The 144,179-nt window shown below is 47.2% G+C and overlaps 4 protein-coding genes and 2 pseudogenes across 7 annotated transcripts; all 6 read left to right on the plus strand.

Annotated features, from left to right (window-relative positions):
- Positions 1 to 5,147: 5,147 nt before the first annotated feature.
- LOC136507924 (actin-7-like) lies at positions 5,148 to 7,517 on the plus strand. Its single transcript, XM_066502517.1, has 5 exons — positions 5,148 to 5,306; positions 5,715 to 5,787; positions 5,879 to 6,272; positions 6,371 to 6,984; positions 7,092 to 7,517. Exons 2-5 carry the CDS (start codon positions 5,728 to 5,730, stop codon positions 7,155 to 7,157), a joined length of 1,134 nt encoding a protein of 377 aa, XP_066358614.1. The 5' UTR covers positions 5,148 to 5,306; positions 5,715 to 5,727; the 3' UTR covers positions 7,158 to 7,517.
- Positions 7,518 to 22,912: 15,395 nt separating this feature from the next.
- On the plus strand, positions 22,913 to 24,296 carry LOC136507301 (pentatricopeptide repeat-containing protein At4g15720-like; annotated as a pseudogene).
- A 937-nt stretch (positions 24,297 to 25,233) lies between these two features.
- Positions 25,234 to 73,557, plus strand: LOC136508248 (tubby-like F-box protein 14). 4 transcript variants are annotated; one of them, XM_066502899.1, is made up of 5 exons: positions 25,234 to 25,385; positions 70,485 to 70,895; positions 71,091 to 71,178; positions 72,260 to 72,392; positions 72,490 to 73,557. In XM_066502899.1, the coding sequence occupies exons 2-5, from the start codon at positions 70,548 to 70,550 to the stop codon at positions 73,229 to 73,231; spliced, it is 1,311 nt and encodes a 436-aa protein (XP_066358996.1). In that variant the 5' UTR covers positions 25,234 to 25,385; positions 70,485 to 70,547; the 3' UTR covers positions 73,232 to 73,557. The 4 variants fall into 4 exon arrangements, with proteins under 4 accessions (XP_066358996.1, XP_066358992.1, XP_066358994.1 ...); XM_066502895.1 differs by lacking the exon at positions 25,234 to 25,385 and adding an exon at positions 69,149 to 69,314; XM_066502897.1 differs by lacking the exon at positions 25,234 to 25,385 and adding an exon at positions 69,149 to 69,314 and having other exon boundaries at positions 70,489 to 70,895.
- LOC136507302 (tubby-like F-box protein 14) lies at positions 26,615 to 29,418 on the plus strand. The gene is made up of 7 exons (XM_066502068.1): positions 26,615 to 26,962; positions 27,158 to 27,245; positions 28,159 to 28,167; positions 28,232 to 28,364; positions 28,462 to 28,603; positions 28,965 to 29,291; positions 29,401 to 29,418. The coding sequence occupies exons 1-7, from the start codon at positions 26,615 to 26,617 to the stop codon at positions 29,416 to 29,418; spliced, it is 1,065 nt and encodes a 354-aa protein (XP_066358165.1).
- LOC136507303 (pentatricopeptide repeat-containing protein At4g15720-like) lies at positions 41,028 to 60,637 on the plus strand (annotated as a pseudogene).
- A 3,014-nt stretch (positions 73,558 to 76,571) lies between the features above and the next one.
- On the plus strand, positions 76,572 to 83,773 carry LOC136509449 (uncharacterized). Its single transcript, XM_066504247.1, has 3 exons — positions 76,572 to 77,023; positions 77,648 to 79,607; positions 82,077 to 83,773. Exons 1-3 carry the CDS (start codon positions 76,663 to 76,665, stop codon positions 83,065 to 83,067), a joined length of 3,312 nt encoding a protein of 1,103 aa, XP_066360344.1. The 5' UTR covers positions 76,572 to 76,662; the 3' UTR covers positions 83,068 to 83,773.
- The last annotated feature ends 60,406 nt before the right edge of the window (positions 83,774 to 144,179 follow it).

The raw sequence follows: 144,179 nt of genomic DNA on the forward strand, positions 1-144,179 counted from the left end.
CCCCGTTGACGGCAAGGCGCCTGTGGTGACTTCGTGAATCTCGAGATCTGTTAGCTCAGTCCTTCGAAGATGCTCATAGGGGTAGGATTTGCGTATGTGTGTTCATAGGGGTAAGTGTGAGTGCGTGTCGTGGACGTCTGCGTTGTACTGTGTAATTTAAAAAAAAAGAAATATCCAAAACGAAACCATCTAATGATATATGTGAAATGAAAGAGCCCATCACTGGGATTAGGTAGCAACACATTTTGATGATCGTAATCAATGGATGATTGTGTTGAGAGGATGCTTAAAACACAATTAAGTCCATGCTTATGACAGAATCCCTCTCCTGGTTCCTTGAGCTCCCCTTCTCTTGGTTTGCTCTGCTTTGCTTCCCCAGCTTTGTGGTGGTGTTAAATTACGGTATGGTGTGAACCTCCAGTCAAAACAATCAAGTCCTCCTTTTTTATGGGACGTGTTTAGGATAGTGGTCGTGCGATGTGGTATCGCGACCGCGTCCTCCTTCTGCGGCATGGAAAACGCAAGTGCTAATTCAGTCTCGTATTTTCTGTGTCTCACATGGTGAAAAGAATTAAGCTCTTGCCCAAGATTGGTTGTAGAACGATTTTGATTTAATTTTGAACTTGTATTGAATGTTGTAGGTCTTATTATAACGTTTTTTTTACATCACACATAGGGTTTGGTTTGGCACGCACTCTAGCTTTGACGTCCATGTTAGATAATTAGTTTGTAAATTAAACTGAACATTTAAATATTTACATCGATCTAAAACCATACATCTCTCGTCTAAATTGGAGCTTTTTTATATGTCAGATCCAATTCATAATGCTCTTACTTGTTACCGTACTTGTCTCTGTTCGAAGATGTCTTGCCACCCCATGTACAGTGCATTCAAAATAGTACGTCTCGTGTACAGTACATACGTGCTCATCTACTGTATAGATCATCCCTCCGTTCGTTTGGACTTGTTTAGCTTATAAACCGTACTTTTTCAGCCAACGAACAATACTTTTCTCTCACACCAAATCAGCCAACAATACTTTCAATCATGATTTATAAGGTCAAACAAACCTAAACGAACGGGGCACCTGTGCGTGCATGGGAAAAGACGAGGAGGAGGTACCGTACCTCTCGGGCATTGCTCTGTGCCGTGACCTCGTGGGGACTACGTACGTACGACGGCGTGGCTGGACGTGCTGTCGTCGCACCTCGTCGCAACTTGCTACACGCAGGATCCATGCGAAGAGAGTACTGTCACGTGCACACGCGTGCAGTGCAAAAAAGAAAGAACATGCCACGCACTACTTTGCCACAAACATGGGGTAACGGTGATCCATGTCGTCCCATAGAGCAGATTACAAAACGACAGAGAAATTAAAGGGGTTAGCAACCTAGATCAACCAAAGCAATAGTAGAAAGAAACGGCGGTAAGAAAGGGACCCTCCGCTCAAAACCTAACTGACTGGACATATGAAAGGAAGAATGAATATATATATATATATATATATATATATATATATATATATATATATATATACAAAGCTAGAGGGAATTGCTACGTAGGATGTATATATGGTGAAAATTTGACCACTATAACTGATTTTTGAAATTTTTTTTTGGGTGCATGTGCACCCCCTAGTCATACTACAGCTTCTCCCCTGCATCAATGCTAAGGTTGTCAGCAAGGGAGATGAAGCCGCGGTGAGAAGACATGCACTAAGAAGAGACAAGTCGAATATGCAGTAGTACAGCGGCAAAGCATCCGCCAAGAAAGAAGATGAGCACGGACGAGCTCCCAATGACGAGGAGCACAAAAGACGCGGCAAAGTATTCGCAAAGTGAGATCATCTTCGTTGCTGTTGGCAAATGCACACAATGGAATTTTTCATTTTTGCGACCTATCTGGTGTCTGCCCGATCTTCAACTCTTTGTCATTCGGTTATTTTAACTCTCCTCCTCGTTTGAACAAGAGTGTGGCCACGGCCAAGCGTTAAGAATCCTCGTTCACCATATAGGCCCGTTTCTGAGACAGGAGTTGATTCTCTCGAGAAATAAGTTTTTCTCTCCGCCCCCCCCACCCCCCCCACCCCACTCCCCACCCCACCACCACACACACACACACACCTAAAATCTTGACAGAATCCAAAAACATTTTTGGTTCTAATATTGAATTAATATTGGAAAAAAATATGGTAAAGGTTTTTATGTTTTCTTCCTCTAGGAACAGTTTTTGTTTGGTATATATAGGGATCTTCATTGTAAAAGGGGCGGATCGGAGCTATGTACAAATCAGGAGCATGTAAGTGTGTGCACCAACGACATCAAAACATAAAAATAGTGGTTGTGATCAAAATTTCTCTATTTATGTATCTTATGATTAAAATTTATGTGTTCATCAATACAAACATGCTCCTCTCGAATTTGCTCTTACTTCTCTCCTGATTTCATGTTCCTGAGGCCATAAACGATCGTGGATTATTTACTGCTGGCTGGTTTGGTGTGAGAGAAAAACACTGTTGCTGGCTGGAAATTTACAATCGTTTACGAGCAAGCGAACAGGCTGATGTCATCGTCCATCGTGCAAAAGAACTATCAAAGCATCCATGCAACAACTCATTGCAAACAGCTGTCCAACCTTTCCCCCGAGTGGCCATTATATATAAAATATAAAATTTTGATTTGGCGAAATGATTCGGCCTGGCACAAGCTGGATTCATTTTTTTAAATATATTTTATCTTTTTTTGAGGAAATTTTATATTTTATCTGAGAAAGACTCAGGGACTAGCTGTACAGAGGATGACACACCTGGAATGGGCCAATGGGAGTGCAGGCCCAAAGCCGATCCGGATCCAGCGAAGAACCAACCAGTTTGTCCTGGACCGAACTCCGAACGGGCGCGCACGTACTGGCTGCCAGCCTGCCGCGTGGGCTGGGCCCCACGTTGGGTGATCGGACGACTTGAAGCCCCTCCGCGTCAGATATCGTGCGGTCCAGCTCGGCCGAGCATCTCCAGCGCATTCCAGCCTCAAGAAGTCAGGATCTTCGGCCCTTTTCTTCCTTTTTTTTCCTTAAAAAAATGCGTGGTTTATTTTTTCTGTTTCCCTTTTCTTTTGGCTGTGGGACCACTAGTTCTTGTGCCTGCTGTGGAATGAATTATTTCTCACACCATATAAATATATAAATGTGCCTCCTCCCATGTCAGGTTTTCTAGTTCTAGCACATGACAACTGGAGTTCGGGAGATGCATAACTGTCTATGAGATTTCCTTTTCATTATTCAAGCTATTTCAGTTGGCACTGGCCAGGACGGGTCTTGATGATTCTAGAGACGTTGGATAACCATCAATTGTCCTCCACGTCTTCAAGGAAAAAAAAACGGGCCCGTATAGATGCAAAGTATTTTTGAAGTATTAAAAGAAATATTATAGTTTTACAAAATACTTTAGTTTTTAAAAGCTACCGGGTGTTTTGATGCTACAAATCTGGTAGTCTCTAAAACCATATTTTGTCAAAACTGTAGCTTTTGGAGTTTTAGAAACTCCACTGATGACCTCTTTTTTTTAAAACCACACGCTTTTATCTCTCTTTGACTTATAAAACCACAGTTTTGTGGTACTACGGTTTTTGAAAACTGCATCATTTAAACCGGCCCTAAACCGCATTGAGAATATAATATGGGTCCTAAAAAAGGAACAGGAGTGATGATATTTATAGTATTTTTTAACAATTTTAACAAAGTAGTACCTTACTTATAAACTTTGCTAAAAATGATGACTCCGTGTCATTCAGAATTTGTACCACTATTTTCCATAAAATAAAAGCAAAACCTTTTTCTTATCCCCTAATGGTATTGAAATGATAGAGTTCATTAAAAAAGGTAAAAAAAAAAGGGAATGATGGATGAAGTCTGTTAGCTTTACTCCCCTACAGCACGTAACCCTAATTGTGGTTAGGCGACAAGTTTAAATGAAACAAAATGAACTAGAAATCAGCTCAGCAAGGTTAGATCTTGCAGACGAAACAACCGCAACGCTCGGTCTTTCACCAGCAAAACAAAACAAGAACACAACTAAACAAAGGTGCAATCAAGCAAGCATCTACCGCATCGTTTTTGGCAGCAAAATGAATGTGAAAACAACTAAACATGATGGTGTCTTGCACACAAACACATCTGCCACACTCTTTTGATAGCAAAATGAATTAGACAACAAGGAAACCAGGCGTGGCAGCCAAATTTACGGTCACGGAGCAAACTTTGGATAACACGAACGCAAACGTCAACGGGAATAGATGGCGCTCGGACCAATAAACATGCGAGCGCTTACGTTTTTTGTTTGGTTCGCCACGCGAGAAACCATGCAATCGCGTAATCGATTTATTGAAACTCGGGGTCAGCTGCAATGCTATCGGATCCTGTCGTAGGTGGAACAATTGAAAAGTAACGCTATCAACCTATGGTGCGATCAAATCACTCTGAAAATGCACCAAGGCCCTTTTTAGTTCCCTCCCAAAACACCAAATTTTTTAAGATTCTCTGTCACATCGAATACGAAAACACATGCATGAAGCATTAAATATAAATAAAAAAAAACTAATTACATAGTTTAGACGAAATCCACGAGACGAATCTTTTAAGCCTAATTAGACTATGATTGACACTAATTACCAAATAACAACGAAAACGCTACAGTGCTCATTTTGCCAAATTTTTCGGATCTAAACTAGGCCCAACTAAACAAACATCTCAGCGAGCGTGGCACGCCATTGAAAATCAGATCAACACAACTGAAAAATAGTTACACGTGCACTTAAAAAAATCTCTACACCTCAGATAGAGAAAAAAAACGATACTAGATCCTATGAAAACATTATCATGGTTGACGACGATCCTTGCTCGAAATATAGGACCTGTTCGCTTGTCTGAATTCTGGAGGAATCTAGATGATTTAAAGGAATGCTGGAGGAATTTGTGAGAAAAAAATACTATTTTAAATAAAAAAATAAATGAATAAAGCCAGGTTCAAGGACACGAACGGGCCATACAGGCTGAATATTTGAAACCGGTTTGGAGGGAAGGGGAAAAAAAAATGTACGCCTCGTGTCTGGAACCGTATCCCCGTGGGGCCACGGGCCACGCATCCCTTCCCTTCCCCCGGCTCCCTCGTATAAAACTCCACCACCCCAGTCCTGGGTGGCGAGCACGCCGCCATCCAGGTCCAGCCGACCTGCCTTACACCGCCGCGACCCCGCCGCCCTTTGCCGGTGGCCCCGTCCCGCGGATCGGTTGGCGCCTCCCCTTGCTGCTGGTAAGGAAGCCCTGCCTTCCTCTGTTTGTTTTTTTCCCTTTCGTGCTGTTCAGCGGCGGATCTCTCCCTTCGCCGTGGGTGAGCGCTCGAACCCGACCAAATCCTTGTTGCTGGTACGCGCGCTCCGATCCGTCTAGTTCGTCGCGGATTCATTCGCTGCTCGGGCGGAGGTTGTAGCTGGGAGCGGTTGATTTCCCGAACTTCGTGTTAGGATTTGTAAAAACAAAAATGTTTATGGGGAAGCGAGAAGGTTTAAGTGCGACAACAAACTGCGGCAGGATTAGGAAGAATTTCCTGCGGAATCTGCCCAGTAGGACCGCCCTTGATGCGCTGTGCTGGACATACAGATTCTGTTTTAGTGATTATTAGTAGGAGTAGCCTTCTCATGCTTGATTGAATCCGTGACAGAATCACTGACCAGATGGCTGACGGCGAGGACATCCAGCCCCTTGTCTGCGACAATGGCACCGGCATGGTCAAGGTTCGTGCTGCTCCGTCTCACCGGTTCATACAAATCTGTTGCGGGCCATTCACGGCACTGACCCTGAGAGTGTTGCTTGTGTTCTGTGCAGGCCGGTTTCGCTGGTGATGACGCCCCGAGGGCTGTCTTCCCGAGTATCGTCGGGCGTCCGCGCCACACGGGGGTGATGGTGGGGATGGGGCAGAAGGACGCCTATGTTGGCGACGAGGCCCAGTCCAAGAGGGGTATCCTCACCCTCAAGTACCCGATCGAGCACGGCATCGTCAGCAACTGGGACGACATGGAGAAGATTTGGCACCACACCTTCTACAACGAGCTCCGTGTCGGCCCCGAGGAGCACCCCGTGCTGCTTACCGAGGCGCCGCTGAACCCCAAGGCGAACAGGGAGAAGATGACCCAGATCATGTTTGAGACATTCAACGTGCCCGCCATGTATGTCGCCATCCAGGCCGTGCTTTCCCTCTATGCCAGTGGACGCACGACAGGTGATTTAACTGAACTGAATTTGTCTGTTTTCATGAATGTACATTTTGCAATGTAAGGTTCTTCCATCCTAGCTGGACTGACCTTGTTGTTCCTGCAGGTATTGTGTTGGACTCTGGTGATGGTGTGAGCCATACCGTGCCAATCTATGAAGGGTACGCGCTTCCGCACGCCATTCTTCGGCTTGACCTCGCTGGGCGCGATCTCACAGACAGCCTGATGAAGATTCTCACTGAGAGGGGTTACTCCTTCACCACGACTGCTGAACGGGAAATTGTAAGGGACATCAAGGAGAAGCTCGCCTATGTGGCACTTGACTATGAGCAGGAGCTGGAGACTGCCAATACCAGCTCCTCTGTGGAGAAGAGCTATGAGTTGCCTGATGGGCAGGTGATCACCATCGGGGCAGAGAGATTCAGATGCCCTGAGGTCCTCTTCCAGCCTTCTTTCATTGGTATGGAATCGCCTGGAATACATGAGACCACCTACAACTCTATCATGAAGTGTGATGTGGATATTAGGAAGGACCTCTATGGTAACATTGTGCTCAGTGGTGGCTCAACCATGTTCCCTGGTATTGCTGACCGCATGAGCAAGGAGATCACTGCCCTTGCACCAAGCAGTATGAAGATCAAGGTCGTGGCGCCGCCTGAGAGGAAATACAGTGTCTGGATTGGAGGGTCCATCCTTGCCTCCCTTAGCACCTTCCAACAGGTCAATACTACACTTCTCTGTTGCTCAAATACCAAGTTTTCCTATGTTGCGCTAGGCATTTTATTTGTCAGTATACTAACAGTATGATTTGATGTTTATATTGGCAGATGTGGATCTCAAAGGGTGAGTATGATGAGTCAGGCCCAGCAATTGTTCACCGGAAGTGCTTCTAAGCCTTGGATTCATTGCTTTTCTACTTTATTGGGGCTGTTCTTTTGTCGAGTCCTTGCCATGTAAGCTACTGTGTTTGAGATTGCTGGGGTTCCATTGAGCGATATTGCTGGATTTATTGGTTGGGTCAAAACCATGTACTTTTAAGACTCTTAATATGTTCAGTGGCTGCTGTAGTCAACCAGTTGCTGACTCATACATTGTGTTTTGGAGTTCGGCTGTGATGGCAAGTGTGGTGCCAGTGGTAAAGAGTATTGAACTATCTACTAGCATGTCCTGTAATAGTTTTCGGATTACTCGTTATGGTTTCTATTGTACATTCGTCCTGGGATATGACATATCGGCATTGCCCAGTTAATTCATGATTTATCGCATAATCTTATGTGAGTTTCCTGAGTTGTAATGATAGCAGTGCCCTTGTTGATCCTGTCACTCCAAGAATAGACCCATTAGTGGTGTCTTGCTACATATCATTGGCTGATCAGCCAATTTGGCTATTTGCTGTTGTAATCAGTGTTGCCAGAACAGCTAATGGTTTCTGTCTGCACATTCTGCTCCTTTGGTTCATCTGGTGCCCAGAACATGGCGTGTTGGCGCCACTGATTCCTGAATGTGCATTCTGCTGGTTTGGTTCATCTGGTGGTACCGAAAACGTGGCATGTTGGTGCCAGTGTTTTTTCTAAATGCATCAACGGCAGGAACATGTTTCTGTACTTGCAGAACATGGGGTGTTGCTTTGTGAAGAGGAGGGAGGGAGGGAGGGGCCATTGCTGGCTGTAACTTTTTCATGTGCAACCATTGATTGCTTCATGTGATGCCCTTTGGGTTTGTGATCTTTGTTCAGATCTGTAGCTGTGTAGCCTTTGATCTTTGCTTATATATGTAGGTATAGGAGTTGCCTCTCTTTTCTAGTTCATGTGAATTCTGAATTTGTGACGAGTCATTTTCAGCTCTTCTTTTCGCGTGTTCTTTTCCGACTCCTTTTCGTGGATGGTATGAGTTCAAGTGGCAGTGTGGCACTGGTTGCTGTTGTGTTTGAGATTAGTGGTGCAAGTTTGGGCGAAGTTGCGCACCACAAAGCGAGTGGGATGTATGGATATGTGTGGAATGGTTCATGCTTGAACTTTATATAAATACAGAGAGAATACGTAGCCAGCGAGTGGGATGTATGGATATGTGTGTTCATGCTCGAACTTGTATATAAAAATAGAGAGAATACGTAGCCAGTCCTTGTTCATGTGGCTTGGCTCGCCATCTTTTGTCCATTCGGCGTTGTGCGGCTGATAAAAGCGAACCGTATTTGCTTTTATCCTCTAAATGGGAGACGTGAGGTCAGTCTGGACGGAGGTAGGGATGTCAATGGAGAATTTCTCGTTGGAGGATAGCTCCTGTTCCTGTTCCCGTCCCCAGCCCAACGAACACTCGCGGGGGCAGATTTTTTTCATCCCATCCTAGTCCCGGCGCAGGGAAATTTTCTCCATGGGGAATCCGTTTCCGTTACAAAATACAATATTTAGAGAGCAAAAACAAATTCATAGTATTAATCAATAAATTAAATAAACAACATTTCATATTATAAGAGATGTCTAATTTATAGTTTAGTTTGCTATTTATACAAGGTTATGTGTTGAGTATTTGGTATAATTTTAGTAGGTCAAGAGCCTAGTTTAGAGTAAGAGCGAGTTCGTGAGGCGGGTACACGGGGTATGCCCCGGCCCCTATTTTTGCGAACCCGACGGGAACTAACTTTTTCTTGTTTCAATCCCCGTGAAGACTAAGTTGAACGCATTCCCGTTCCCTAACCGGAGAATTCCCCGTGGGGAATCGAGGATCAGGGTCCCATTGCCATCTCTAATGGTAGGCAAACTTAAGGTTAAGTTAAGCTGAGGTGGCAGATCCAGCTGAAATGCATAAACAATAACAAAAATAAATCGCAATATGGTTTCCCTAATAAAAGTCCAACATATACATTATCAAATCAAAAGAAAAATAAAGACCAACGTGTCGAAAAAAATTGAAAAACAATGAGAAACAGAAGAAATGTGGCATCGGATATGGCAGGGCCATCCAGCGCCACTGCGAAAGCGTACCAAACAGGCCAGGCCCAGTTGTTTTGGTCCAGCAGTTTTACTCGGCCCAATGACTAAAACAGGTGACCCGAATTTTTTATTTTTTAGCCCTTTTTTATTTTTTTCACAAATATGCCCCTAGAAGTATGATTTCAAAATCTAGACCCTTAGCTCGGCGTCATTGTTGGTGGCACCGAGCTTACACGTCTCGGCGCCATAGATACTACCGCCTAGGTCGGGGCCACGTTGACGACGTGGACGCTGACATGGCAGCCAACTCGGCGCCGTGGATCTTGACGCCGAGCTCGGCGCCAGGATCATTGGCGCCAAGCCCTGTCTTACGTATGGGCCCTCTCTTCCATTCTCTCTTCCTCTCTCTCTACCGCTCCCGAGCCGCCACCGTTGCCTCACCGCCGCGCCTACCGCCGCCGCGCGTTGCCCCGCCCATCCCCGCCCACGCCCGCGCCCCCGCGCCCGGGCCGGCCACCGCTCCCGCTCGCGTCGCCTCGCTCTGCAGAGCGCCGACCGTCCCGCTCTTGCCACGCGCCACCGTCGGCCCGGCTCGTCGCGCTCACCCACGCCCGACGTCCGCTGCGACTCCGTCGACGTCCGCGACCCCGTCTACATTCCTGCCGCCGACCGTCCTAGGGCCAAGGGCGGTGGCCTTTGGCAAGGGCCGAGGGGAGGGGGTGTTGTCCGCCTAGAAGGCCGCAGCCGCCGCCATGCCCGAACAGTTCGGATAGGGCTATTTGCCTACAGCATCGCCTACTCAAGCTCTTGGGCTTGATTTCTTTAAGGAACCAGTGTATCAGTTTTCCCCCGAGAACAAGAATGATTTCACTAAAGAGTGCCCTCTCAGAGGATATGATAACAGGAAGAAAGATTGGCCAAAATGCATGCATGGTGAGAACTGCTTAGTGTAGATGTTCACCGAGGGGATCGACGGAGGTCGTCGCTTCTTCAAATGCCCGTGAGCATGTGTAATTGCTATTACATTTCGTTTGTTAAATATGTTTCTCGAATACCCTTACAACTCATAGGACATACTTATTGTAGTCTTCCGAGTCTAAAAAAGACTGTGGGTTCACTAGGTGGGTCGATCCTCGACTAATTTATCCGCATCAACAGTACATCTACTACCTATAGGACCAAATCTTCGATCTACAAAGAGAAGTTAGCAGCGGGTACAAGGAAGACGACGACGACGACAACAACAACAATGGTGTAAGTTCACATGAGGCACTCTGCAATGATCCATATTGCACCTACCCTAATCACAAGAATAAGGGGCCTCCGCCGTCACCCCTGCCACCACCACCACCAACAATGGGAGGCTACTGTGGAGAATGTGCAACACAATTTGCTATGTGGCCACATTATTAGGACGACCGTATCTTATTCACATGGCACATCCATGTGCTTCTTGTGCTTGTTGTTCGCTTGAATTACCTAAGGCATATTAGGTTTAGTTCAGGACCTCTGTACCCTGGTTCGGTACATGTTTTCATATGTCATTTCATGTGTTGTGTGTGTTGAATTATATAATGCCCTATTTCGTTAGGTTTTGTTTGCAGCACGTGATCATATTTCACTACGTCCGCAATATTAAACTGAATATTATGACTACAAATAATAAAAACAACTACATAATGAAAAGTCCAAAACTATGACACATTAAACAACACAATAATACTAGAAGTACATGCCGACAAACTAAATAACACAGTACATGACCTAAGCATGCCTATAGTTAAAGTGCATTACATGACAACACAATGAAAAGTTCAACAGTAGACAATATTGTTCATGAATAAATCATAGAACTAGCAATTAATGGAGACTACTGAGTGCAACGAGGCCACTTTCCCTTCCTCAGAGCATCGAGATTCTCCTCCATGCTGCTTTCACTCGGCGTGCACGCTCAAGCTTCTTCTCCCTCTTCTCCCTATACGTAGCAACACGCCTCCTTTCCTTCTCATCCTTGTGCTCTATCGGGTTCATCAACCCGGGGTCCCTCATGGACCGGCTTCCCAACAAAGGCTCGGCCCAGCAGGCAACGTTGCAAACAAACACACAACTCATGGGTCGGCCTAATTACCTAGACGACAGGCCAAAAGGCTGATCCAATCACCGATCGGAAGGTCTGGCCGAGGAGGAACGACACCCGTTTCCAACCCTGGCCCACCTCTCCGACCGGAGCACTCGCTTCGGTCTCTAGCCTGCCTCCAGACGGCCTCTCTGACCGAAAGACCTGGCCAAAGCACTACTTCCGACTCTGACCCACGTCTCCAACTGGGGATGCACCAAACCCCTGCTCACTGCTCTTCTCCAACTGGCGCATTCAAAGTCGACTAGGACTAACCGACCGGGGATGCCCGCTCGGTAAAGGCCAAGGAACAGATAGAGAAAGTAAAGCAGGGCGCACAAGTCAAACCACAATACCAAGGACCATACCCTGCACACCTACCAGGTGGTACCCTACGACCCTCCAGGCACAACAAAACCCAAGCAGTGTTGTAGGCGCCGATATTTTTCCCTACAGTATTGTGGGCGCCATTAACTCCCATACGGTAAAGCTCCCCCCATATGCCTATGGGCATCAACAGTGTTGTGGGCGCCGGCATTTACCGTACCTGGTGAACATGGTAAAACCCCTTGCACGCCTCCAGGTATCAACAGTATGGTAGGCGCCGACGTCTGCCATACCCGAAGAAGACAACGCAACCTCCCACGTGCATCTGACACTCAACAGTATTGTGGGTGCCTACCATCATCATGTAACCGTCGGCTTGGGCAACAAGGCTTAGTAGCATACGTACTCTCTCCCTCTCACTTGTAAGGCCATCCCCTTCACCTATAAAAGGGGATGCGCTCCCTCCCAACAGGTAGATTCATTAGATCGATCAAGTTCACTAGTCCACAACAATAGAATCACCAGGTTCAAACCATAAGCACACGCTTGAACACTTAGCTCATAGCGGGGCTCCCATCACTCTCGGCCCTTCCAACCGGAGTCCGACCGGACCTCTTATACCCCTATCTTTCTCCTTCTCGTTTGTAACCCTACTGCAAACTTCGAGCACCTGGGCTCAGGAATAAAGTCACCGACCGACTCAAACTGGACGTAGGGCACATTGCCTGAACCAGTATAAACCCTGTGTCATTGAGTGTTAGGCCACCTCCGATCATAACGTACGGCAAAACTACAAATATTTACATGTTGGTCACTTTTTGCACCGATAGTTGGTGCCGTCCGTGGGAAAGACGTTGTATGTTTAATAGTTTTTGGTCATCGGATGGCCCACTTTTCTGCCACCTTCACCGTGGTGGGCTCAAGTGATACGACTCACTTTGGCTCACTTGAGTTTCCCACACTCCCACCTATTGGGATGTGGGTTCCACACATCTTCGAGCCATCCTAGGCCTTCCTCTTTGGAAGCCTAGACTTCTTCACCGACTGGCTTGGCATACTACACCTCCGCGAGGAGGCACTTGTTCCGGCGCCCGTCGAAGGGGCACCCTCCATCGGCTCTAGGACGCACGATGACTTCAACGACGAGGCATCTGTGCTTCATTCCAAGCAAACTCTCTGCTCAAACGCCGCTGTGAGTAATATGCATAATGTTATTTACTCTCTATTTACTATCTCCCACTGATTATCCGGAGGGACCGTATTGACCGTACCACGAACACCGTACGATCGGTTCCCCTATGGCCTCGCGTCCCCACGGACACGTGCGCTCGGGGGCTCCGAAGGATGCTGGCGCCATCCCCTCTCACATATGAATTCGTGGGAATGGCGAACTATGCTCCTACCACTTTCCATGAACTCCCGAGTGATGAGGGTGAGAGCGATGGCTCCAGCATCAGCGATGTGGCACCTAGCCACCATCCATCCCGGGAGTGCGCTATGGCGGACGCTCCAGGACAGCCACATGTGGTTGCGGAGTTTGTGCAGACTCACACCCCTCTAGACCCACGTGCAGGGGCCCTCGCATTTGCGCAAGAGCACGTCGAGGAACTACGACAACGGTGGCAGAACCAGCCGCTGCCAGCACCGGCGCGCTCGGTGCGGCACGTTGTGCCCCATGCGCATCACCCGGTGGGCGGCGCCCGGGGTTGCGCCCGCTAGGTCCAACACAACATCATGAATGAGGGGAATGATCCCCCATAGTTTGCTCGGGCTAGCCAGAACATCGCTGCTGCGGCAATACTTCTACACGGCGTTCCTGAGCCCGTCGACCCCCAGGAGCGAGCGGTCTACCAAAACCTCTGGGTGCTGGTAGAAGCCGTCACCATTCAACAGGCGGAAAGCTCCGCATCGTGACTCTGACACGCGCCCTCTCTGCCCACCATGGGAGTGGGGACGCGCTAGATGGATCACTCCATCCGCTCGCCCCTACAGCCGCCAAGTGCGGCTCGAGAGGCAGCGGCCGCGCCGTGGTCCAACCTAACGCCTGCTCTACACCGACAGTCGATACGCGAATGGCCCGATCTACACCAAGACGCTCGTAGCATCATCAGCAACTGGCACCATGCCTGACATGAGGATGACGTCCACCAGGCGGCGATGAGGGCAGGCGGCATGGGTCCCAACCGAACCATCGAGGGGAGCAATAAAACGCGCCCTAGGCATGGTCGCCGACCAGACGACCGGAGTCCTAGCCTTAGGGGCCTAGGACCAAGAGCCTTTGACCGGCGTATCCGGAGAGCACCGTTCCCACAGCGCTTCCAACCGCCCACCAACATCACCAAGTACACTGGGGAAACAAACTCTGGTATTTGGCTCAAAGATTTCTAGCTCGCCTACCGAGTTAGAGGGGTGGATGATGACTTTTTCATCATTCATTATCTCTCCATCTACGTGGGGGAACATGTTTGGGCATGGCTGGAATTCCTCCCGCACGACAGCATCCGCGACTAGGCGGACCTCAAGAGGGTCTTCGTCGGAAATTTCCAGGGGACGTATGTCCACCCTGGAAACTCTTGGGACGTCAAGAGCTGCCAGCAGGAGCCCAGCGAGTCCCTATGGGATTACATCCGTAGGTTCTTCCAATGATGCAACTCCCTTCTTGATATCGTTGACGCAGACGTCATCAGTGCATTTCTCTCTAGGACGACCTATGAGTCCTTGATCCACAAGCTTGGCTGCTTAAAGCCCCATACCACCTGTGACCTGCTCGACGTCGCCAGTAACCATGCCTCTGGCGAGGAGGCCATCGGAGCAGTCGTCAATGAAGGCCGGGACAAAGGCAAGGCCAAGCGCATGGACCAAGACGAGGGCCCCTCTACACAGAGGGGCAAGAAGAATAAAAAGGATCGGCGCCGATCGGACAGCACCGCATTGGTCGCCGTGGCTGATCACATGGGCAAGCAGCCCCAACAGGGACTGCCAGACCACTTCAACAAGCTCATGGATAGCCCATGCACCAACCATGCCTACCTCGTCAAACACCTCTATAAAGGAATGCGAGCTCCTCAAATGTTTCCTACGATAGGCCAGCGGGCCAAAAGAAGGAGACGCCAAAGAGGCATTAGCCAAGAAAGGAGGCGTGGCGAGCAAGGATAGAGATGGCTTCCCTGACCCTAAGGAATGCATCATGATCTTCGGTAGATCTGATGCCATCTGGTCCAAGTGCCAGCACAAGGTGTGCTATAGGGAGGCGTGCGCCGCTAAGACGGCCATCCCCTCCTTCCTCAGCTGGTTGGAATCTCTGATCACCTTCGATTAGAGGGACCATCCCTCCCACGTCGTGAGACTAGGACGTTACCTACTCGTCGTCGACCCCATCATTCGCAAGAAGCGCCTCTCCAAGGTGCTGATGGACGGAGGCAGCGGCCTCAACATCCTCCACATCGACACCCTCGATGCCATGCGCATCCCCCGGTCAGAACTCCACCTAGCAGGCTCTCCCTTCCACAGGGTGATCTCGGGAGCGCATGCATACCCGCTCGGGCAAATCGACCTACCCGTCACGTTTGGCAACTAAGCCAACTTCCCCTCGGAGGTCCTCAACTTTGAAGTAGTGGACTTTCTAGGGTCCTACCATGCCATCTTGGGGTGGCCATGCTACGCCAAATTCCTAGCAATCCCCAACTACACCTACCTAAAGCTAAAGATGTCAGGACCAAACGGCGTCATCACCGTGAGCAGTGCCTTTCGCACGCCTTCACATGCGACCGCGAGCATTTCGAGCTTGCCACTGTGGTCATCAACTTGTCTGAGCTTCCGTGGCTCGAGGAGTCATCGACCCCAGCAGTCCCAAACTGCAACAAAACAAACTCCTCGACGGCCTTCCGCCCACTCGAGGAAACCAAGGCGGTGGGAATCGACCCCACTGACCCAACCAAAATGGTGTGCATTAGGACCCAGCTCTCGGCCAAATAGGAATGCGAGCTCATCGATTTCCTACACGCCAATTGCGATGTCTTCACATGGAAGCCATCCGACATGCCAGGCATACCGCGGGACATCATCGAGCACGCGTTGTGCCTCATCCTAGGCTCAAAGCCCGCTAAACAACACCTACGTTGTTTCGACGATGAAAGGCAGAGGGCCATAGGCGAAGAAATCACCAAACTCCTGGCAGTCGGATTTATCAAAGAGGTATTCCACTCCGACTGGCTTGCCAATCCTATTCTTATTAAAAAGAAGACCGAGAAATAGAGAATGTGCGTTGATTATACTGGCCTCAACAGAGCGTGTCCAAAGGATCACTTTCCTTTAACACGCATAGACCAGATAGTTGACTCCACCTCGGGTTGCGAGATCCTCTCCTTTTTGGATGCCTACTTGGGCTATCACCAGATCACGATGAAAGAGTCTGATCAGCTCGCATCCTCGTTCATCACCCCGTATGATTTGTACTGCTATGTAAACATGCCTTTTGGCCTAAAAAATGCTGGCGCCACCTACCAAAGGTGCATGCAGCAATGCTTCACCGACTAAATCGACCCGCTCGATCAGCCTAATCAAGCCGAGTGGCCAAGACCAACGATCGCCATCTTTGTTGATGACATAGTGGTCAAAATGGCTCAAGCCTATGATCTAATCGCAAACTTGGCTGCAATGTTCACGAACCTCCAAAGGTTAAACATCAGATTGAATCCTGAGAAATGTGTTTTCGAGGTTCCAAAGGGCAAGCTGCTAGGATACATTATGTCCGAGCGCGGCATCGAGGCCAACCCCGAAAAAATCATGGCCATTTCCAACATGGGCCCCATACGCAACGTCAAGGGCGTGCAAAGGCTCACCGGCTGTCTAGCCGCTCTGAGCCGATTCATCTCTCAGCTTAGCGAACGAGGGATGCCACTCTACAAGCTCCTCAAAAAGATGGACACCTTCATTTGGACTGAGGAAGCTTAGCAGGCTCTGGAGAGCCTCGAAGCGTCCCTAACGTCGGCCCTAATCCTCATCTCTCCCGAACAAGAAGAACCCCTCATCCTCTACGTCGCGTCCAGCAACCATATGGTAAGCACCGCCCTAGTTGTTGAAAGGGAAGAACTCAGACACCACCTTAAGGTCCAGCGGCCCGTATACTTCATCGGGGAGGTACTCACCGACCCCAAGGCCTGGTACCCCTAGGTGTAGAAGCTCCTATACACCATGCTGATGGCAACCCGGAAGCTCATACACTACTTCACTGACCATGAAGTTATGGTCGTCACTTTATACCCGCTCAGAGACATCATCCGCAACCACAATATCGTGGGATGGATCTCCAAGTGGGCACTAGAACTCATGGGCCACGACATTAGGTATATCCCCTGTACCACCATTAAGTCTCAAGCTCTCATGGATTTTGTTGCTGAATGGATGGTGGTCTAGCTACCGACCCCAGACGTCGCCCATGAATACTAGACAATGTACTTCGAAGGGTCCATCATGGCGCTCGGATTGGGGGCTGGAGTGGTTCTGATCTCCCCAGATGGGAGTAGGCTCCGCTATGCCATCCGCCTCCACTTTTTAGCCTCAAACAATGTCGTAGAGTATGAGGCCCTCATCAAAAGACTATGCTCGCCATCGAACTTGGTGCTACATGACTCTACGTTCGTGGCAACTCGGAGCTGGTCGTCAATCAGGTCATGAAGGAGTCCTCCTGTAGAAGCCTGCTCATGGCGGCATACTGCCAAGAGGTGTGCAAGCTCGAGGACAAATTCCAAGGAATCGAGCTGCATCACATCCCCTGAAAGGACAATGATGCCGCCGATTTTCTCGCAAAAGTGGCCGCCAGGCGAGATCCGTCCCCGAGCGGAGTCTTCATCAACGATCTCCACGAGCCATCCACCCATGTCCTGGAAGGTCCAATCCAGACACACCTCGACGCCAAGCTAGTGCCCGAGGGCTCTGACCCTGATGCCAAGCCAGCGCTCGAGGTCTCTAACCCCAGTGACTCTATGATGATGTCACCCGCTGACATCGCCGTATTGGCACTCGATCAAACTGACTAGCGAGCACCGCTACTCGCCTACCTCCTCGAGGAGGTTCTTCCACCCAAAAGGACTGAAGCCCGATGGATCGCTCGATGTGTCAAGACCTTCGTCGCACTTGGTGATGAACTCTACAAACGGAGTCCATCGGCGGTGCTCATGAAGTGCATCCCGACTAACCAGGGGAAGCAGCTCCTCCTCGAGGTCCATGCTAGGATCTATAGACATCATGCGGCCCCAAGGTCGCTGGTCGAAAAAGTCTTTCGCCATGGTTTTTACTAGCCCACCGCACTACGAGATGCAGAGGAGGTCATCCATAGGTGTGAGGGATGCCAATTTTATGCTCGGCAAACTCATTTGCTGGCATAGGAACTTCAAACCATCCCCATCACCTGGCCATTCGTGGTCTAGGCCTTGATATGGTAGGACCCCTTAAAAAGGGCTCGGACGGCTTCACTCACCTACTAGTAGCCATCGACAAGTTTACCAAGTGGATAGAGGCCAAGCCTATCACTAACATCCGCTCGGAAAAGGCGATCAAATTCTTCCTCGACATCATCTACCGGTTCGGCGTTCCTAACTGTATCATCACTAACCATGGGACTAACTTCACTGGAAAGAAGTTCCTAGACTTTAGTGATGGATACGGCATCAGGATCGACTAGGCCTCGGTCGGACAACCACATACTAATAGTCAGGTCGAGCATGCCAATGGCATGGTCCTCCAAGGACTTAAGCCACGCATCTTTGACCGACTCAACAAATACGTCGGGCGATGGGTTGTAGAGGTCCCAGTAATCCTCTGGAGCCTAAGAACAACCAAGAACCAATCCATAGGGTTCACACCCTTCTTCCTAGCCTACGGAGCTAAAGCAGTGTTGCCTTCCGACCTCGACCACAGTGCCCCAAGAGTGAAGGCTTTCGACCGTGACCGAGCCACGGAGACTCAACAAGACGCAGTTGACCTGCTCGAAGAGGCCCGTGAGATGACCATCATCCGCTCTGCTCGCTACCAGCAAACTCTCCACAGGTACCACAAAAGGAAGATCAGGGGGAGGATCCTCAAAGTCGGTGATCTCGTACTCCGGAGGACCCAATCAATGAAGGAAAAAAACAAATTCTCTCCACCATGGGAAGGATCCTATACGGTGACCGAAGTGATCTGATCGGGCACCTACCGACTGGAGGACGACAACGACAACGTTCTCACCAACACTTGGAATATTGAACAGCTACGTTGTTTTTTCTCCTAAATTTGGTCTTACCGCTTTTTAGTCAAACACTTGCTCCTATAAAGCACCTCAGCCCAAACACTTTTAGCCTGGGTCGCTCGGGGGCTCCATGAGGGTACAATACTAAATACTACCTCTCTTTTTTACTATCACATGGTAACAACCTTGTCCCCAAACGGAAGCGCATTCCATTCCTTTGATTGCCCTATGTGACTTTGTTCTTACTCCTAACCGAATGCACCTCGCCACGACCTATGGTTACGAGCAGCCGAGCCCCACGGGCCATGCCTAGGTTCTTAAAAGCTGCAACCTATAGAACTAATGGATAGGTGTGAAAAAGAAAGGATAAAAACAAAAGCTATGCTAGGATAAAAAACAAGGAATGGATAGTGGTTCTATCACAAAAACAGAACTGATGTATTCATTGATACAAAAAACTATTCACACGGGGGCTCACCCACGAACTCAACTATTACATTTTCTAACTACTTCTACTCCAAATACTACTATGGCTGCTCGATGACATCGTCTGACGCTAAAGGAGAGGCCACGACACACGCCGCTGGACATAACCACCGCTACAGGGGCCTCGCCCAGTTTTGCTCCCTCAACTTTGGCGAGCGCAACGGGTACCTCAAGGGACCCGCCTGGTTCTGCTCCCTCGACTTCGGCGAGCACAATGGGTACCTCAAGGGCGTCGCACCCATAGATACTCAGCAGAAGAGCATGGAGCTCCGAACCTTCTCATGCAATCGAGGCAGCTCCTAGGTAGGGACGTTGCTAGCGAGGTATGGCCACCATGGCTGGAAGAGATCTCATCAAACTTTATGAACTGGCCAACCTGAGCAGCTGCAAGCACGGAACCCTCCACTAGCACGATCTTGGGCAACTTCCCCTTCGACAAGGCTCGCCCAGTGAAGATCCACCAGAAAAAATCCACACACGGCTCCAACCCAAAAAAGGCCTCGCAGATGAATCCAGCGCGCCACCTCCTTCGGCGGAAGCCGCCCCTTCTTAGGCAAAGATGGCCAGCACCACCTTAGGTAGCCTCTAGCTTGACATCACGCTCCAGATTCACGAAAGGATCTGTAAGTCCTCCCCCTCGCTTACCCTCTCTCTCACTTAGAAACCGCCACGGCATATAGGCACTCTCGGTGAGGAGGAAGAAGGAGAGGCAATAGTTGGAGAATAGGCAAAGGACTACGACGAAAAGCCCTCTCTTTCCCCCTATTTAAGGAGGAAACACGACAACTGAAGAAGGGCAAAAGATCAGAGCAAAAAACTCTCTCCCGTCCCCCATTCAATGTGGATGGAAAATAATGGGACGCACCCTGACCGATGGGACGCACACTGACCGATGGAACGATGCCTGGTCAGACGGAACAATGCCTGATGAGACGAGATGTGGCCTGGATATGGCCCACCACTACCGCAAGTTGGGCGCAAAAAACCAAAGCGTCACCACGCGCAGGCGGCTCTCCGCCTCCCCAGGCGAAACTTGGAAAAACCCAAACAACGGGATCTCCGCTAGGAGAGACCATCAGGCTTCCTAAGTCGATCGAACGGCTCAGAAAAACACCAAGAGATAGGTAAGGAGCAAAGAACACCCCATGTAGGCCATGCTGACTCCATCACGAACGACGAGCACGGGTCCCGATCGAACATTTCCGATTAGAGCTCTTCAAACCCCGTCACTCGAGTCATCAAGGTAACACTACCGACCCCCGCTATTTCTTTATAATCATTTCATACATCCATACACGCATTCATTCTATACGCCTGTGCCCTAAATTGCCTAGGGGGTCGGGAACTAAGGCATCGCACATGCAGCGAAATGCATCACAACGCTCCGTGTTGCGTCATGAAGTGACAGTTGCCTCATTCAACATGAGCAACGACTGACCAGGGTTCGAAGGTGGCCCACGAAGGGCCTAAGGCTACCCCACATCAAACAGAGCCAGGGGAGAAAACACAGATGAGCCTCGTGTGGCCCTCGCCTAGTCTATCCTAAAGCAAACAGGGTCATCTCAACCTTCTCGTTCGATCCTAAACCTCTCGCCAAGCCCATAGAATATCCATCGAGGGAAGATAGTAGGCCACATGGGTCGGTCTCCGGAACGACCCATGCATCTATCGGGTTGTAGGTAAAGGAGCAGTGGAATGTCACAAGAGGACTATGCCGACCCCGTCACGAATGACGGACCCGGATTCCACTCGGTCATACCCGTTAGCGAGCTCATTGAGCGCGTCACTCGAGCTTGAGCGATCGAGGCAAGTGACAAAGCTCAGCCCCTCTAGTTGTGAGAAACCGAGGAGGGGTAACGCACACAACTCAAACCGACCCCTACCAAGGCCCAACGGGGCTCGGGGGCTCAAGACACCAAAATGCCTAGGTCTACGACCCCGAACTCGCCTATCCCTCGACCACGCTTCAACTGCACACCAAATGCCTGGGTCTGTGACCCCAAACTCGCCCCATCCCTCGGCTATGCTTCGACTGCACACCAAATGTGAAAGCATCTAGGCCCCTAGTTAGGTTTCGGTGATTAATGACAATACGTGATTACTATGACTAACATGTGTTTTGTAGAGGCAATTAAGTTAGGTCATGGTAATGGAGATCGATTGGGCTATCATTATGGTCATGCCCCTATGATGGAAATCGTTTCAGTTTTTAAAGGATGAACGACAAGGTTAAGGATGGGCTAGTTCTAAGTGTTGATTTGAGTGGAAGATACACTTAGAGTAGTTTAGGACTTTGTTTTTTTCTTTGGCCGTACTATTAAGGGGGTATGGACGGGTAGCTTAACCTAGGTGAGTTTAGTGAGTTAGTTGTGGTGTACACTTGCTAAATTTAGCACTAGGTAGCTCCTAAGAAGCCCTTAGATCCATTGGAGTAAACTTCATTCACATATGATCGAGAGTTGGAAGTGAATGGAGGGTCAAATACTGACCGGACGCTGGCTCCAGGGTGACCTTGAAAGGATCGCCGCAAAAGCACATGGGCACTGGAACACAACAAGACAGAGGCAATGGGTCGAAGGCATTTCTGGTCATCCGACCATAACTATAATTTAGCCAATTTCGTTCTAAGAACCGAAATCAATTAATATTAAACCCTACACCTAAGGTTTTCTATTTGATTCACAACAATAAACCCATAACATAACAACGTGCGCTGAGGTTACCTTGGTTTGGTAGTTTTCCACGCTTTGGCATCCTACGGTTGTATAATATAAATATTAAAATTACATAAAACCCTAAGTAATGCCGATTCTTAAGTTGAAAAATCCGACTAATATATACTGAATTAATGTGAAAAAACTAGGGGGGAGCGAGGATACCTTGCTCTCGAAGATATACGGATCAAATCAAAGTTTCCAAGGTCCAATATGTCGATTCATGTGGTAGAGCGAAGTGGGGAGATAAAAAACCCGAGAGAGAGGAGAAAGAAAATGAAGAAGGTTCGGGCAGGAAGGTTGGACGTCGAGTTAAAACACAAGCTCGGCGCCAGGATCTTTGACGCCAAGCTCGGCGCCAATAATCACGGCATCGAGCTTGGTGCAAAGATCCACGGCGCCGAGCTAGCTACCATGTCAGCGTCCACGTCGCCAACGTGGCCCCGACCTAGGCGTCAGAATATATGGCGTCGAGACGTGTAAGCTCGACGCCAGCAACGATGGCGTCGAGCTAAGGTCCAGATTTTAAAATCATACCGTCAGGGGTATATTTGTGAAAAAAAATTCAAAAAAGGCTAAAAAAATAAAAAATTCGGTGCACACGACGACATCGCATGCGCACCTGGTTAGCTCCGCTTGGGAGCGCCGCGCGCCGCCGTGGACGCTTCTCTCCTTCGCATGGCATGTCCGCGTCGGCACTCGGCACCTGAACCCGAGGGCCGAGGGCCGGGGCTAGGGGGTCTAGCGCCGCGGGTTACCTGGCGCGGCCGCCGCACCCAGGCACCCGGCTCTAGTGGTGGGTCGGCCCCTGCGGCCATGACAACGCGTCCCCAGCGGCCAGCTCCCCATGGCATCGCCCTCGTCCCCAGCAGCCACACTCAAGCCGGTGTTGATCCACCTCGTGCGCGGCGCCTCCGACCTCGCGTCCATCGCCGCCACGCACGCCAAGCTCGTCTAGGCTGGCGTCGCGTCCCCCCTCGCCTCCTGCAACCATCTCCTCGCGGCCTACTGCAGCTGTGGCGCGATGGGCCGCGCCCGTGACCTGTTCGACAGAATGCGGGACCGGGACGTCGTCTCCTGGACGACGCTCATGTCCGGGTACGCCGCCGCCGCCTCCCGGCCCTGGTACGCCATGTCCCTCCTCCGCGCCATGGGCTCCAGCGGCGTGCGGCCTAACACGGTCACCCTCTCGACGGCCGCCTACGCCTGCGCGCGCCTCGCGGACGCGGGGCTCGGACGGCAGGTGCACGCCCGAGCGGAGGTTGCCCGGTGCGCGCGCGGCACCGTCATCGCCAATGCGCTCCTCGACATGTATGGCAAGGCCGGCGGCGTCGAGGTCGCGCGCGCGGTGTTCGACGCCATGGCCGCGCCGGCGAGGAACGCCGTGTCTTGGGGCGCCATGCTGGCCGTGTACGCGCAGAACGCGCTCGGGGACGAGGCGATCCGGCTCTTCGCCGACCTCAGGACGCGTGGCGGCGGCGTGGCGCCCAACCACTTCATGCTGGCGAGCGTCGTGAGCGCGTGCGCGGGCATGGCGCGTCTGGGTATCGGCAGGTGCGTCCATGGCGCTGTCCTTCGGCTTGGGTATGGAAACAATGACGTGATTTCAGTGTCTCTGGTTGACATGTACTCCAAGTGCGGGTGCTACGAGTATTCAAGGAAGGTGTTCGACAGGATCAAACAGCCGTCGGTCGTCACTTACACCTCCATCATCCTTGCCACAGCAAAGTACGGCCACTGGAGATGCGCACTTTCTTTATTTGATGAGATGTTAGACCAAGGTGTGCAGCCAAATGATGTCACTCTGCTTGGTGTCATGCATGCTTGCAGCCATTCAGCCTGTTCGCTTGTTGGTTTCAGCCAGCCCAAACCAGCCAGCCAACAGTATTTTTCTCTCACAATAAATCAGCACCAGCCAACCTAAACCAGCCCAGAAACCAACCAGCGAACAGGCCTATTCTGGTCTTGTTGACACCGGCCTTCAGCTCCTCCACTCTATGCAGAGCAAATACGGCGTTGCTCCATGCCCCAGCCACTACACATCTGCGGTTGACATGCTCGGCCGGGCAGGGCGGCTCGAGGCGGCATTTGAGCTGGCCAAGGAGGCATAGCTTGAAGGCAACGATGCCCTCTTGCTGTGGAATTCCTTGCTGTCAGCTTGCCGGACACATAAGCGCCTAGACCTAGCAACCATGCTGGTCAAATGGGTCTATCAAGGGCAGACCTGCTGATTAAGGCCCCGTTTAGTTACCAAAAATTTTTGCATAGTAACTGTCACATCGAATCTTGCGGCACATGTATGGAGTACTAAATGTAGACGAAAAAAAAACTAATTACACAGTTGGTCGAGAAATCACGAGACGAAACTTTTGAATCTAATTAGTCCATAATTAGACACTAATTATCAAATACAAACGAAATGCTACAGTGAGCCAAAATCCAAAATTTTTTGGATCTAAACGCACCTTAAATAAACAAAACCCAGGAAAGAAATACGGGCCTGCCCTTATTAGCTTGTACGTACTTGCTTGCCTGAAGTTCAGATTTAAACTAGCTGGTGCCAAGGAGGCTCACCCAAAGATTCCAATAACTTGTGTTGCTGCTGTGCCACTGCCTCCCAAGTACTAATACGTAGTCAATATAGGGAACAACTAGAGAGCAGTAAGATGACAAACAATTGCACTAAATAATCCTGACTTTCATCAGGAAAACAAAAACCTATATCTGAATAATCAACAAATCGACCCAACAATACCATTCCAAGCACGGGGGCAAAGAAAACGACTCCTATTCACCGGACTATTTCCATGACGGGAAAAGGATGCCCACCAGGCCACCACCGCCCTTTCTTACTGTAGTAGTCCGTAAAATGGCGACAAATTTTCTTACTGCAGCCCGTAAAATGTCGACACATTCGAGTGAAAAAACACCCTCAAACTCGTTTTATTTTCCCCGCTGCCGCTAAAAATCGTTTTCACCGGACCTTCGCGGCAAATTCCCGTCACCTCACATGCGGGCCCGGGTGGGTCCGCTAGCCGCTAGCCGCTAGCCGCTAGCCGCTAGCCGCTAGCCGCTAGCGGTGTCTGTTGTGGTCGCTCCGCACGTGACGTACAGCGGCCAGCCACCACCACCACACCCTTGTTCTTTAGTTTCCCTTCCTTCGCCGCCTCTTCCTCCTCCCGTCGGGTCGCCTCCTCTTCCTCCCCCTTTCCTCTCTCCCCCTCCCCTCCCCCGGATCCGCATGGCGCATCCGCAGCCCGCGCCGCTCGGCCTCCCGTAGCCGCGGCACGGCCCGTCCCACCGCCTGCTGCCCGTCCCAGGTGCGTGTCGCGCGGATCCGTGCCGCCCCCCCTTCCCCTTCCTTCCCCGTGGATGCGTGCGTCTCGGCGCGATTCGTGCTGTCGGAGCGGGGCTTGGGCTCGCCGGAGGCGGGAATGAGGGTTGTTCAGCTGGGTAGCTGGGTAGAGGCGTTTCGGCTCGTATCGTAAGCGGAATTCGGGCGGGATTTGGTAGACAGGACGCTGCTTTAGCTGTCGATTCGGCATCGAAATTACTGGGATTCCGATGGGTGTCGAGAGGATGCTCTTGCCCGAGCATCCTACGGGGCTAGCCTTAGCTGCATCCGCTGAATGCCGTGTATTGTGCTCGGTAATAATCGATTATGTGTGGTGTGGGTAGGCGCATGCAAATCTTGCGTTGTACGTGATTTTATACGTGGTCAATTCGATACAGGTGCGGTTGGGGGAACCGAGGCGTACCATGTGTGCTGTTTTGTGCTCCGGCGACATGCCTGGAATTAGTATTGTGGCGTTATTTTCAGCAGACTCTGCTATGGTGTTAAATTTGTATTGGATCTTCAGTGACGCCACTATAGTTTCAATCGAAATAGATGAACTAATGCGTGCACTGCTCGTTCTGGTGTGTTCTTTCCTATTCCATCGGTTCCAAATTGTAAGTCGTTCCGGCTCATAGCTTTTGTTATGTACCTAGATATACATTATGTCTAGATACATAGTTAAAGCTACGTACCTTGAAAAGATAGAACAACTTACAATTTAGAATTGAGGGAGTAATTTCTTCTCTCCTTTCTTTCTTAGAAAAATTGTCACACAACCTGCTTTGAGCTACACATCATTTCTAGCTAGGTGTGCTTATTTGATGCATATGGTGGCATGGTCACAAGTCAATTCGCAACGCACAGCAGTTAGCTGAGTGACCCATACATTATTGTTTTTTTTGGTGTGTGGTTGCGATGATTGCTGTACTGTGTTGGCACAAAAGAAATGCGAGAGCATAGGTTCTGCCCCGTTTACATTGACTGATTGTACTAATGTATTTGAGAAATTATATGATGAGCTTGAAATATTGTACAAGGCATGTTTTCAGGGTTGTTGCTTCTCTGTTATTTTGAATTAAGCAGCATTTCTCTAGTCTTACCAGAGAGAAATTACAGAGGATAACACGAGCTTTCTTTTCCATTGTTAGGCAGGCTCATCTTTCCTGGTCATTGGAGGACTTTTGATGTTTCAGCGCTTGTGACCTTTAGTAGATGTCTTTCCGCAGCATTGTGCGTGATGTAAGGGATGGCTTTGGGAGCTTGTCTCGAAGAGGGTTTGAGGTGAAGCTTCTTGGCCACCGCAGAGGGAGATCTCATGGCGCTGTCCATGAGCTGCATGATCCAGCCCCGGTGATCCAGAGCAGTTGTTGGGCTAATTTGCCCCCAGAATTGCTTCGGGATGTGATTGAGAGGTTGGAGGCCAGTGAAGCCACTTGGCCTAACAGGAAGAATGTAGTCTCTTGTGCAGCTGTTTGCCGAACCTGGAGAGAGATCTGCAAAGAGATTGTTAAGAATCCAGAGTTTTCTGGAAAAATCACTTTTCCTGTGTCCTTAAAGCAGGTGACGGTGCTCTCTTTGATCCTTACAGTTTCATTTCCATTTTTGTAAATAATTTTATGTAAGTTATATATACTTTTCTATCCTTGCTGTAACTTGTATTTGGGAAGTGGCATTATTAAAACAAAGAAAACCAAGAATACATGTAAACCACTTTATCTATACATTAATTAATACTGTTTTGTTGGCCATATTCAGCCTGGGCCTCGAGATGTAACCATTCAGTGCTTCATCAAAAGGGATAAATCTACTCAAACTTACTACTTGTATCTGTGCCTTAGCACAGGTAAGCCTTTTTCAAAGCATTATTATACATGACCATATTTCTAGTTGTGTAAACCTAGACATGTAGCATTGTCCTTGCGGTATAAAGAGCCATGCTCGAATTACTGTATGTATTGAAGGTACCATTTTACCCCACTATCCTCTAGATTCATGTATGCCTAAGCCTTTGGTACCAGCATAATAGTTGCGCTGTTAGATTATTATTACTTACTAAGTTATATACACCATTATTATTACTTACTAAGTTAATATACACCAATGAAGGGCGGGCCTGGTGCAAGCGGTAGAGTCTTACCGCCTGTGACCGGAAGGTCCCGGGTTCGAGTCGCGGTCTCCTCGCATTGCACTAGGCAAGGGTAAGGCTTGCCACTGACACCCTTCCCCAGCGGGAGCTCTCTGCACTGGGTACGCCCTTTTTAAGTTAATATACACCAATGTACTATACATATAAATCATTTGTGCATGCTTCATGACTGGCATTCTTGACTGCCTATCTAACAAATCTAGAGAGAGAGTCCCCTCATTTTTGCTCTTCCAGAGTATGCACTCTGTTTACTTTCCAGTAGTTATGACAACTGATATTTTAAAATAAGAATATCAGCTGTTTCTATACTGTCTGCTAAATCTGCATTTCCCACTACAATTTAACCTTAATGAAGTGCCCACCTGCGGGGATTGGGGAACTCTAGAATGCGTGGACATAGTCAATCTATCATCTTCATAGCGGTTTGGTTGCTGGAATCCAATAAATTTAGACATTTACACTAGCCCTGTTGGTATTCTATCACTCTGAGGCTAAAACATAATAGCACCTACCAATACTTAAGGACCTAGGACTGGCATTCTGCTATCAGATGTCAGCCATTTTGTCTGTTTCCGTTTCATTCCTTAATCTTTTGATTTTCCACTTGCAGGTTTGCTTGGTACTCCTTTTTTTTTTTGTTTTGTCTCTGATGCTATTAACATGGTCTAACCTATTTTCTACAGCTGTGCTTGTTGAAAGTGGCAAGTTCCTCCTATGCGCGAAACGAACCTCCCGTCCAACTTGTACAGAATATACAATATTTATGAATTCTGAAAATTTATCTAGGTCAAGCAAAATGTACATTGGAAAGCTGAGGTACTAACTCATACACTGGCCAAGTTCTTTTCGGAACTACATAACCATTTTCTAGTATGTATGTGTCACTAATGTATCTATGGTACTGAACATCTAGGTCAAATCTCCTCGGCACAAAGTTTGCAATATATGATACCCAGCCTCCATGCAATACATCACAACCAGGGAAAACAAGCTGTAGGTTCTACTCCAGGAAGGTGTCGCCAAAGGTCTCTTCCAGGACCTACAACATAGCACAGGTTTCATATGAGCTGAATGTCTTGGGTACTCGGGGCCCTAGGCGGATGAACTGTGTTATGCACTCCATCCCTGCCTCATGCCTTGAGGCTGGTGGCACTGTTCCATGCCAGCCGGACAGCATCCTTGCTCGCTCCATTGATGAGTCATTTGGACAGCATTTCCTTCTCCCAAGTCATCTGTTGTGGACCTATTCTATGCGTTTCAGCAGCACAAGATTCTCTGAAATCTCAATGAGCAGCCACACTGATCAGAGACACGGCATTGGGAGACAATGACTGAGTGCAAGGAGAGGCCATTGATTCTCCGTAACAAGGCCCCAAGGTGGCATGAGCAGCTGCAGTGCTGGTGCCTCAATTTTAGGGGCAGAGTGACAGTTGCATCTGTCAAGAACTTCCAGCTTGTTGCCGCTACAGCAGCCCGCCGCTGGAGCCCCAACCCCATCACAGGCTACCCCGGTGCCGCCAGCCTGAGCAAGAAAAGGTGATCCTGCAATTCGGGAAGGTGGCCAAGGATATGTTCACAATGGACTACCGTTATCCACTGTCAGCCTTCCAGGCCTTTGCAATCTGCTTGAGCAGCTTTGACTACCAAGCTGGCCTGCGAATAAAGCCGTCATCATGGCTGAAGGATGATGATCTGTTTCATGAAGACGGCGGACCCCAAATTTTGCTGGGCCGCCATTCTGTTGTATGTTGTTGATGCCTTCTTAACTTACCTAGAAAGCTGTGTTTAGCCATTTCCACCTGATCTACAGCTGCTGCTGTGCTGTCTGTCCTGATCGCATTGTTTTCAATAGCTTTGTTCTGTGGAGTAGCATCTTGGCCTGCCCTTAACTAGCCGGCAGATTTAAATTGTTTTTTTTTCATACCATGGTTGTATTAACTGATATCTAAAGTTGTACTAATTATTAGGGAATTAAGTTGATGAACCACACTATGAAGTTATGGGAGAGAGTCATTGAGCAGCGCCTGCGAGGAACGACGTAGATATCAATAAACCAATTTGGTTTTATGCCCGAAAGGTTAACTATAGAAGCAATTTTTTTAATAAGACAGGTTACGGAGCAGTTTAGAGCAGAAGAAGGATCTTCGTTTGGTTTTTATTGACTTGGAGAATGCTTATGATAAGGTACTAAGAAATGTTATGTGATGGTCTTTGAACAAACGTAAAGTTCCATCAAAGTATGTGACCCTCATCAAGGACATGTATAATAATGTTGTGACTAGTGTTCGAACAAACGATGGTAACACAGATTACTTCTCGATTAAAATTGAACTTCATTCGGGGTCAGCCTTAAGCTCGCATCTCTTTGCCTTATTAATGGATGAGGTTACCAAGAACATAAAAGAGGATATCCCTTGGTGTATGTTGTCCACTGATGATGTAGTGTTAGTGGACGAACATCAGACGGGAGTAAATATAAAACTAGAGTTATGGCGGTAGACCCTTGAGTCTAAAGGTTTTAGATTGAGCAGAACTAAAACCGAATACATGAGATGTGACTTTGGTGGAGTTGTACATGAGGAGGAAGATGTGAGTTTGAAATGTAAGTAGTGCCTAAGAATGATACCTTTCGGTATCCGGGATTGATGCTACAGAGGGATGGATATATTGATGCGGACGTTAGCCATATAATCAAAGCAGGGTGGATCAAGTGGTGATAAGCTTCTGGCATTCTTTGTTACAAGAGGGTACCATAAAAGCTAAAAGGCAAGTTCTATAGAACGACGATTAGACCGGTTATGTTGTATGAAGCAGAATGTTGGCCTACAAAGATTCGACATGTTCAACAACTGAGTGTTGTAGAAATGCGTATGTTTCGATGGATTTGCGGTCACACAAGAATGGACCGAGTTTAGAATGATGATATACGTGATCACCTAGAGGTAGCACCGATTGAAGAAAAGCTTATCCAACATTCGTTCAGGTGGTTTGACCATGTCCAAAGAAGACCTCCAGAGGCACCAGTGCATTGTGGAGTTCTAAGCCAAGCTAATAATATGAGGAGAGATAGAGGAAGGTTGAAATTGACGTGGAAGAGACAATAAAAAGAGATTTGAAAGCTTGTGATATACTTGAAAAGAAGCTATTGAAGTGCCTGAACCATGACTTGGGGTTTTTGGTGGGTTTTAACTCTAGCCTATCTCAATTTGTTTGGGACTGAAAGGCTACCGTTGTTGTTGATGGTTGTATTAACTGATAAGAGAATCTGACACTTTCGCTTGTGCCTGAGCCGTCGTCTGCCTGTGGGATATGCAAATGTGCATCTTGTAAAACTCTAACCTTAAGTGTGGTGCACCTTTCTGATCCAACGAAAATGACATAAGTTGCTCACTAGATGACCGACGTCATTACAGGGATAGTCACGTCGAGCAGAGTCACTTGTCTACCCTCTTGCAATCTATTTATGTTCCTGTTAGTGACCTGTTCTTCAAAGGTTAACCATTGGACTACTCCAGAAGGAAGTCCTATTGCATCTAGTTCGACATATAGATCGCTTGACATGATAAGGAGAGATAACTAAGGAAGAGCTCAAGTGAGAATAACATGTCGGTGTAGTTCTATAATGGATCATGACTAGAAACCTCGATACCAACGCGTGCCGAGCAGCACAGCCATGTGTGCGCACCCACAGGGGCTCTCGGTTTTGTCGCGGCACCATAGATCGCTAATCGTGGCACCATTACTGAACATACAACCCACAAGAAATCTCACATGGCATAAATTGGGTTGCATAGGAGCAAGCACTATGCGAAGGAGGGATAGCAAACAAAGGTAGTCACAAGGTTGGGAGTCAACAAACAGGGGATCCGAAGATCAAAACACAATGCAAGAGAGCATAGCTTAATTGCCAAAGACAACTGAGCAGGGGACTTCTTGCCAAATTTCCATATACGTCTTGTGTCCACCAAGTGATTACCAAAACTTGGACGTGGTTCTAGGATAGCGCTCTTCAACACTCGTATGCTTACCGAGAACAAAAGGGGTGATAACTATGGCACTAATTAAATAACAAGCATACATACCCACCACTTGGCTAAACTAGAGGACATTAGAGGTTAAGCATGTAACCACAATTATTTCTAGCAAGGCTAAGCACACACTTTTCTCAAGCACTTCCTATTCAAGCAACATGGAACAAGGCATTCTTGTTTAACTCCACACAAGGAAGATAGTGCAATACATCGACCACAAGTTACTTAGTACTTAGAACAAAGGAAGGGAAGCATATTTATGCACAAGCACAATCATGATGCATGCTCATCCTATTCGTCCTCACGAAATTGCCAGCCTAAGGTGGCAATCACGTTCTATGTCGGTGGCATAACACATACTCTCTCGATATATAGCTAGTCGTCAGCTACATTCAATCTACGCATTCGTGGTTAGCGTACCTGCAGGCAAATTCATTGCAGCCCATCCCCACAAGAGATAAATAAGCGCATAATGAAAATAGTAAACTAAGATACTCTCCGTATATACATCCCCAGATGTATATACTTCGATATCCATAGCTACCCGATAAATATACCCGCAATTAAGTACTTTCATATATACATGGGTGTAACATGTAAATATTTCAGTAACCATAGCTAACTTTCCCCTAGACCGACAGTTGGGTGGTCATGCTCTCACAACTCACACTTACCTAGGCGTAGAGGCAATTGATCCATACATTACCATTCAAACGAATGGCATCCATACAATAGCACGCCGTATGGACGACGAAAGTAAAAATTTCAATAAAGTACATCCCCCAAAGTTAGTACTTAGATAGCCACCTAATAGTCCTTAACTGGGCATAAAGGAAGATGTCGCTAGCATAGTTTTGCAAATAAGTTTTGACAAATTTGCTTGTAGCTAAAGTTTTAGTTAAAATAGACCTTTTAAAACCAAAACTTAGCTTTTAAAACTATGTACCTGACAGTATTATGCTTAATCTCGCTCTGATACCAGCTGTGATAGAACCGCTCAATTTATACAAGATCAAGTACGGTTGCCCCGCTAACACGTTGACGCACCCATACTTTCACTCATATAAACCCGGTAGTCCGCCGAGTGTCCCGAAAGACCTCGGTAAATCAACATCACAACCAAGATCGCGTGATTAAGCAAATACACATCACATACATCGGGTTGCAGCGGAAATAATATTACAAAGGGTTTAACAAATAATAGTACAAGTTTGGGTTTCAAAACCGCTTAGTGAAAACAACATAGCTTTCAAATGATTACATTAATATAAGTTCCAAATATATTGCTAGCATAGTGACATCATCCGACAAAAGCATATAGATGAGAAGTAAGTATAGAATCATCGAGCCCACTGGTGGTTAGCCACCATCATCAACAGGTCGAGAACATCACCTGCAATAAGGTGGGATAAACCCTGATTACTTGAATGTACTCAGCCAGACTTACCCGTCTTAAACCAAAATAAATCGACACCAAGAATTATGCATGGCTTTCTTTAGTGGGCTAGCTGACTTGTTTGCGAAAAGCATAAGCTATCATGAAGAAACCATTTTAAGTACTTTGCATCATCTTTATTATGACCTATCCATCTAGGTAAGCACCTGTACTATAGCAATCACTTGATTAACCAATAACATCCAGTTACCAATTTAGATTTAGCATATCCCATATCATCCAGATAACCATCATTGTTCCATAATAATTACTACGATGCCGTAACTCGAGTCAAGTGCTCACTATCCAGGAGCGATGGCGATTCGAATCGATTCCTAACCAGCTGGTGATTTATTCCTTACACAAACCTCACTCACCCGCTAAAGTGAGATATTGATCACCGAGTCAACTTTCCAGGAATCTCGAGTTTGCCAGGAACCACATGTACCCGGGGGCCAACCGACTGCACTTTGGTCTTATCATCTCGCCCCCGTGTCCTACCACACCTGCTCCGGCACAGTGCGCTGCGGGCAATCTACTCGGCCCGAAAAATCTCCCAGCTTCGCGGTCGGAAGGTACTTTATCCGGCCAGCTAAATGTAAGGCATGCGTTCAACATGACTCGAGGCCCAACAACGGTCGGTCCTTAATCGACACAGACGGAAACTAACAGCACCCCAGAACCCTGTCTGGTTGCCTCCAACTTTTTCCGTCCGGTCTCCAATTATCCATCACACATGGTTAATTCCAGGATATCATTCTTTCCATAGCTAAATTCTTCCAGTAACCACCTATAATGTAGGTGACCGGATATCTCCGATCGCTACCGGTCTAAGCAAGGCTAAGCAGTTATTCGATCCTGACCTAACAGGGTAAAAAGGTAATAAGGTAGGCAAGGATAGTAATAAATGCATCAACGGTTTCAATCAACTCCTACAACTTAATGCAACAATATATAACTCGTATATAGAAAGAATTGCTTTTATAAAGTAGGAGACTTAGAATGCTCCGGGGCTTGCCTAGGATCTGACACAAGTCAGTTCAGTTAGCTTGCACCGTCCTGGTGACGTCTCAGGTCCTAGCATTCGCTTAGTCCTTCCATCTTCGGGATAGATCCTCCATACATCGTCTTCGGGTTTGGCTCCAACATCATGTTGTTCACGTGGTTCATCTAGCGCACCTAGATGAGATGCCAGATGCATGTGTATGAATGTGATGAATGGTAACACAAGATGCATCACATAAGCATACAAGACAACAAGTTATTATGCAAGACATAGACACCAATAACTATTTAACTCACATCACACCACTAACTATAGAGAGCAAGCACATCAAGCATGGCACAAGTTTCCCAAGATCTCAGGTGCTCTAACTCAGTCATCATTCAAGGCATAAGTCACACTTAACAATATACAAGCAAACACTATAATTGGAATATGCCAATTTCTGGACATGCAAACAGCAGCTACAAGATTTAGCTATAACTGGAGTTACACAAATCCAAATGACTTGCAAGAAGACATTATGGAAAGCTTATGAAATTTTCTACAATTCATCTTTAATCATCTTAGCATGATTCTCAAGTTAACTAAGTCAAATATATTTATTTACAGAAACTGGTCTACAATTGACAGAAAGCAGCCATTTCTGAAACCCAACTTTAAACAGCTATAACTCTTAAACTACTTGGCCAAATGACACCAAAATTTAATAGAAGCTAGATACATGAATTATCTACAATTTTTGTATAAACAAGTTTCACAACAAAGCACATTATCATGAAGAACTTTGCTAAGTTCCCAGATCTGTCCATAAACCACATCGGCAAGAAAATAATTATTAACTTATGTTGCAAATACATAATTAGGCAAAACCAACTTTACCAACATGTTACACATGACTAAAGAACACCAGAAAACCTAGTGTCCATGACCAAATAAATTCTTTTAATGCATTTCTTAATTTATTTTAGATAATAAGGTGACTTAATGAACATATACCAAAAGTGCACAATAACTTCTACAAAAATTACAGTGGCTCACATATCCTCTCAATAGTCTACTGTACAAATTTCACTCCATTTGGATATGTATAGCAACCTCTATGAAAAAGACAAGTTGCTAAAGCAAGAATTCATGTGAGAGCAAGATAAACCAATAACTCACTCATACTTCATCCAATACTCATGAAATTTTTACCACACATCAACTATCACATGAGTAGCATGCCACAAAAATTTCACTTCATTTGGAGCCCTAGATCTATAGTTATGAAAAATAACAAATTCAACTAGCATTACAACCTTACTGCACAAATCTATTTTTACCGCAAAATATTTAAACTAAAACATGCCATATTATAGATCCACTGCATAGACAATTTCACAAGGATTCCAAAAAGTCCTCATTTACTATTTTACGAATTTTCTACGATTTACTATGAATTTCCAAAGTTCCTACAAAATAATTACAAACCAATCCTTATGGCACTATTCACCTGAGTCTATGACATTGCAGTTACACCCCTCCCTTTAGTCGAATTGCTGTGCGAGGTCCCTGGTCGGAAAAAACAGAGCAGAGGATGGCCGGAGCTTGCTGTTGCGGCCGGAGAAGGTACGTCGTCGGTGGGGGAGTGATGGAGAAGCACCAAGGGGTCCTTGCGCACCCACGGGGCTGCTCGGCTTAGCCCAAGGTGGCCCACGGCGGCTTGGCCACGCGCGGGCGCCGGTTGCGGCGGCGGCGGCCGGAACTTCCACGGCCATGGTGGCGGTTTGCGACGGCGAGCACGAGCACGACGTGAAGGAGATGGCGGCGAAGCTGAGGGTGGTGCTCTTGGGGAGTGAGGAGACTGGGAGCGGCGAGAACAGCTGCGGCGGCCGGAGCTTCCACGGCGGCCATGGTGGACATGCACGGCGTTCGCAAGCTCTAGAGCGAAGGAGGGCGAGCGAGGGCAGCGAGTGAGAGCAGGGAGGAGTGGGGAGCGTCTGGGATAGCTCGGCCTCCATTATGGAGCAGCAGGGGCGCGGCAGGGCGGCCGGGACACGCGGCGAGGAGGTGGGCGCGTGGTGCTTGCGCCTGGTCGCCACGGAGGCAAAACGTCAAGCACGTGGCGTGCAGCGAAGTGGACAAGATGGGACGCCGTTTTGGGCTAGCTCGGGTCCGAATTAGACTTTGGGCCCAAAAGAAAAGTTGTCAATCTCGGCCTACTCTACATTTTTCATTAAGGCACTCTAGTCATTTGAGCAACATGACAGTGGGTAATTAATCTCCAAAGTGGCATTGTCAATGCATTGATGGCAATTAGCAAACTCCAAAATTGAGGGTCATAAAAAGGTCCAACGAGTGCCATCCTTTTGCATGGTCTTCTTTTCGATGTATGCTCCAACTTTTATTTTGGGGTCAAGTCAAGTTACTTAGCGAAATTTGGAGAACACGAGACGTCAATGCCGATGTCGATGAATTTCAGACTTAGAATATTGCTAAGTGCTGAAATCAGCAGCAAATTTGATCTTGTGACCTCGATTTGACTTACTTCCAAGATGATCTAGCTCTTAGTCCAAAAACAAAGTTTGTTCTACATGATATGGACTACAACTTTCATTTAAGGTCCAACCTCAAAACTGGTATAGAACCTACTGCTCTACTTTGACCAAAGTAGGATCACTATGAAGCTTAAATTATCCTTTTTGATCCATTGGAGCGTTTTCTTGGCATTTGCCCAACATGAACCTTTCATGACTTTTGTTGTAGAGTTCATCTAGAGTCATTTGGGCATGGTTGCAAGATTTGGTTGACGATCGAGAATTCCATTCACTTTATAAAATAATTCAAGCAAGGACATAACTCGTCATTTCATGTGACTTCTTGATTCCAAACTTCATGAAACTTTTCCATGGATCAATATAGATGGGTATTGATGTGAGACACATGAAGATATTCCAATAACACCACCCAAGCATATATCTTGAAAAGGGGTCTATAGGCGAGCAAAGGTGCAATATCCAAGTTTAGGTTGGGGCTCGTTTCTATAGGTTTGACCTTAACATCTTCATCATCACTTAATATACCATGTTTTAGCTCAAACCCATTGCTTAACTAGTGGCAAACACCTAGGGTGTTACATCGATATTTTCTCCTACAGTATTGTGGGCACCATTAACTCCCATACGGTAAAGCTCCCCCATATGCCTATGGGCATCAACAGTGTTGTGGGCGCCGGCATTTACCGTACCTAGCGAACATGGTAAAACCCCTTGCATGCCTCCGGATATCAACAGTATGGTAGGCGCCGACGTCTACCATACCTGAAGAAGACAACACAACCTCCCACGTGCATCTGACATTCAACAGTATTATGGGCGCCTACCATCATCCTATACCCGCCGGCGTGGGCAACAAGGCTTAGTAGCATACATACTCTCCCTCTCACTTGTAAGGCCATCCCCTTCATCTATAAAAGGGGATGCGCTCCCTCCCAACAGGTAGATTCATTAGATCAATCAAGTTCACTAGTCCACAACAACAGAACCGCCAGGTTCAAACCACAAGCACACGCTTGAACACTTAGCTCATAGTGGGGCTCCCATCACTCTCGGCCCTTCTGACCGGAGTCCAACCGGACCTCTTGTACCCCCCTTCTTTCTACTTCTCGTTTGTAACCCCACTGCAAACTTCGAGCACCTGGGCTTAGGAATAAAGTCACCGATCGACTCAAACTGGACATAGGGCACGTTGCCTGAACTAGTATAAACCATGTGTCATTGAGTGTTAGGCCACCTCCGATCACAACGTATGTCAAAACTACAAATATTTATGTGTTGGTCACTTTCTGCACCGACAGTTGGTGCCGTCCATGGAGAAGATGTTGTATGTTCAATAGTTTTTGGTCATTGGATGGCCCACTTTTCTGCCACCTTCACCGTGGCGGGCTCAAGCGATACGACTCGCTTCAGCTCACTTGAGTTTCCCGCACTCCCACCTATTGGGATGTGGGTTCCACCCGTCTTCGAGCCATCCCAAGCCTTCCTCTTCGGAAGCCTAGACTTCATCGCCGACTGGCTTGGCATACTACACCTCCGTGAGGAGGCACTCGTTCTGGCGCCCGTCGGAGGGGCGCCCTCCATCGGCTCCTGGATGCACGACGACTTCAACGATGAGGCATCTACGCTTCATTCCGAGCAAACTCTCTGCTCAAACCCCACTATGAGTAATATGCATACTGTTATTTACTCTCTATTTACTATCTCCCACCGATTATCCGGAGGGACCATATTGACCGCACCACGAACACCGTACGATCGGTTCCCCTACGGCCTCACGTCCCCGCAGACATGTGTGCTCGGGGGCTCCAAAGGATGCTGGCGCCATCCTCTCTCACATCTGAATTCGTGGGAATGGTGAGCTATGCTCCTACCACTTTCCATGAACTCCCGAGTGACGAGGGTGAGAGCGATGTGGCACCTAGCCACCGTTCGTCCTGGGAGTGCGCTATGGCAGACGCTCCGAGACAGCCATATATGGTTGCGGAGTCTGTGCAGACTCACACCCCTCTAGACCCATGTGCAGGGGCCCTCGCATTTGCGCAAGAGCACGCCGAGGAACTACGACAATGGTGGTAGAACCAGCCTGCGCCGGCGTGCTCGGTGCGGCATGTTGTGCCCCATGCGCATCACCCGGTGGGCGGCGCCCGCTAGGTCCAACATGACATCATGAACAAGGGGAATGATCCCCCACAATTCGCTCAGGCTAGCCAGAACATAGATGCTATGGCAATGCTTCTACGTGGCATTCCCGAGCCCGTTGACCCCCAGGAGCAGGCGGTCTACTAGAACCTCTGGGTGCTGATAGAAGCCATCGTCGTTCAACAGGCGGAAAGCTCCGCATCGTGACTCCAACACACGCCCTCTCTCCCCACCGTGGGAGTGGGGATGTGCCAAATGGATCACTCCATCCGCTCGCCCCTACAGCCACCAAGTGCGGCTCGGGAGGCAGCGGCTGCGCCACGGTCTGACCTGACGCCTGCTCTACACCGACCGCCGATACGCGAATGGCCTGGTCTGCACCAAGACGCTCGTAGCGTCATCAGCAACTGGCACTAGGCCCGGCATGATGATGATGTCCACCGGACGGTGATGAGGGCAGGCGACATGGGTCCCAACCGAACCATCGAGGGTAGCAGTGAAACGCGCCCCAGGCATGGTTGTCGGCCAGATGACCAGAGTCCTAGCCCTAAGGGCCTAGGACCACGGGCCTTTGACCGGCGTATCCAGAGAGCACCATTCCCACAGCACTTCCGACCACCCACCAACATCACCAAATACACCAGGGAGACAAACCTCGGTATTTGGCTCGAAGATTTCTGGCTCGCCTACTGAGCCAGAGGGGTGGATGATGACTTTTTCATCATTCAATATCTCCCCATCTGCGTGGGGGAACATGTTCGGGCATGGCTGGAATTCCTCCCGCATGACAGCATCCACGACTAGGCGGACCTCAAGAGGGTCTTCATCGGAAATTTCCAGGGGACGTATGTCTGCCCTGGAAACTTCTGGGACGTCAAGAGCTACCAGCAGGAGCCCAGCGAGTCCCTGCGGGATTACATCCGCAGGTTCTCCCAACGATGCAACTCCCTTCCTGATGTCATCGATGCGAACATCATCAACGCATTCCTCTCTAGGATGACCTGTGAGTCCTTGATCCACAAGCTCGGCTGCTTGAAGCCCCATACCACCCGCGACCTGCTCGACGTCGCCACTAACCACGCCTCCAGCGAGGATGCCATCGGAGCAGTCTTCAACGAAGGCCGAGACAAAGGTAAGGCCAAGCGCACAGACCAAGACGAGGGCCCCTCCACACAGAGGGGCAAGAAGAACAAAAAGGATCGGCGCTGATCAGACAACACCGCGTTGGTCGCCACGGCTGATCGCACGGGCAAGCAGCCCCAACAGGGACTGCCTGACCACTTCAACAAGCTCATGGATAGCTTGTGCACCAACCACGTCTACCCCGTCAAACACCTCTACAAAGGAATGCGAGCTCCTCAAATGTTTCCTACGATAGGCCGGCGGGCCAAAAGAAGGAGACGGCAAAGAGGCGGTAGCCAAGAAAGGAGGCATGGCGAGCAAGGACGGAGATGGCTTCCCCGACCTTGAGGAATGCATCATGATCTTCGACGGATCCGATGTCATCTGGTCCAAGTGTCAGCACAAGGTGCGCTATAGGGAGGCGTGCGCCGCTGAGACAGCCGTCCCCTCCTTCCTTAGCTGGTCAGAATCTCTGATCACCTTTGATCAGAGGGACCATCCCTCCCACGTCGTGAGACTAGGACATTACCCGCTCGTCGTCGACCCCATCGTCCGTAAGAAGCGCCTCTCCAAGGTGCTGATGGATGGAGGTAGCGGCCTGAACATCCTCTACGTCGACACCCTTGACACCATGCGCATCCCCGGGTTGAAACTCCGCCTGGTGGGCTCTCCCTTCCATGGGGTGATCTCAGGAGCATAGGCATACCCGCTCGAGCAGATCGACCTACCCGTCACATTTGGCAACCGAGCCAACTTCCCCTCGGAGGTCCTTACCTTCGAAGTGGTGGACTTTCTAGGGTCCTACCACGCCATCTTGGGGCGGCCATGCTACGCCAAATTCCTAGTAATCCCCAACTACACCTACCTGAAGCTGAAGATGTCGAGACCAAACGACGTCATCACCATGAGCAGTGCCTTTCGCACGTCTTCACGTGCGACTGTGAGCATTTCGAGCTCGCCACCGCGGTCATCAACTCGTCCAAGCTTCCATGGCTCGGGGAGTCGTCGACCCTAGCAGTCCCAGACTGCAACAAACCAAACTCCTCGATGGCCTTCCGCCCACTCAAGGAAACCAAGGCAGTGGGAATCGACCCCACCGACCCAACCAAAATGGTGCGGATCGAGACCCAGCTCCTAGCCAAATAGGAATGCGAGCTCGTCGATTTCCTACACGCCAATCGTCATGTCTTCGCATGGAAGCCATCCGACATGCTAGGCATACCATGGGACATCGCCGAGCACGCGCTGCGCCTCATCCCGGGCTCAAAGCCTGCTAAGCAATGCCTACGCTGTTTCAACGATGAAAGGCGCAGGGCCATAGGTGATGATATCGCCAAACTCCTGGCAGCTAAATTTATCAGAGAGGTATTCCACTCCGACTGGCTTGCTAATCCTGTTCTTGTTAAAAAGAAGACCGGGAAATGGAGAATGTGCATTGATTATACTAGCCTCAACAACGCATGTCCAAAGGATCACTTTCCTTTGACACGCATAGACCAGATAGTTGACTCCACCTCGGGTTGCGAGATCCTCTCCTTTATAGATGCCTACTCGGACTATCACCAGATCGCGATGAAAAGAGTCTGATCAGCTTGCATCCTCGTTCATCACCCCGTGTGGTTCGTACTGCTACATAACCATGCCTTTCGGCCTAAAAACGCTGGTGCCACCTACCAAAGGTGCATGCAGCAATGCTTCACCGACTAAATCGACCCGCTCGATCAGCCTGATCAAGCCAAGCGGCCAAGACCAACGATCGCTGTCTTTGTTGATGACATAGTGGTCAAAACAGCTCAAGCCTGTGACCTGATCGCAAACTTGGCTGCAACGTTCGTGAACCTCCAAAGGTTAAACATCAGATTGAATCCCGATAAATGTGTTTTTGGGGTTCCAAAGGGGAAGCTGCTAGGATACATTGTGTCCGAGCGTGACATCGAGGCCAACCCCAAAAAAATCATGGCCATTTCCAACATGGGCCCCATATGCAACGTCAAGGGCATGCAAAGGCTCACCGGCTGCCTAGCAGCTCTGAGCCAGTTCATCTCTCGGCTCAGCGAACGAGGGATGCCACTCTACAAGCTCCTAAAAAGATGGACGCCTTCATCTGGACTAAGGAAGCTCAACAGGCTCTAGAGAGCCTCAAAGCATCCCTGACGTCTGCCCTAATCCTCGTCTCTCCTAAACAAGGAGAACCCCTCCTCCTCTACGTCGTTGCCAGCAACCATGTGGTAAGCGCCGCCCTGATCATCAAAAGGGAAGAACCGAGACACCACCGTAAGGTCCAGTGGCCCATATACTTCATCGGGGAGGTACTCATCGACCCCAAGGTCCGGTACCCCTAGGTGCAGAAGCTCCTATACGCCATGCTAATGGCAACCCGGAAGCTCCTGCACTACTTCACCAACCTCGAAGTCATGGTCGTCACTTTATACCCGCTCGGAGACATCGTCTGCAACCGTGACGCCGTGGGACAGATCTCTAAGTGGGCACTCAAACTCATGGGCCATGACATCAGGTATATCCCCTGTACCGCCATTAAGTCTCAAGCTCTCACAGATTTTGTTGTTGAATGGACGGTGGTCCAGCTACCGACCCCAGACGTCGCCCACGAATACTGGACAATGTACTTCGACGGGTCCATCATGGCGCCCAGATCGAGGGCTGGAGTGGTTTTTATCTCCCCAGTGGGAGTAGGCTCCACTACGCCATCCGCCTCCACTTTTCAGCCTCAAACAATGCTGTAGAGTATGAGGCCCTCATCAACGGACTACGCATTGCCACCAAACTTAGTGCTACATGACTCTACGTTCATGGTGACTCGGAGCTAGTCGTCAATCAGGTCATGAAGGTGTCCTCCTGCAAAATCCCCCTCATGGCGGCATACTGCCAAGAGGTGTGCAAGTTCGAGGACAAATTCCAAGGAATCGAGCTGCATCACATCCCCCGAAAGGACAATGATGCCACCGATTTTCTCGCAAAATTGGCCGCCAGGCGGGATCCATCCCTGAGCGAGGTCTTCATTAATGATCTCCATGAGCCATCCGCCCATATCCTAGAAGGTCCAATCTAGACACACCCTAACGCCAAGCCGGCGCCCAGGGGCTCCGACCCCTACGCCAAGCCGGCGCTCAGAGGCTCTGACCCCAGTGCCTCTATGACGACGTCACCCGCTAACATCGCCATATTGGCACTCGATCAAACTGACTGGCAAGCACCGCTACTCGCCTACCTCCTCAAGGAGGTTCTTCCGCCCAAAAGGATTGAAGCTCGATGGATCGCTCGACGCGTCAAGACCTTCATCGCGCTTGGTGATGAACTCTACAAACGGAGTCCATCGGGGGTGCTCATGAAGTGCATGTCAACTAACTAGGGGAAGCAGCTCCTCGAGGTCCATGCCGAGATCTGCAGACATCATGTGGCCCTGAGGTAGCTGGTCGAAAAAGTCTTTCACTAAGGTTTTTACTGGCCCACCACACTACGAGATGTAGAGGAGGTCATCTGCAGGTGTGAGGGATGCCAATTTTATGCTCAGCAAACTCATTTGCTGGCACAGGAACTTCAAACCATCTACATCAGCTGACCATTCACGGTCTAGGCCTAAATATGGTAGGGCCCCTTAAAAAGGGCCCGGGCGGCTTCACTCGCATACTAGTAGCAGCCGACAAGTTCATCAAGTGGATAGAGGCCAAGCCCATCACCAACATCCGATCGGAAGAGGTGGTCAAATTCTTCCTCGACATCATCTACCGGTTCAGCGTTCCTAACTGTATCATCACTGACCATGGGACTAACTTCACCGGAAAGAAGTTCCTAGACTTTAGTGATGGATACGGCATCAAGATCAACTAGGCCTCGGTTGGACTCCCACATACTAACGGTCAGGCCGAGCATGCCAATGGCATGGTCCTCCAAGGACTTAAGCCACACATCTTCGACTGACTCAACAAATACACCGGGCGATGGGTTGCAGAGGTCCCAGCGATCCTCTAGAGCCTAAGAACAACCCAGAACTGATCCATAGGGTTCACACCCTTCTTCCTGGCCTATGGAGCTAAAGCAGTGCTGCCCTCCGACCTCAACCACGACGCCCCAAGAGTGAAGGCTTTCGACCATGACCGAGCCGTGGAGACTCAGCAAGACATAGTCGACCTGCTCGAAGAGGCCCGCGAGACGACCATCATCCACTCTGCTCGCTACCAGCAAACTCTCTGTAGGTACCACAAAAGGAAGATCAGGGGGAGGATCCTCGAAGTCGGTGATTTCGTACTCTAGAGGACCCAATCAACGAAGGAAAAACACAAACTCTCTCCACCATGGGAAGGACCCTATATGGTGACCGAAGTGATCCGACCGGACACCTACCGACTGGAGGACGACAACGGCAACGTTCTCACCAACACTTGAAACATTGAACAGCTACGTCATTTTTTCTCCTAAATTTGGTCTTACTGCTTTTTAGTCAAACACTTGCTCCTGTAAAGCACCCCAGCCCGAACACTTTTAGCCCGGGTCGCTCGGGGGCTCCATGAGGGTACAATACTAAATACTACCTCTCTTTTTACTATCACATGGTAACAACCTTGTCCCCGAATGGAAGCGCATTCTATTCCTTTGATTGCCCTATGTGACTTTGTTCTTACTCCTAATCGAACGCACCCCACCACGACCTATGGTTATGAGCAGCCGAGCCCCGTGGGCCATGCCTAGGTTCTTAAAAGTTGCAGCCTATAGAACTAACGGATAGGTGCAAAAAAGAAAGGATAAAAACAAAAGCTATGCTAGGATAAAAAACAAGGAACGGATAGTGGTTCTATCACAAAAACAGAACTGATGTATTCATTGATACAAAAAACAGTTCACACGGGGACTCACCCACGAACTCAACTATTACATTTTCTAACTACTTCTACTCCAAATACTACTACGGCCGCTCGATGACATCGTCTGACGCCAAAGGAGAGGCCATGTCACACACCACCGGACATAACCATCGCTATAGGGGCCTCGCCTAGTTTCGCTCCCTTAACTTCGGTGAGCGCAACGAGTACCTCAAGGGACCCACCCGGTTCTGCTCCCTCGACTTCGGCGAGTGCAACGGGTACCTCAAGGGCGTCGCACCCATAGATGCTCAGCAGAAGAGCATGGAGCTCCGGACCTTCTCAAGCAGTCAAGATAGCTCCTAGGTAGGGACGTTGCTACCAACGTATGGCCACCATGGCTAGAAGAGATCTCATCAAACTTTATGCACTGGCCAACCTGAGCAGCTGTAGGCACGGAACCCTCCACCAGCATGATCTTGGGCAACTTCCCCTTCGATAAGGCTCGCCCGGTGAAGATCCACCAAAAAAAATCCACCCACGGCTCCAGCCCAAAAAAGGCCTCGCAGATGAATTCAGCGCGCCACCTCCTTCGGCGGAAGCCACCCCTTCTTAGGTAAAGATGGCCAGCACCGCCTTGGGCAGCCTCCAGCTCGACATCATGCTCCAGATTCATGAAAGGATCTATAAGTCCTCCCCCTCGCTTACCCTATCTCTCACTTAGGAACCGCCATAGCATATAGGCACTCTCGGTGAGGAGGAAGAAGGAGGAGAGGCAATAGTTGGAGAATTGGCAAAGGACTACAACGAAAAGCCCTCTCTTTCCCCCTATTTAAGGAGGAAACACAATAGCTGAGGAAGGGCAAAAGATCAGAGCAAAAAACTCTCTCCCGTCCCCCATTCAATATGGATGGGAAACGATAGGACGCACCCTGACCGATGGGACGCACACTGACCGATGAAACGATGCCTGGTCAGACAGAACGATGCCTGGTGAGACGGGACATGGCCTAGGTATGGCTCACCACTACCGCACACCGGGCGCAAAAAACCAAAGCGTCACCATGCGTAGGTGGCTCTCCGCCTCCCCAGGCAGGACTTGGAAAAACCCAAACAACGGGATCTCTGCCAGAAGAGACCATCGGGCTTCCTAAGTCGATCGAACGACTCAAAAAAACACCAAGAGATAGGTAAGGAGGAAAGGACGCCCCATGTAGACCATGCTGACTCCATCACGAACGACGAGCATGGGTCCCGGTCGGACATTTCTGATTAGAGCTCTTCAAACCCCATCACTCAAGTCATCAAGGTAACACTACTGACCCTCGCTATTTCTTTATAATCATTTTATATATCTATACACGCATTCATTCCATATGCCCATGCCCTAAATCGCTTGGGGGCTCAGGAACTAAGACATCGCACATGCGGCGAAATGCATCACAACGCTCTGTGTTGCGTCACGAAGTGGCAGTTGCCTCATTCGACATGAGCAATGACCGACCGAGGTTCGAAGGTCGGCCCACGAAGGGCCTGAGGCTGCCCCACATCAAATAGAGTCAGGGGAGAAAACACAGATGAGCCCCGTGTGGCCCTCGCCCAGTCTGCCCCAAAGCAAACAGGGTCAGCTCAACCTTCTTGTTCGATCCTAAACCTCTCGCCAAACCCATAGAATCTCCATCGAGGGGAGACCAATAGGCCACATGGGTCGGTCTTTGGAATGACCCAGGCATCTATCGGGTTGCAGGTAAAGGAGCAGTGGAATGTCACAAGAGGACTATGCCGACCCCATCACGAACGATGGACCCGGATTCCACTCGATCATACCCGTTAGCAAGCTCACCAAGCACGTCACTCGAGCCCAAGCGATCAAGGCAAGTGACAAAGCTTAGCCCCTCTAGTTGTGAGAAACTGAGGACGGGGTAACACACAAAACTCAAACCGACCCCTACCGAGGCCCAACGGGGCTCGGGGGCTCAAGACACCAAAACGCCTAGGTTTGCGACCCCGAACTTGCCCCATCCCTCGGCTATGCTTCGACTGCACACCAAACGCCTAGGTCTACGACCCCAAACTTGCCCCATCCCTCAGCTATGATTCGACTGCACACCAAACGCCTTTGTCCGCGACCCCAAACTCGCCCATCCCTCGGCTACGCTTCAACTGCACCCAAATGCCTGGGTCTGCGACCCCGAACTCGCTCCATCCCTCGGCTATGCCTTGTCGACGAAATATGGTCGGCAGTCTACCTAGGAGTATGCCCAAGGTAGTAGATTATCGGTAGACAGATGCGCAAGCTACAAACAAGACGGTGATGCAAGACAGACACGAGGTTTTATCCAGGTTCGGCCGCCAAGAAGGCGTAATACCTACGTCCTGCGTCTGATTTGTATTGCTGTATGTCAATGAGAGATGTTTTTTAGAGGGGTCCTCTGCCCACCTTATATAGTCCGGGGGGCAGAGTTACAGATCTGGAAACTAATCCTAGCCAATTACAATTGCCATATGTGACCGGATAAGGATTCCTATTCTAACCGACCAGGATTTTGCCTGATCGTCAAATCTGCCTTGACTCCTTACGCGGGGCTCCGAACAGGTTGGCCGAGCCACGCGTCATCTTTTGGTGGACCGGACTCACCGATCCGGGCCGACCCAAGCTTAGCCATAAGGGTATAGGGGTTAATACCCCCACAGCTAGTCCCCGAGCACCATGTATTATGCTGCGACACGCCATTTTAACCTTCTCCGACAAGTAAGGCTTGAGTCCTTGACATCTCTGACCACCATTGTCGCCAGAGAAGTAGGTTGTCCGAAGAATGTATGGTGCTCTTAAGAAAAAAGAAAAATATTTCTGTCCTAGGAAGTGTGCCCACTTGTATTTCTAAACAAAAATGTAAGTGCGTCTTGAAGCGTAGCGCCCTTGATCATCAGAGGCATAGGAGTCGAAAAACAAACACATTCACTGCAAGGTGAAGTGTGCCCACTTAGTCCCCGAGCCTAGTAGTAGGTGACGTAGGCACGTGGTGCCAGGGTCTAAAAAGAATTCCCAGTTAAGTTGAGAACCCAAGTGTCGTACAAGCAATATGAGATGCACCGGCAGGTGCATCGTACCGATGTAGTCCCCGAGCTTGCTAGAAGGCGAAGTATGAGCCTTGTAGCAAGGTCTAAATAAATGTCTCTCAACTGTATGTGAGTACAAATCACATGTAGTCGAGGAAAGCAATCTCCGAGCAGTGGTCGGGACAGTCCCCGAGCACGATAGTAATCCTTACAATCAGTCAAAGCATAAGGGTCGATTAAATAAACACATTCACCGCAAGGTGAAGTGTGCCCACTTAGTCCCCGGGCCTAGTAGTAGGTGACGTAGGCATGTGGTGCCAGGGTCTAAAAAGAAGAATTTCCATTGAAGTTAAGAATCCAATCATCATGCAGGCGATACGAGATGCACCGGCAGGTGCATCGTACCGATGTAGTCCCCGAGCTTACTGGAAGGCGAAGTATGAGCCTTGTAGCAAGGTCTAAATAAATGTCTCTCAACTGTATGTGAGTACAAATCACATGTAGTTGAGGAAAACAATCTCCGAGCAGTGGTCGGGATAGTCCCCGAGCACATTAATAGCCGGAGCAATCCCCATACACAGCAGCGGTCGGAGCAGTCCCCGAGCACGGCAGTGGTCTGGGCGGTTCCCGAGCACGGCAGTGGTCTGGGCAGTCCCCGAGCACGGCAGTGGTCTGGTCCATCATTAGGCACAAGACATGCAGCGAAAGGAAAAAGAACGCCGCTTGTATTATTATTTAGTGTATTTATTTATCTCCTTACTCTGTCAAGTCCAAACTGTCATGTCTGGTCAAAAAAGCAGATGGATATAACACGTCACTCTGCCTTATTACTCTTTCTGGCAAACAGTCGCTTGGCACCTGTATGGAGGTGCGTCAGTGTGGGCCCTCTCACACTATCATCGAAGAGGCACGTACACTAGTAACGAAGGGGCGCGTTTATTGGCGTAGATCTCGAGGTTGTGAAAACAACCGTCTGCATCGCGTGCGCACATCTCCCAAGAATCTCAGGCGGACGAAACGATGGAGCTCTTGGTTATTTATAATATATAACTGGTAAGTTACTTTTTACCAATCCCCATTGTCATTCGTCGCCGTAACCTTCTTCTTCCTCTTGCCGAACCCTATTCCTCCGAAAATCATCACCAATCCCCCCGCCACCGCATCCACCCCCTTAGTAAGGACAGATTAATGGCAAAGAGAGATGCCTAGAAGAAAGGCGGAGTCATGGCGAAGGAGTGGTGGAAGTCAAGGAGCAATGAGCAGACCATCGAAGACCTCGTCGCCATGGGAGTGCTCCACAACAAGGCACTCACGGGATGGCGTGCGCCGGAAGGAGAAAGCTTCCCCAATCCACAACTAGGTGAGATTGTGGTTTTCAAGGATTTCTTCAAACAGGGTTTTGGGGTTCCAGTGCACCCTTTCCTTCAGGGTCTCTGCTTGTATTACGAGATTGGGACTTACAATCTGCATCCCAACTCGATTCTTCTTGTCTCCACCTTCATCCATCTTTGCGAGGCCTATGGTGGCTTCCAGCCCCATTTCGACCTCTTTCGCCACCTGTTCTGTCTGCGGAAGAAAGGGAGCGGCGGCTTGAAGATAGCCAAAGGCGTCTACCTTAATCTGCGTGACTGTATGAAGGCCCAGTACTTGCACTACCCCTAGAACACCTCGCTGGACGAATGGTACAAGAAGTGGTTCTACATCCGCGAAGAGCTGAACACAATCACCCTATGCGACGTGGGGTTGATTCCAAAGAAGAAGAACAGCTGGTTGGAGAAGCCCGAGCACTTGGAGCAGATCGCAGAACTACTCGGGATGATCCCATGGGGAAAGCTGGATGGTCCAAGTGTGGTCGGGAACTTCATCAGCCGAAGGATCTAGCCCTGCCAGAAGAGGGTACATCCTGGCTTCAAGTACCAGTGGAGCGTAGATCCAACGAGGACTATGAAAGAGGCGCTCGACAAGACAGAAGTCAAGGCCAGGATTGGGGAGCTATTCAATCTAGCCGATCCAAATTACGTCAGGTTAAACGACATCGAGCACGCCTTCAAGCTGGCCCGACCTCCTCCAAAGGTAAATGATGCTTCCTTGTACCTATAGAATCATGTTGTAACAAGAAATTGACTGTTGTCTCTTTTATGTTTCCCAGAGTAATGGTCGTGACCGGGCAGCAGTGTTCGTGTCTCCGCCCCCTGGTGTGGATTGGCCGCAAGTTGTCGGCCCAGCCGCCCAGACCAGTGCCAGGACCGAAGATGTCCACTGGGCGGCACTCGAGGTTGTGGAGGATGCATCGGCCAGAGCTGCTGGCAAGCGGCCGGCTGCCAATAAACATCGCCAGGCCATCTTCCCCCTTTTAGATGACGAAACAGAGGATGCGGATATCTTTCGACTCGTCCCTCGAAAGAGGAGGAGACAAATGGGGTCCACGGAGCAGGGTGGCTCCTCTGTGCCAGCAGTGATCACATCACCAACCACTACAACATAGAGGACAAGCGGGGGAAGTGTCGAGCACCAAACCTCGGTGCCAGTACTCGTCATGGAAAAAGATCCGGTGGAACCCGCCGAGCACGTGGAGCAGGCACGATCGAAGAGACGCTCCTTCGCCATGTCAATCCGTGCTTCCAAGCTGTAAGTATCTATAACTTTGATGTGAGCTTATAATTTGTATTGAATACTATTGTCTTCTGAACTTTTCCCTGGTATATCAGGTCGGCGTCCACCGAAAATCCCAACCAACTAGCCGGGTGTGGCACGGCTTCGCCAGTACTGGCGGAAAGAACTGCTCAGCAGCCGGTTGTGGAGGAACCTGTAGAAGAAATTCCACCGGAACCTCAGCAGACAAGCGGCCAGACGTCAGTCCCCGAGCAACTGGTCGAGAAGACAGCCGAGCAAAGTACAAGTGCTCCGAGCACTAACCCTGCTGGAGCGGGTACCTTGGCGCCAGGGAACTAGACCAAGCCGAGAAGTAGCAACCGGAGTTGGCACAGAGCACGCTAGCCGATGCTATAGCTCGTGAGAAGGCCATAGTGGTCGCGGAGACTGTAGACTCCAGACCAGCGCTGCCCCCTGAACAAGAGGCCGAAGAGGACGAAGTAGAAGAAATCCTGGGCCGTCCCCAAGATAAACGACAACATGTATATGTGTCGCGCTGGCGGAACAAAGAGTGGGTTATTCACGAAGAAATCCCAGAGGTCGAAGAGACCCTAAAAGTTGAATGGGCGGCAAAGCGTCTAGTGACAGAAGTCCGGGTATGTTTGGCTTGACCACTTGACCCTGTTATGTAGTCGATCTATCTGACTTAGCTTGTTTATATGCAGGACTTGATGAAGACCGCGAAGTACCGAAAGAGGTGCTTCGACCAGATTGAGGGAATCACGGCGAACAATAGAGAACTGGCGGCCGAGGTGGAACGCTTGTGCCGCCAACTTGAAGCCGCCGACCAGGAGAGGATAGAGCGAGAGGCACAGAACCAGAACCTGGTCGGCCAGCTCAATAACAAAGAGCGGGAAAAAACAAGTAAGTTGTCATTTTATCACAGCAAGTGTATGACACGTGTTGTTGCGTTGTTGGTAGTGACAGCTGTAATGCAGGCTTAGAAGCTGAAGTAACCTGCCTCCAAGAGGAGAAAAGCCGCATGACCGTAGAGTGTGGTCGTTTGAAGGAGGACAACGAGAAACTGGCATGCAACCAGTCTCAACTCCAGGACCACACCACCAAAATGAAGGAGGAACTAAAAAGTAAGTATTCCAGACCACCTTTCTCATTCTATTGCCCGCCTTGTCTTGTTGTGCCATTACATTTGATGTCTTGTACGGTGTGCAGTTTTAAAAGTCAATGCCAAGAGGCATCTAGAAGCCATGATCAAAGAGCGTGACGACTAGAAGGCATGATGCCTCGAGGCCACCGAGGATTGGGACACATGGAAGAACCGGTGCCAGGAAGTGGCAACTGGCATTTTGCCCGTCCTCGACCTTATTGACCCGGCGCTCACAAAGGAAGAGCCAAGGACGTCCCAGCTCGGACTGGTCGAGAGATGCAGACAAGCATGGGGATGGTTCCAAGAGTTTGTGAAGGAGGCGGGTGAGTACATGGGTGCCCATGTGCTAAGCATGGTGCGTGCCCACTACCCCCTGATCGATCTCAAGCGCCTAGAGGCTGGATACCCGAAAGAGGTAGACCCAGACAAGGCGGAGGAGCTTCGGATGACCCAGCTGGACCTGTCATCAAAGATAATTGGCGACATTAACCTGTGTGGAGGTGGAACAGCACCTATACAGGGGACGCCATCGACAAGTCAGTTGGAAACGCCATTAGTTGCAAAACAACCAACGAAGCCTACGGTCTTGACTAGCCAGGCATCGGTGGGGCCATCCCCTTTAGCTCGACTAGCACAAGAGTCCCCAAGACTCGAGTAGGATATCGGAAGCAGCGAGCAGTAGGTGCCGCGTGCCCCGACCAGCCAATGTAATAGGCTTAGAGCTGTAGAAGGAGGACATAGTTGTGTTATTGTAAACTTGGGCCTCTTCAGGCAAGCTTGTAATAACGTAATTGTATATCATTATAAGCTTGTTTGCTTTGTATAAAATGTTTTTAAGCTTGAAACTTATATTGGTGTAACTAAGTGAGAACATGTTAACGTTCTGTTTAGTTATACCATTTTGCTCGACACATCATCCTGAAAAGTTTGTGTGGCCCTAGTTTGCCATGTGGTCGGAGTGTGAGGTGCATGACCTGTGCACACGTAGACGCGAACAAGTCAAACTAAGGGGGACCTGCCGATCACCCGTAACGTAGAGAGCGGATCCCATGCACGTGTTGGGAGGAACCGGAGACAGGGCATGTTCCAAAAACCGTAGAAGGAGTGGTGGTCGGCTTTTACTGGCTAAGTAAGAATAACCATAAAATTCGAAGTGACACATTAGAGTGGTCGAAGAAATCATAATAGCTTTAATGAAGTAAATCGAAAGTACAAGAGGAGTACATATCTCAGTAGTTAAGCATAGAAACGTCTAAGCTTGTTGATGTGCCATGAGTTTGGTACATCAGTACCGTCCAGGTGAGCTAACCTATAAGACGTTGGTCGTGTGACTTCCTTGATCATGAAAGGACCCTCCCATGGGGTTGTGAGTTTATGGACACTAGCCTAGTTCGTCTTCCACTTCAGGACCAGGTCCCCGACCACGAAGAACTGCTCTTTAACGTTCTTGTTGTAGTACCTACGTAAAATAGCAAGGTATTTGGCCATACGTACACAAGAATCGAGTCGCTTCTCTTCTGCGCTATTCACTTCTAGTTCCCGTACTTCATTGACCCTTTTTTCATTGAAGTTCTCTACCCATGCTGATCTGAAGGCTATATCTGCTGGAAGGACTGCCTCAGCGCCGTAAACCATAAAGTACGGTGAGACGCCGGTGTTATGACTGGGCTGAGTTCTGAGGCCCTAGACCACGGCTGGTAACTCTTTGAGACATCTTCTAGGAGCTTTGTCATTTTCTCTGTACATCCTCTTCTTCAATGCATCTAAGATCATGCCATTGGCCCGCTCGACTTGTCCATTAGCTCTAGGGTGTGCCACCGAGACGTATTTTACTACTATGCTCCTTTCATCACCAAGCTCGTCAAGGCCGGCGTCGTGTCCCCCCTCACCTCTTGCAACCATCTCCTCGTGGCCTACTACCGCTGTGGCGCGATGGGCCGTGCTCGCGATCTGTTCGACGGAATACGGGATCGGGACGTCATCTCCTAGACAACGCTCATGTCCGGGTATGCCGCCGCCGCCACCGCCCGGCCCCAGTACCCCATGTCCCTCCTCTGCGCCATTGGCTCCAGCGGCGTGTGGCCTAACGCGGTCACCTTCTCGACGGCCGCCTGCGCCTGCGCGCGCCTCATGGACACGGGTCTTGGACAGCAGGTGCATGCCCGAGCGGAGGTTGCCGGGTGCGCGCGCGGCACCGTCATCGCCAATGCGCTCCTCGACATGTATGGCAAGGCCGGCGGCGTCGAGGACGCGCGCGCGGTGTTCGATGCCATGGCCGCACCGACGAGGAACGCCGTGTCTTGGGGCGCCATGCTGGCCATGTACACGCAGAACGCACTCGGGGATGAGGCGATCCGGCTCTTCGCCGACCTCAGGACGCGTGGCGACGGCATGGCGCCCAACCACTTCATGCTGGCGAGCGTCGTGAGCACGTGCGCGGGCATGGCGTGTCTGGGTATCGATAGGTGCGTCCATGGCACTGTCCTTCGGCTTGGGTATGGAAACAATGATGTGATTTCAGTGTCTCTGGTTGACATGTACTCCAAGTGCGGGTGCTATGAGTATTCAAGGAAGGTGTTCGACAGGATCAAACAGCCGTCGGTCGTCACTTACACCTCCATCATCCTTGCCACAGCAAAGTACGGCCACTGGAGATGCGCACTTTCTTTATTTGATGAGATGTTAGACCAAGGTGTGCAGCCAAATGATGTCACTCTGCTTGGTGTCATGCATGCTTGCAGCCATTCTGGTGTTGTTGACACCGGCCTTCAGCTCCTCCGCTCTATGCAGAGCAAATACGGAGTTGCTCCATGCCCCAGCCACTACACATCTGTGGTTTGTTGGTTTGATCTCCCAACCATAGTGGCCCAATGGCCACTTAGGCCTTGACCTCACGCCCTGATTGGGGGCGCCCAGTCCATCCATGGCTGGAGGGCCCCCATCACACTGCGCATTAAATAGAGGTAGGGTCGGCGGCTCTCAGTACAAGGTTCGCCTGTGCCGTACGCCCCACCTAGAAACCCTACTCCGATCTAACAGAGGGGCGCAGCCAGTGATGGGAAGCACCACCGCCGCCACGCCACTGCCTCCACCACCGCCGATCTCCACCGCTACTCCGACCATCGCTGCCGTGCGCAGATCTTCATCGACGAACCAGCGAAGGTAGGGAGCTCCTCTGATGGTCAGATGCTCCTACTCTCTCTCTGTCTCCTACTCCCGAAGGAAGCTCTAGGTGTATTTGATTCAACTGACAAAGAAATCACCCACTGGATCCACACCTAGATGATCCAAAGTAAATAACAATGGTACCAGAGCAAGGTCTAGTATGTGGATCTTGTTAGGGGCTAGAAACCGATTAGAAAAGAAAAGATAGACTAGATCCGTTTGGATCTAGATAGAGAACGAAGAACCGCATGGGGAAGATGAATGGTTTTTAAATCGGAAGAAGTAGAAACCCTAATCCTAGCAAAGAATAGAGAGAAAGGGGAGGGGTACCCATAACCCTAACCCTAACAGAAGGGAAAAGAAATGGACGGCAATCTGGGGGAAGTCTTACCAGGGCTTCCCCGCCGCCATCACTACCGCCTCACGCGGGATGGAGTACCCACCACTGGCTTGCTGACGCGCGGGAAGAGAATCAAAAGAACAACAAAGAAAAGAACAGATTAGATCCTTCGGATCTGAGCAGACAGAAGGGGTTCCTTAACCCTAACCCTAACCCTAACTGGGTGAAGATAGAAGGGGATCGGCCTCAAGATCGCTTGATTCGAACCCTAAACCCATGAATCGAACTAGGGGAAGAAGAATAGGAATCGAAACCCTAATCCTAGATCCAATCCCCATCCCCAAATCGGTCAAAACTGAGAAAAGCAAGATCCAAACAAGCAGAAACGCAGAAGGGGAAAAAGAAAAGCAAGGCCGGTGGCTTACCTCACCGCTGCCATCTCCGCTGTCGTGCAGGAAAGACCAGACCGCGCCGGTGTTCGTCGCTGAGGTGCATCCGCATGGGTACGGGTATAGGGCGCCGACACGGAGCTGCTTCATGACGGCGCGCTCTCCCGATGGGGAGCGCGCTCGCTGACAAGAGGGCCTACGGTGGCGCTGTCTTCGTCATCTCCTCCGGCGTGGCTCGCTGTCGCTCGAGATGCGTCGCGCTGCTGAGAGAGAGACGCGCAAGAGAGAAAGGGAGAAGAGGAAATGAAGCTAGGGTTTCTACATTGCGGGCAGCCTGACGGTTTTGTTTGCCCTAGATGCGCGCTCGGCCGTCGGATGCGCACGGACGGCCGAGATTGAGCGGGCTGCATCACGGCCCAGGCGGGGCGCGCTGCCGTGGCACTTTGCTAGCCTAGGCCCACGTTGCGGCCTGGGCAGGCAGTGCGTGCGCACGAGGGAGAGGGGCCGGGCTGAATGATGAGTTGGGCCGAGCCAGCTTCTGCTGTCTTGGGCCGAGAAAAGAAAAGAATGAGCCTAGTAATGCACAGTGGTGATTGAGAATTGTTTTATTTTTTCAGAAGCAGATTTCGATGATTTCATTCAAAGAGTGATTTAAAATCTCTGATAATTTTTGCACCAACGTGTTAGAATTTTCAAAGAGTAGAAAAGTACAGAAAAATGCTTCTGAAAAGTGGAAAAAGAAATTTTGTCAAGTTTCCGCTGCAAAGTTAAAGGTTTATTATCTTCTAATTTGAAGAGCAGTTATAGTTATTCAGTAAATGATGAAAAGTTTATCCTCTAGTTAAAATTAGAACCAACTGAAAAAAAAATTAATTGGAGGAATAGTCGGTTGATAGTTAAGATAAATTATAATATTGTTATTTTCTGACCAACGTTGATGATAACAATATTATAAGTTTATTTATGAGTTTAAGTTTAAAGTTAAATTATGGTATTTTTATTTTCTGACCAATGTTGATGATAACAATATTATAATTTTATGAGTTTTATGATTAAACTTTAAATCTCTGATGAATTTTGCATCAAAGTGACCAATTTTCAGAGAATATATAAAGATCAAGGAATGCTCTTAAACTAGAGAAATGTATTTTCATGTTTCCGCTGCAATGAAGTTGATTGTCTTCTAATTAAATTCGAACCAACGGGAGAATTTAATTTTGAGGAGCAGTTCTATGTTTTTAAGATTATTGAATTTCTATACGTTAATTTCATTTCTGCCCAACGGTGATGTGGAATTAATGTAGAAGAATGATGTTTTATTCTATTTCTGCCCAACGGTGATATAGAATAGAACATAAAGTTTTCAAAGTTTAATGAGCATTATTGTTGAATATTTTTCAGACAAAAGACCTCCATGCTTTCATTCTTGAAGGCAAAAAGAGAAATGAGCTGGGTACTTATGACTCAGATGATGAAATGCCTAAGGGCAAGTTATGTATGAAAGAATGCCATTGGTTAAGGGACTGTGTTCTCTTTAAAGAATGGCTTCAAAAGAAAAGAATTCTAGGATATTGATCCAAGAAAAGAGATAGATCAATGAGAGTTTTCATTGAGAAATGTCTTTTATGTACTCTCTGTGAAAAAGAATTTATTTTCAGTTTCACTTATGAGAGTTGTAAAAGTCATATACATGTTTAATTTGACTAACATTGGATTACACATATGTGTTAAAGAATATTCGGATTTATTTCTGAATTTGATGATTGAACATGAGCCAATCCTGGCAATTATGTCTGTTCAAGAGAATTATCTTGCATGGCGGGAAAAAGTTTGTGATAGTACCCGCATGGCGGGAAAAGTTTGAGAAAATACCCGCATGGCGGGGTAAAGTTGGCATAGTACATATGTTAACCAATCCTGCATGGCGAGAGGAGGATGTGATGATTCATGTGCTCTAAAGAAATATCCCGCACATGAAGAGAAGTTTGGGATAGATCTTATGCTATTCTAGTATTTACCGTACACTCAGATTGTGTCATGGTCATAAGTACTCAATAAGTTTAAGAACAAAAGAAAGTTGCATGTGAACCAAAAGATAAGAATGATATGCAAGTGTGACTTGTAGAAGTATTGATAATAATAGACTATGTTGAGTTTTGAAGTGTAATGAGGAAAATATACTCCCATATGAATTTTGTTTGCATGATGTAATCATGTGGATGAAGTAAGTAATCAAAGTTTTCTCATTCACAAGAGTTCTGAATGTTTCAAAATTGTGGTAGAAAAGTTCATACCACATTTCGAGGGGGAGAAATGTAAGATTAATTAAGAAAGACAATTAAGAAAGATACTTCCCCCATACTTCAGATAATGCAATGCATACTATGCATTGAAGGTAAAAGTGATCTATAAAAGATGAATGTGATCGTTGAGGGAGTAAGACGGTCATAATAATGATACCCCTAAAGTAAAGAAATAGCTAAATTCTTGGACCTTTTACAGTTCCGATAGGAAGATAGCATAGTCAGCTAGTATTTATACTGGATAACGCCATATGAGTTTTTAGCAGATTAAACCCAAAATAAGAAATTTGAAGATACACCATCTTTACAGAAGATGGAGTAATCTGGGGGAGCATGGTATGTAGATACCTAAAGCTTGAATAGAAGTGGGATTACATATCCACTACAGTGTTTAGAGCAACAAATTGCTTAATACATGTTGATGTTGTATGACATATACAACACCTGATGTTAGCTCTTAAAGAAGATGAATAAGTAAACAAGAATCTTATGATACGGGAGGCTATAGAACATTTGCCTTTTGGCAATAAAGAGCAACAATAGCCCCATACGAAAGAAGTGCCACGAGGCCCTAGAAGGTCTCAAAGAATAAGAAAGAAATTCAAATGGAGGATAATTCCACCTCATTTGAAAAGCCATGAGAGGGTGTTCACTCATCTAAATGGCAAGAAGTAAAGGAAGATGAAATGAAATCGATACCAATGATGTTTGGGACTTAGAAGAAATTCCCAATGGAGCCAAAACAGTAGGCTGTAATGGGTCTACAAGACAAAGGTGACTTCAAAGGGAATATAGAAAGATATCAAAAGGGAATATTGAAAGCTATAAAGCGCCACTTGTGGTGAAATGATTTACACAAAGAGAAGGAATAGATTATAATGAGCATGCAATGATTCTTTTAGAATCATAATGGTGTTAGTGGCACATTATGATTTATAGTTACATCAAAAGGATGTAAAGACACATTCCTCAATGGGGATTTGTATGGAAAAGTTTACATGGCATAACTCAAAAGGTTTTGTCGTAGAAGGAAAAGAATGTAAAGGGATGTTGCCTAAAGAAATCCATTTATGGATTAAAGCAAATTTCAAGACAGTGGTTCTTTAAGTTTGATAGTACAATAAGAAAGTTTGAGTTTTAAAGAGAATGTAGAGGACAATTGTATTTATGCAAAGTTTAAACATGGAAAATTTATTTTCCTAATCCTGCATGTGGGTAGCACCTTACTCGCTAGTAGTGGTGTTAATCTACTATTGGAGAAGAAGCAGTTCTTGTCCTTAAGTTTCAATGAGAATGGTCTTGGTAAAGCATCATTCGTTCCAGGAATTGGAACTTAACGAGATAAAAGGAAAAGGGGTATTAGAACTGTCTCAAGTGTATACTTAGAGAAGATTCTAAAGAAATAAAGTATATATGTGAATAAACCTGCGCCTGTTCCTATAGTCAAGGGTAATAGTTTTTGGAACTTTCAGTGTTCCAATAATAAATGTGAGATCGATCAAATGGACGTCCTATATGCTTTAGCTGTTGGAAGCTTACTGAATGCTTATAAGCAAGAACTTACCCTGACATAGTTTATGTATCCGGGATGTTTTTTGGCAGAAGTCCAGTCTAGATATAGATCACTGGAATGGAGTTGAGAATGTTTTGCAATTGTGCAAAGATTTATAGGCCTCATGGTAAGTGAGAAAGAATAAGTACTCTCAAATAGTTGTGGATACAAAAGTTAAATTTTGGCGAGATGTTTAGTGAAACCCACATAGTAGCTAACACTCGCAGTTGGAGTTTTATTGTGGAAAAGCTCCAAAAAAACAGTTGTGGTGTCATCAAAGATGCATAACCATGGTATAGCTTGTTATGAGGCTTAAGGACAGGCGAAGTGGTTAAAAGAACTTACACCCGAAATTGATAATGGTATACAACAGCAATAACCATTTAAGTAGTTCGCTCCTATAACAACGGGTCAAGTGTGCTGCCAAACACATTGACGTTAAAGTTGTATGTTGTGAAGGAGAAAGTCCGGAATTATACTAAAAGTATTGAACATATAAGTAACAAGCAAGTGCTTGTGGATCCACGTACAAAAGGCTTACCACCCAGTGTGTTTGGAGAACACACAGTCGACATGGATTTATGGTATAGCCTATGATTTCCGGACAATAAAGGGCCCAAAGTTAAAGAATCTGTTTCAGAACAGAGATGTGTATTGTAGCTGTTAAATCTATCGGCGATTGACCGTGACGATGAAGCATGCTCTATGCACTAATCTGTGATGGAACAAATAAAAGTGAAAAGGATTAAAGTCAAAGTTTAAAGTTAAAGTATGAGTTGAGATCAAGGGGGAGAATGTTGGTTTGATCTCCCAACCACAGTGGCCCAACGGCCACTTGGGCCTTGACCTCGCGCCCTGATCGGGGGCGCCCAGTCCATCTATGGCTGGCGGGCCCCCGTCACACTGCGCATTAAATAGAGGTAGGGTCGGCGGCTCTCAGTACGAGGTTCGCCTGCGCCGTACGCCCCACCTAGAAACCCTACTTCGATCTAACAGAGGGGCACAACCAGTGACGGGAAGCACCGCCGGCGCCACGCCACTGCCTCCACCACCGCCGGTCTCCACCGCTACTCCGACCGTCGCTGCCGTGCGCAGATCTTCATCGACGAACCAGCGAAGGCAGAGAGCTCCTCCGACGGTCAGATGCTCCTACTCTCTCTGTCTCCTACTCCCGAAGAAAGCTCTAGGTGTATTTGATTCAACTGACAAAGAAATCACCCACTGGATCCACACCTAGATGATCCAAAGTAAATAACACGGTTGACATGCTCGACCGGGCAGGGCGGCTCGAGGCGGCATTTGAGCTGGCCAAGGAGGCACAGCTTGAAGGCAACGATGCCCTCTTGCTGTCAGCTTGCCGGACACATAAGCGCCTAGACCTAGCAACCATGGCTGGTCAAATGGGTCTATCAAGGGCAAACCTGCTGATTAAATAAACAAAAACCAGGAAAGAAATACGGGCCTGCCCTTGTTAGCTTGTACGTACTTGCTTGCCTCAAGTTCAGATTTAAACTAGCTGGTGCCAAGGAGGCTCACCCAAACTAGCTGGTGCCAAGGAGGCTCACCCAAAGATTCCAATAACTTGTGTTGTTGCTGTGCCACTGCCTCCCAAGTACTAATACGTAGTCAATATAGGGAACAACTAGAGAGCAGTAAGATGACAAACAATTGCACTAAATAATCCTGACTTTCATCAAGAAAACAAAAACCGATATCTGAATAATCAACAAATCGACCCAACAATACCATTCCAAGCACGAGGGCAAAGAAAACGACTCCTATTCACCGGACTATTTCCATGACGGGAAAAGGATGCCCACCAGGCCACCACCGCCCTTCTGACTGTAGTAGTCCGTAAAATGGCGACAAATTTTCTTACTGCAGTCCGTAAAATGTCGACACATTCGAGTGAAAAAACACCCGCAAACTCGTTTTTGTTTTCCCCGCTGCCGCTAAAACGACACCTATATACGAACGGACGTCTAAAGACGAACATGCGTCTCTTCACAAGTGATCTCATCCATCAAGCATATAATTAGTGGATAGGATTAGACAGTCAGTTGTAGTTCCAAAGGGCATGTCTTTTGGGAACAGTCGTGACTCTTCGTGGCACCCCTTCACTTATATAAATATATTTCAGAGATCAATGAAAGGAACCGTTCTTCAAAATCTTGTTCATTTACATTCGCTCTTAACACGTTATCACGCACTTTGCTCTCCCCGGGCCAAGAAGACGACGGAGAGGCTCTTCGCTGCGTACAGAAGCCGATTTCAGCGGAGAGGATGAAGAGCGGTGGCTATCCTGCATCGTCGGCAATGAAAACAACACCGACGTACTTGTCACTGGCATCCTGATGGCCATCGGAGATACCAACCGAAGCATCAGACTTGAAATAAAATGCCAGTGTCTTCATCGCGGAAGCAGTATAAGAAATCATGGTTATTCATTAATCTCCTGTGTTCTTACCTTTCTCAAAAAAGCCTGGTTATTCCTTCCAACTTTTTCGCCGACGAGCCCATTCCGGCTGTGTGATGGAGTCTGGGCCCGCTGCCAAGGCCTGTTGTGGCGGCGTTCGCGCGAACCAGGCTGGCCATGGTGCCCGCGTGCGTCTGGCTAGAGGTGACGCTCTTGTACCTGGCACCCCGGCGGCAGCAGCCATGGAAGAGACGACGGCACTCTGCGTGCGCTCTGTCGGTGGTTGCGGTGACCGCGTGCGCCCGGCTAGCGGGGACAGTTGCTCAGGCCGGAAATGGCGGTGCTCGGGTGCCCGACCGGTGGTGGCTCGCCTGCGAGGCCCGTGCGTCTGACCGGGAATGGCGGCCGGTCCTTGCTCCTACGGGTCGCGGCGAGCCCCGCGCCCCATGGCCGGCGGCTCCAAGCACCGGCGGCGGCAGCCCTAAGGCCGAGCGGCAGCGCACGCACGGACGTAAGGTCGATTTCCAGCCGTCCGCTCGATGGTTGTCTCTTGGGAAAGGATAAGGATGTGCGTTTTTGCATAAAAATCCTTCTTTCTTCTGAATTACATGATAATCCTAATAGATTATTTATGTATTCCAGATTTATGTTTAAGCCCTCAGGTTTAAACATACTGCGGTGTACTATATTTACCCCACATAAATGCTCATTTTACACCTTAGAGTTAAAATGCATTATGATGCATAATATTTACCTTATGTAAATAAGTATTTTTGAGACCCATGTGTCATCAAGAATTGCATCATGACATATACTGCTACAGATGAATTTACCACTGTAAATTCGCTTTCCAGATCCTATGTTTTCTAGAAATTTTTTAGTATTGTTCAAAGCGTTTGTCCAAATTAGCAAACCCAATAAACATGTGCTATTAACATTACATGTTCAAAGTGTTTATCCAAATTGGCAAACCCAATAAATATGTAGTATTACTATCATGACCTTAATATTGTAATTACTTTGTTATTTGCAATTTTCGTTTTATGTTAAGCCCATTTATGCTTTATTTAAAGCTTATAGCGCTTACATTTTTTTAATGCAAAATTAATTAAGTGTATTACCTCATTATTTGTATAACACAAGTGTTCCACATTGTATGTTGGTCATACACAAGGTAGCGTCATAGTTGCTACTGTGGGATCTACACTAAATTCTTAGTGACTATCCTCAATGTGTGTACCCAACATCATAAATTGGAACATACGGTCTACATCTTTTCACAAGATGATTATCATTAATCAGTATTCCTATTGGCCATACACAAGGTAGCACCATAGTTGCTACTGTGGGATCTACATTAAGTCCACAACTTAGTGACTATCTTCAACGTGCGTACCCAATTCGTTTGTGGATTAACTAAAGTCTACATCAATCTTTTGATGATTACCTTAAAATATGTTTATACAAATTGCATATACCACTTGGCATCTATTGTTCAACAGACTATGTCCATATTATTAGAGGTCTACATCTTTATGATGACTACCTCTAATGTGTTAGCATAAATGAGGTTTACACTATTAGTGAGATAGATATTGTCTCCTATTTATTTTACATTAATTAATATATCATCACCATAGCAATTTCAAATTTACCCTTAGCGTAAATTTAGAAAATCTATGGTTTAAACCTTGTTAGAATAATAGTCAGCAAAGAGTTTGATCTCTTGCTCTTGATGGTCACTATTATCTAGTATGGTCAATGGACGTAATGTTAAACCTGATGTTCTATGGATTCATATCAATATTCGATGCTCCTCATAAGAGAGCATCACCACTTATGATCAATTTAAATATAGAGTTTTATTGAAATAAAGCACCATTTACATCTAGATCACACGTATATGTATCTCAATGGGTGCAAATCGAAGCACTATATGGCTAGCTCTTAATGGGTGATATGAATAACACAAGGTAGTCATTCTGCCCAATGCCGACTAAGTTTGGCCACAACTTTATCTCTATGATCTTAAGTCCACTTGAGAATAAAATTATGTTGTTCCCAAATATCCTCTATATTGCGTTTTGCGATTCCCGCGACTTATCATATGTATTCTAGATTAATTCCTACATTACTTCAGATCTAAGTGTATGCTAAACTCTTATCAAGGAATCATCATTAGCATTATAGTGATGCTCTATCATCTGAAGTACATTGAATTTTTAGAATCATAACAAGTTCGATGCCATGTAATAATGCCATCAATAGAACTTTAATGGTAAGATTTAACGCAAAAAGAAGTAGCAGCCCCATGCATTCTTTAGGGTCAAGGCATTTCCCAAATATGACAACCATATTTTGTCCCAATTGTGTATGTTACAGCCACACAACTTGAAAATGTCATGCCTTAAAACATTTAATTGATCGATATTACAAATCCATTGGACATAAATATCCGGCTCAATAATAAAGATATGAAGCACACTTCTATCTTCAACCTGACACCACTAGGAAGGCCAGTTGTTTACAACAAGTTTTATGAAAAAATCAAGTAGCAACCAAACACTTAATTAATAAGTGGGTCTTATAAGCATGGAGACCACGATCATTGAATTTACTTCGCTTGATCCATTTTGGAGACCAAATTTGTCTCCCATTTACAAACATACCTAGTATCCACGTCCCATTTTGGTGTTGTAATATAAAATGTTGTCATCAATTTCAATTGAATATCACAATAATGTGCCATCACATTTGATATTCCATTAATTAACTTGTATGTAATCTATATATCTGCAAAGAATGTCATTATATTCTTCATGCTATATATAGATTTATACAGGAGTCAATCCAAATACTTAAACAAAACATCATCAGTTGGATTTGACTACATATACATAACATGTATCCAATGTTGCGTACAAATAATTCTCTCTCTTGATGTCAACATGACTTGACATATTTGCCTTAGTTATTCAACTATAGAGATAACTTGAGAATTATTATCAATTCTATTGGTCATAGCATCAATATGAGCCACTATATTTCTTGAAGAAATTCAAGAACATACATGTGACTCTATTTATCATTTTATGGACCATAAAGATACTATGTAATGCATATTTATGCATTCATAATATAGTCCCAGGTGTGTCTCTTAGTCATAAGAACCATCACTATACCAAACTCATTGCTCGAAATCTTCAATTTAGAGCAAATTATCCTAGATGCAGGATCAAATCCATTTTATATGAAACAATTTGGTTTTTGAGTACTATATATCAAGTACCTTATGTCCATACCAATAATGGTTTTATTGAGTCTCTTATTGAGAATCAAATTGCATGACATATTAAAATAGAATTGTAATTTACCAAAACTAAGTTGTTTTTATGCGGCCTTACACACCGCATCGTTAATTCAAATTCATCAAGCTGCACTTATACAACTCCCTCCGTTGCAGTATGTACGTGAAACTTTGGCCGCAGCCAAACATTTCCCATCTGCGCATCAAGTATGTTTTCACATACCCATATCGCCACCCCAACATACCAATGGGCATTAGGGATCCCAAGAGGTAACTCTACAGGGGATTTATAAATTGCTCGTATGTTGATCATATTTGAGGATAATTCCAGGCATTAGGGGGAGATTTATACCACATTAAGAATGCCAGGAATCAAAAGAGCAATCCTCACATCCACGTACCAAAAATTCAAAACCTAATCGTTTAGAATATCTTATATTTACATCATATTGCGAAGAATCTGCTAGAAATATTTACTGATAATAAGGGTGTCACAAAATCCTCTTATCCTACGTATAATGCGCTTGAAAGAATGGAGGTACCAATTAAAGTCATTCAACTCCCACTTCCAAAGAAGAGGGGGAGAAATATAGCCGCTCCTAAGGATAATGCTCCAAGTAAGCATCCGATGATACCGAGGATAATATCCTCCAAATCAGTAAATTCAAGCCAACCTCAAGTTGGTAGACACCCAAAATAGATGAGCATCCAAAACCTGGATCAAAATCCACCCGGATCAATGGTGCACCCAAATTTTGATCCTAGGACATTGGAACACCCTAACTCCATATGGGAAATGACTTGGAGTCCAAAAGGGTTAATATTTTCACATGCTATATTGATTTCAAGAACCGAATTAATCATTTAAAGACTATAAATTGTCGCAGCATATACTCCTCAAAGATTGCTTTTTTATCTTATTGGATCCAGACCAAAAGTCCTACGTAGAGTGTCTTCACACTCAAATTTGGTCAAACTAAAAGGTGACAATTAAGGAGATTGCTCTTGTTCAATGATGAGAAGTATTACCATAGTAATATCTTCCCTCATAGAGTTTCTTTTTAGAAGCAAGGCGGTGAACAATGAGAGCTTGTAGCATATGGTTTCACGCAGAGACCCAGCATAGCATACCCCATGGTATGTGTGAAAATAAAGTTTTCCAAATTCAATAATTGGCATATCAAATGAATTTGATAGATTCGGACGTATAAGTCCCAATGGACTTCATATTCTGAATCCGAATACAAATCACAACATACATTGTGTATAATTAAGCATGATTACGTATATTGGTTATTTTGATATCATCATGATACAGAAATAATTATGCAATCATTTAAGGTACAATTTCCATCATGTGGATTTGAGATAGAGGATTTGGGTAAGACCAAATATTGCCTAGGCTTATAACTTGAGCACCGACCTTCAGGGATTTTAGTGCATCAATCAGCCTATATCTAGAAAATATTGGAGAAATTCAATATAGGCAAATCATATCATAACAAAACCTCAATGGTTATTCGTTCTTTAGAAATAGAGAAAGATCCATTTAGACCATGAGATATTAGAGAAAAGATATTGAGACCAAGGTTCCATATCTTAGTGTCATTGGAGCACTTATGTATCTTGTAAATTGCACCAGGCCTGATATCGCATTTACAGTGAACATACTAGTTAGATATAGTGCAAATCCAACTCACCGTCATTAGATGAGAGCGAAGCATATCCTCAGATATCTTAGTGACACAAAGGATCTTGGTTTATTCTTTAAGAGAAATCATGATCCCAATATGATTGGATACACGGATGCTGATTACTTATCTGGTCCCCATCCCAAACTGGATTTGTATTCTTACATGGAGGTACAGCTATTTCATGAAGTCTTCTAAATAGACTCTGACGGCGACCTCTACTAATCATTCTGAAATTATTGCTCTATACGAGGTATCACGAGAATGTGTATGACTTCGCAGAATGATTAACCACATACAATAGTCATGTGGTATTGGTTCAATTGAATCACCTATAATTATCTATGAAGATAATTCCGCTTGTGTTACACAGATGCAAACATATTACATAAAGAGCAATATCACTAAGTATATTGTTCCAGAATTATGAGGAGACATCTCCTAAATATTGATCTGTACCAGCACCATATTATACTCTTTTCTTTCACAAGTTTTACTTACAAGGTTTCTTATTAAAATTTTTAATGAGGTAATATTAACATAAGTATGTGTCATATTTCCTATTTTTTCCATCAGGGTTTTTGTGAAAAATATCAAAGACACATATTGCCCTCACAACTCATCCATGATTTTTTCCTAAAAATATTTTTTATGTGAGTTATCCAAGAGGCAATACCAATAATATATCGTCATATTTTCTCATAATTTTCCCACTGGATTTTTATAGTAGTTTTAGCGACATATCATTTTATATTACTCCTCATATTTTTCCTGAAAGATTTTTGGGGTTATCTTTATGTCGTATGTCCAATATTTTTTCTCATTGGGGTTTTTAATGGGATACCAATGACATAGTGGTTTATTTAAATCACAAATAAATATGCTATTTTCTCCTTATTTTTCAATAAGGTTTAAAGGAGTTTTTATGGCATATCATATATTCCTCAGATTTTTTCATAGGGTTTTTCGAGGAATTTCAGCTTACAGCTGTATTGATTTCAAGGAAGATTCGATCAAGGAGAGTATTGTGAAACGATACCTATACGTGAACGGACGTCTACAGACGAACATGCGTCTCTTCACAAATGATCTTATCCATCAAGCACAGGATTAGTGGATAGAATTAGACAGTTAGTTATAGTCCCAAAGGGCATATCTTTTAGAAACAATCATGACTCTTCGTGACACCCCTTCACTTATATAAATATATTTTAGAGATTAATAAAAAAAAGGAGAATTTTGCTGCAGGACACCGTAAAAATACATAATATACTGATGGGCACCGCCAGAACGAGAATTTGTCCAAAGACACCGCAAATTCGTGGTTCTTTGCCCCGACACACCGCATCGATTATTTTAATAATTTCTCAGATTTGCGGAGAGAGAAGATGGGTGAAATGACTCTTTTGCCCTTGTCTTCAACCTCCGCCTGGTCATCAAAGAGAAACCAGACAGCAGGGAAGAAGCAGCAGCACTCACGGCCATTCACGACCGGAGAGGAACCAAATCAGCCGGACGGCGACGGTGATGTTGGTGGCGAGGTCTTTCCTCATCCGCCATCAAGCCGTGCCACACCACGTCGCCGCCAACACGGCATGCTTGGTCAAGTTGACCCGACGCTGGCCTCCCGCCCTCGCGCGCAGCACGTGCCGCCGCTAGCCTGACCCCGCCACCGTCCTGCCAGCGAGCCCACACGGGCCAGCAAGCAGCGCGCGGCCAGCGTCGCCGCTCCAACCTACCATGCTGCCGGCTGGCTGCTGCTCCCCTCCAGCCGAGGCCCTCCTGCCGTCACGCGCAGCACGCGCTGCCGCCGCCCTGACCCCACCGCCGTCCTGCCAGCGAGCCCGCGCCGGACCCCCACGCCGTGCTCGGCCTAGCGCCGCCGCTCAGCCTTGCCGTGCTGCCGGCCGGCTGGCCGACGAACCCGACCGGAGCCCCTCCCTCCCACGCGCATGAGCAGCAGCTCCTCCATGGCTTCTATGGCCATGGAGTGAGAAGGAAGATGGACCCGTTGAAGTCTCGGCCCACCACGAGATGCCTAGGTGGCGACGAGTCAACGGCGGGCTCGCTGGTGCTGGGGAGCAGGACGAGACCTCGCCGGAGAAGAAAAGGCGACGGCGATGTGTTATAGCAAAAATCAGTGACCAGCCGGAGGTGAAAGACGAGGGCAAAAAAGTCATTTCACCCACCTTCACTCTCCGCGGATCTGAGAAATGATTAAAATAATCGGTGCGGTGTGTCTGGGCAAAGAACCACGAATTTACGGTGTCTCTAGACAAATTCTCATTCTGGCAGTGTCCATCAGCATATTATGCATTTTAGCGGTGTCCTACGGCAAAATTTCCCATAAAAAAAAACAATTCTTTCAAATCTGGTTCATTTACAGTTTTCACCAGACCTTCGCGGAAAATTTCCGTCACCTCACATGCGGGCCCGGGTGGGGCCGCTAGCCGCTAGCGTTGTCTGTTGTGGTCGCTCCGCACGTGACGTACAGCGGCCAGCCACCACCACCACACCCTTGTTCTTTAGTTTCCCTTCCTTCGCCTCCTCTTCCTCCTCCCGTCGGGTCGCCTCCTCTTCCTCCCACTTTCCTTCTCCCCATCCCCTCCCCCGGATCCGCATGGCGCATCCGCAGCCCGCGCCGCTCGGCCTCCCGTAGCCGCGGCACGGCCCGTCCCACCGCCCGCTGCCCGTCCCAGGTGCGTGTCGCGCGGATCCGTGCCGCCCCCCTTCCCCTTCCCCTTCCTTCCCCGTGGATGCGTGCGTCTCGGCGCGATTCGTGCTGTCGGAGCGGGGCTTGGGCTCGCCGGAGGCGGGAATGAGGGTTGTTCAGCTGGGTAGCTGGGTAGAGGCGTTTCGGCTCGTATCGTGAGCGGAATTCGGGCGGGATTTGGTAGACAGGACGCTGCTTTAGCTGTCGATTCGGCATCGAAATTACTGGGATTCCGATGGGTGTCGAGAGGATGCTCTTGCCCGAGCATCCTACGGGGCTAGCCTTAGCTGCATCCGCTGAATGCCGTGTATTGCGCTCGGTAATAATCGATTATGTGTGGTGTGGGTAGGCGCATGCAAATCTTGCGTTGTACGTGATTTTATACGTGGTCAATTCGATACAGGTGTGGTTGGGGGAACCGAGGCGTACCATGTGTGCTGTTTTGTGCTCCGGCGACATGCCTGGAATTAGTATTGTGGCGTTATTTTCCGCAGACTCTGCTATGGTGTTAAATTTGTATTGGATCTTCAGTGACGCCACTATAGTTTCAATCGAAATAGATGAACTAATGCGTGCACTGCTCGTTCTGGTGTGTTCTTTCCTATTCCATCGGTTCCAAATTGTAAGTCGTTCCGGCTCATAGCTTTTGTTATGTACCTAGATATACATTATGTCTAGATACATAGTTAAAGCTACGTACCTTGAAAAGATAGAACAACTTACAATTTAGAATTGAGGGAGTAATTTCTTCTCTCCTTTCTTTCTTAGAAAAATTGTCACACAACCTGCTTTGAGCTACACATCATTTCTAGCTAGGTGTGCTTATTTGATGCATATGGTGGCATGGTCACAAGTCAATTCGCAACGCACAGCAGTTAGCTGAGTGACCCATACATTATTGTTTTTTTTGGTGTGTGGTTGCGATGATTGCTGTACTGTGTTGGCACAAAAGAAATGCAAGAGGATAGGTTCTGCCCCGTTTACATTGACTGATTGTACTAATGTATTTGAGAAATTATATGATGAGCTTGAAATATTGTACAAGGCATGTTTTCAGGGTTGTTGCTTCTCTGTTATTTTGAATTAAGCAGCATTTCTCTAGTCTTACCAGAGAGAAATTACAGAGGATAACATGAGCTTTCTTTTCCATTGTTAGGCAGGCTCATCTTTCTGGTCATTGGAGGACTTTTGATGTTTCAGCGCTTGTGACCTTTAGTAGATGTCTTTCCGCAGCATTGTGCGTGATGTAAGGGATGGCTTTGGGAGCTTGTCTCGAAGAGGGTTTGAGGTGAAGCTTCTTGGCCACCGCAGAGGGAGATCTCATGGCGCTGTCCATGAGCTGCATGATCCAGCCCCGGTGATCCAGAGCAGTTGTTGGGCTAATTTGCCCCCAGAATTGCTTCGGGATGTGATTGAGAGGTTGGAGGCCAGTGAAGCCACTTGGCCTAACAGGAAGAATGTAGTCTCTTGTGCAGCTGTTTGCCGAACCTGGAGAGAGATCTGCAAAGAGATTGTTAAGAATCCAGAGTTTTCTGGAAAAATCACTTTTCCTGTGTCCTTAAAGCAGGTGACGGTGCTCTCTTTGATCCTTACAGTTTCATTTCCATTTTTGTAAATAATTTTATGTAAGTTATATATACTTTTCTATCCTTGCTGTAACTTGTATTTGGGAAGTGGCATTATTAAAACAAAGAAAACCAAGAATACATGTAAACCACTTTATCTATACATTAATTAATACTGTTTTGTTGGCCATATTCAGCCTGGGCCTCGAGATGTAACCATCCAGTGCTTCATCAAAAGGGATAAATCTACTCAAACTTACTACTTGTATCTGTGCCTGAGCACAGGTAAGCCTTTTTCAAAGCATTATTATACTTCCTTTCTACTTGTTTTAATTTCTTACGAAGCATTACAGCCATCAGTTCTGGTATGATGTTTGTAGACATTTCAAATATTGTAAGATGAATACATGACCATATTTCTAGTTGTGTAAACCTAGACATGTAGCATTGTCCTTGCGGTATAAAGAGCCATGCTCGAATTACTGTATGTATTGAAGGTACCATTTTACCCCACTATCCTCTAGATTCATGTATGCCTAAGCCTTTGGTACCAGCATAATAGTTGCGCTGTTAGATTATTATTACTTACTAAGTTAATATACACCATTATTATTACTTACTAAGTTAATATACACCAATGAAGGGCGGGCCTGGTGCAAGCGGTAGAGTCTTACCGCCTGTGACCGAAAGGTCCCGGGTTCGAGTCGCGGTCTCCTCGCATTGCATAGGCGAGGGTAAGGCTTGCCACTGACACCCTTCCTCAGCGGGAGCTCTCTGCACTGGGTACGCCCTTTTTAAGTTAATATACACCAATGTACTATACATATAAATCATTTGTGCATGCTTCATGACTGGCATTCTTGACTGCCTATCTAACAAATCTAGAGAGAGAGTCCCCTCATTTTTGCTCTTCCAGAGTATGCACTCTGTTTACTTTCCAGTAGTTATGACAACTGATATTTTAAAATAAGAATATCAGTTGTTTCTATACTGTCTGCTAAATCTGCATTTCCCACTACAATTTAACCTTAATGAAGTGCCCACCTGCGGGGATTGGGGAACTCTAGAATGCGTGGACATAGTCAATCTATCATCTTCATAGCGGTTTGGTTGCTGGAATCCAATAAATTTAGACATTTACACTAGCCCTGTTGGTATTCTATCACTCTGAGGCTAAAACATAATAGCACCTACCAATACTTAAGGACCTAGGACTGGCATTCTGCTATCAGATGTCAGCCATTTTGTCTGTTTCCGTTTCATTCCTTAATCTTTTGATTTTCCACTTGCAGGTTTGCTTGGTACTCCTTTTTTGTTTTTGTTTTGTCTCTGATGCTATTAACATAGTCTAACCTATTTTCTACAGCTGTGCTTGTTGAAAGTGGCAAGTTCCTCCTATGCGCGAAACGAACCTCCCGTCCAACTTGTACAGAATATACAATATTTATGAATTCTGAAAATTTATCTAGGTCAAGCAAAATGTACATTGGAAAGCTGAGGTACTAACTCATACACTGGCCAAGTTCTTTTAGGAACTACATAACCATTTTCTAGTATGTATGTGCCACTAATGTATCTATGGTACTGAACATCTAGGTCAAATCTCCTCGGCACAAAGTTTGCAATATATGATACCCAGCCTCCATGCAATACATCACAACCAGGGAAAACAAGCCGTAGGTTCTACTCCAGGAAGGTGTTGCCAAAGGTCTCTTCCAGGACCTACAACATAGCACAGGTTTCATATGAGCTGAATGTCTTGGGTACTCGGGGCCCTAGGCGGATGAACTGTGTTATGCACTCCATCCCTGCCTCATGCCTTGAGGCTGGTGGCACTGTTCCATGCCAGCCGGACAGCATCCTTGCTCGCTCCATTGATGAGTCATTTGACAGCATTTCCTTCCCCAAGTCATCTGTTGTGGACTATTCTATGCGTTTCAGCAGCACAAGATTCTCTGAAATCTCAATGAGCAGCCACACGATCAGAGACACGGCATTGGGAGACAATGACGAGTGCAAGGAGAGGCCATTGATTCTCCGTAACAAGGCCCCAAGGTGGCATGAGCAGCTGCAGTGCTGGTGCCTCAATTTTAGGGGCAGAGTGACAGTTGCATCTGTCAAGAACTTCCAGCTTGTTGCCGCTACGCAGCCCGCCGCTGGAGCCCCAACCCCATCACAGGCTACCCCGGTGCCGCCACCTGAGCACGAAAAGGTGATCCTGCAATTCGGGAAGGTGGCCAAGGATATGTTCACAATGGACTACCGTTATCCACTGTCAGCCTTCCAGGCCTTTGCAATCTGCTTGAGCAGCTTTGATACCAAGCTGGCCTGCGAATAAAGCCGTCATCATGGCTGAAGGATGATGATCTGTTTCATGAAGACGGCGACCCCAAATTTTGCTGGGCCGCCATTCTGTTGTATGTTGTTGATGCCTTCTTAACTTACCTAGAAAGCTGTGTTTAGCCATTTCCACCTGATCTACAGCTGCTGCTGTGCTGTCTGTCCTGATCGCATTGTTTTCAATAGCTTTGTTATGTGGAGTAGCATCTTGGCCTGCCCTTAACTAGCCGGCAGATTTAAATTGTTTTTTTTTCATACCATGGTTGTATTAACTGATATCCAAAGTTGTATTAATTATGGGGGAATTAAGTTGATGAGCCACACTATGAAGTTATGGGAGAGAGTCATTGAGCAGCGCCTGCGAGGAACGACGTAGATATCAATAAACCAATTTGGTTTTATGCCCGAAAGGTTAACTATAGAAGCAATTTTTTTAATAAGACAGGTTACGGAGCAGTTTAGAGCAGAAGAAGGATCTTCGTTTGGTTTTTATTGACTTGGAGAATGCTTATGATAAGGTACTAAGAAATGTTATGTGATGGTCTTTGAACAAACGTAAAGTTCCATCAAAGTATGTGACCCTCATCAAGGACATGTATAATAATGTTGTGACTAGTGTTCGAACAAACGATGGTAACACAGATTACTTCTCGATTAAAATTGAACTTCATTCGGGGTCAGCCTTAAGCTCGCATCTCTTTGCCTTATTAATGGATGAGGTTACCAAGAACATAAAAGAGGATATCCCTTGGTGTATGTTGTCCACTGATGATGTAGTGTTAGTGGACGAACATCAGACGGGAGTAAATATAAAACTAGAGTTATGGCGGTAGACCCTTGAGTCTAAAGGTTTTAGATTGAGCAGAACTAAAACCGAATACATGAGATGTGACTTTGACGGAGTTGTACATGAGGAGGGAGATGTGAGTTTGAAATGTAAGTAGTGCCTAAGAAGGATACCTTTTGGTATCCGGGATCGATGCTACAGAGGGATGGATATATTGATGCGGACGTTAGCCATATAATCAAAGCAGGGTGGATCAAGTGGCGACAAGCTTCTAGCATTCTTTGTTATAAGAGGATACCACAAAAGCTAAAAGACAAGTTCTATAGAACGGTGATTAGACCGGCTATGTTGTATGGAGCAGAATGTTAGCCTACAAAGATTCGACATGTTCAACAACCGAGTGTTGCAGAAATGCGTATGTTGCGATGGATTTGCGGTCACACAAGAATAGACCGAGTTCGGAACGATGATATACGTGATCACCTAGAGATAGCACCGATTGAAGAAAAGCTTGTTCAACATTAGTTGAGGTGGTTTGGCCATGTCTAAAGGAGACCTCCAGAGACACCAGTGTATTGTAGAGTTCTAAGCCAAGCTAATAATACGAGGAGATGTAGAGGAAGGTTGAAATTGACATGGGGGAGACAATAAAAAGAGATTTGAAAGCTTGTGATATACTTGAAAGCAGCTATTGAAGTGCCTGAATCGTGACTTGGGGCTCTTGGTGGGTTTTAACTCTAGCCTACCTCAACTTGTTTGGGACTGAAATGCTATGTTGTTGCTGTTGTTGTTGTTGATGGTTGTATTAACTGATAAGAGAATCTGACACTTTCGCTTGTGCCTAAGCCGTCGTCTGCCTGTGGGATATGCAAATGTGCATCTTGTAAAACTTTGAATTGCTTTGTTGTAAGTCATAGCAATAAAAGAATTAGCTTTCATTTGATTGCCTGCCTGTCTGGGTACGTGTTTCTTCAAGTGAAGTTGTGCAGCGGCGCCGGCGTGGTGAACTGAAGACCACCGCCAGCGGCGACGCCGGCGAGGCGTATAATCTACTTTTTACTTTTCCTTGTTTAAAGTGCTTGTTTTTTTTTAATTATTATGTGATGCTTGTGTCCGAAAAGACTGGTGCTTTCCACAAAAGAAAATTCAAAATTTTAAGAGGTCAGATCCACTTTACCCCCTTAAATAAACTGTACATACACAGAAATTCTGAATTTTGACATTCAACCAGATATTTTACGTCCTGTAACGGTTAAAACCAGATCAAAATATCTGCTACCATTGTTGTAGGTTGGAAATCATAATTTGACGATAGCTTAACTACGTTAGACTCCACCCAAAACTAAAAAGAATTATGAGCAATGAACATGTATGGGAATGGGCGTACCTTACTGCCATGGCAATTTCAGACTATTACTCAAAAAATTGTAAAGTTAATAATACTTTCTTCATATGCAATGATACAAACATACAAAGGGCGGGTGAGTTGAAAAGGTAGCATTTTATCCCTATTGATCCTACAGCAGGGTGCTAGATCACACCAAACACTAGAGAGTTGGATGCCTCCCCCACTGGGGTGAGTTAAAAAGGTAGATGGAGGAGCATTTTATCCCTATTGATCCTAGATCACACTTGGATATCTCCGCCGCTCGGGTGAGTTGAAAAGGTAGATGGAAGAGCATTTTAAGCCACTGCAGCGAGTTGAAAAGACAGATGGAGGAGCGTTTTATCCCTATTGATCCTACAGTAGGATGCTAGATCACCCCAAAAACTAGAGCAGAGTTGGATAAATTGGGCACTCCTTGATGTGGCCTTAGATAGGAGTGCTTGGAAGACAGCTATTCACGTGCCTGAACCTTGATTGTTTCTGTTGGGTTTCAACTTTAGCCTACCCCAACTTGTTTGTGACTTAAAGGCTTTGTTGTTGTTGTTTGATGTGTCAGAATATAGCTCATCTTCTTGGATTATATGCTCCACCGGCTCTAATATTATTATTCAGTTATGTAATTATGTTATTGGACTCTGAGATATTAGGATCTTTTAGGCTGCCAGCTGGTGAACTTTAGAACACCAAATGCTACTAACTCCGTTTATTAAAAAAAAAAATACATGAGTCGAGCGGAGCCAGCACAAACTGAGCGAACCAGCAAGCCAGCTAGAACACAAGTCACAACTCACGAGTACTCCGTTCGTCTCTATTTAAATGTTGCTACGAGGTAGGTGTTGGTCAAACTTTCTTAAATTTAATTATGTTTAGCAACATTTATATTTTTAAATAAATTTATTATAAAAATAAATCTAATAGTCTATCTAATAATACTAATTATGTACATATATATTTCGTTCAAGTTGAATTCTTCTGAAGCTAGAACGACAGTTTGAAACGCGAGTAAAAACAACAGTCGAAATTTGAGAATGTCAGGGTGAGGCCCCGTCTGGCGTCTGTCACAGGGCCCATCTTACCTTAGGCCTCGGCCCATCAGGCCTCAAGGCGGTTTCGCCCTTCCAGTCTAGTACAGCAAGATCATTCATTTCGTGCCCTCCTCGTGCGTGGCAAAAGCGGGAAAGCCGGAGAGGGTTTCTCCAAAACCCTCCAACAAAATCGTAACCGCCGGCGGAGGATCGGCGCTGCCTGCGCCGCCATGTCGCAGATCCTCCTCCGCCGCCTCTCCGCCCACTCCCACGGCTGCTGCCGCCTCAGCTCCGCGGTCTACGGCGGCGGCGGCGGGAGGCGGCGTGCCGGGGCCGGGGCCGCGCAGCCGCCGCAGGACGACGAGGCCAGCCGGGCGGTGCGGGTGTCGGTGTGGTGGGACTTCGAGAACTGCAACATCCCCAACGGCGTTAACGTCTACCGCGTCGCCCCGCGCGTGTCTGCCGCGCTCCGCGCCGCCGGCATCCGCGGGCCGCTCTCCATCACCGCCTTCGGCGACGTGCTGCAGCTCGCGCGGTCCTCACAGGAGGCGCTCGCCGCCACGGGCGTCTCCATCTCCCACGTCCCAAGCAGTTGCGTGCTCGCACCCCCCGCCTGTTTAATTCTGCTCCATTCCCATCTTATGATTTCGGGAACGTCTTCCATAATTTCCTTGCCGAATGCGCAGTAGTGTTAAAAAAAAAGGATGATTTTGGTGCCCCCGATATGACGATTAATCTATTGCTTTGGCTTTTCCTGCGTTTCTTTATTGAATGTTTTGTTGGCGGGTTGGTGACTGGATGTGCATTTTCCATGGTTTGTGAAGTTATGGATGCTAAATTTGAGAGGATCTTGTATTGGGTTAATTTCGCATCTATTGGTCTGTTGATTCCCTTAAGTTTTTTTGTTCACAGAGTTTGATCCCGAATTTAGTCGCCTCCTGATCATAGGGTTGTCCATCATCTTGCTGTAGGTTAACAGGTTAGAAAAAAAAACTCAGAAAAGTTTGACTGAGGGCAATACGAAAACGACTTACATTTTGGAACGGCAGGAGTAGATACCATAAGGGACAATGTTAAGTAGCAAAAGTTGCAATTGTACCCTCAAATTTTTATTTTTACAAAAGTTGGCATCCTCTATATTCACTTGATTTTTAATTCCGTTTGGGTTCTGGTTTTTTCTTAATTTGTACTAACAGTGTTGTTTCCATGATGTAGGTGGGAAGAATAGTTCTGACCGCTCTTTTATGGCTGATCTTGTCTACTGGATTGCTCAGAATCCGCCACCAGTTCATTTCTTCCTTATATCTGGGGATAAAGATTTTGCAAACATCTTGCATCGGTTGCGAATGAGCAACTACAATGTACTGCTTGCTTGTCGTAGTAATGCTACCAGTGTACTGTGCAGTGCAGCAACAATCATGTGGCCTTGGGATGGGTTAGTAAGAGGGGAGGATTTGTCACCAAAACGTTTTAACCACCCACCGGATGGTTTACATGGATCTTGGTATGGTCACTACCGAGGAGCCCTTGATGACCCCTCCCTGGAGAAGGAATCAAAGGAATCCATCAAGGTAGCATCTGATCCAAAGCATTTTTCAGTACCATCTGATACCAAGCCTAGCCCAGTCCCTAAATATGTAACAAATGCAATTCTGGAGGTACTACGTTCATATCCTGAAGGGATGAGGATCTCAGATCTCCAAGTACAGCTTATAAAGAACAGAATTGATCTGGGTACAGATTTTTTTGGCCACATGAAATTCTCTTGCCTTCTTGAATCAATGCCAGATGTTGTTAAATTAGTATGTCCTCCAAATGGTGAAAACGAACCATATGCAATTCCTATCAACAAAAGACTTCTGCAGCCTGGTGACAGAGCCCTTGATGGCCCCTTCCTGGAGAAGGAATCAGAGGAACCCATCAAGGTACCATCTGAGTCCCAGCATTGTTCAGTACCATCTGATACCAAGCCTAGCTCAGTTCCTAAATATGTAACAAATGCAATTCTGGAGGCACTACGATCATATCCTGAAGGGATCAACCTTTCACTACTCCGGGGAGAGCTTAAGAAGAAAAAAATTTGTCTCGGTTCAGATTTTTTTGGCCACAAGAAATTCTCTTGCCTTCTCCAATCAATGCCAGATATTGTTGAATTAGTGGGTCTTCAAACTGGTGAAGGATATGCAATTGCTGTCAACAGAAGATTGCTGCAGCCTGGTGACGGATGTACTAAGACCCTTAGCTCAGCTCAATGTAATGTCAGGGAGAATAACCCAACTGGGACAGCACACACTAATAAGAAGCATACACTAAGTTCTTCTCAAAGCATTGACCAGAGCAGAAGCTTCACAGAGACACTAAGTGAACACCCACCTACATTTTCTGTCTTACCTTCCCCATCAAATGGGCTATCTGAGGACCAAAATGAGTGCCCAGTGGCTGATGTGAGTGGGTCGACAGAGTCACCAGCAAAGCACAGGGAAGTTGATGAAATGACTACCCCTGGAACTCCCTCTTCCTCAGGGGTGGAAAATGCTGCTAACAAAGATGGATTCTTTAAAAGGATCTGGACAATGTGGAATGGCCCCGAGAATGTTAAGTCTGAGGTTTCTCAAAATTGTGAAAGCACTTCTGCTGAAGTGATTGATGATTTGGAAACTCCTCTAGAAGAGTGTAATGCTGATCGCTGTATAAAGCTTTTGAGGAGGATCCATAAGACCTCTTCCAAAAATGACCGCTCAGATGGTACTGAGAGCATGTCAGAAGTAAGTGATAATTTATCAATTTCATTAGGTGATGATCATTCTGAAAAAATAAAGAGAGATCCATCAATTCCTGAAAACCCAGAGCCATGCAGAAAACCTGTCGCTGTTTCCATGAGTAAATCTGGAAAAAAGGATGATATTTCTGAAATGAATCGGGGCCTGTTTAACTGGGCTTCAAGGTGGTGGACATTTGGAAAATCAGATGCAGATAGTAGTACAACCAACATAAATGCCGCTGATGAACTGAAGACTGACTCTATTGAAGAATTCGAATCTTCAAATGCTCCAACTTATGGAAGTGCACAGCAGGTTGTTCATGAAATATTTACAAAGCCTGACTTGTGGGCAGTTTTGGAGCAACAGTTATCAGGACCTCTTGGGTCTGAGGTTATTTTGAAAGCAAAGACAAGGTAATCTTTTTTCCCCCTTTAGATTCTAACTCATGCCTTTTGGCTGCCTGTTGATCTAATTTTTAAGAAGAGCTGTTGTGACTTTGATCTGGAATTCAAACTTCTCCAAATTTGAAGCCAGACTCATGGTGAATGCAATACAACTTTGTTGTTTCCTTTTTTACGCTAGTGGTAACGAATAGAATCTGGTGCTTTTTTGTTAGTAATCATCAACTGATGAGAAGAAATAACTGTCAACTCTGGTGCATTTTTGTTAGTAATGGCAATGGCCCAAATTCATTCTATGGATTGCTTGGTAGAGGTTTTGTAATTTGTAGACAGGTACTCCTTCTGTCCCAAAATAAGTGCACATTTCACTTACCGAGGAGTCAAAACTTTTTAAAGTTAGACCAAATTTATACAAAAATGTACTAATATTTATTATGTGTAATAAGTATCATTAGATTGATCGTAGAATATACTTTCATAATAAACTTACTTGGAGATACAAATATCGATATTATTTTTTATATGTGCATATATTTTGGGATGGAGGGAGTACACTGTACACGCGAGGCACAATTATGCAATTTGTCTTTGACTGTGTTGTTTGATCGAACAAGATGCCTGAGGAGCGGAGAAGAAGCATATTGGTACCAATCTACAAGAACAAGGGAGATATCCAAAATTGTACTAATTATCGGGGAATTAAGTTGATGAGCCACACTATGAAGTTATGGGAGAGAGTCATTGAGCAGCGCCTGTGAGGAACGACACAGATATCAACAAACCAATTTGGTTTCATGCCCGGAAGGTCAACCATAGAAGCAATCTTCTTAATAAGACAGGTTACGGAGCTGTTTAGAGAGCAGAAGAAGGACCTCCACTTGGTTTTCATTGACTCGGAGAAGGTTTATGACAAGATATCAAGAAATGTTATGTGGTGGTCTTTGGACAAACATAAAGTCCCATCAAAGTACGTGACCCTCATCAAGGACATGTACAACAATGTTATGACTAGTGTTTGAACAAACGATGGTAACACAGATTACTTTTCGATTAAAATTGGACTTCATCAAGGGTCAACCTTAAGCCCGTATCTCTTTGCCTTGATAATAGATGAGGTTACCAGGAACATACAAGGGAATATCCCTTGGTGTATGTTGTTCGTTGATGATGTAGTGTTAGTGGACTGAAAGTCAGACGTGAGTAAATAGGAAACTAGAGTTATGGCGGCAGACCCTTGAGTCTAAAGGTTTTAGATTGAGCAGAACTAAAACCGAATACATGAGATGCGATTTTGGCGGAGTTGTACAGGAGTAGGGACATGTGAGTTTGGAAGGTCAAGTAGTACCTAAGAAGGATAACTTTCGGTATCTGTGATCGATCTACAGAGGGATGGAGATATTGATGTGGACGTTAGCCATAGAATCAAAGCAGGGTGGATCAAGTGGCGACAAGCTTCTGACATTCTCTATGACAAAAGGGTGCCACAAAAGCTAAAAGGCAAGTTTTATAGAATGACGATTAGACCAGCTATGTTGTATGGAGCAGAATGTTGGCCTACAAAGATTCGACATGTTCAACAACTGAGTGTTGAAGAAATACGTATGTTGCGATGGATTTGCGGTCACACAAGAATGGACCGAGTTCGGAACAATGATATACGTGATCGCCTAGAGGTAGCACCAATCGAAGAAAAGTTTGTCCAACATCGGTTGAGGTGGTTTGGCCATATCCAAAGGAGACCTTCAGAGGCAACAGTGCATTGTGGAGTCCTAAGCCAAGCTAATAATATAAGGAGAGGTAGATGAAGGTTGAAATAGACATGGGGGGATGCAATAAAAGAGATTTGAAAGCTTGGGATATACCTAGAGATCTATGTTTGAATATGAGTACTTGAAAAGCAGCTATTGAAGTGCCTGAACCGTGACTTGGGGCTCTTGGGTTTCAACTCTAACCTACCCCTAACTTGCTTGGGACTAAAAGGCTATGTTGTTATTGTTGTTGTGTGTTGTTTGTATTTGTAGTTACGTAGTGCATATTACTAGGAAGATGACTTCTATATTGTTCCTCATGTCTATTTTAACCCTGTCTATTACTTATGCGGAGCATGTCATGTCCAGAACTGATATCAGAGCAAATGTCATGTCCAGAATTATCGGAGCAAATCAAATCCTTTTTTGCAGTTATCTCTTACTTTCAACAATGGTTATTTTGTTGCATATGATTATGTTTTAAAGCTGTAGAAAGAGAAGAATATAAATGAGGTCCATATACCGATTCCATTATGTGTCATTAAAACTTACTAAACTCAGCATCACCTCACATTTTGAAACTTATGATCAATCATAGCTTGCTTGAGCATTCATCATATAATAATCCTTCTATATGTTTCCTTCTGCAAGTAAATTATGAGACGATATGCAAAATTATGTTTGCCTTTTTTTAATAGTGAGCAGTTATTATGTGATCGCTTTTCTTGGCCAGGGAGGAATTGGCACATGGATTGCGGAAGTTAAATTGTTGGCCTTTGAAAGGCCTACTTGAGAAAGATCTGCATCATCTGGTACATTTGTTAATTTTGGAAAAGAAATGGATTGAAGAAACTTCTTCCAGACTTTTCCCTTTCCGTCTTACCCTCCCTCACAAGAGAAAATGTGTTCCATCGAGTTCCAGCAAATCCAATGGTCTTAGTTTTATTTTTTCAAGTGGGAAGCCACAAAAGGGCAAGTATGTTGATGATAAAAGTAGGAAAAGCAAGTCTTTCACTAGGGAGGAGATACTATCAGATTGTCACAAGTTGTTGAAGGAGCTTCTTTCTGAGTCTGAATATGGATTCAACATCGGAATTTTCAAGCGTCGCTTTACTCAGAAGTATGGATACGAGCTTGATCACCGGAAGCTTGGGTATCCGGACCTTGAATCACTGTTGCAAATTATGCCTGATGCAAGGGTAAAATTCCCAAGGGTTATGCCTTCAGAACACGGGAACGGCCATGGTGGCAGCAAGGGAAATGGAAACCGAAGCAATGGCGATGACTTGATTTGGGAGGAGCTTGGTCCTGTATCTGCCACTACTGAAACTGCTGCTGCAGGGGTCAACAAGGAAATGTGCTACTGTCCTCCCACTCCTTCAGATGATGAATTCTCGGATAGCGACAGTATAAAGGATCAGCAGCCTAGAAGAAATGCTGAGCAGCAGAGCTCGCTTCTCCAGGTCATTGGTTCTTGGAACAGTAGCAAGAGTGATGGCTCTAGCAAGAAACCTCTAGACATTGATCTGTTGTTGGACTGTTCTAGAGGCGGCCCAGGCAATCTTGACAGTATGGCCTCAGGAAAGGCTCAGACGTCTTCAAAACTATTGCATAGGCAGTACTCTTTCGTGTCAGACTCCGGGGAAGACAGTGAGCCGGATAAGCTAGTTGAGAGTGTCTTGGGCAGTCTGCAAAAAGCACGGGGCTCAAAGTTGCACAATTGAACATCTGCTGTCATGCAAAAATGTTGGCTCGCTTGGCCTCAAATTGAAGCGGTCAGCCTGATACCTTTTTGAAAGCCACCATGGTCCTTGCTTGGTCGTCTTATAGCAAACAAAGGCTCCCTTTTTGTGGCTATAATCTCATTAGTCTGACAACATATGCTAAGAAGCTACGGATCGCCAGGAGTTATCCAACAGAGTAACTTTCTTTTTTGCAACATAATGAAGCTTGTTTATGGCGCCATGGTTGACTGTTACCAATGGTGACAACGAGCATCAGCCAGCTGAGGCTGGTGAATCAAGTTCATCATTTACTCAGATTAGGCCTTAATAATTGGTATGTTAGCATTGGGTACCACTACCACATCTGGCTAGAGAACCGCCACCTGTTTCTGCTTTCTTTTCTGCAGGGTGTTTGTCCGCCCAATTGACACGCCCATTTTTCTTGATAAATTGGTTAACACGGCGGTTTTAGATGGGTGTCCATCACCAGTGTTGGTATTCCATGGCCTTTTTTTTTTGCTACGTCAAATTTTAGTAGTTTCTGTAGTATAGTAAAATATAAAATACTATTATATGCCATGACACATGCTGGTGTCTGGAGGATTATTCTTCTGGAGTCCCAAACAAGACATTCCTGTCAGGGCACATTAGAATGCAGTTGTTCTGTTGCAATGCAATACCATGAAATCCTATCTCTGAACGTTTTTCTGCCTGTTGAGTGCCATCTAAAAAATGTTTGTTCAGTTTGATTGTCTCTGCGTTTGCCTTTGGAGCCTGTCAACTGTTATGCTACACGAATCGATGTGAGCCAGATATAACCAGGCATCCTGACCTGGCAGCATCACATTCACAGGAACCAGGTGGATATTTATAAATTTATAAATAGGAGTATTCATTCATGTTCACTTTGAATCCTTGACCAACTTTCCATCCCCTTTAATAGTCGTGCCAGCAATAAAATATGTAAGCTAATAAGCTCACGAAAGCTGCTGGGCCTGAGATTATAATAACAACGGATATTGTAGCTTGGTAATCGGATCATCCAAGGAACTAGCCGGAACCCCGCGCGTTGCCGCGGGCAGAGCAGAGCAGACCGGAAAAAAGGCAAGTTGTATGGTGCAGTCACAATTGGGGGCACTTATTAACAGGATGGCAGCAATTTGGTTGAAATAACAGCAGCGATATCGAATTGATATCTGTAGTAGCTAGAGATATGTTCCTGAATTGTAAGTGGTGCTAATCAGATGAAATGTCAACAATCTAACATAACAGTGAACTTCTTCAGCTAGCTTGGGTTGCTGTTTTGAGTTTATATATTCCAGGCAAAACAAAGAGTCCAACTCCACTAAAACGTGGTAGAAAACCTAATGGTTTCAGGTGGAAACCAAGCTAAAGAGGTGTATGTATAGTCGAGTTGCTAGGCAAAATTGTGCATGATTCGAGTTCCCTTCAACGCAGAAGTGTATGCGTATTCCGGCTGCAAGGTCGCAGCCAATAATTTTACAGCTATGGTTCTCGAAGGCACTTGTGATGTTGCAGATGTCATGATGGTTAGCTGAGGCAAAAGAACAACGAATAAAGTGACCACATATTCATAGCAAAAATGCCATGTTTATTTAAATTGAGGAACAAAAAAATATAATGGCAGCAGGCATATAAATAAGCATATACTCAAAATGTGTCACAATTGTACAGAAATGTAAGCGATTCAATCTGTCTTTGAAAGGTAAAGTTTAAGTGAAACAAATCTCTTAAGTTCTAAGAACTGTAGAGCTTCACAGGCAGACTTATCTAAATAAATTAGCATGGCTAGAAGAACAACGATATGTGATGAACTACATATCTGTAGCTCCTACATGGCTGCATACAGAGTGGATGGATGAACCCATAGAAAGGGGGAAAAGGAGTCAGTCTAAAAAATGTTGAAAACATCTCTGAATGATTTCGAGCAATAATTTGCAGAGCAGGTTTTAATTTTTCTCTTATCCCAACATTTTCAAGGTTATATATTAATAGTAAGTACTCCCTGCATAACAACTGTAGGACTGTTTTCCTTCATAATACTAACACTCTGGATTCGAAGGAGTACCTTTCAAAACGAAAATATGTTCGTGCAATGAAGATTGTAGAAGTAAACTGAATGTCATAACACATTCTTAGTTTCTGAGTTGACGCTCTCCATCGCATGTGAGAAAATAGAGTTTGGCTCTGAATGGAAATCAGCGTAACACCCTAAAAATTTCTCTTTTTGAAATAGATGAAAATTGAATTAATTATGTAATTTTGTGCTCATGAAAACATAGGAAAATAATATTTTTTCTTAAATTAAAATTTATCATAAGGCTTAGCTACATGTTGGTGCATTCATGCTGATGCATACCTATTTTATGATGCTTGGGTTTGATCAAAATTTGCAAAAAGATTTAAATTTGATTTAAATTTGAATTAAATTTGGATTTGAAAATGGTTTTGAAATGAAAAAAAGGAAAAACTCTTCTCCCTCTCATCTGGCCCGCCGACCTTTTTTTAAGGAAAATGGACCCTAGGCTTATTTACTTTGGATTTTGGTGTTTGATGACCAACACAACTAAATTGGACTAATAAATTTGAAACTGATTGTTTTGTAGTTCAATAGGGTGCGAGACCTGACTTGGACGAATGCGACATAATGATCCCTCGATCAACACCATAAGCAAGACCCTAGAAGCACAAGAGAAGACCCAAGATATCAAGCAAAGACCAAGCACGAAGATAGAAACCAAGCCGGACGCAAGATCGCAAAGAAACAATCTTCACCGCACTGACCGAACACTGGCGGCATAGCGACCGAACGCTCCGATCAAGAGGCTCGGCAAAAATAGGCGTCAGCAGCAGCGATCGGACGTTGAGGACTGCAAGTGATCGGATGCACCGATGGCACTGTTCATCATCCCGGCAACACACTCAGCACTGACCGGGCGCTGGCGGCTAATCGATCGGACGCAGGAACTACAGCGTTCGATCGAGTACAGAGAACTGCAGCGTTCGATCGAGTACAGAGAGGTTTCAGAGCGTCGAAGTTGCGACCGGACGCGTCCGATGGCATGTGACCGGATGCCATCAGTGTCCGATCAGTTGATCGCGCGCTCTAATAGTCGGGACTGACCGGACGCGTCTTGTCAGAACTACAGCAGCATCCGTTTAGTAGCAGAAAAACAGGATTTCGTCTCCAACAACTACTTTCTCAGTGGGGCTTATAAATAGACCCTCAACCGGCCATTTGAATATAGTGGAGCTGAGAAATCATACCAAGGGTGTTGATACACCATTTTAATGATCTCCACTTGCATAGTGCTTAGTGATTTATTAGGTAATTAGCGTATGTGCTTTACGAAATGCTTAGGTTGATTAGATCCACCGCTTATACGCTTGCTCTAGGTTTAGGCCTAGTGTTTAGTGAGGTTTGCATACCTCTTACCACTCGATGCTTGCGCGCACCATTGTTGTACATCGAAGGGGCTTGTAGTCTTGCGAGATCACACCAACCACTTTTGTGGTGTGGCCGCCACCGTGTATCCGGAGGGAACAAGGCCTACGACTATTTTGGCCGGAAGCTTGATAGTGAAGACGGCGGGAAGCGGTCCGTGAGAGAGCTTACCGGAAGGCACACCGGAGACCCACTTGCGCGTGGGGAAGGCCCTGGGGCTATCCACGGAGTTGCCCGACCGGGAGCTTGGCCCTTGCGAGGGGCTCTAACGAGGACTAGGGGAAAGCTTGGCGCGCTTCTTGATACCTCAATAAAAATACTAGAGTAATCGACAGGAGTTTGCATATCTCTATCTTACTCTTTAGCTTCCACATTTACATTGTTTGCATAACTCCTTTTTGCGGTAGAGATAGCAACACTCTAGCAAAACCGTAGTAGCACATTTAGATAGTTTATCTTTTGCACAGATTTTGCTAAGAATAGCAAAAGAGGCCATAGTTTAGAGTTAGAGTTTTAAGTTACCTAATTCACCCCTCCACTTAGGCATCACGGTCCCATTTCATTTTTCTCCCACCGCGGCCCAATTTCCTCTCCCTCGGCCCTAGCACACCACCTGGCCCAGCAGTCGCATCCCCCGCCTCTCTTCCATGTGTCTCGCTGACCGAAGGGCCCCACGCGTCAGGTGCCGTCGTCTTCCTCACTTGTCCATGCCGGACTCCGCCTGCCGCCATGCCTCCTCCCTTTGCCATGCTTCCCAAGATGCTCCTGGCCATAAATACTGGGAGCCCCGCACCGTGCCGCTTCCATCCCTAGCCTCGAAGCCGTAGCCAAGTCGCCAAATCGTCGCGCCGCTGTGGAACCCTAGCACCGCCATCCGTCGTTGCCCCACCGAGTCGCGCACCGCCTCTGTCCGCTCCGTGCCTCGGTAAGTCGCTTAGACGAATTTGTCGTTTTCTTCTCCATCTCCTCGTGCTTTTCCCGTGCGAAACCGTAGCCCATAGGCCTAGATCCAACTACGCCGGTGAGCTCGCTCGTCCCGGCCATGGCGCCACCGCGCTCAGTGCCGCTCCGGTGATCCTGCCCCTCCCAATCTATTCTGCACCATCTGTCGTTGATCCGACGACTTAGATTTGAAGATACCGATTCAGCTAGCAACATTGCATAAGAGCCCCTGTCTTTTCTAGAATTCAAACCCACCGTCCCTACGTTTTTTTTCTAAAGAGACCCTCAGTGTTGAATAATCAACCCGTGGTCCAAAGCGTATTCCCGAGAATACGTTTTTCCTATTCTGAAAGCATAGTTTCTTTCTAGTAGATTCAAAATACGCTTTCATCTATTTACAGTTTTGCCACTAATCTTGTTTTAGCCATAAAATCTTTGTTTTAACTCCGATTTGATCTGTTCAAGTTATGTTAGATTCGTAATTGTGTAATCTACATGTTTATACTAATGTTAAATATATTTTCAACTTTTGAAATTCGATGTTAGATTTAATATATTATTTTATTAAAGGAAATCTTGTTAAATTCATAACTTCTTCGTTATAGCTCCGATTAGAGTGCTTTTCGCGTATGTGTGTTTGTAGCGAGACGTAGATTCATTTTACAAACTTTTCATCTTGATTTTTATGTTTGGTGTATTGTTCTAATTTAGTCCTATTGTTTGCTTCGTGTATGATTGCATGGATGTTTGTGTGGTGCTTTATGAACATGTCCAGTCTATGAGCTATACGTGGTGAATCAAGAAGCAGATCTTTGAAGATTTGGACTAGAAGAAGATCAGAGTTTTAAGGTAAGTATAGCATGGGATCTTCTTTGTTGACCTATACACCTTTAATCATTTAATTCATATTGCATGTGTCTACCTTGACTACCACTAAGGATTTCCTAGTACTTTGTTACCTTGTACCTTGATTCCTATGGGTTATTGTATTGGGTAGTATGATGCTAGTGCTCAATTGGAGCCATGATCTTGTAACTTGACTAATGGTATATGCAATAAACACTAAATGATGCTTTTTAGCAACATGGTATCAGGGGCTAGAGCATTGGGCTATTTTTATGGTGCTCTAGATTCCTCTCCCTAAGGACTTATCTGTAAGTGAACATCCAGGACTTACAGTACAACTTTGAGGGGTACATGGCTCTAGCTTTAGCTCAGTATAAGGACCTTTTTAGCTTGTTAGTGGTTACCTTTATGGCGCAAGAGGGGCTTCGACAGGTATGATCTCGGCCTGCCAAGAGGGTGCACTTTGGTTTCTTGGTATTTTGTTAGTCACTCCTTGGAGGGGGTTCATGCTTATTGATGGGGAAACCTTAGCAGCCCTAACTTGTTAGACAAACCTTTAAAAGACTTCATAGTGAACCCTATCGACCTTCCTTGGTTGTGGGTTAAGAGGCTCGTGACCTTGGCCGAAAGGGTAAATCACAACTCACAGTGAAAGTGTACAACCTCTACAGAGTGTAAAACTATTATAACAACCGTGCTCACGGTCATGAGCGGCCTTGTACCCTTACGTAATAGATGATCATTAATGGTTAATGATGATGAATACTGATGATACTGATGATAAAGATGCTCACTAATGATCATTGTTTATGCTATTCATTATTCATGTTTACATGATCATGTGTTTATATGGGTTTGTGAATAAACTTGTTGCCACCCAATTGCTAAAAGATGACTCATTAAAAGCTAATCATAGTTAAACTAGTGTCAGCCTTTTGAGCCTCATGAACCCCATGTTATATTTGTTGAGTACGACATATACTTATGCTTGCTTTATTTTTCAATTATTTGGATAAAAATCCTAGATGGGTACCAAATTGCTAGGGTTCGAAGAAGTTAGGCTTGTGATCAACTAGTCAGTTGTCCCTGTGGAATTGGAGTCTTCACCCAAAGATCGGCGTTGTCTTTCCGCTGTTTGCTGTTTAAGGTTATATCCTTTATACTAAGTACATAATATATTGAGCATTGTCTATTGATATTACCCTTATTTGTAGCTATATATGAGATTTGACTTCCTAGGCTCACATATGGTGCGTATCTAGTTTTGTTCTTAAAATTGGGTGCTACAAAGTGGTATCAAAGCAATGCTGACTATAGGATGCAAGCCTAGTTAGAACTAGACATTCTAGTATGCTCTCATCTATGTTTACTTCTTGCTTCCTCTCTAACCTTGTTATTTTCTAAAAGATGTGCTCACTTCGGTCTCTATTCTGTTATAAAACCTTGTCTCAATTCTAAATCTTCTCTCGGTCTATTAGATGGATCGTAGCAAGATGACTGCCAACATCAGAGATCAGGTGGACCAAATTACATTGTCCTTGACTGCATTCTACATGGAGAAGCTTTTAGCGATGCAAAAACAAGTACTAGAAGGAATGACTCAACATGGAAATTCTCAACAGTGTGTCCCGCATGGTCAGATTAACATACCAAAGGGACTAGTGAAGAGACAAGTGGCGGAAGACTAGAAGAAAATGAAGTCCAATGAAGGTGTTGGTAGTAAGACGCTTGGAAGTCAGTATCAATGTCATTGTTGTGAACATTATGGTTTTCCTTGTCTTCAAAACAAGTCAACTAAGAGGGAAGTCAAGGTGAACCCAAGTTGTGAGGCCAATGTGGATACGAAGCGGAAGGCGATCTCACTAGAGCCACTATTGGGAAGTGATCAACATTCGGGCTCTACTACATTGTCACATCCAGCTCTAACCCCTTGTCAGATAAATTCAGACTTTAAAGAGTTAGAAGCTTCTCAAGCTAAAACTACTTCACATAAGGTATGCATAGATGGCTAGGACAATCACCTATAAGGAGTTTCAACCCAAAAGACCAAGCAAGCTAGAAGACAGTTCAGTCAAACAAAGATGAACCTTTAGAGTCAGCAAGCTGACAACACACCAAGCAACAATTCTGTGGAGTATGACATCACAAAAGATCTAGTTAAGATCATGTGTTATCGTTGCCAACAGGAAGGACATTATGCTAAATTTTGCCCACAGAAAACATCAATAATTATACCATGGAAGTGGCTAGAGTCAGGTCACTATAGGGTTGCCACTAGTAAGTGTTAGTGATGCCCAACCCAAAAGAAGCCATTGATTAGAATGACGAATGAAGGAGTCATGCCGGACTACCCAAGATCAACAAAGTGGAGGATGTGTCGCCCTCACTGTCATGGAATAGGAGTTTGTGCCCCCTTTATGTACTAAAAATGTTAGTAGCGAAAGTCAAGTTTAGTTGAGTCTGTGTGCCTTGTGAACCTTTAGTGTTTGGTTGGTTTGTCTTAGTGCTTATGCTTGGTTTGGATCTTTGTAATGAGTGAAATGATCTTGTTGGGTGTTCCCACAATTTCATTTAGTTTATAGGCCTAAGGTATAAGTATTAATGAAATAAATAGTCGGGTTTTGGTTATCTCCTGTTTTCTCTATCCTGCTTTTCAGAGAAACCTGAACTTTATCAGTTTATATCTCTGCATTTGGACGACCCAAAAAGCATGAAAAAATTCTAGACAATAGTAGACTTTAACATCTTTCTCTGACCACAAGAATCACCCTAATAGCTATTGTAGTTATGGAGTTATAAAAATCACAAGGCGATACATCGATGTTGTCTAAAGCCTAGAGCGGTTTCTGTTGTGCACTAGTTTTGACTACCTGAACTGTGGAATTTGGAAAAGTGTTCTATAAGGAAGTTGTGGAGAATTTGATAAGATTTCCAACGGTATAAGCTACAACTTCATTGGATTAACAGAATGAGAGTTACAGCTATGTTTACTGCACTGTTGTTTTTTTTCTGCTCACAAGGAATTTTAGTTTTCTTGTTCCTGCCCATACACAAGAGTATCACTGTGATGTCAGAACGTCTTGATACTAATTAGCTCATCTATAAGAAGGTGCAAGCTACCCTTTTGTGTCACTAGTATATCTCTTCTTAAGGAGGGTAGCCAAGTTGAAGGATTTGTAAGATGAAGTTTCTTACATTCTAGCGCTTCATTTGGAAGTATCCTGTTATCTCTAGGGTTTGGTCTTCTCTTGTCTCTATTTCCATCAATCCTATCTTATCATCTCTTGAAGCTATAGTTAAGAATTCTATGAATGACTAGATCCTAATGCATACATGTTGAAAACAGACTGGTTGCCACCAGGAAAAGTGCTTCACATGATGACTGAAGGAATCCTGCCAATTCTAATCCACCGCCATCAAATCCCCCATCTATAGAGCAAGCTTTTATGACGTAGACTCAGTTATTACAAACTATTGCTCAAAGTGTGTTTGTCGATGTTTTCAGACCACCGATGAGTAAATTTGTATTTACGCTGTCTGGCTTCAGATGGTGTGCTCGGAGGACATAAGGGATTTATACTGGTTCAGGGCGGAACGTCCCTACATCCAGTTTGCTGCTGCTCATGTTATTCAACACTTGGTTTGCAGTAGGGGTTACAAATGGGCGAGAGAGGGAGAGGATCCCAAGTCTCTGGTGGATAAGGTGAATAGGTGCTGAGAGCTCGATCGCTGCTCAGCCATGTGTTCATGTCAGTGCTCTTATGTTTTTATCTCATGGTTCAGGTCTCAGTGCGGGTCTGCCTCGATCCCCCCTTCATGGGGCACCCTACTTTTCCTTTTATAGACCAAGGGAAAGCGCGGGTTACAACGGAGGAAAAGGAGAAGAATGAGAGAGAGGAAGGCTTCTAGGATCGTTGGGTCCTTCTCCTCCATGTAGGTCCCTGCCGATCCTATAGATGTCAACAGGGATGACTCCATGTCGTGGCCCCATCCATCACTAGCGCAGTGCGTAGGCATCATCTACCGGTCATGGTGTTCCATCCTGTCTCGGCGAACGTCGTGGTGAACTACAGCGTCTGTCAGCATTCGTACGAGGGTTAGGCAGAATAGCATCGGTATGCCTGATGCTGTTCGTGATAGTGAATCCTTAGGTATGGCCCATCATGGCCTCGGGTTATATCGAGTCATGCCCGTCTCTTCCCTGATGTCAAGTTTTGACCCAGGCCCATATGCCTAGACCTGGAGTGGTTAGCGACGATATGGGTCCCCATCGGGCGAGACAGAGCCCGCGACCCTTCGAGGTTGGGCGAGATGGAGCCCACTGACCCTTGGGGTCATGCAAGACAAAACCTATGACCCTTAGGGGGTGGACTGAGATGGAACATGCACCCAAGGGTCAGGCAAGATGGAGCCTGTGGCCTCAGGGGTCAGGCGAGATGGAGCCCACAGCCTCGGGGTTAGGCATGACAGAAACTACATCCTTAGGGTTGGGCAAGACGGAGCCTACAGCCTTGGGGTTAGGCGAGATGAAGCCCATGGCCTTGGGCAAGACCCTGCCGCCTCAGGGTTAGGTGAGACGGAGCCTGTGACCCTTGGGGGTCAAACGAGACGGAGCACAGCACTCAAGGGTCAGGCGAGACAGAGCCTGTGACCTTGGGCAAGACCCCTATGGCCTCGGGGTCGAGCGAGACGGAAACTGCATCCTTAGGGTCAGGCAAGATAGAGCCCGTATCTAAGGGGTCAGGCGAGACATGTTAATATGTCTTGCTCTATTCAGGGAAGTAAGCAGTGGGCGCTAACTCTCTTGCTTTGGGTATCCCTAATATCGACACCCGACAGTAGCCCCCGAACATGCAGAGGAGTAGAATACTCCTTTGGAGGCTTTTCCAGACGGGAAGACTCTGAGGGCCTTGACCTTCTTTTTGTAGCCCACAGCATGTCCCTAGTAGGACGTCTAGGGAGCCAGCGGAGGCAGGACATACCATTGGCCTACCCCAGGAGCCAATAGAGGCAGGCAACTTTGCTGTCGCACACGAGGTGCCAGCAGAGGTAGGTGGCTCCATCAGTCGCGCCCCAAGATCCAAAGGGAGAGGGGTGTTCCACCAATGTGCCCTAGGAGCTACCTAGGGGCAAGCCCCTCTGCCCAAGAGCAGGGGTGGGCTCAAAACTGGCCTCGTTCCGATGAGGCGGAGTAAGGGTCAGGCGGTTCAGTCCCCCAAAGGCATCTGCCTGCCCGACGACACTGAGGTGAGTTATCAATTCCTCTGTTTTTCCTATTTTAGTCGGATTTCATCGTGACTTATGTTTTTCATACTGTTGCAGCGTCGGCAGGCAGCAGGAATCCTTTAGCGCTGGCGCTGAAGAGCATCGCCCTCCAATTGGGGCGACGGCCGTCGGCTGGTGTCATGCCTATTTTGGGCGGGAGCAACGCTAGTGTGACCATGTCACTGGCCAGTCGGGCGCCACCCACGGTGGTGCATGTGCCCTCAGCGGGATGGGCAGATGCGGGCATTCAAGGGGCACCTTCAGAGGTCACGGAGTAGCCGGTGATGGCCGCGATACTACTATCGACGGTGGGCCAGACGGGGCTACCGACCGTGCTCATGGCGCCAACCGTGGCGGGCGTGACACAGCCAATCATGATAGATGGGTCACAACCGAGCACAGCTGCCGCATTGCCTAAGGCATCGGCGTGACTCGTGCCATCAGCGACCCAAGTGATGGTGCCTAGCATGGGCCGGATAGAGGGGGACACGGCCGAGGGGTCCCCGGGAGTCATGATGCTAGGAGAGAGGTTCATGTCCACACCATTGACCCCTTCCATCGCTGGAGGGGGCATCCCGATGGGGACATCACGATGAGAGGGGTCAGTGGCACTTGGGGCCAATAGGGAGTCATCCCTGACCCTGACATCGGTGGGTAGCAGCTTGCCCACGTGGGGTGAGCCCCTGCTCTAGTGGATGGATCCGCAGGATTCGGCGTTGATGCTTTTTACCCTTGATGATGCCGCAGAGAGCATGGAGTGGGAGAGCCTCGACGTAGGGATCGTGTCCGTGCTTGAGGCCCTAGGACCATGCCATGGGTGCATTGCGCGATGTTGTTGTTCTCTCCAGTCGGGTATTGCTTGGTCCTGCTTCTTGCCCTTTTCTTCCTATATATACTTTTTGTATCCTAACCATCGTCTCCTTGTAGTCCCTTATAGCTCATAGCTGGGGGAAATCTCAGTTCTTTCATCAATAGAAGGAAGCCTAGGACCGCCTCATCGAGGAGGCATGGCTATGCTGGGAGGTGAAAGCTTAGCTCGTTGTCGCCCAACAGAGGGTGGTCGAGCTAACTCCCCTCGCTGAGGAGGCAACCAATCTTCGGTCACGGGTGGCCGAGGCCCGTCGAGATGCTGACGAGGCCGAGAAGGCGTTCAAGACCTATCGGCAAGGTCACGGAAGGATGATGAAGAAGCCACTAGGGTTAGGAAGGAGCAGGATGAGTTGCTCCAGAAGGACATCGAAACCCACCAGCAGATCCTTGACCTTCTGGGTGAGGTTGAGATAGAAAGGGATCTGAAGCTGGGGGTCAAAGAGAAGCTCGTGGCCCTAGAGAAAAGGGCGAGCCTGGATGCCGCGGCGGTCGCTCGGCTGCGCAAGGAGCAGGATGAGCTGATCCAAACCACGGAGAGGCTTTGCTTGGAATGAGGTGCGGCTCGCAAGGAGGGTGACCAAGCTTTCTAAGGGCATGACTAGGCTTGCTAAGAGCATGACAACACGCGATAGAAGGTTGGCTCCCTCTAGGCCAAGCTCAAAAGGGAGATGACCCGAAAGCTAGAGTCCGAGAGCATTTCTACCAGGCTAGCTGTGGATCTCATCGAGGTGAGGAAAAATCTTTAGGTAGAGAGTAACAAGCTCAGTATCCTTAGCACCGCCCTCAGAGTGGTCTGCAATGACCTTGAGGTGGTGCGGTCGGAGGGGGCTAGCTCACTCACGGCTTGTGCCGTCGAGATCATGATCGGGTGCACCATCTCAAGAGGAATGCCCTTCGTGCCTAGGGTCAATCAGTCCTTCATGAATGCTCATTCTCATTATGGGGACATCATCAATCTAGAGGCAATGAGCCATGGCTATGTGCCCAGTTATGAAGTCCATGAGCTGGAGGAGATGGAAACGACGGTGGCTCCCCTTTCGCAGGACTTGACGAATAGGATACAAGGCATAGTTCTCCTCCAGAGGGGCTAGTTAGTTAAGTAGGTCAGGTGGTTGTTTTTGTAATAAGCAGACAAGTACCATCCCTTTTGTTTCATTTGAACAAGTCTGTTCTTTTGTTTCAGTTGAACAAGTGTGTTCTTTTGTTTCGTTTGAACATATTTGTTCTTTCTCCTTTTTATGTGTAAAAAGGGTTAATGCATTCCAACCCTTCTTGTTGTTAAGACCGTAGGGCTCGAGGTGTGGGCGGGAAACTCTAGTCACACTGGTAAAAGTGCCATAGCCGCTGGGGCGTAGGTTTCTTGTAGTCTGACTAGTTTGACTCGATGTTTGTTTCTGCAAACCTTGCCTCTAGGTTTCTAATCGTGAGAAAGGGTCAGGCATGACGACTATTTTAGAAAGGGTATATATATATCCTTATCAGCCCCTGAGTGAGACCCGACCCCTTGCCATTGCTAGGGTCAGGTTTCACTAAAGATCGAGGGGACGATAATGAAAACTAGTAGGAGAAAGTGTCTCTTGATTTAGAAACGTTGTTCTTAGTTTTTGTACATACCCCCTCTCTAGGATCTGAGCCATCGTTCTATGTCCACGCATTCGGTCTCCTTACGAGTCCAACTTTCCTCAAGCCCCTGTGCATAGCGGGGGTCCAGTCGAGGGTTGGCTCATCTTTGTGATTGTCACCTTGTTCGTGGTTTCCGCAATCGGAGGGGTTGAGCTAACGTCACTTGCCTCGATGGCTTGAGTGTCACGCTCGATGAGCTCGCTAACGGGCATGTCCGAGTAGAATCTGGGTCCATCATTCGTAACGGGGTTGGCATAGCCCTCATGTGGCATTTCACTGCTCCTTAACCCACCTCCCAGCAGATGCCCGAGTCATTCCAGAGACCAATTCAGGTGGTCCGCTGGCCTCGCCTCAATGGAGATTCTATGGGCATGGCTTGAGGTTAGGATCGAACGAGAAGGTCGAGATGACCCTATCCACTTCTGAGCCGGTCGGGCAAAGGCCACTAGGAATCATCTGTGTTTTCTCCCCTGACTCTATTTGATGTGAGGCGTCCTAGAGCCCTTCGTGGGCTAGCCTTCAAACCCTGGTTAGTTGTCGCTCATGTTGATGTGAGACAGCCACGAGCCCTTCGCGGGCTGGCCTTCAAACCCCGGTTGGTTGTCACTCATGTTGAATGAGACGACTGTCGCTTCGTGTCGCGGTGTGAAGCATCGTGATGCAATAATTGCATATGCGATGCTTCGATGTATGAGAATGGATGAATGAATGCTCATACACTAGACAAGTAAAGTGGGGGTTGGTAAAGTTCATGGAGCTCATACTGGCTATGTCCGAGGTGGAATCCAGGCCTTGTCGTTCATGACAGAGTCAGCATAACCCGCATGGGGCATTCTACTGCTCCTTACCCATCTCTCAGCAGCGGCCCGAGCCATCCGATCCGACTTGGGTGACCCGTTGGCCTATCCTCGATGGAGATTCCACTGGTGGGCCCCTCCAAACCCTTCCTAGGAAGGCAGAGGCTAAAGCTCGGGGTGCGGGCAAAAAAACTCTGATCATGCTGGTGAGCAAAAACGGCGTAGCCGCTGGGGCATAGGTTTTTTTGCGGTCTGACCAGTTTTACTCAGCATTTATTTCCATAAATCTTGCCTTTACATTTTTTAACATGATAAAGGGTCGAGCATAGAGAATGTCTACTGAATAGACATACTCTTACCAGCCTCCGAGTGAGGCCCGACCCCTTGTTGTTGCCAGGGTCGAGCGTCACTTAAAGATCGTGGAGTCGATAGTGAAACTAATAAGGGAAAACATGCGTAAATTAAGGGTGACCCATCTCTCGGTAGCGGCCCAAGCCATCCGATTGACTTGGGTGACCCACTAGCATAGGACTTACCTTGATAGCTCGAGTGATGGGTTGGGGGAGCTCTTACCGGATATGTTCGAGTGTAATCCAGGTCCATCGTATGTGACAGAGTCGGCATAACCCGCATGGGGCATCCTACTGCTCCTTACCCATCTCTCGGCAGTGGCCTTGAGCCATCCGATCGACTTGGGTGACCCACTGACATAGGACTTACCTGTGGAGGTAGAGGATGAGATCATCCCCCCAAGAAATTAGTTAGGCAGATAAGCCAGGCGGTGAACTCATAATAAGGGGACAAGCTCTTAAATTTTGTTTTGGCTAAACAGATTTTTAGCCCTTCTCCCCTTTTTGTATAAAAAGGTTAATGCGTTCTGACCCTTTCCGTTGTTAAGGCTATAAAGCTCGGGGTGCGGGTGAACAAACTCTAATCATGCTGGTGAGTCAAAAACACCATAGCCACTGGGGCGTAGGTTTCTTGCAGTCTTACTAGTTTTACTCAGCGTTCATTTCCACAACCCTTGCTTCTAGATCTTAATGTGAGAGAGGGTTGGGCATAGAGAATGTTTGCCAAGTGGATATACTCCTAAATGCGTTCTGGCTCTTTCCGTAGTTAAATCTTAAGAAGCTCGGGGTGCGGGAAAAAACTCTGATCACGCTGGTGAACAAAAATGCCAAGCCGCTAGGGCGTAGGTTTCGTGCAGTCTAACCAGTTTTACTCAGCGTTTGTTTTCGCGACCTTTGCTTCTAGGTCTTAACATGAGAAAGAGTCGGGCATAGAGAATGTCTACTAGATAGATATGCTCTTATCAGCCCCCGAGTGAGGCCCGACCCCCTACCATTGCTAGGGTCGGTTGTCACTAAAGATCGAGGAGTTGATAGTGAAACTGATAAGAGAAAGCGTGTGTAAATTAAGGGTAAACACGGCGTAGCTTTTTGATGTTCTAGGCATTGATGAAGGCTTCGCCGTCGATGGTCTTGAGCTTGTAGGTGCCTAGGTTAGAGCACCTCTGCGACAACATATGGTCCCTCCCATGGCGGAGAGAGCATGTGGCTATTCTTGTTGCTCTAGACGAGGCGGAGCACCAAGTCCCCGATGTTAAACGCCCAACCCCGCACTCGATGGCTGTGGTACTAGCATAACGCTTGCTGGTACTTGGCCGAGTGGAGGAGGCCAACGTCATGCGCTTTATCTAGCTGGTCCATGGCATCATCGAGGGACTGCCTTGGCTCACTATTAGTCAGTACACCCTGACCCTTGGCACTCTATAGTCAAGGTCAGTCGGGAGGATAGCCTCGGAACTGTAGACCATGAAGAATGGCAGTGTAACCGGTGGCACGGCTGTGGGTCATCCTCAGACTCAAGAGCACCGCGGGAAGTTCCGCGACCCATCGTCCGCCAAACTTGTTCAACCGGTTGAAGATCCTAGGCTTGAGGCCTTGTAGGACCATGTTGTTCAGCTCGTTCGACCTGCTCAATCGTGCGGGGTGTGCCACGGCGTCCCAATCGATGTGGATGTGGTATTCATCGCAGAATCGAAGGAACTTCTTTCTAGTGAACTGCGTGCCATTGTCTGTGATAATGGAGTTCGGGACTCCAAAGCGATGGACGATGTTAATGAAGAACATCATGGCTTGTTCGAACTTGATCACGGAGATCGATCGAGCCTATATCTACTTTGTAAACTTGTATACGGTGACAAGCAAGTGCGTATAGCCCCCGGGTGCCCTCTTGAGTGGTTCGACCAGATTGAGCCCCTAGACCGTGAATGGCCACGTGATAGGGATCGTTTGGATTGCTTGGGCCGGTAGGTGGGTCTGTCGAGTGTAGTATTGACACCCTTCATAGGTGCGCACAATCTGTTCAACATTGGCTACTATGGTCGGCCAGTAGAAGCCTTGTCGGAACGTGTTTTCGACTAGGGTTGTCGACGAAATCTGGTCGGCAGTCTACCATGGGGTATATCCACGGTAGTAGATAAATCGATGGAGGTGCACGTGATACGAACCAGACGGTAACAGAGACACAAGACACAAGATTTATACAGGTTTAAGCTGTCAGCTTGACATAACACCCTACATCCTGAGCTTTGTTATTTTTGTATTGATTGTGTATCAGATTCGATATATCATCTAGGGGACCCCTGCCTCTCCTTATATACTCTGGAGGGGTAGGGTTACAAGGAAACTATCCTATTTGGTATTATACAATAAATCACATCTTCATAGTAGTCTTGCGGTGTATGCCTTGATCTTGTGGGCTAGGTCACCTTTGGTGGTACGGTCCATGTCTTATCTTGTGGGTACCGAGGGCCATACCCCCACAGCTAGTCCCCGAGTGCCTTGTATCCTTTGAGCAACAGCTGTCTTGAACAAGTCCGAGCAGTTTGACGTGAAGCCGACCAGTTTAACTAGTGATCCGAGCAGTGGAAGTCGAAGCCGACCAGTTTAACTGGTGACTTGGGCGATGAAAATCAAAGCCGACCAGTTTAATTGGTGACCTGGATGGTGAAAGTCAATGTCGACCAGTTTAACTGGTGACCTGGGCAGTGAGAATCAAAGCTTACTAGTTTAACGGGTGACCTAGGCAGTGAAAGTCAATGCCGACCAGTTTAACTGGTTAGGAGACCTTGGACTTAGCCAAGTAAGGCTTGCCAGAAGGATGTAAGGGGCTCAAGATGAAATTTGAAAATTCTTCCACTTAGGAGAAGTGTAGCCACTTAGACTTGCGTCAATAAGGAGGGTAAATCAAGAAATAAGCACTACATTCACCGCCAAGTGAAGTGTAGCCACTCAGTCCCCGAGCCTACTGGAAGATGTAGAATGAATCTTATAGCATGGTCAAAGAAAAGAAGTCTGAAAGCTTGCCGATGTCATCTGACATGCACGTATCAAGACCCCAGACTTGCTCCCCAAGATCAGCACCCTAGTCTAAACAACATGGATCCTTTTGATAGCACACTGATGAGACATAGCAAGACCCAGCTACCAAGGGAGTCCCCTAGCCTTAGCTGGCAACTCTTGCACGAAGAATCCGAACGCCGAGGAGTCCCCAACATAACTGACGATGAAGCACATGCGATGAGTAGTCCAACCAACTAGTCAGCGGCGAAGTGAACACTGAGCAAGAGTGAGTGCCGAGTAGTCTGACTAGTTGGTTGGCGGTGAAGTCCATCCGATAGGTGGTCCGACCACCCGGACGATGATCATCTTGTCCAGTCTTTGAGCGTAAGCTCGTTGACCAAACCGTGCCCCTGTGAAACAAATGTGTAGAATAGGGTAGTACATGATATAAAAATAAAATATATGAACTCAATGGTGATGAAATAGCATATGGAGCTTCAGTGATGAGTTGGTGTGAACACTTAGTGTTATTCTGAAGATGTGTTTATATTTAATATAAATCGTCCGACTAGTTAGTGTGTAGCTGAGTCTCCAGCCCTAGCTAGCCTGTTAACCATAACATGGAGCACGGAGCCCGTGTGTGTAGGAAGAGCAGGGCGTTGCTAAGGAGGCACTGCCGACCACCCCTAACGCAGAGGGCAGGCGCTCGTGCACGTATAGGGAGAAGCCCGAGATAGGGCCGTCTCTGGGAAGATCCGAGCATCAACAAGACTGTTTGGGGATTTGCTTTAGGATTAGCTGTATGTCATCTTTAAGATGGTATACATGAAAGAAAATTGTTTGGTGAACAAACATGGAGAAACAGTTCGGAGAAATATCATGGCGATATATGAAGATTGGAGAATATTTAGAAGAATATTAAAGCTGTGACTTAGCTTTAGATAGAATGTCTGGTCGGGGTCGACGAAATCAGCCTGACTCTCGAGCTTTCCTAGCCTATCGTCATGGCGACGGTCACGGCTGTCACGACACCGTTCTTTCGTGGTGATCATCATTGTGATGTGGCAGGTGGTCGGAGTAAGTAGTCTAGGCGGCTCGCTTAGCGGCTCGCTTGACGGCTTGTTTGGCGGCTCGCTTGTAGCCTATCGGCCGAAGTCTGAACGGCGAGCCTGAAGGTCGGCTTGGCGGCACGTACGTGTCGTTGTGTTGATGTACGTGTAAATTTCCAATAGCTGGCTTGCTTGCCGATGAATAGATACGTAGGTGTCTGGTCTGGGCCCCCAGCATGCATGCACGTCTGAGTACCATATCAGGAGCTGATCTGAAGTCATGGAGGCAGAACAACACGAATCAGGATGTGATACGTGCATGCATGTTCCTTTACTCGAGTAAGTCATTGTATGGAGATACGTATACACATGCAAGAAGCCAAGATCTGTCTAGCTTGCATGTTGCGAGTCGGAGCTGGACTCCCGTGCATGTCGAGTCAATTAGAATAGGATTCCCATAGTCTCGTACAGGTGCAGCTCGGCGTGTTCATTGAAACCAAGTGGGACCGATCGGAGGACGAGAGTCACACCATCGTGTAGTTTGTTGTCCTGTGATTGGATCTGGAGAGCTGAGATGTCGCCCGCCGCCGCTGTAGATAAAGCGATCGAGCTGAGGGAAACAACGACACCACGGCTACCAATGGAGCCCTGCTTCCTCGCCTGATTCGACTCACCCTGAGATCGATCCAGTCATGTGAACGTAGCGAAGCAGTTCACGTGCGGGAGCTCGAGATCGAATGGCGCAACGAGCCTACTTGCGTAGGAGCACCTTCCTGACGGTAACCTGTTCGAGCAGTTGGATGCACGAGGTCATCGCCAAGAATGTGCCGACGATCTAGAAATCCATCTGGCTCGTCATGGGATCGGATAAGATGCCCTTTTGATAGGGTTGTGCGTGCTGTTTCCATGACGAATAAGATGGTACATTTTGTAGGCTCTTCGTCCTCTACAAAGCCCGGCTAGATCTTTATAGTCGGATCGATCTCTTGGGTCATCAATGCTGACAGAGACGGAGAGATCACCGAGCCGATGCAGATCGATTCTGCGCCGACCACACCAACACCTGCAACGGCAGATCCAATCTCGAAACCGCCTCTAAGGTCGTCTTCACCAACAACTCACCGCCTGCTGCCCCGCTACTCGAGGAAGCTAGTCGGCAACAATGATCTGATTGCATCAATCGATCAGGTCGACCAAAAGCTCACCGACTACCTCTCTATCGCGGAATCGGCTCTGACCACTCTGGTTCGGCGCCGACCACACTCCATTTCGATCTATCGGAGGCCGATCGAGAAACTCCGGGGGTTATGACCACCATCCATCAGGATGCCCTAAGGGGCAAATTCACCGATCAGATTGGAGACATCTATCCTCTTGCTAACCCAGTCGCCGACCAGCTCTCGCCGACTGTCAACATGCTGCAAATCGGCCAACATCCTGAAGAATCCCTCCACACCATTCCTGGAGGAAAATCCAGACTCTGAGTCCCAGGGCTCTACGGAGATTGTCGTCAAAACCACCGTCGTCCAACCTCCTTTTCCACCCTTCCGTAGAGGTGGGATTTTTAATGTCAGCATCGACATCCCTCCGTGGGATGGAGAAACTGATGAGGACCGCGCAGCTCGTGTCAATAGAAATGCCAACCATGCATAGCGCCAAGCGAATGAGGATGCCATTGTGCTAGCCGAGGCTGCTCGCAACGGAGAACAACTCGACTCGCAAGGGATGCCACGCCCACTCCGCCGCAACCTCGATGACAAATTCATCCATGTTGACGGCCATGATGTCTACAAGACCCCAAGCACCAACTTATCCATGGCCGCTAACGAGCTCGCTCGGCTCGAACAAACGCCAGAGGTCGCCAAGGTCTCCCCAATGCTTAAAGCTGTGCACTGCCAAGGTCAACGAGATCCGCCAGGATCAGGGACCTTCCTACTCGACAAGCTTGAATCTCTGATCCACCGAGCCAAGATCTGATCGCCGCCCCGACAGAAGCCATTTCATCGACCGACATTGTGATGATGGACAACTCCTCCTAGGTTGGAGCAAGGGGGAACCGTATCAACTACCCTCGCCAACATGACCAAGAAGTCGATCAAGATGTCCGAGCACACCAACAACCTCCGGGATGCACGACGTCATATCGATGGGCACCATTTCTCTCGGCATGAGGAGGAAGTACGTCGACATCAAGAATACGAGCAAGACTTTGGTAATCCGGATGCAGCCCTCCAGCCACTTAACGCCGACTAATGCTACCTGATCCCGACGGTGACTGATGCCAAAGGCCCCCGAGCATTCACCATAGCACTCCGAACACTCCAGTGTCCCCGTGGTTTCAAAATCACCAGGGTTGAGCCCTACGAGGGGCGGATGAACCTCACACAGTGGCTACTAAACTTATACCACCACTGTGCGTGCCACCAGGGGAGATACCAGTGTCATGGCAAACTATCTTCCTATCATGCTCACGCTGACTGCAATGAACTGACTCACGAGCCTCGCCCCTAGATTCCATCGAATCTTGGGAACAGTTGAAGGTCTTCATCCACAATTACATGGCTACGTGTACTCGGCCGAGCACCAAGCATGATCTGAATCGCATTTATCAGAAACCATCCAAGCTCCTCCGTAGCTACATCAGACACTTTTCCAAGATGAGGAATTTTATTCCCAACATCACGGAAGCATAAGTCATTATCGCCTTTGTGAGAGGACTCCATCACCGCGACCTCTACTCCAAATTCAATCGTAAGCCACCAAAGGGGATTGGCAAGATGATCACGACCGCCGATTCAATATGTCAATGCTGAAGAGGTCGAAGTTCACTTCAATGAGGATGCGGGCACTCATCGCCCAACTCGCCACAGCGACGAGTGCCCCTGACGAACGACGCCACAGTGGCTGCCGCTACGACAACCACTGACCACCATAAGGACAACGCCCACGATCGGCTGGAAGGGTCTAAAGCTGGTCAGTATCGCCGCCGCCGATCAGACAACATCATCACCACCAGTTGACGAACCTCACACCAAACGTAACTATGATGAGCAGTACAAGAAAATCCTCGAAGGCCCATGCCCCCTCCACAAGAACAGGAAGCACAAGATGAAGGACTGCCTTGGCTTGGCTAAGGAGTTCTAGACCAAAAAGAAGGACGACGACAACAACGACAAAGCCAGAGGTCACTGACTAGCTAGGGACAACAATAACGCCTTCCAAGATCATGACAAAGTGGTCGCCACTATCTTCGAGGGCCTCACCGTCGCTGAGAGCAGAAAAGATAGAAAACTCACCGCCCGCCGGGTGCTCACCGTCAGCACAGAAGACGCTATCATCGACCCTAGCTATCGCCCTGGTCTAAGGTCTCCATCACCTTCAGCAGGGCTAACCAGTGGGTGGACTTCCCTTACACAGAGCATTTTCCCCTCATTCTCGATGCAACCGTCAAGAAAGTACTCTTCCAGAAAGTACTCATCGACGACAGAAGTGCCCTGAACGTCCTCTTCACTAGAGCCCTAAAGGAGCTAGTCCTTGGAGTAGAAGACCTTATTCCCTCCTGACTCCTCCTTCTAGGGGGTGGTACTAGGCAGGGCATCCTAGCCGCTTGGATAGATCACCCTCCTGGTACAATTTGGCATGGCTAGCAACTTCCGTGTTGAGCACATCAACTTCTATGTCGCCGACTTCAACACCGCCTACCACGCCATACTTGGTTGGCTAGCTCTGGCCAAGTTCATGGCCATACCACACTATGCCTATCTGGTATTGAAGATGCCTTCACCTGCAGGAGTCCTGGCCTTGTGGGCCAACCTCTCCATTGCGTATGCCTGTGAAACAGAGAGTCTCTCCCTCGCTGAAGCCACCGACCTCTCCATCCAGATAGCCAGTATGGTCACCGACGCCAAGACTTGTGCCCGCCGATGACCTAGAGATCCCATGCGCTGGAGCCTCCTCATGCCTCCTGCCAAATATAAGGAAACAAAGGAGGTCGGCCTCAGCCTCGACGACCCCACCAAGATTCGCTAAGATTGGGGCTCATCTTGACCCCAAATAGGAAAGTGCGCTCATCTTCCTTGCTACGTACCAATGCCTGACGTGTTTGCTTGGAAACCTACAGACATGCCGGGGGTACCACGGGAGAAGATCGAGCACTCCTTGAATGTCTCGCCGACCACCAAGCCGATCAAGCAGAAGCTCCGATGATTCAGTGCCAGACAAGAAGAAGGCTATTAGGGTAGAAATAAAATGGCTCCTAGCAGCCAGATTTAATAAAGAAGTGTATCATCCTAAGTGGTTAGCAAACCTAGTTCTTGTTCAAAAAAGAATGGAGAATGTGCATTGATTACACTGATCTTCAACAAACACTGCCCTAAAGACCCCTTCGGTCTACCTCGGATAAACGAGGTTGTAGACTCCACTACCGGCTTGTGAACTCCTCTCATTCCTCGACTGTAACTCCGGCTATCACCAGATATCTCTCAAAGAGGACAACCAGATCAAAACATCGTTCATCATGCCTTTCGGTGCTTATTGCTATACCACCATGTCTTTTCGGACTCAAAAACACCTAGGGCGACCTACTAAAGGGCCATCCAGATGTGCCTTGACCAACAGATAGGCCATAACATCGAAGCTTACATCAACGATGTGGTCGTCAAATCCAAAACTAACTGACAGTCTCATAGTTGACCTCAAAGAAATGTTCGCCAACCTGAAAAGATAAAGATGGAAGTTGAACCCTTCAAAGTGCATCTTTGGAGTTCCATCTGGCATACTCTTGGGCTACATCGTCAGCGTTCGCGGTATCGAACCCAACCCTAACAATGTCTTCGCCATTACCAATATGAAACTGACCAACCTGCATAAAGGATATACAGAAGCTCACAGGGTGCATGGCTACTCTCAGCCGCTTTATATCACACCTCAGTGAAAAGGGACTACCGTTCTTCAAACTACTCAAGGCCTCCTGAGTGCTTCTCCTGGTCGATGGAGGCTGATACAGGCCTTCGAGCAGCTCAAGTTGTTTTTAACGAAGCCCTCAATCATGATGGAGCCTCAACCAGATGAAACCCTATTGATCTACATCACCGCTACCTCTCGCGTCGTTAGCACAGCTATCATCATAGAGCACGAGGAGGCTAGACACGCCTATAAGGTGCAACGTCTGGTCTACTTCATCAGTGAGGTTCTTAATGAGTCCAAAACTCGTTACCCTCTAGTTCAGAAGCTGTTATACGCCATTCTAGTCACGTCGCGCAAGCTCCGCCATTACTTCGAGTACTACAAGATCGCCGTGGTCACCGAGTTCCCTCTAGGGGACATCCTCTGCAACAAAGAGGACAATGGCCACGTCATCAAGTGGGTAGTCGAGCTCAGCACTTATTCCATCAATTTTCGGAGTAGGCTGACCATTAAGTCGCATGCGCTGTCTAACTTCATCGCTGAGTGGACTAAGATCCAAGAGCCCATCCCTACTGCTTGCCCCGAGCACTGGATAATGTATTTCAACGGCACCCTCAACATCAATGGTGCTGGCGCTGACATTTTGTTTATTACTCTGACTAAGGACAAACTTTGATACATCCTCCGAATTCATTTTCCAGCTTCCAACAACACCGTCAAATATGAAGCATGCCTCCATGGACTTTGTAGAGCTATCGAGCTCAGCGTCAAACGCCTCATGATATATGGAGACTCAATGTTGGTCATCAACCAAGTCAACAAAGATTGGTCCTATTCTAGTAAGAACATGGATGCATACTGCGCTGAGATCAGGAAACTCGAAGGAAAGTTTTACTGTATCGAGTACCACCACATGGTACGAGACCAAAATCAGCTTGCCGACCACATATCTAAGATAGGACTCTTCTCACACCGTGATTCTACCTAGGGTCTTCGTTCAAGACCTCTTTACGCAGTCTATTAAGGAAGAGAAGGAAGTTCCAGAAATCCCCCCATAGAGCAGCTAGTACTTGTAGTACCTTCACTGGCCGTAGATTGGAGGGAGTAGTTCATCAAGTACCTAACCAACACCGATGTACCCACCAACAAGACCGAAAATTGAACATCTCATCCGTTGCAGCAATCATTATGTGCTGATAGATGGGAAGTTGATGAGGAAAAGTGCCAAGGAAGGTATACTACAGAAATGCATCACCCAAGAAGAGGGAGTGAAATTACTTCTTGAAATTCACTCTGGCTCCTGTGGCAATCACGCGACCTCCAGAAACCTGGTCGACAAAGCTTTCCGAGCTAGTTTTTGCTGGCCCACGGCCATCTCTGACGTAGAAGACCTCGTCCGACATGGTGAAGGTTGTCAGTTTTTCACCAAGCAAATACACGTGCCGGCACAGGAATTGCAGACCATCCCAGCTTCTTGGCCTTTTGCATGCTAGAGACTCAACATGATCGGGCCTTTCAAGCCTACGCCTGGTAGTTTTCGATACATATATGTCACCATTGACAAGTTCTCCAAGTGGATCGAATACAAGCCGCTTGTTTCGGCTACTACAAAGAAGGCAGTCGAGCTCTTTGAAGATATCATCCATAGATTCGGTCTCCCGAATAGCATTATCACTGACCTCAGAACTACATTCACTGGTCACCATTTTTAGGGACTTCTACGAAGACCAATGCATCTCCATCAAATACATCTCTATTGCCCATCCTAGAGCCAATGGCCAGGTTCGAACGAGCGAATGGCATGATCCTCGATGCCCTCAAAAAGAGACTATACCAGAAAGAGGAAAATCATCCGGGCTAATGGCTCAAAGAGCTCGTAGCTATGGTCTAGGGACTACGCACTCAAGTTAGTCAAAACACCGATGTATCTCCATATTTTTTGGTCTACGGCTCAGAGGCCATACTTCCTACGGACATTGCCTTCCAAGCACCTAGGGTGGAGCATTATAATGAAGAGTAAGAAGCAGCTAGTTCGGACAGAGGACATCGATAGAGCTAAAGAAGAATGCCTGATCACTTGCATCCTGCACAGCCAAATACCTAGAAGGCCTATGAAGATACTACAATCGCAATATCAAAGGGCGTTCATTTGCAGTCGGTGACCTCGTTCTCCTGTAGAAAGCAGAAAACCAAAGGGATGCACAAGCTCTCCTCCCCCTGGGAAGGGCCTTACGTGGTTAAAGAGGTTACCCGACTAGGGTCTTACTGGCTATGTGATATGGAGGGAATCGATATCCTAATTCATGGCACATCAAACACCATATATGTTTCTATCCTTGAAACTGCTCTAGATCTGTACTCTTCACTCCATAATGAATAAAGTTTTTGTCACCATAATTTGTCTCCATTATTTCTCCTACTCCAGTTTAATCTCCATTTATGATTACCGGCTCCAAGTTACTCCTTAACAAACTCTGACAATTATATGTGATCTCCATAAATGCTTTGCCCTATTTCTCCATACTAAAATATCTTTAAGATATTCCACCAACCATCGAGCAGCACACTGTTCTGCTCTATGTTCTTTGGAGAAAACCCTATCTCCGATCTCTCCCTACACGTGCTATGGGCTCCAGCGCTCTACGTTATGGGAGGTCGGCTATGGTTCCTCGGTCACGTATGTTCTTCCTACACGTGCACGGGCTCTAGCGCTCGATGTTATGGAATACGGGCTAGCCAAGGCCAAGAGCCTAGTAACGAACTAACTACTCGGACTGCTACTTATACCACATATAAATGCGTTAGGGTTAATAACATGTCTCTTTTTCACCGCAAGCTCTAGCAAGCCACCTGAACACACACATGTCGTCTACTTACAACATTTATACAAATACACAAATGTTTGCTTAGGCCCTCATGCTTCTAACTCCCCTTTCCAGTTGTTCCGTATAAGGTTCCTCCCCACTAAGGCTATTGAGCTTGGCCGTCATCGTCTACCTCGCCTGAATAGATTGATATCGCCAGGCCAGCCTCTTCACAACGTCCTCCACCTCATCTTTCAGCTAATCCTCTTTCGTCGCACTCGTCCCTCTGGCGAATCCGGCCCCTATTGCTCAAAGATTGATTGTAGGGTAGTGAGACCGGACCACCGCCAGGGGCATGCAGTCATGACAGAGATAGCAACGTCTTGGTTGAAGCCTTTGAAGTTTCTCCATGCTGCCTTGCACCTATCAATGATGGTGTTTGGATGGGGCGGCCTATCGTCGGGCTAAGGAGCTACCTCCATGTCGATACAGTTGAGCACTGGCCTGACTCCAGCCACCATGGCAGCAAGTTTTCCCCTCTGGATTTTTGCCTCTAGCTCCAGCATGTCGAACTACGCCTTGGTTCTTCGATGGTATTCTGCAGACACCAAAGGGATCCGTCGAACGAAGAAATCATTTCAACAACAACTCCATCCACGAACTACTCACCTTCCAGATCCATGACTAGTTTCTTTGCTCGCCCAGATGCCCTTTCCTTCTCCTATTGGAGTTGACTGATGACTTGATGCAATCGGCCGAGCTCCACATCTTGCTCTACAAACGTAATGGTCGACAACAACATCAAAACTGTTTGGCAATGCAGAACAAATTCATTGATCCCCAATACCTTTCTTCTGTTCGAAGACACTTTTTAGCTGCTCGAAGGTGCGCTCCAACTGCTCGGAGATGGTCTTCAACTGCTCGGATAAGTTGCCCTTTTGGCACTCTAGGTCCATGGTGTTTGATTCCAGCAAGATCCCTTTTGCGCTGGGCCCTCTAGACATTCTCCATCAGTTTCATCGCCTCCCTTAGTTTCTCATTCTCCTCGACGAGGGGCTCCATCCTTTTGGTCAACTATTGCCGTTGTACGGTAGTCCATGCTATGCCCTACAAAGCACCAAGATTATAAAAGACCATAGTCTCCAACACCAAAGACGGACACCACTGACACAATACTAACCTCAATTTGCTTTATAGCCAGTGCAAAGGGTTGGCCATAGCCTCTTCACCTCCCTAGTGGCGTCCTCCTCTTCCATGACCATAATTTCCTCCCCTCGCTTGTAGAAGATGCGGATGGTTTGAGGTCATGATCCTTCATTCTCAATATCCTTGACCTCGTCCTCTTCCTCCATAGCCGGTGGTGCTCCTTGGGGGCTCGGTGGCCCCATGGGGCGACCAACCATGCCCTGCGACATCTTAGGTTGCGCTGCTTGCTCCTCCGACGCTGCTAGCCTCTATGCTCCTGATTCTAGCATAGCTTCGATAGCTCTCGCTTCCACCTTTGAAGACTCGGTGGCTCTCGCTACTGCTCCTAGGCGTCTCCATCGAATCAACCAGTCGTTATCGCCGACCACTCTCCACCTCCAACTCCATCAGCAGCGGTGGTCGAATCCTCCGCAAACCACTGAGCATCCGAGGACTCTAGGATGGAGTCTGTCCACAATGTCTCCGCACTAGGACCAGCCCCTAGGTTGCTCACTAGTCTAGCCTGAAGGATTCAGATTCCTCCGTGAGCCCCATTCTGCATCAGATTAGCTCATCGATCACTACAACTATAAAAATCGGATGTCTATCGATCCCAAGGAAAATATACTTACACATCAGCTTCCCGATGAATGGTTCTAAATCGGCGCTGCCTCCCCGAGCACCCAGGCACTACTCTAGGGTCAACCCATGTGTCCTGGGCTAGAGGTCTTGTGCCCCCCGCAGTCGGTGTCTTCTCCGCCTGCTGCTCAGGGACTCCTTCCCCCCCTTCGATTGCACCTCCGCATGTTGTGCGATGACACTTTAGTGCTCGGAGGGGGAGCTACTGGAGCCCCATCGTCATCCGACCACTTGGATATCGCCGCACTCTATGTCCAAGTGGTCCAATCGCCACCAAATGAGATGCCTACCAGCTTGCGGGGAGCTACATCCGTCGTTCTTCTTTTCTTCTAGGGTGGCTCATCTTTCGCTGCCCTTTCCCCCCGAATTTTCTTTGATATCGAGGAGGGGGGGACTTTCCTTTTGACCAGCACCTTCACCTCTAGATTTGGTCGAGGTGCTGATGGCACCTTCCTCCGGCTGAGTGGTCGGCCAGGTGCCCACTGCCTTTGGCCAATCGCTCCACGGCATGCCTGAGAAGTTCATCGCCCATTCCTGCCAATGGATCTTTCCACAAGCAAATTAGACCACTGCTCGGCATCAGCATAGGATAAAAAAGCACCAGGAACAATAGTCGAGATTTTTACCGGAGGAGGTGAGTTCGTACAGTTGAAGGGTTTTAGCTGCCCCGGCATGGTGTACGACATGTTTGGGTCAAATAGTTCCGTGGCCTAGTGCAGCACAACCTCCTTTGTTGGTCTCTCTGTCCTCTCCTAGGTGCTGTTAGTATGATTTTTGAAGTCAAAGCCCATATTAGCCCTCTCCTTGCAGGGTTGGACGCGGTGCAGTATGAAGTTCACTGTCACCATCACTCCGCTCGCCTTCATGCCCCTCGTTAGCTCAAGGAGCTCCTTCACCTATGATGAGGACATCACTACTTCATCACATACAAGCCAAGGAGATGAGGAGGTCTAGCATGGGCGTCCAATTCATCTTTTTCATGGTGAAAGTCCAGTCCAACTCAAGTTCGAGTCCGGCTCGGGCTCCAGGACCAGTCTGCCTTAAACTGGTCACCCAGGACGTATCCAGACTCCGTTTTCGATGATCCACATATGAATGGAAATCTAATTGGATAAGGAAGCCAACCCAATTGGTTTCACAGTCAAAAGCCCTTCGGAATCAACGGGAATCATCGAAACAAGTCAGCGTCTAGAATCTGTCAGGGTGCTGCGACACCGTCTTTTGGTCCGTTGGACCGAGTATCGTGTTTGGGCCCATTAGAGGGCGCGTCCAGGGGGGTTGACTGCCCAAGACTCTATAAATACCAGCCGTCGCTTTCCTTAGGGTTTGTGTTTTGTTTAGTGCTTGATTTCCTCATGAAAAAGATGTCGTTTTGCTGCAACTATCGCCGCCTAAGGCCGCTTGCTGTGAACCAGGGCCCCAGTTCTTGATCTTGTTCGCCTATGGTGATTAGTCCTTTCGAATAAAGACTTGAACTCCTTCGTTTTCATAAGCCTTATATTTATTTGCAATTTCAGATTGCGTTCATTCCATTCTTGCTTATGTTCTCGATTCGCTTGCAGGAAAGCCTTCTCGATGAGGTCAATCGCGTTCGCAGTGGTTGATAACCAACGGAGCAGTGGTGTAATGGTTGTGGGGGTCCAAATCAGTCTTGGTTCGAAAGCCTAGATCATGAACGTCGAGTCTCCACCAATCGACGCTACCATACCTTTCGAAGATCGGGCCTTGTCTACATCAAGTGGTATCAGAGACCTTGTTACCCGTTAGGTATAACTTTGTTTTCTCCTTTAGATTGTTACTGTTTTTGCATTACCTATAGTCCACAAAAAGCAAAAAAAAATATACATCAGTCACATATTCCTTATCCTATAGCCTCATTGTGCCATGTAATTTCGTCTCTATTTCGCGTTGTTGAGTTTGTGCCCTAGGTCAAGTTCTTGTTGCTGGTTTTAGATCGTATTTGAGTCCAGTTTGTGTTTTCCCCTTTGTTTTTCATCATAATCCGTGAACATCTCCAAGTCTTGTTGAGTTTCCTTTGTATTCATCAAACCCTAGTCCATGCCATCTTATTTGTTACACTTGTTTTCACCGTTTCCATCAAATCCTTGCTGTCGTGACCAATTTTGCGCGCATTGTTCCTGTTTTGTCCTCTAATTCGGAGTGCATTCGTAAAACTGGTCTAGTTTTCGCATACGAATTCGAATTTTCGACGTTCCATATATCAAAATCGATTAGAAAAAAATTTTAGATCCATCCATCCCTGCTTTGCTAAGGTCGGAGATTTTTATTTTGGTCAAAAAGTGGTCACAAGGATCCTCTTTTCGTGGTCACAAGGTCTTTATCGATTTCAAGCACGTCTTCTAAAAATTCCACAGGCCACGTCTTTCACTTGTTTAAGCTCATATTTTCTGTGGTTACTTCTTTTGTGCTCCTAAGTGAAGAAAAAATATCAAAAAAATAAAAAGAAAAATTCAAAGAATCCCAAAAAACAACGACAGCCCAAAAATAGAGAAAAAGAGAGGGGCAAAAGTGGAACAATATCTAGAGGAGCACATAGAGAGCGCCATTTGAGCTTTGTTTGTGTGTGCTGATTTCTACCTTGTTCCTAATCATATTCTTGCTGTTCACATCACTTGATACATCTGGTACTTGGAACGTGAGTAGGCCAGCAACTAAGACAAGTACTTGGGATACTTATTCAGCTTTGCTATTCAGTTACGAATATTGTTTTTCCTTGCTACTATATTATGCCTGTCCAAGCTCCACTTTCTTCTAACCAAGTACAGGTTCGCCTTGCAACTGTTACACTCAAGCTACAATGGTATCACAGTCACCGACCGATTGCACCGCCTATTGCTTTGGTAAGAACACTTGTAAGACCGTGGTAAGACGCTTGAGAGTTGAGTGCCTTATTTTTCCATGTCCACAACCTAAGTAGTTGGTAGGGATAATACTATTTGTATTGTCTTTTCCTTTCTACTAACCATGTCAGGAAAAGCCGGAGGCAGCGGCCAAGGAAACGAGGACGCACCTACGGATTTCAATGACTGTGTTTCTAAGAATGAGCTTCGTGCCATTCTTGATGACAAGTTCAATGAGATCCTTCAACAAATCACCAATTTGGCCAAGAGGATTGAAGATGTTGAACAACGACATCCTGAACCACATCCTGAAGATGATGATGATGATCTCTCTGAGGAGGACGATAGCGACGCGGAGGCTAAAGCCTGAAGCTCACCGACGTGATGAGGATGCACGTAACCGTAATCGGTTGAACTTTAACCGACGCGGTATGGGAGGTAACAACCAAGGTAATAATGATCCTTTCTCTAAAACTAAGTTTAAGATACCTCCTTTTTCTGGTTCTGCTGATCCTGAAGTATATTTAGATTGGGAGATGGCTGTAGATCAAAAATTTAGCTCCCATCAAGTATGTGAAGAATATAGAGTTAGACTTGCTACTAGTGAGTTTACTAGTTTTGCTCTTTTCTGGTGGAATGATATTTGCAATAATGCTAATGCTAATGCTCAAATACCTCAAACCTAGACTGTACTTAAATGACGAATGAAATCAAGATTTGTTCCTCCATACTATCAGCGTGATCTGCGAATTAAAACTACAACAGTTTAAATCAAGGTAGTAAAACTGTTGAGGAATATTATCAGGAGCTTTTAATTATTCTAGCACGTAGTAACATACAAGAGGATGATATGGATAAGTGTTCTAGATTTTTTGGAAGGTTTACATCATGAAATACAGGATGTTCTTGACTATAAAGAATGGACTAGATTTTCCCAATTATATCATTATGCTATTAAAGCTGAAAGGGAAGTACAGGGACTGACAACCTAGGGGATCCGACTCATGACTCCATCCATTCCTTCATGTCCAACCAAGGTGAGTAAATTTTCTAATGTGCAGACACCATCCAGTGCCTGTAAAGAAGAATTCTCCTATCACACCTTCTTCCAGTGGATCTACTACACCTTCCTCTAGCAGCTCTTCTAAAGTTGTGTGCCATCGCTACAAGGGCATTGGACATATTGCTAAAGAATGCCCTAGCAAACGCGCATATATTGCTACTGATGATGGTGGGTATGCTAGTGCTAGTGATGAAGAGAATGAATTTGCACTTGCAACTGATCTTTATGCAGATAAATTTGTGGATAGTGCTGAAGATCCTAATGAGGTAATTGATAGTGTGGCATGCACTATAGACTACAAATCAATCCTTGTTCAGTGTGTTTTGAGTACACAAGTTGAGCCAGTAGACAAGCTACAACGCCATAATTTATTTCAAATGTTCCTCATTGTCAATAATTTCCTGTGTTCAGTGCTATAATTGATGGAGGGAGCAGCAATAACTTGGTAAGTTCTAAGCTTGACAAGACTCTTGGTTTATCTACATGTGCTCTTCCACATTCATACCATGTTCAGTGGTTCAACAATAGTGGTAAGGCAAAGGTAACACAATCTGCTCAGTGTGCAATTTTCTATTGGGTCATACCATGATTATGCTGATTTTGATGTCGTGCCTATGCAAGCTTGTTCACTTTTGTTAGGCCACCCTTGGCAATATGATAATAATGTTGTACATCATGGTAGGCAAAATAGATATACTTTTATGTTTAAAGGAAAGACCATTGCTTTACTTCCTTTAACACCTTGCTGAAATTGTGCAATATGAAAAGGAACTTGCTAAAAAGGAAAAGAAAGGCAATGATAAAGACTTTAGCAAACCAACAAATGAACCATCAAGTAACATGAAAGAAGTTTTATTTGCTCTTAAATCTGTTCTTGCTGATCATGATGAACCTTGTTATGCTTTAACTTGTACATTGCCTATATGTCCACTTGGTCCTACTCCTAGTGCTGTGCCTCTTGTTGGTACTAACCTTTTGCAGGAGAAGGAGGATGAATTCCCAATAGGGAAGCCACCTTGGCAACCGCCTTTGCGAAGGATGGGGCGCCAAGATGAACGTCTTCTTCTGGAACCATCGTTGTTGTCATCCAATGGAGGAGACGATCTACTTCAGTCGAGGACAACTTCAATTCAAGAAAGGGAGGATGATGAGGACATCACTACTTCATCGCATACAAGCCAAGGAGAGGAGGAGGTCCTAGCATGGGCGTCCAATTCATCTTTTTCATGGTGGAAGTCCAGTCCAACTCAAGTTCGAGTCTGGCTCGGGCTCTAGGACCAGTCTGCCTTAAACTGGTCACCTAAGATGCATACGGACTCTGTTTTTGATGATCCACAAATGGATGGAAAGCTAATTAGATAAGGAAGCCAACCCAATTGGTTTCATGTCAAAATCGCTTCGGAATCAACGGGAATCGTCAAAACAATCAGTGTCCAGAATCTGTCAGGGACTGCGACACCGTCTTTTGGTCTGTTGGACCGTGTATCATGTTTGGGCCCATTAGGGGGCGCGTCTAGGGGGGTTGACGCCCAAGACTCTATAAATACCAGCCGTCGCTCTCCTTAGGGTTTGGGTTTTGTTTAGTTCTTGATTTCCTTTTGAAACAAGCATCGTTTTGCTACAACTGTCGCCGCCAAGGCCGCTTGCTATGAACCAGGGCCTCAGTTCTTGATTTTGTTCACCTATGGCAATTAGTCCTTTCGAATAAAGACTTGAACTCCTTATTTTCATAAGCCTCATATTTATTTGCAATTTTAGATTGCATTCATCCCGTTCTTGCTTGTGTTCTCGATTCGCTTGCAGGAAAGCCTTCTCGGCAAGGTCAATCACGTTCACGTGGTTGATAACCAACGGAGCAGTGGTGTAATGGTTATGGGGGTTCGAATCAGTCTTGGTTCAAAGCCTAGATCGTGAACATCAGAGTCTCCACCAATCGACTGCTACCATACCTTTTAGAAGATCAGGCCTTGTCTACATCAACCTGTTCCATATCGGCACTGGTATTCCACCCCTTCAGTTAGGTATTCAGCGGCATAGGAATGTATTTGTTTGCCATCCCATCGATGGAGCTATAGATACACACCACTAACAACTTTGGAACCTGCCCCCTCCTTGCTTCTTGAGCTAGAAAAAGTGTCAGAACAGATTGAAATGGGGAAGAATGCCAAGATAAACCTCATAGAAGTGGATAAACATAGAAATGTGCAAAATAGTGTAAGGATGAAGATTACATAGGCTCACTCCCCAATACTCCAAAAGACCCCACAAGAAAGGATGTACTGAAAGCCCTAATCCATGCCAGAAGTAATCCTTGAATATAACGAGTTCGTCGGTGTGTGACATCAGATAGGGCTCACCGTCGGCTAGAAGCCATCCAACGGTGACACAATCAAGAAGAACTCCCGCCTCCACCATCTCGTTGAGCTCTGTCTCCCCCATGAGTGATGGTACCCATTCCTTGTCACAGCTCGCCCTAGGTGCTTGCCTTCTTCACATTACCACCTCCCCTCTTCGGTGTCATCCCTCATATTTGGATCGAAACTGGTCCCTTTACGCAAGCTTTTGAGCCCTAGCGGCAGAGTGCGTGTGAATGCAAATGGGGGAGCCGCGAGGGCAAGGAGGAAGATGAAGTGACCGAGTGGCAAAGGTGGGAGCGTAGAATGCGGCGACGCAATTATAAAGACACCTTCCTGACTTTTCACATTCAAGGGTTCTTGGGAAACCACACCATGCTGAGTTGCGCCTTTCCAAATTCTTTAAAGTGGCGTGCTAGGGCTGTTATCTAGGCTTCCGCGCAACTACTGGCCCATATCGCCCATTTTTCGACGCAGCATGGTATTGCACACCGAATATTCAGCTGACCTCTCCGAAATACCATCAAGGCTTAGTAATTTCTACTGTACAGTCATTACTCTGGTTTTTTCTCCACGATTTGAGTAATTGGCACTTCTTGATTTATCTAAGATTTCCACTTGTGGCTTGGGGACTACATCATCATTATGATTTGGTTTTTTCCTAGGTTACTGCTATTTCTGATCCCTGGCACTACATGACCACATCACCTACTAGTCAAGGCTCAGGGACTAAGTGGGACACACTTCACCTTGCGGTGAATGTGCGCTTTTCATTTTAGGGCTCAGCCCATGGATTGGTTGCCTATTCGGCTGGTCCTCTGTCTTTCTTCTACTTTCTAGACCCTAGCATCATGTAACCACGTCACCTCCTGTCAGGCTCGGGGACTAAGTGGGCACACTTCACCTTGCGGTGAGTGTGTTTTCTTTAATCTGTTCATTGGAAGACTCCTGCCTCCTGAAGTTGAAGAAGATTATCTCCCTTTCTCGTGGTCGGACTCTAAGTGGGCACACTTGGTTCACAGTGACAAAATTTTTGATTTTGAACTTGAGCTCCTTACATCCTTTTGGCAAGCCTTACTTGGGTAAGCCATGTGCTTGGCCGGACAGTTAATCTAGTCGGTTATGGTCCACAACTGCTCGGTGACTCATTAGGGTGGTCGGACTATGAGTCTGACTGCTTGGCTTTGTTTACACCTACTCGGATAAGCTCAAGACGGCGCTGCACAGAGGATATAAGGTGCTCGGGGACTAGCTATGGGGGATACGACCTCAGATACCCATGATAGATTTCATGGGCTACGCCGTCAGGACTAGTCTAGCCCATAAGACGAAGACTTATGGTGCACGACACTGCTCGACTGTGTACCACAAGACATCAAGGGCGATATCCTAAAGATGCTATGAGATCTGTTAGGATATGCTCGATCCCGTGATTTCTGTAACATATTATTACTTACCGATTATCTCCTAGATCTAACTGACTTGCAACCCTACCCCTCGGCTATATAAGGCGGGTAGGGGACCCCCATCAAAATGCATGCAATATCATATGATAGCCAATACAAACCGACAAAGCACAAGAGTGGAGTATTATGTCATGCTGATGGCCCTCAACCTGTCTAACTCTTGTGTCTCTATTGCCTTCTTGTTCTTGATTACGCGCACCTCTATGAATCAATCTACCTTCGTGGGATAGCCCATCGGAGGACTGCCAACCAGATTTCATCGACAAGGGTCCTAGGCGTGGCATGGTGCCCGCAGACTCCACCATGGATATCACTTAGCAACTGCTTCCCTTGTTTGATGGGGATGCAGCGCTGCAAGATCCTGGTGTGGCTTCACCTGTAGAGCTCGCCATCAATAATGGCAAAGGACTTGGCATGATGCGCGAGCCAGTCAAGCCTCCATTTTGTCCATCGGTAGCACCTCACGGAGGAGGTAGTCGAGGTAAGGCAACCTCCAGTCGTCCAAAGGGTTGGGCTCTAGTCGTTGAATCCTCATCAAGCTCCATGACTTTGGGGTCAGATGGAGCCGCTGGTGGTTAGCCCCCAACCTAGGGCAGACAGCCTATCACCAGTCTATTCTGGCTCCTTGTAGCAGACCGAGGGCTTGTACTAATCACTGGCGAAGATGCCCATCGACACTGGCTCTCGACTAGACGCCATTTTTGCCAATGCGTCAGCCGCCTTGTTGAGACGCCTTGGGATGTGATTGAGCTAGAGACCGTTGAACTTGTCCTCTAGCTAGTGGACTTCTTGGCAATATGCAGCCATCTTGGCATGGTGGCAGCTTGATTCCTTCATGACTTGGTCAATGACTAGCTGTGAGTCACCCCAGGACATCGAGCCATCAGATACCTAACTCGATGGCGATGCATAGGCCATTGATGAGTGCCTCATACTTGACCACATTATTGGAGGAGGGGAAATGGATACGAACTATGTACCTCATGTGTACCCTGAGGGGTGAAACGAAGACTAACCCCAGCGCCGACATGTCTTTCTTTATCAGCGATCCATTGAAGTACATTCGTCTAGTACCCTTGGTTGATGACTGCTGGTGGCATTTGGACCTTGGTCCACTCTACAATGAAATCAGCTAGCACTTGGGACTTGATGGCTGTCCGAGGGGCATATGACATGCCTTGGCCCATTAGCTCGAGTGCCCACATCGCTGATTCTTCCTAGTGGCATCCTGGTTTTGGATGACCTCACCGAGAGGGAAGGATGTCATGACCATCACCGAATGTGACTCGAAGTAGTGACTGCAACTTCCTCTTGGCGATAAGGATAGCATACATGAGCTTCTAGGATTTGGGGGTACTGAGTCTTAGAATCAGACAAGACCTCGCTAATGAAGTACACGGGACACTGTACTTTGAGGGCGTGTCCCTCTTCTTCTCGCTCTACCACCAAGGCGGCGCTGACCACTTGCATGGTGGCCGTGATGTAGAGCAAAAGCTGGTTCCCCATCGGCTGGAGGGACCTAGGATCAGGGCCTTCATCAGAAGCTGCTTGACCGTGTCAAGTGCCTCATGGGCCTCAGGGCATCCATTCAAAATGGTCGACCTTCTTTAGGAGCCGATATAGGGGGAGACCTCATTCGCCGAGGTGCGAGATAAAGCGGCTGAGCGTTGCGAGGCACCCTGTAACTCACTGTAGCCCCTTTATGTTCTGAATCAGGCCCATCCTCATGATGTCGAGATCTTCTCCGAGTTGGCTTCGATGCCACGCTCAGAGATGATAAAACCTAGCAACATACCCCTTGGTACCCTAAAAACACACTTCTCGGGGTTGAGCTTAATGCCATTTGCTCGAAGTTTCACGAAGGTCCGCTCTAGGTTGGCTATGACCTGGTCAGCCCGTTTAGACTTGACCATGATGTCATCCACATAGGCCTCAATGGTTCGCCCAATGAGGTCCCTAAAATACTTGAGCATACAACGCTGGTACATAGCCCCCCATGTTTTTAGACCAAACTGACATTGTGACGTAGCAGAATGATCTGAATGGGGTGATGAAAGATGTCATGAGCTGGTCAGACTCTTTCATCATGATTTGATGGTACCCAGGAGTACGCATCAAGGAAGCAAAGGGTTTTGCACCCTGAGGATCGAGTTGACTACTTGGTCTGTGGTGGCAAAGGAAATAGATCCTTTGGACATGCCTTGTTGAGACCCATGTAGTCAACACACATTCTCCATTTCCCACTCTTTTTTCATACAAGAACATGATTGGCTAACCACTCGGGGTGGTATACTTCCTCGATGAACCTGACCACTAAAAGCTTCGTAATCTCCTCATCGATAGCCCTGCGTTTCTCCTCGTCGAAGCGACACAGGCGCTGCTTCACCGGCTTGGAGGCTGGACTGATTTTCAAGGCATGCCCGATGACTTCTCTTGAAATGCCTGGCATGTCCGAAGGTCTCTATGCAAAGATGTCTCTATTGGCGTAGAGGAAGTCGATGAGCACGCTTTCCTATTCAGAGGAAAGCGTGGTGCCAATGCGCACCACCTTGCCCTTAGAGCCACTGAGGTCTATGGCAACCTCCTTGGCACCCACTATAGGCTTGAAAGACCTAGGTCGAACCGCTTGGGGTTGGGGGTTTTTTGACGACCTCCTTCCTAATGGACGCAAGATCTTTGGAGGCGACAATTGCCGCAGCATGTTTGCAGCACTCGAACCTCACACTCGTAGGCATGCTGGAAGGAGGTACCGATGGTGATGACCCCGCATGGACCTGACATCTTCAACTTTAGATAGGTGTAGTTGGGGATGGCCATGAACTTCACAGTAGCATGGACATCCTAGGATGGCGTGGTAGGTCCCGTGGAACTCGATCACCTCGAAGGTAAGGGTTTTTGTCCTATAATTGGTCAAATCCCCAAATGTGATGGGCAGATCGATCTACTGAAGTGGCATGGCCTGCTTTCTAGGCATGATGCCATGGAAAGGCACCCTAGTCGGTCGGATGTGTGATCGGTCGATGCTCATGGCGTTGAGCATTTTGGCATACATGATGTTGAGGACGCTGCCTCCATCCATCAACACCTTGGTGAGCCACTTCGTGTCGATGATCGGGTCAAGCCTAAGCAGATGTCTTCTTGGCTATGGGGCGCTTTTCTAGGTGGTTGGTCTGATTAAAGGTTATGGCAGACTCTGACCATCAGAGGAAAGTAGGCGCGGTCGGCTTGGCCGTATAGACCTCACGACACGCAAGCTTCTGGCGGTGCTTGGAGTTGTAGGCCACCGACCCTTCGAAGATCATGAGGCAACCATTCAGTGTCAGAAACCCACCATCCTTCCCCTCAACCTCATCCGTGGTCAGCTTGGGCTCCTTCCTATGCTCCCCCTTGTTGGAGCTTCTAGACAAGAACCACTTCATGAGGACGCAATCCTTGTATAAGTGCTTGACGGGGAAAGCATGGTTCAGGCATGGCCCTTCGAGTAGCTTCTCAAAGTGGTCCGGGGTACCCTCAGTGGGCTTCCAACCCCCCTTGCCATCGGCGGTGGCCACGAGCGAGCTCTTGCACCACTGCTTGTTCTTCTTGTTAGAACGGTTGGAGGCACCTTTGCCAACGTCCTCATCCCACTTTGCCTTGCCTTTGAGGCGGTCAAAAATCGCTCCGACTGCCTCCTTGCCCAAGGAATGGCTAGTGGCGATGTTGAGGAGTTCCTTGGTGGTTTGTAGGCCCTTACGTCCCAACTTGTGGACTAGGGACTCATAGGTGGTCCTACACAGGAAGGCTCCTATGACGTCGATGTCGGTGACATTGGGTAGCTCGTTGCATTGCTAGGAGAAGCGCCGGAATGTACCCATAAAAAGTTTCCTTGGACTTCTACTAGTTGTTTTTGAGATCCCATGGGTTCCCTAGATGCACGTATATGCCCTAGAAGTTTCCCACGAAGATCTCTTTTAGGTCCACCCAACTTTGGATTTGGTTGGGCGGCTAGAATCAGCCAGGAACAATGGAAGGTTGCGGATAATGAAATCATCATTATCCGCTCCATCGGCTTGGCAAGCAAGCCGATAATCCTCGAGCCACAATCCGAGGTTCATTTCCCCAGAGTATTTAGGATGTTGGTCGGCGGTCAGTACCATGGTGGGAAGACGACTGTTGAGGATGTGTTGGCAAAAGTCCTAAGGTCTCGGCAAGTCGAGGCTAGGTGCATCAGGTCCTCGCCGCTGTCGTAGCATCCGCCACGAATGAGGGTGGTAGCCGTAGCTATCCTCCTCCCTCGCATCTCTACGGGTATGCCTGCAGGGCATCGAGGGTGTCGCGGTCGTCACGGTGGAGGCCGAGATGTTCATGCACCAGGACCACGATGCGCGGCCTACCAGCCTTGCTGCTCCTGGTGGACTGACACATCCTTGTTGGGTCGCTCTGATGGCGCACGTTGGCTAGCTTCGAGCTCATGTCGTTGGGACAGCGAGCTCTCAACCTGCTGCGCCGCCGCATGCTCGAGTATCATGCGAATCTCACGAAGGGCCCAACGATCCTTGGGGTCGCGGGCCCCAGAAGCCCCCAAAGCAAGGCCGCCATAGCAGCGATTTTCTAGCTTACTCGGGTGAAGTGTGGAAGGGGTTCATCATCCTCGATGATCCTCTGGTTCATGTCTTGGGCCACGACGCATGCACGCCCACCGTCTCCATTGTGCTCGAGCTCCGCAGTGTTCCTGCTCAAGCTAGAGCTTTGCTTCCTTGATCTCTTGGTGCTAGGCCTTTAGCTGCTCTACCCATAGGCAAGGTGGGGCCCCTACATCCCCCTCAACCTCATCGCCGAGGTCATTCATTGGGGTAGCCTCTCCCTCATGGATGCTTTCGACGTATCCCTCGGGGGTTCCAACCATGAAACATTCACGAGAAGGGTGATGGCTCCCCCTGCTAGAGTCAGAGTTGGAGGGTGATCCTGATTCTCCCGCGATGAGGTCATGGAAAGATTCCGTGACATATTCGGTCATCCCCATGAACTCGTCAGTTTGCGAGGATGGAGGCATGCGTTGCGCCACAAGGTGTCCAACAGTCTCTGTAGCATTGCGGAGACCGGATGGGAGTACTATTGGGGTGCTCCGGAATGAGGTATTCTAGGAGAGAGCGGCTCTCCCTCGGCCAGCTATGTTATGACATTGGCGAAGGAGAAGGTTAGGTGGCCTAGATCCTCCTAGGATGATCGGGGTCCCAGGAAGGCATCCGAGCTGGCGCTCTAGTCTTCTGTAATCGAAGCCAAGGAGCTAGTCCCTCCTAGGGGTGTGGGCCTTCCGGTGAGTGTAGTCGCAAGCTCCTCAAGCGCCTTAGTGATCGTGTCGAGGCTGGCTAGACTGGAGAGGTTGGACGACGATGGGAGCCTGCATCAACTCTCCCTCCATCATGATGATGAAGTCTAGGTTCCCGAAGCACACGTGCGCACCTAGGACCCAACTGACGCTATGACTAGCCATCTAAGGCTTGATGTGGACATCAAGACACGCAAAAAGCTCCTACCTGGTGCACCAACTATCGGTGTTTTCGGACCACCGATGAGTAAATTTGTATTTGTGCGTCTAGGCTCGGATGGTGTGCTCGAAGGACACAAGGGTTTATACTGGTTCGGATGGAACGTTCCTACATCTAGTTTGTTGCTGCTCATGTTACCGGCACTTGGTTTGTAGTAGGGGTTACAAACGAGCAAGAGAGGGAGAGGATCCCAAGTCTCTGGTGGATAAGGTGAACGGGTGCTAAGAGCTTGATCGCTGCTCAGCCGTGTGTTCGTGTTATGCTCTTATGTTTTTATCTCATGGTTCGGTCTCGTGCATGTATGCCTCGATCCCCCCATCATGGGGCTCCCTACTTTCCCTCTTATAGGCCAAGGGAAAGCATGGGTTACAGTGGAGGAAAATGGAGAAGAACGAGAGAGAGGAAGGCTTTCAGGATCGTTGGGTCCTTCTTCTCCTCCATGTGAGTCCCGCTGATCCTATAGATGTCAACAGGGACGGCTCCACATCGTGGCCCCATCTGTCATTGGCGCCATGCGTAGGCGTCATCTACCGGTCATGGCGTTCCATCCTATCCCGGTGGACGTTGTGGTGAACTAACACGCCTGTCAATGTTCGTACGAGGATTAGGCAGAATAACACCAGGTAGATTTTTTTTATTTTTAACACTTTTTGTAAACTAATTTTAAATCTAACACTGTTTGAATTTTTTCCCAAAAATAACACTTTTGCCCACGCCAATTTCCCTGGCGCGGCAAAACGCCTGTGCCACGCCATGCATGGTGGCACGGCGAGAGGGATGACGTGGCGACAACCGGGGCGCTGACCGGTGATGTGGCAAGGTCTGCCGTGCCACTGATCTTGGCACGCCGGTGACGCGCCACGCATCAGGGCATGGTAGTGATGCGCCACCGCCTAGGGCGCAGTAGAGCCGGCTAAAGGCCTGTGGCCTAGTCCCACCACGCCATGCCATGCCCTGCCCACCCATGCATACTGGCTGCCATGCCTGACCGCCTGCATACTATGCTCGCCGCGCCTACCCGCCCGCCGTGCCGGCCTTGCAACGCATGCCGGCGCGCCACTCCTGTCGCTCCCGCACGCGCCCACCACACCGGCCGCCCGCCGTGCCCGCACACCGGCGTGCCACCCCCTCCGGCCACCTGTCGTGCCCTCCGGCCATGCACGGCTGCTGCCCGCCATGCCTCGGACGCCCGTTGCGCCCGCCACCACCCTCACTGTCGTGTCGCAGCCCTCGCTGCAGTGCCCGCGACTCCCGCCACCGCCCTCACTGCCTCACTGTCCATCGCTCCCAACTACTACACACCCTTCTCTATATCCTGTGTCCACCCGCCGCCACCGCCGAGGCCAGGGCTCATGCCTCCTTGCCCGGTCTAGCGTGCCGCCACCACGAGGACGAGCGCACGCCGCCACCGTGAGGATGAGCGCCGCCGCCGCCGTAAGGACTAGTGCCACTGCCACGAGGTACTCCCCTAGTGTATTTGTTGATTGAATCGGCATTGTTAGTATAGTAAGTTAGTAAAATAAATAAAGTTAGTATAATTTGTAAAGTATAGTTAGTATAGTTAGTAAAGTTAGTTAGTTTAGTTAGTATAGGCAATATAGTAAGTTAGTATAGACAGTAAAGTTAGTTAGTTTAGTTAGTACAGTTAGTGAGTCTAGTTATACATTGTATTTACTATAATTAGTTGTTGTAGTTAGCCTTGTATAGATGTTAATATTAGATTAGTTAGTATAGTTATAGTTAGAATAGGTATTAATATTACTATGGACATTACGTACTATGATTTTGATGACTTGATGAAGTTTCTTGAAATGTTTTTGTAAATGGATTGTTGTGTTAGAGTTTTTTATGGAGGAAGTGTTAGGAGAGAAGATGATATGTTTGAGGATATGGAAGAAGAATTGGAATGGTTTGATGAACCTCCTAGCTTCAACTGACCTTTGTGTCCATTTGAATGCAAAGTTTGGCGGTGATTTCACACTGAAGGGGAGATTTGATACTGGGAAGACTAGGGCACACTATGTTCTCTAGCCCTTGCATGACCTTGCTCACTGGTCCCGCTACACTAGGGTGCTCCAAGGTTCTAATGTGCCCATGGCTGAGGTGGTGGTGGAGAATGGGTACAAGGGTGCAGGGTGTCCTAGACGGGCCATCCATTGATGGTGTTGGAGGCAATGAGTAAGAATTGGCGGTCGAAGGGGAAGCAGCTTAGGGTAACAGGGATTTGGACGGTCAGTTGATGCAGGAGTAGTTTCATTCAAGTCAAGTAGGCTATATAAGCAATGATTTCGATGTGAACGAGTTCGAACTCAAAGAGGAGGACAGGACCGATGGTGTAGTTAGCAGTGATTCGGACAATTCAGATGATGACCAAGGAGATAAACATGCTATGCCCACACCGGTTGATGCCATGCCAGTACCTATTCATGGTATGCCATTACCAGTACCAACTGAGGTTTTGCATGCTATCCAGGCTCAGGGTAGACTAGTCACAGATTTGCCAAGCAGATGATACCTCCTATGACTCATGGGGCAGAATTAGCGAAGTGCAGCAATATGTTCCACCACCACCTTACACAGTGACTGAGTTTGAGCAACTAAGGTCGATGAACAGTACCTTGCAGGGGCGTTCTAAACTATAGGGATGTCAGCATGATGGATATGGCAGTTTGTGACACCGGTCTCCAGATGTGTAGGAAAATCATTGTATGACCATGAGAAAGAAACCCTTAGGAAGGAGATGATATTCAATACAATGTCAGAGATGAAGCTCTTCCTTTAGTACTATGTCGTGTATCACCATACGCCATACAACGTCACTCATTCGGACCAGGAGTTGAGGTACCACGTGATATGCAAAAACTGGTTGTATGTGGAGGTTAAATGCACGAAAGCGATAGAGTGATGGAAAGTGGAGGATAAGTAAAGTTGTCGAACCCCACACTTGCCTAAAAATAGGGGGAAGGAAAATCATCAGCAGCTCACTGCATATTACCTTGCCCATCGTATATTGGGGCTCGTCGATGACAATAATGACATGTTGTATCACTTTTGTATTAAACACTGCAATGTATCACTTTTGTTGTCACATGTATGAATAAATAGATCCTGGCATACATGTGATGTGCATTCGGTTTTGTTTTATGAAACCGGGTGTGACAGGTGGTATTAGAGCCATATAGCCCTCGAGGTTGCGCTGTTAAGCTGGGTTACTTGTCCATGAACCGGTCCTTAGAATCCAAGTAGGAATGAGCACAATCCATTACACCAATTCCAACAATCCACCAGAAAACATTTACCCAAAATCTGGCACACACCTCCACCAAAACCAACCATCCTACCGGATTCCTATTCCCCATGTTGTTATAAACATTACCAACCCAAGTTGCATAAATCATTAATCAATATTAAATGATAACCTTTCCAACCCAAGACTGCAAGCTAAGCAAGACAACTACCCAACCAACCTAGGTTACAAGGATGATAACATCAAGTTCTAGTAAACCCTAACATAGGATTCAAATTATGACTCAGCATGCAACTAATGGTCTAACTACACTAACTCAAAGTAAAACAAATATAGGAGCAAGATGGTCAAGGACACTTGCCTTAGGCTTAGAAATGCATAACAACTCAACTCTTGGTCTTCGGGGTCCACCGATGACTTCTCTTCCATCGCGGCAAATCTTCGGGCGCATAGACATACAAGCAAACATATACAAATAAATAAAAGCAGTACACCAAACATAATAAAGAAACTTATGAAAAGGTTACTTACCCGTAGGTCTTATTTCTACGATCGTGTGAGCGCAAGAACCGCTGAAAACAGAGATTGGACGGAAAAGATACGGACTCCGGAAAGATTTATCGGAAGGAGGGGCATTTCAGGTATTTCACATGAAACGCGCTGAAATAGATGAAATAAATAGTACTGGCGTGATTAAACAATGATAGAAATATATATTGAAAAGATGAAACTGAAAGAATTGAATTCGGATATCGTATGAATGAATAACGAATGAAAAAGGATGGGAATTACATGATCCAGGGACCTATTTGCGAAACCAAAAAATAAATAATCACAATCAGGTCCTTCTTCGCCCTCTGGTTCAATCCCGCTGCTACAGTAAATACCGGGTTACTGTTCACGCGGCGCTGCGCAGGGGAAAGCGCTTGGCCATGGGAGAACAAGGGCAGGGGCTGGGTGTAGGGCAGCCGGCTAGGGAGGACCAGCGGCTGGCCTGCAGCGACAGCAGCGGGCGTGCAGCAGACTGGGGCCGCGGCATAGCAAGCAGCAACGGCGGCCAGAGAGCAGCGGCGGCCAGAGTAGAGCGAGGGAGGAGGCAGGACTCGGCCATGCAGAGAGCTTGGCCGGCCCTCTAGCATGCAGCAGCAGTGACCACGACGCAGCAGAGAAGGAAGGGAGTGGCCGGCAATGGTGATGCTCGCCGGAGAAGGAAAAGAAAGGACGGGGAACGGGTTAAACAGTGACGGATTCGCAGGGGACACCGGAGTTGGCCGAAAAAGCTCGCCGAACATTCGCCGGAAAAGTTCGCCGTCGCAACTTCGGCGATAGATGTAGGGCAAACGAAGTGGTGGTTGGCCAAACCGGTCGTACTTTTGCGATCAGCGCGAGGAGGAGAACGGCGTCATGTATTTATAGGGAGGGTTTAGGTCGGTGGAAAAATTAGGGTTTTGGGATTATTTTAATTTCATGAATTAAAATAATTTCAGAAAATCCAGAATTGCTTTTGAAGCCACTAAAAATAGCCCGGAGCTCAGAAAAATCTCCGGAAAAATCCTGGAGATAGATTGAAGGATGAGGAACTCAACTAAAGTTGTTTGAGCTCACGAAAAGATTGTTGCAAAGATCAAGGAAAATATTAAGCTCAAGGAAAAAGGAATTTAATTCCAGAAAAGGTTAGAAAAATTCCCGGAGAATGAGAAACGTTGCTCTATCGTATTTCAAAACCATTTGCACTCATAAACACCGAATGCAACCGGCATGAATGCAACACCCTTCATATTATATTATAAAAGTTATTTAAAAATCAACATTTTTCACATTTGGCTAGTGGCGATGTTGAGGAGTTCCTTGGTGGTTTGTAGGCCCCTTACGTCCCAACTTGTGGACTAGGGACTCATAGGTGGTCCTACACAGGAAGGCTCCTATGACGTCGATGTCGGTGACATTGGGTAGCTCGTTGCATTGCTAGGAGAAGCGCCGAATGTACCCATAAAAAGTTTCCTTGGACTTCTACTAGTTGTTTTTGAGATCCCCATGGGTTCCCTAGATGCACGTATATGCCCTAGAAGTTTCCCACGAGATCTCTTTTAGGTCTACCCAACTTTGGATTTTGTTGGGCGGCTGGAATCAGCCAGGAACAATGGAAGGTTGCGGATAATGAAATCATCATTATCCGCTCCATCGGCTTGGCAAGCAAGCCGATAATCCTCGAGCCACAATCCGAGGTTCATTTCCCCAGAGTATTTCAGGATGTTGGTCGGCGGTCAAGTACCATGGTGGGAAGACGACGTTGAGGATGTGTTGGCAAAAGTCCTAAGGTCTCGGCAAGTCAAGGCTTAGGTGTTGGTCCTCGCCGCTGTCGTAGCGTCCGCCACGATGAGGGTGTGGTAGCCGCAGCTATCCTCCTCCCTCGCATCTCAACGGGTTATGCCTGCGGGCATCGAGGGTGTCGCGGTCGTCACGGTGGAGGCCGAGACGTTCATTGCACCAGGACCACGGTGCGCGGCCTACCGCCTTGCTGCTCCTGGTGGACTGACACAATCCTTGTTGGGTCGCTCTGATGGCGTGTGCTGGCTAGCTTCGAGCTCATGTCGTTGGGACAGCGAGCTCTCAACCTGCTGCGCCGCCGCATGCTCGAGTATCATGCGAATCTCACGAAGGGCCCAACGATCCTTGGGGTCGGCGGGCCCCAGAAGCCCCCAAAGCAAGGCCGCCATAGCCAGCGATTTTCTAGCTTACTCGGGTGAAGTGTGGAAGGGGTTCATCATCCTCGATGATCCTCTGGTTCATGTCTTGGGCCACGACGCATGCACGCCCACCGTCTCCATTGTGCTCGAGCTCCGCGTGTTCCTGCTCAAGCTAGAGCTTTGCTTCCTTGATCTCTTGGTGCTAGGCCTTTAGCTGCTCTACCCATAGGCAAGGTGGGGCCCCTACATCCCCCTCAACCTCATCGCCGAGGTCATTCATTGGGGTAGCCTCTCCCTCATGGATGCTTTTGACGTATCCCTCGGGGGTTCCAACCATGAAACATTCACGAGAAGGGTGATGGCTCCCCCTGCTAGAGTCAGAGTTGGAGGGTGATCCTGATTCTCCCGCGATGAGGTCATGGAAAGATTCCGTGACATATTTGGTCATCCCCATGAACTCGTCGTTTGCGAGGATGGAGGCATGCGTTGCGCCACAAGGTGTCCAACAGTCTCTGTAGCATTGTGGAGACTGGATGGGAGTACTATTGGGGTGCTCCGAATGAGGTATTCTAGAGAGAGCGGCTCTCCCTCGGCCAGCTATGTTATGACATTGGCGAAGGAGAAGGTCAGGTGGCCTAGATCCTCCTAGGATGATCGGGGTCCCAGGAAGGCATCGAGCTGGTGCTCTAGTCTTCTGTAATCGAAGCCAAGGAGCTAGTCCCTCCCAGGGGTGTGGGCCTTTGGTGAGTGTAGTCACAGCTCCTCAAGCGCCTCAGTGATCGTGTCGAGGCTGGTAGACTGGAGAGGTTGGACGACGATGGAAGCCTGCATCAACTCTCCCTCCATCATGACGATGAAGTCTAGGTTCCCGAAGCACACGTGCGCACCAAGGACCCAACTGACGCTATGACTAGCCATCTGAGGCTTGATGTGGACATCAAGACACGCAAAAAGCTCCTACCTGGTGCACCAACTGTTGGTGTTTTCGGACCACCGATGAGTAAATTTGTATTTGTGCGTCTAGCTCGGATGGTGTGCTCAAAGGACACAAGGGTTTATACTGGTTCGGATGGAACGTTCCTACATCTAGTTTGTTGCTGCTTATGTTACCGGCACTTGGTTTGTAGTAGGGGTTACAAACGAGCAAGAGAGGGAGAGGATCCCAAGTCTCTGGTGGATAAGGTGAACGGGTGCTAAGAGCTTGATCGCTGCTCAGCCGTGTGTTCGTGTCATGCTCTTATGTTTTTATCTCATGGTTTGGTCTTGTGCATGTATGCCTCGATCCCCCCATCATGGGGCTCCCTGCTTTCCCTCTTATAGGCCAAGGGAAAGCATGGGTTACAGCGGAGGAAAAGGAGAAGAACGAGAGAGAGAGGAAGGCTTTCAGGATCGTTGGGTCCTTCTTCTCCTCCATGTGAGTCCCGCTGATCCTATAGATGTCAACAGGGACGGCTCCACATCATGGCCCCATCTGTCATTGGCACCATGCATAGGCGTCATCTACCGGTCATGGCGTTCCATCCCATCCCGGCGGACGTCATGGTGAACTGACGCGCCTATCAATGTTCGTACGAGGGTTAGGCAGAATAACACCGGTAGATTTTTTTATTTTTAACACTTTTTGTAAACTAATTTTAAATCTAACACTGTTTGAATTTTTTTCCCAAAACTAACACTTTTGCCCACGCCAATTTCCCTAGCGCGGCAAAACACCTGTGCCACGCCATGCATGGTGGCACGGCGAGAGGGATGACGTGGAGACAACCGGGTGCTGACCGGTGATGTGGCAAGGTCTGTCGTGCCACCAATCTTGGCACGCCGGTGACGCGCCACGCATCAGGGCATGGTAGTGATGCGCCACCGCCTAGGGCACGGCAGAGCCGGCTAAAGGCCCATGGCCTAGTCCCACCACGCCATGCCATGCCCTGCCCACCCATGCATACTGGCTGCCATGCCTGACCGCCTGCATACTATGCTCGCCGCGCCTACCCGCCCGCCGTGCCGGCCTTGCAACGCATGCCGGCGCGCCACTCCTGTCGCTCCCGCACGCGCCCACCACAACCGGCCGCCCGCCGTGCCCGCACACCGGCGTGCCACCCCCTCCGGCCACCTGTCGTGCCCTCCGGCCATGCACGGCTGCTGCCCGCCATGCCTCGGACGCCCGTTGCGCCCGCCACCACCCTCACTGTCGTGTCGCAGCCCTCGCTGCAGTGCCCGCGACTCCCGCCACCGCCCCACTGCCTCACTGTCCATCGCTCCCAACTACTACACACCCTTCTCTATATCCTGTGTCCACCCGCCGCCACCGCCGAGGCCAGGGCTCATGCCTCCTTGCCCGGTCTAGCGTGCCGCCACCACGAGGACGAGCGCACGCCGCCACCGTGAGGATGAGCGCCGCCGCCGCCGTAAGGACTAGTGCCACTGCCACGAGGTACTCCCCTAGTGTATTTGTTGATTGAATCGGCATTGTTAGTATAGTAAGTTAGTAAAATAAATAAAGTTAGTATAATTTGTAAAGTATAGTTAGTATAGTTAGTAAAGTTAGTTAGTTTAGTTAGTATAGGCAATATAGTAAGTTAGTATAGACAGTAAAGTTAGTTAGTTTAGTTAGTACAGTTAGTGAGTCTAGTTATACATTGTATTTACTATAATTAGTTGTTGTAGTTAGCCTTGTATAGATGTTAATATTAGATTAGTTAGTATAGTTATAGTTAGAATAGGTATTAATATTACTATGGACATTACGTACTATGATTTTGATGACTTGATGAAGTTTCTTGAAATGTTTTTGTAAATGGATTGTTGTGTTAGAGTTTTTTATGGAGGAAGTGTTAGGAGAGAAGATGATATGTTTGAGGATATGGAAGAAGAATTGGAATGGTTTGATGAACCTCCTAGCTTCAACGACCTTTGTGTCCATTTGAATGCAAAGTTTGGCGGTGATTTCACACTGAAGGGGAGATTTGATACTGGGAAGACTAGGGCACACTATGTTCTCTAGCCCTTGCATGACCTTGCTCACTGGTCCCGCTACACTAGGGTGCTCCAAGGTTCTAATGTGCCCATGGCTGAGGTGGTGGTGGAGAATGGGTACAAGGTGCAGGGTGTCCTAGACGGGCCATCCATTGATGGTGTTGGAGGCAATGAGTAAGAATTGGCGGTCGAAGGGGAAGCAGCTTAGGGTAACAGGGATTTGGACGGTCAGTTGATGCAGGAGTAGTTTCATTCAAGTCAAGTAGGCTATATAAGCAATGATTTCGATGTGAACGAGTTCGAACTCAAAGAGGAGGACAGGACCGATGGTGTAGTTAGCAGTGATTCGGACAATTCAGATGATGACCAAGGAGATAAACATGCTATGCCCACACCGGTTGATGCCATGCCAGTACCTATTCATGGTATGCCATTACCAGTACCAACTGAGGTTTTGCATGCTATCCAGGCTCAGGGTAGACTAGTCACAGATTTGCCAGCAGATGATACCTCCTATGACTCATGGGGCAGAATTAGCGAAGTGCAGCAATATGTTCCACCACCACCTTACACAGTGACTGAGTTTGAGCAACTAAGGTCAATGAACGTACCTTGCAGGGGCGTTCTAAACTATAGGGATGTCAGCATGATGGATATGGCAGTTTGTGACACCGGTCTCCAGATGTGTAGGAAAATCATTGTATGACCATGAGAAAGAAACCCTTAGGAAGGAGATGATATTCAATACAATGTCAGAGATGAAGCTCTTCCTTTAGTACTATGTCGTGTATCACCATACGCCATACAACGTCACTCATTCGGACCAGGAGTTGAGGTACCACGTGATATGCAAAAACGGTTGTATGTGGAGGTTAAATGCACGAAAGCGATAGAGTGATGGAAAGTGGAGGATAAGTAAAGTTGTCGAACCCCACACTTGCCTAAAAATAGGGGGAAGGAAAATCATCAGCAGCTCACTGCATATTACCTTGCCCATCGTATATTGGGGCTCGTCGATGACAATAATGACATGTTGTATCACTTTTGTATTAAACACTGCAATGTATCACTTTTGTTGTCACATGTATGAATAAATAGATCCTGGCATACATGTGATGTGCATTCGGTTTTGTTTTATGAAACCGGGTGTGACAGGTGGTATTAGAGCCATATAGCCCTCGAGGTTGCGCTGTTAAGCTGGGTTACTTGTCCATGAACCGGTCCTTAGAATCCAAGTAGGAATGAGCACAATCCATTACACCAATTCCAACAATCCACCAAAAAACATTTACCCAAAATCTGGCACACACCTCCACCAAAACCAACCATCCTACCGGATTCCTATTCCCCATGTTGTTATAAACATTACCAACCCAAGTTGCATAAATCATTAATCAATATTAAATGATAACCTTTCCAACCCAAGACTGCAAGCTAAGCAAGACAACTACCCAACCAACCTAGGTTACAAGGATGATAACATCAAGTTCTAGTAAACCCTAACATAGGATTCAAATTATGACTCAGCATGCAACTAATGGTCTAACTACACTAACTCAAAGTAAAACAAATATAGGAGCAAGATGGTCAAGGACACTTGCCTTAGGCTTAGAAATGCATAACAACTCAACTCTTGGTCTTCGGGGTCCACCGATGACTTCTCTTCCATCGCGGCAAATCTTCGGGCGCATAGACATACAAGCAAACATATACAAATAAATAAAAGCAGTACACCAAACATAATAAAGAAACTTATGAAAAGGTTACTTACCCGTAGGTCTTATTTCTACGATCGTGTGAGCGCAAGAACCGCTGAAAACAGAGATTGGACGGAAAAGATACGGACTCCGAAAGATTTATCGGAAGGAGGGGCATTTCAGGTTTCACATGAAACGCGCTGAAATAGATGAAATAAATAGTACTGGCGTGATTAAACAATGATAGAAATATATATTGAAAAGATGAAACTAAAAGAATTGAATTCGGATATCGTATGAATGAATAACGGATGAAAAAGGATGGGAATTACATGATCCAGGGACCTATTTGCGAAACCAGAAAATAAATAATCACAATCAGGTCCTTCTTCCTCCTCTGGTTCAATCCCGCTGCTACAGTAACTAGCGGGTTACTGTTCATGCGGCGCTGCGCAGGGGAAAGCGCTTGGCCATGGGAGAACAAGGGCAGGGGCTAGGTGCAGGGCGGCCGGCTAGGGAGGACCAACGGCTGGCCTGCAGCGACAGCAGCGGGCGTGCAGCGGGCTGGGGCCGCGGCACAGCAAGCAGCAACGGCGGCCAGAGAGCAGCGGCGGCCAGAGTAGAGCGAGGGAGGAGGCGGACTCGGCCAGGCAGAGGGCTTGGCCGGCCCTCTAGCATGCAGCAGCAGCGACCACGACGCAGCAGAGAAGGAAGGGAGTGGCCGGCAATGGTGATGCTCGTCAGAGAAGGAAAAGAAAGGACGGGGAATGGGTTAAACAGTGACGGATTCGCAGGGGACACCGGAGTTGGCCAAAAAAGCTCGCCGAACATTCACCGGAAAAGTTCGCCGTCACAACTTCGGCGATAGATGTAGAGCAAACGAAGTGGCGGCTGGCCAAACTGGTCGTACTTTTGCGATCAGCGCGAGGAGGAGAACGGCGTCATGTATTTATAGGGAGGGTTTAGGTCGGTGGAAAAATTAGGGTTTTGGGATTATTTTAATTTCGCGAATTAAAATAATTTCAGAAAAATCCAGAATTGCTTTTGAAGCCACTAAAAATAGCCCGGAGCTCGGAAAAATCCTAGAGATACATTGAAGGATGAGGAACTCAACTAAAGTTGTTTGAGCTCACGAAAAGATTGTTGCAAAGATCAAGGAAAAATATTAAGCTCAAGGAAAAAGGAATTTAATTCCAGAAAAGGTTAGAAAAATTCCCGGAGAACGAGAAACGTTGCTCTATCGTATTTCAAAACCATTTGCACTCATAAACACCGAATGCAACCGGCATGAATGCAACAACCTTCATATTATATTATAAAAGTTATTTAAAAATCAATATTTTTCACATTGAGTTGGGGAATCGACAGTATGAGTATCAACAATGGGACTGTTCCCAGCGTCAACAGGATCGTTGTCAATAGGTGAACTGCCAGGCCCCTGCTCTTGCACAGGTGTTTCCTCAGAAGATGTCTAGCATGACAAGTAATTAAATAAAGGTTGGAAAGCCGGGCAAATCAAGAAATTAAAAGGAAAGTACTCCAACGAATATCAAGAATAAAACTCACATTTTCTGCCATCGTGAAAGCATCGGTTGCCTCTACTGAAATCGGCTTCTCCTGAGATGAAGGTTCGGTTGGTGATGGATCAAGTGCCCGAGATAGTTGTCCAGCACCCAAAGTAGATTGAGACGCGATGCTTGTTAACTGTGAAGAAAAATGGGACAAAAAATTGAACGTCAGTTTGAAGAAAGTGTGAATCGTTCACCTAAGCAGCTGATGGTCTTGTCCTATGGAGTCTTTTTCCAGTAGTGGCTTTCTGAGTTGCCCCTAGAACCACTTTGCGCTTAGGAGATGGACATGTCATGATCATGGGAGCAGCATGGGTTCTCATCAACTTCTTCAAAGAAGGTGCGGTTGATCCCATCCTTGAAACTGGGCATGACGGCTGGTAATCTATCGGACGCCCTCTCCTATCCCGACTTGGAGGATCAAATTCAATATCATGAAAGGATCGTTTAGGATAGTTGGCAAGAAGATTCACCAAGTAATTTCTCCAAAAAGAGAATGAAGGGATTACCTCACTATCAGAAGCAAATTCCCCATCTAGAGCTATGCACAGAGGGTAGACCGGCCCACAGAAGAGATGGGAATGCCATTCTTGCCACCAGGAGTCAAAGAGATTGGAAGAAAAGCTGGCCCTAACCTAGTCGTGCAAGGAAAAAGAAGGGAGGTCTAATCCCAATTGGAAGACTCTGGAAGTTTCTAGCATGTCACTAATATCTTCCCTTGGCTTTAGGATATTCTTGAAGAACAGACAAGAGGGGAGTTGACCGAAGCCGAACTGATGGGCTACAAATGAAGGATTGTAAAACTCATAGGTTGGAGGATTGCCTGAGGTGGAGGAGGCCTTTAATCATTTTACCATGACTGTGATGAAATTCGGCTGGAAGGACACAGAGCTTAATAAAAGAATTGACGATTCCAGCCGCTGTTTCGTCTGAACAATCAGATTAAAATCGGAATCTGAAAGGAAAAATTAGTTCATCCTCCTCGTTATAAGGTAGCCAGGTGAGGACGGCCGCATCAAACCCTCTGCAAAATGTTTTGAAGAGGTGGTCAGCATCGGAGTTGATTATTATAGCTGATGCAGCCTCGCCATAGTTCATACACTGTCGAGTTCTTCCTTCTTTGTCTCTATATTCCTCACCAAAATTAGAGGAGGGAAAGCTCAAGTCTCTAAGGTCAGGCTTTATAGTCTTGTGCATGTACAAGTTGAGCCACAATTATATCAGCCACCAAGGACCGCTGATAGTCTGTATCGGCTCATTCTTCAGTAATTGGGAAGCCACCTGGTACATCAGATGATAAGCAGCTCCAAGCAGATATTTTCCAAGAGGGATATTCTTGCCTAATGCTAGGTGCTCCGCCATGAGTTTGTGATTATAGGTTGGACCACAAGATGACCCGCAGAAAATGAATCTTTCCAACCACATGTTCAAAAAGGCCACGTATTCCTTTTCACTGACGGTTGGTCCATCTTCAATATGATTCAGAATGTAACTTGCCTAAATGGTATAGTCTGCAATTTTGGCCAATCTCTTGGGACCGGCACTCAAATACTCATAAGGTTGTACTGATCCAATAATCCTAAGGCCAGTCAGCATGTATACATCGGCCAGAGTGATGGTCATTGGGCCGTGACCAAAAATGAAAGCATTCAGAGCATTAAACTAGAAATAAGAAGCAAAGATCAAAAGTGAATCGTTCCTCTCCATTTCAGACAATGAAAGTGTTAAGCATTGATTCAGATTATAAAGCTCCTAGTCTTCGCTTTTTTCGTAGATACCCTACAGAACCAATCTCTCCATCCCTTAGGTGCGTTAGGCCTAGTTTCTGAAGGAAGTTTTGTTCCAGGAAGATGAATCCACTACAAACTGTTTAAAAGGGATCTGGTTGGTCTCTTGGCGGATAAAATCGGATAGATCAGAATCGCCCATAGGCCCAAGAAAGAAAGCGTTAGGGACGACAGCTGATGGAATCAAGATCTCATTCCTCATTTCCTAGAAATCGGATAAAATAAATTCAAGAAGAAAGAAGATATGGGGTGGTGGCCGATACTCAAAAAATGGAGAACTAGGGGACATACCTCGGGGACGTGGTCGATGGTCGCCATCACTAGTCGAAAACTAGTTTGGATCTAGCAAAGATCGCTTGGACGGTGACTCATTGGAACAGATGATCTGCTAGGGTTTGAGGCCTCAGCGATGACAGCGTCGGCTGTTGAAGTTGGCTTAAGAGGAAGGGAGAAGGCGAACAGGCCGAGTAAGTTACAAAATATACTACTGGGATGTTATATAGAACTCAAGCCGGGGAGTCAGAAGTCACACATATATTTCAGATGGTATAGTTGCAGCGTGGTAAACCAAGTAAACCTGGAATTTCAGATAAAATCATTTTATCCCAAAATTGGGGGGCATGTGTTTACACCAAAATTTGGGAGAAGAACACTGGGAACTCGTAGGCTTCTAGAATTATGCCAATCAAGGAGTCGATAGAGTAAAAATTGATATCTGCTGGATCGAATGCAACACTAGATCCATTCTCTTTGGATGATATCAGCAGATAACGATAACAGGATATAATTGGCACCAAGAAGATACATATCGGACTCTACAAAAGGGGAAAGATTAGAGTCCAAGTTATCTTAAATTAGGAATATTTTCATTATACCAAAGATTGTATTGAGTCGTAGTCGAGTAAGGTTCATGTTTAGACTCCGGGTATAAATACCAAACCCCAGCTATTGTAAAAATGATCAATCAATCAAATACAAAGTCAATTACTTTTTTTGCTCTGGCCATCCCTTAGGAGTAGGAGTAGAGTAGATCTCGGTGAGTTCTTCAGCGAGTACGGCTGCATCGATCCGGTCGACCTCCACTTGCTTGTCTGTAAGTACCGTCAAGGTTTATACCTCTGCTCGTATGGCTGCATCGATCCGATCGACCCCCACTGCGACTCTGGTATAGGCTAGTTATCGATTCTTGTCTAATTCAAGTATGGCCTGTGTGATTCTGCCTCACACCCCACTGCTTGAATTAGATCAAGGTCAAGTTATTGGCTCTACCTTGGTATGGTAGTCTTTGGTAGATTCATTAAGTTTCCGATATTGCTTATTACTTTCATTGTTTATCTAATTACAACAATATCACTCTGCCCGATTGAGATTGATCTGAATTGGCCTTATATCTTGTTTAACTCATCATTTGCTAATCTAAAACTAATCTAATCTACATCTTAAGCGATGAGTTATGTTTTCATCGACTATTTTGCGTCAATCTTAATTGTGCATAGCGTGCGGTTAAGGCATGTCCGATCTTGAGTAGATCTATTAGTTAATGAAAACCGTTCCATGGCACATCATCATGGCATGTGGGATTCTACCTCTCACCCCACTATTGACACCATGGAGTGGGGATCGTTAGTTAGTAGACCCGCTCCTGAGAAGGCATGACCTTAACTGTGCGCTATGCCTAAATCGGTTATTTAGTTGATATCGAATGCTTTCACGAACAGTTCACATTACGAGATCATTGAAGTAGAGATAAGTTGAAAGATGTGTTAGCCCCATGATCTTGTTATGGTATTACGGCCTACATAATTCTACCTCATGCCCCACTATATTAGTAATGAGTTAGGGTCGTCGAGTCTATTGTTGTTTCTATGGCCTGCATGATTCTGCCTCATGCCCCACTAGGTCATGGCGAATAGATGAGATCTAACATGTTCATTAGATTTACCTTTATTAAATGATTAAGAGGTGTTGAGTTGTTTCTTTAAATAAAAGGAGTTTCAGTTACTTGTAATCATTGGCTCAGTATAAACCAATCATTATTGATATCTTATTGTCCATTGATTAATATTTGTTTAAATAACATTTATTCTGAATGATAACCGATCCTTCTTATACAACCCCATGAGCTTTAATCGATTCATTTTTGTGAATATGCTGGGATCGGCTATTTAGTCGATTTTTTCTCATATCGGCTCTCAGAGCCACACATTCGAGACTATCTGGCAACACCGGCATGTTTCACCCTTAATTACTGATAAGCTTTTCTCTTATTATCAATTGTAGGGTCAAATTGACTAGCACGTCTCGGGAGGATTACGTAGGATCGATCACCCTTACGCTGAAGATAGGCAGATTTGCTCCATCGAGCGGACCCTTCCTGACTTGCTGCGTGTGTCCTCAGCATAGAGGTGAAAATTCTATGTCGACACAACCCCAGCTATCGCCCCTTGGTCTGAGGTCCCCATCACCTTTAGCAGAGTAGACCAGTGGGGCGAACATCCCTTACATAGGGCATTTCTCCTCGTTCTCGATGCAACCATCAAGAAAGTACTCTTTAGAAAAGTACTCATCCACGGTAGAAGTGCTCTAAACCTCCTCTTCGCTGGAGCCCTAAAGGAGCTAGGCCTTGGAATAGAAGACCTCACTCCCTCTGACTCCTCCTTTTAGGGTGTGGTACCTGGTAGGGCATCCAAACCACTTGGAGAGATCACCCTCCTAGTACAATTCGTCATGGCTAGCAACTTTCGCGTCGAGCACATCAACTTCTACATCAGCTGACTTCAACACTGCCTACCACACCATACTTGGTTAGCTAGCTCTGGTCAAGTTCATGGCCATACCACACTACGCTTATCTAGTATTGAAGATGCCTTCGCCTGTAGGAGTTCTAGCCCTACGGGCCAACCTCTCCATCGCCTATGCCTATGAAACATAGAGTCTCTCCATTGCTGAAGCAATCGACCTCTCCATCCAGATGCCTAGCATGGTCACCGACGCTAAGATGGTGCCCATCGATGACCTAGAGATCCTAGCACTGGAGCCTCCTCATGCCTCTGCCAAGTCTAAGAAAATGAAGCAGGTTGGCCTTGGCCTCGATGACCCCACCAAGACCATCAAGATTGGGGCCAATCTCAGGCCCCAAATAGGAAAGCATGCTCGTCTCCTTCCTACGTGCCAACGCCAACGTGTTTTCTTAGGAAACCTACAGACATGCTGGGGGTATCGTGGGAGAAGATCGAGCACTCCTTGAATGTCTCGCCGACCGCCAAGCCGATCAAGCAAAAACTCTGACAATTCATGCCAAGATTTATAAAAGAAGTGTATCATCCTGAGTGGCTGGCAAACCCAGTCCTTGTTCAAAAGAAGAATAAAGAATGGAGAATGTGCGTTGATTACACCGATCTCAACAAACACTAGCCCTAAAGACCCCTTCGGTCTGCCTTAGATAGATAAGGTTGTAGACTCCACCATCAGCTGTGAACTTCTCTCCTTCCTCGACTATTACTCCAGCTATCACCAGATATCCCTCAAAGAGGACGACTAGATGAAAACATCATTCATCATGCCTTTTGGTGTCCTATTGCTATACCACCATGTCCTTCAAACTCAAAAATGCTAGGGCGACCTACCAAAGGGACATCTAGATGTGCCTTGATCAACAGATAGGCCACAACATCGAAGCTTACATCGAATGATGTGGTCGTCAAGTCCAAAACCACCGACAGTCTCATCGCCGACCTCGAAGAAATGTTTGTCAACCTAAAAAATACAGATCGAAGTTGAACCCTTCAAAGTGCATCTTTGGAGTTCCATCTAGCATACTCCTGGGCTACATCGTCAGCACCCGTGATATCGAACCCAACCCTGCCAAGGTCTCCGCCATTACCAATATGAAACGGCCAACCTACGTAAAGGATATATAGAAGCTCACAGGGTGTATGGCTGCTCTCAGCCACTTTATATCATGTCTCGATGAAAAGGGACTACTGTTCCTCAAATTACTCAAGGCCTCCGAGCGCTTCTCCTAGTCAAAGGAAGCTGATATGGCTTTTGAGCAACTCAAGTTGTTTTTAACGAAGCCTCTAATCATGACGGCGCCTCAACCAGATGAAACCCTACTGATCTACATCACCGCCACTTCTCGCGTCGTTAGCACAGCTATCGTCATCGAGCGTGAGGAAGTTGGACACGCCTATAAGGTACAATGTCTGGTCTACTTTATTAGTGAGGTTCTTAATGAGTCCAAAGCTCATTACCCTCAAGTTTAGAAGTTGTTATACACCATTCTGGTCATGTCGCGCAAGCTCCGCCATTACTTCAAGTACTACAAGATCGCCGTGGTCACCAAGTTCCCTCTAGGGGACATCCTCTGTAACAAAGAAGCCAATGGCCGCATCATCAAGTGGGCAGTCAAGCTTGGCACTTATTCCATAGAATTCAGAAGTAGGCCTACCATTAAGTCACATACGCTGGCTGACTTTGTTGTTGAGTGGATCGAGATCCAAGAGCCCATCCTGGTTGCTTGCCCTGAGCACTAGGTGATGTATTTCGACGATGCCCTCAACATCAACAGTGTTGGTGTTGGCATTTTGTTTATTACTCTGACTAAGGACAAGCTTTGATACGTCCTCTGAATTCATTTCCCAACTTCCAACAACGTCGCGGAGTACGAAGCATGTCTCCATGGACTTTGTATAGCTATCGAGCTCGGCGTCAAACACCTCATGGTATACAGAGACTCTATGCTAGTCATCAACTAAGTCAACAAAGATTGGTCCTACTCCAGTGAGAAGATGGACACATACTGTGCCGAAATCAGGAAACTCAAAGGAAAGTTTTACAGTATCGAGTACCACCACGTGGTACAAGACCAAAATCAGCTTCGTCGCAATTCCACCTAGGGTTTTCATTCAAGACCTATTTACTGCCTGCCTATTAAGGAAGAGAAGGAAGTTCAAGAAATCCCCCCCCCCCCGCCGAGCAATTGGTACTTGCGATACCTTCGCCGGCTGTAGATTGGAGGGAACAGCTCATCAAGTACTTAACCAGTGTCGATGTACCCACCGACAAGACTGAAACTGAATGACTCATCCATCATAGTAAGCTTTATGTGCTGGTAGATGGGAAGTTGATGAGGAAAAGCACCAAGGAATGGATACTATAGAAATGCATCACCCAAGAAGAGAGAGTGAAATTACTTCTTGAAATTCACTCTAGCTCCTGTGGCAATCACGCGACCTCTAGGAACCTGGTCGGCAAAGCTTTCTGAGCTGGTTTTTATTAGCCCATGGCCATCGCTAACGCAGAAGACCTCATTTGACGTTGTGAAGGATGTTAGTTTTTCGCCAAGCAAATACACATGCCAGTGCAGGAATTACAGACCATCCTAGCTTCTTGGCCTTTTGCATGTTGGGGACTCGACATGATCGGGCCTTTCAAGCCCACGCCAGGTGGTTTTTGGTATGTGTATGTTGCCATTAGCAAGTTCTCCAAGTGGATTGAATACAAGCCACTTGTTTTGGCTGCTACAAAGAAGGCAGTTGAGCTCTTCGAAGATATTATCCATAGATTCGGTCTCCCGGATAGCATTATCACCGATCTCAGAACTACATTCACTGGTCACAATTTTTGGGACTTCTACGAAGACCAATGCATCTCCATCAAATACGTCTTTGTTGCCCATCCTAGAGCCAACGGCCAAGTCAAACAGGTGAACGACATGATCCTCGATGCCCTCAAAAAGAGACTATACCAGAAAGAGGAAAAGCATCTGAGCAGATGGCTCAAAGAGCTCCCAACTGTGGTCTACGGACTACGCACTCAAGCTAGTCACAACACTGGTGTGTCTCTATATTTTTTGGTCTATGGCTCATAAGCCATACTTCCCGTGGACATTGCCTTCCAAGCACCCAGAATAGAGCATTATAATGAAGAGCAAGACACAGTTGTTTGGACAGAGGACATCGACAGAGCTGAAGAAGAACACCTGATCACTTGCATCCGCACAGCTAAATACCTAGATGGCCTATGAAGATACTACAATCGCAATATCAAAGGTCGTTCATTTGCGGTCGGTGACCTCATTCTCCGTAGAAAGTGGAAAACCGAAGGGATGCACAAGCTCTCCTCCCCTGGGGAAGGGCCTT

This window comes from Miscanthus floridulus, chromosome 15 (assembly GCF_019320115.1).
Source record: "Miscanthus floridulus cultivar M001 chromosome 15, ASM1932011v1, whole genome shotgun sequence".
NCBI classification, from domain to species: Eukaryota; Viridiplantae; Streptophyta; class Magnoliopsida; order Poales; family Poaceae; genus Miscanthus; species Miscanthus floridulus.

Bases quoted from the DNA above. Each gene is read 5' to 3' on its own strand.
- LOC136509449 (XM_066504247.1), top strand. From the start codon at position 76,663: ATGTCGCAGATCCTCCTCCGCCGCCTCTCCGCCCACTCCCACGGCTGC. The intron at 77,024-77,647 runs GTTGCGTGCTCG...TCCATGATGTAG, and splicing joins CATCTCCCACGTCCCAAGCA to GTGGGAAGAATAGTTCTGAC. The intron at 79,608-82,076 runs GTAATCTTTTTT...TTTCTTGGCCAG, and splicing joins ATTTTGAAAGCAAAGACAAG to GGAGGAATTGGCACATGGAT.
- LOC136507924 (XM_066502517.1), top strand. From the start codon at position 5,728: ATGGCTGACGGCGAGGACATCCAGCCCCTTGTCTGCGACAATGGCACC. The intron at 5,788-5,878 runs GTTCGTGCTGCT...TGTTCTGTGCAG, and splicing joins ATGGCACCGGCATGGTCAAG to GCCGGTTTCGCTGGTGATGA. The intron at 6,985-7,091 runs GTCAATACTACA...TTATATTGGCAG, and splicing joins CCCTTAGCACCTTCCAACAG to ATGTGGATCTCAAAGGGTGA.
- LOC136508248 (XM_066502899.1), top strand. From the start codon at position 70,548: ATGTCTTTCCGCAGCATTGTGCGTGATGTAAGGGATGGCTTTGGGAGC. The intron at 71,179-72,259 runs GTAAGCCTTTTT...TATTTTCTACAG, and splicing joins GTATCTGTGCCTGAGCACAG to CTGTGCTTGTTGAAAGTGGC. The intron at 72,393-72,489 runs GTACTAACTCAT...CTGAACATCTAG, and splicing joins ATGTACATTGGAAAGCTGAG to GTCAAATCTCCTCGGCACAA.
- LOC136507302 (XM_066502068.1), top strand. From the start codon at position 26,615: ATGTCTTTCCGCAGCATTGTGCGTGATGTAAGGGATGGCTTTGGGAGC. The intron at 26,963-27,157 runs GTGACGGTGCTC...GGCCATATTCAG, and splicing joins TTCCTGTGTCCTTAAAGCAG to CCTGGGCCTCGAGATGTAAC. The intron at 28,604-28,964 runs GTTTCATATGAG...CCTCAATTTTAG, and splicing joins GGACCTACAACATAGCACAG to GGGCAGAGTGACAGTTGCAT.